This window comes from Ambystoma mexicanum, chromosome 1q (genome assembly GCF_040938575.1).
Source record: "Ambystoma mexicanum isolate Mex_15411 chromosome 1q, UKY_AmexF1_1, whole genome shotgun sequence".
Taxonomy (NCBI): Eukaryota; Metazoa; Chordata; class Amphibia; order Caudata; family Ambystomatidae; genus Ambystoma; species Ambystoma mexicanum.
In genome coordinates this window covers 778,686,738-778,830,916 of record NC_090922.1, presented here as the reverse complement: position 1 = coordinate 778,830,916, position 144,179 = coordinate 778,686,738, and the positions used below count along the sequence as shown (strand labels likewise).

At 44.4% G+C, this 144,179-nt stretch overlaps 1 pseudogene; it reads left to right on the top strand.

Annotated features, from left to right (window-relative positions):
• Positions 1-63,356: 63,356 nt before the first annotated feature.
• Positions 63,357-128,346, top strand: LOC138558626 (small ribosomal subunit protein uS5-like; annotated as a pseudogene).
• The last annotated feature ends 15,833 nt before the right edge of the window (positions 128,347-144,179 follow it).

Here is a 144,179-nt window from a genome sequence, read left to right as displayed (position 1 = left end):
TGCCTTGTCCGGCTACTAAGGAGCCAGAGAGGGCCAATCAGATTGTAACAATCCGATTATCCATCGTTGGGTACTAATTGTACTTTAAACTGTCTACTTGGATAACATTAGAAAAATTAACACAATCAAGATATAGTGGAAAAGCAAAACTTTTACATGATCCGATTACCTGTTAAAAATATGTACAAAGCCGCGTAGCTGTGTCAATGCAGCTTTTAAGTAATTGGGCCTTTCCCTCGAAGTGGCTACGGGCACGTACAGGTGTGTCTTCTTGTTTATTAACGCGATTGGTCAATAATTTAGGTGCAAATCCGTCAATGAACACATTGTTGTTCGCTATATTGCGTAAACACGTTTATACCCCTCTCATCAGTGATGTGATCTGCAATGTCATCATTGTGGTCATAGGCTGTGCAACAGGAGCAGTGAAATTAAGGTGGCTTTAGCTAAATTTCAGAGGTTTTGTTGCCTTAAGTTCTCACCTTAAAGTCCCCGCAACTAACGTTTTTTCCTTGAATGAATATATATATATATATATATATATACATATATATATATATATATATGATCTGTGTGTTTGCTTTACATGGGTGGGATTGTTTATTGTTTTTACCACTTGTCAGTGTTTCAGTGAAGTATCTTTTTTTTAGAACCTTGGGTGGACTTCCATTTTATTTTGCTACCAACTGTTTGGATTCCGTACTGGTTCAAACATCCCAAAAAAAATTATAGCCTGCCCTGAGACCATGATACCCATGATAAGAGGTGAGGGAGGTATACCATCCATTAGGTTGCCATTTTCACCGTCATGAGTGGATCACTGTTGCTTTAGTAGAACTGCTGGGTGGAGTATAACTTTTAAAAATCATGCTCTGCCCTGCACTGTTGTGGGCCTTTAGTAATCTCTTCACTGTTGACAGTATGAGGGATTGAGTCCTGGAAATCACCTACAATTTAGCCCCTTCGGTACATCCAAAAGTGGGATTAAGTGCATAGTCTACAATACATATGATATACATAATCCCACTTTGGACTGAGGGAATCAATAATATAAATTCTGATCCTCGAGAAGGGGATGTCAATGAATGGGAGCGGTTGCAAGGCAGCACCATACACATAAAATAACATACGTGTTATGTCTTGTCATGAGACCATGAGACCATGAGACCAAACAAGACCAATACTCTCACCAACTCTCGGTCCCAGCCTTCAATAGAGTCAAAGTTGGCGGCACCAGCTTTGAAGTGTTAGCCCCTAAAGCCTGGAACGCGCTCCCACTCAGCCTAAGAAAAGAAAATTCTCTTATGGCATTCAGAAAGGCGCTAAAGACTAAGCTATTCAACTACACTTACTTGATTGGTCCTAATGATGTTCCCCTGTAACCTCGGAACACCTCCATAACACTGCCTGTAAACCCTGCAATTTTTTGTTTTTTGCTTTTGATCTGACTGTTTTTGATAACTTTGTTATTCTTTTAAGCTGTACCCAAGTGAATATTCTGTAACATCGACATAATGCCTTAAGGGCTGTTGTGCACTTTATAAATTAAAATAAATAAATAAAATAAATAAATGTGCCAAATGTTTAAGTGTGTCTTTGAACACAATCATCATTTACATTTTGCTCTGATTTTATAGGTGTTTATTATGTGACTGGCAGTTACAATAATAAAGTTGCCAAACCACCACATCATAATCAAACTGTGTCTGAGATAATAAGTGCCAGGGATCAGAAATAATGGCCAGGGCTGCTGGCAAACACCCCCACAAATAAAGAACTGCTCAGAAGTAACAATAAACAACCCACCACAATTCATTTAGTCCCATACTTTCCCTACTTTGCTTTCTCAAACGAAATTCTGTCAGACCAAGGGACCATTCTCATGTCCATGCGTATGCGTGACGATAAAATTCTCTTCCACATAGACACCCTATGTCCCTCCAGTTATCGTCCCCAAATGAATGTCTTAGTAAAAGGAATGATCTAAACCCTTAAGAATTGTATGTGGAATCTGGTTATCAAAGGTGCACAGGAATTGGGATAAGCTGCTACCATGGGTCTCTTTGCTGTGCGGAAAACACCATAAAAGTTCGCAGAATTCCCATTGTTTGAACTGTTTTATGTCAAGTAACCAAGAAGAATACTACATATAATGTCTGAAGGCTTGGAAGTCCTACAAGACACCATACAGTTTCTTGCCCATTTTGTACAGGACCTGCAAACACACATCTGGCTATTGCACTCATTGGTGAGACAGCATACTCAAGAAAGTTAGGAGAAATAGAAAAGATGTTACAACTGGGCTGCTGAACAGTGCCATTTTAAAATGGGAGCCAAAGTCCTAGTGTTGCTACCTATGTCTGCGAAAGCAGTTACTGGCTAAGCGGCAGGGATCATATGAAATTGTAGAGGTGATGGGAGTCCTGAATGATTATGTCTTGCAAGATGATCGATGGAAGCCAACCAAGATCTACATGCATTGGCTGAAAGCATGGCATGAAACAACTAAGGTACCTGAATGACTTGGGCTATGGATTTCAACATGAATGACACCCTCACGAGAGTCTGATCTACAAGGCATACTTCATCACTTTTAAGCCATTTTCGTAAATTAACTCATCATTACCAAAGACTTTATGCATCAAGCTGAAACTCTTGAATGGCATGAGTTGGGAAGCAATTGGGTGAGGATATCAGAAGGGTTTGGATGAGTAGATCAGGCCTCAGAAGGAGGAATCACCATAGCACTTAACCAGCAACTAAAGGATCCCTACTCCTATCTCACCTCTAGCAGATATTGTGGACGCCACTGAAAAAAAAAAACAGGAACTCTATTAGCAGTGCTTCTCTCACACGAAAAATGCTAGCCAGTCTGTGGCCACCAAAGGTAATCCACCAAGTGATACAAAGTATTTCCAACCACACAGAGTAGTGTGCAAGAGACTGTCAGTGACTCCAGGGAGAAACCCAGAGTTATTTTATTTTTTTGTTTGCCTTCTGGATTCCCCATTTAAGTTGCCCATCTGTTGTGCAAAGTCCCAAATGAACTTTATTGAATTTAACTTGTGTTGCATGCTATGTGGTCTCCACCTGGCTTCTTGACACAGCCCTACACAAGCAGGAGGCCAGCACTGGAAGCTTTGTTTCTGCATGGCAGGCCGCTCTATTGAAAGGTCAATACGCCTACTTGACTCCTTTCCACTGGATCTCCTACAACCATACTCATCAACTACCTGACTCCTATCCCAACAGCAAGAGTAATTAGGGATATGTGCCCTTCATAGGGATGCCTGGTGAAATTGCCCCCAAAATCAGCCTGAAAACCTTGCTCTTATTCAATTATTCATGTGCCACACAATGTTCTGTAGCCCCTTTGTGTGAGAAATAGTTATGTCTGGAAACCCTCTTTACTTTATTGGTTTATTGCACATATGAATATTAAGTAACTTTGATTCATAATGAAAACATAATGATCAATTTTCTATACATAAAATTACCAATTATGCAATTTCTCATAAATTGCATTCCAAAGTCTTATATGTTTAAAACGAATTCCAACTTCTTCCCCATCCATAGTTCAACCCCATAAATCTTCACCATTAATTTTCCTTCTGCATTCCAAATTCAGAATTTTCCTTCACTCCTTTGCAGAAGTGCTACAATAGAGCAGCTGATGCGTAAATGTTTCTATCTGACCATCTACCCTGCAAACTCTATCTCTCCACGGGGAACATACGAAATATATCTCTCCAAGCTCAAGTGACCTCTAGATTAGGTAATAAATAAAACGGTAATTTCATATTCAACGTCTTCTGCTTAGGGCAGGAATACAAGCAATATAGGAGGGATCGTGCCTACCTTGGGAACATGCTAAGATATTCAACAGCACATATGTCCTTTCCAACATTTTGCAGTTCCCATGTTAGTGCATTTCCTTTAATGAATTAATTAATCTTTTAATAACACTCTTAAAACCCGAGACCAGTCTCTAAGCTCGGGTCTGGGATTTGAGCCTTGCTTCCAAGGCAAACGCATCGTCCCTGAGCTATCCTCCCGGTCCAAAGTTTGCCTGTTTTAAATGTAGCAAGTGAAGAGGTCTATCCACCTGAGCCATATCTTCCAACGCTAACTGTCCGAGCAGCTCTTTACTCTCTCGATCAAAATATGTATCCTTTATAGCACCACTAATATAAGCACTAAGTGTTTGAGGCCAAGAGTCGAACACTTTGAAATATAGGGTTCATTTTCTTCGCTTAGCTTGGGTCTTCACTGAGGTAAGATCAAGCCCGAGGCGGATATCCCTAATTAGAATCCCTCGAAGTAGCACTAACAAACATTTCCACCTGTCTCCCGCTAATGTATTTAGATGTCTGTTCGTTTGAAAACCCATATTTCATCTTCATACAAAATAATTGTCAATATTTTCAATTCAAGACTTCAACTATCCACAGTAAACTAAATCGTCCATAAGCATTATTTAGTGCTGCATGACGTGTGTATTGTTCCAATGTTCCTGTCAGTCTGCTCTGATTACCCAGCTGATCTAGTTAACTGTTCATCCTTAGATCAAGGTGGTGATCTTTGCTTATCAGTTTCAGTAGAATTATCTGGCTGATGCCAGTTTTACTTCGGTTTCCTTGCGTTGGGGTGGATCATCATAACCTTAGATTTTTCAAATTTTATTTTCAAACCACCTCCTTCTGCGTAATTGTTAAGGCAAACAAACAGCCAATGCAGACTGTTGCGGTGTGATTAAGTAAAACAGTATCACCAGCACATCTCAACCATGTCAGAGCATCTGTGCCCTAACAGGGCGGTAATTTAGTTACCACATCGAAAGATGAACACAAGCGTGTTTCTCAAGTATGGGCAAGAGAGTAGGAGTGTGGATCCGAGGTAGTGTTATGAATGTAGGTGTGGATCAGAGGTAGTGTTATGAATGTAGTGACAGGGGCATTCATTCAATTGCTGTGTGCTTGACCCTGCCAGGTAAGGGCCAGGCAAAAACCTGAATAGATGGAGGTTCAATGGAGGAAACAGAACACTGAAGAACTGTGCATCCTTAGACGAAACCGAAGACCAACACAGCACGCACATTATACTTTTGGCTAATTTGTCTTTATGAACTTTCAGCTAAATCTAATGAAGCAGGAGAAATGGTTTTCCTGCACAAACTCCCTAATATGTCATGATTTCCCCCCTGACAACAGCAGGAGATCATGAAACTCTGGAGACTCCGGTACAACTCGCCAACTGTGCACAGCTATGCCGTAGCTTCACCAGAACAACAGGGCACTCAATGCTTGTCCTGATGGTGGCAAGCCTATACGTGGAGTGCATATGTGTCCGCGCTCTCTCCAGCTCTCTGTGCTGCAATCACCACTAGCTCTGATAGCAAGCAGTACAAACACAGTCTCCAGATCTGTTTCTGGTGCGTTTGCTGGAGTGTTGTTAATGGCCATTTCCAGTCGGTTATTATGTCCTCCGCATTTGAGTAATTTTCAGGGCATTATTGGCTCTCTTAGTGGGGTGTTATTTTTCGTAGTTGTTTAATAGCACCCTGTCTCGCTTGCTTTCTTTTAATGTAATTCTCTGTTTAGAAGTGCCATTATGCAGGTGTAAATGGCACATCACATTTGGGTTTTCAAGCTGGAATACTGTCAAGTGAGAAAAAGGCCTGGCATTCTGCGAAAATCGTGATTTCCCGGGGATCTTTTTTAGGCCGTTTTTAATCAACGCAATGTAGTGCAATTGCAAATGGCATTTCTTTAGAAGTAGGCAGGTACAGTTAGACTTTTTACAACTATAACGGGAAGCAAGAAAGTAGATAATAACTCGTGCGATGCGATTATCAGGTGGTGAAACTGGATAATAATTGATTGTGGTGTTGAAAGAGTGTTACAGTCTGAAAACAGAATTGCCAGTGTCCGCGCGAATCATTTGAAAGGGTGCTGAAGCACAGTGCTGTTTCTTACCTCTTTGTGTCACAAAGCGTAAATGCACAAACACTGCTATACTACAGTCATTTGAATATAAAATAAACCAAGAATGAAAAGTATTCCTTTTTTCCAGAAAAATTGTTTAATGCTCTGTAGTCAAGATAATGGTTCTTGTAACCACTTTGCAAAGCAGGCATTTTATATTCGTATCAGGACAACACTTTAGGCCCAATTCATATAAAAAGTACGAAATCCCAGCAAACTTCTTAGTGCCATAAACAACTTTGCTCGTACTTAAGCGTTTGAGAATTGTTTTGGGGTTTTGCATATTCATGGTTTCAAAAGTACAAAGTAACCTGAGGTGCAAAGAAAACCGAGTCGCACCTGGAATACCCACAAAAGGCCCCCATACAAACAAAAACGAGCACCAACTAACAACCTTCGCGCCTGCCTTTGCCGCTCCATCCAGCACACCGGCGAAACTGCATGCCGTCCACTGCAACTCAAGGCAGCAGCATGGTGAAACTGCAGATCGTCAACCCGTAACTCAAGGTAGCATCCCGACGAAACTGCGTGCCGTTCCCCCGAATTCAAGGCAGCACTTGGGGTAAAAACTGCAAACTTTCAACCATGACTCAAGGCAGCACTCCAGAGAAACTGTGGACATTCAATCCGTAACTCAAGGCAGCATCCCAACAAAACTGCATGTTGTTCCCCTGTAACCCAAGGCAGCACCCCGGCAGCACCCACACAGATGAAGAAGCACTTCACCAAATGAGGAGCTTGAAATCCTCACAACATATATGACAGAACACTGTGTCGAGCTCTACCCCTCGGGGGGCAGCACCTGTACTCCCGCCCAGTGAATGGAGAAGTGGCAGGAGGTTACAGACCTCATTAAAACCTGTGGTGTGGAAAGGCACACTGCTAACAAGGTCCACAAGTGGATGGACAACCTTGTTCGAATAACCAAGCAGAAACTTAGTGACAACCAGAGGCCACTGTAGGAGGGCCTTCAAAAAAGGAGGAGCTGACTCCTTTCAAAGAGGCTGCAAGTGGACTCATCAGCAGTTAGCAGGTGCAAGGCGTTGGAGGCATGGACCCCTATGTGGACACATCTGGTGAGTGGCATTTGTGTGAGTTATATGTATAGACAATTAAGGATGTCATGCTCAAATATGTGTTGCAGTACAGTTGGCTGCAGTTGGCAGCCATCCATGGCCAATGCATCTGTGCTACCGTGTACACATTTGTCCCATGACCCACGTATAGGTAGGTGGTTCTGTGGATGTATGGTTTCCATGCGTGGTACATTTTGGTGTCACAGTACACATCACTGTCTGCTAGCCTTCACAGCTGTGCCAGTACTTGTTTGCAGGGCAGTTTCAAGCCAACTTGGTACCCTTTGAAAACCCTGGAATGTGCCCCCGTGACTGGCACACATCACTCCAAAGTCACACATCTTTGTCATGCTAAAAACCAACCTCAATATTAATGAATCGTTGCTAAATTAATGTAGCCAGTCTCTTTGCATTGTACATCAAGTACTTTACGAACAATATCAGATGTGGAAACACAGCTGTTGCTGTTGAAGTCCATGGTTCTTCTGTCAACTGTTCTTAGGGAAGGCCTTGCCTGATTGCATTTCCAAACTCCCATACTGACACACTGTGGTGTGACCAGCCTGCCGGTGTCTGAGTGCCCATGGACCACTTCCCTGTATTACAAGCGTTATGTTCAAACTACCTCACTTCAATATTGCAAAGGGTGACACTAGACCAACCATAGGAATAATTTGCTGATAGAGGGTCATCATTCCAAGGTGGACAGTCTAGTACACACATATTGCACTATCTCTATAAAAAGGGTAAGGAATGAATAGCACCAATGAGTGTTCCTGTCTGCTTTGCATCAAATCATTGTGCATGTAGGAATTGAGACAATAATCACTGAGCTCTATATTCGATTCACCAGTCCGGAATGAAAAGGTTGCAAGTGTGAATCGGCAAATGCATCACAGACACATGGCTTGGTGCTCACATTACTTTTCACAACACTCACCCTAACATTGAAATGTATGTAAACATGAAACATACATAATTAACCAGACATCTTAATTCATTGGATTATGGAATGAAATGGTAGCAACATCAGCCACTCTGATGGGGTATAAAGGCACTGTTGCTCCTTGTTTCAGTATAAATGCAGATGAGGATGGGATGGATCTCAGTCTGAGCATGCCCAGTTACCAATACATGAACGTCTTTTGTGAATAATGTCTATAGATGGGAACATATGCACTACAAGACACACCCACACAGAATGAACAAATGCACATAAGGATTGTTAAATTTATGACCTTTAGCCTGACCATTAATGAGCTGATGAAGCATTTTGAATAAAACAGGCTTCCCATACTCCGTATAGGATCCACATTTCCCCAGCCACTGCCTCCTCACCATTGCTCATGCCTCAGGGGTTATTCCTGCCTGCAATGGCAGGACCATGCTTTATCTGACAGAGCTGGCATTAGCAACTCTAATTAGTGCTGGCCTGCAGCCAGTGAATATCTTGGTGTGGCAGTGTAGTAAGGGTGTTTAGCCCAGTTCAATTTGAGGGAACGTCTCTGATTGATTAATGTGTTTAAGTGTGGGGACAGTATGGCACACTCATTCTAGTTGCCAATGTCAACATTTGCAGTGTGCTGTTCTATGGAAAAGTGACACAGAACTGCTCAAGGGACGATCAAGTGGTGCGGTCACACATGGCCACCGCAAATATAGGGCGCAGCCAGCTCACATAATGTAAAGTCTGACTTTACATTATGTGAGATGGCAGCACCCTTTACATGTCTCTGTCATATATAGCATCAGTCAATGACTGTCAGTCACTCACTATTAGAAAGTCATTGACTGACAATTTACATGACACTGTATGTAAAGGGCGCTGCCAGCTCAGACAAGGTAAAGTGACACTGGGTGTAAATTTTTTTTTCCGGCCCCCATTTGCGGGCGCCAGAAAAAAAGATGCTCCCCATTCCCATTCGCCCCATAGGGCTGAAAGGGAATGGGGAAGTTCGATGCACCGACAACATTTTGTCATCCCACATGCTGTGCTCGCAGGTGCCTTTCTGCCTGCCAGGTGCGACCTGGTGAGCAGAAAGGCACCCGGGAGCACAACTCATAGTTTGCCGGTCTGGGAACTACGGTACCGGCATGCTTACAGGTACCGTAGTTCCCGGCCCGGCAAACTTATAATGAGGCCCACTGTCTATTTATGAAATGCAGCAAGCGAACAGCAGGGGACACACGCCCCTGAGAAATCTCACACAGGGTGATGGTAGACCTGGGTCCGGCACTGATGTGACACATCGGACAGAAACATTCATATTTGACATTACATATAGGAGCAGCACATGGACGCATTGACAAACAGGGTGTTGACTTGGGAAGCGCACTAAACATTGTGCACACATATTACTGCATTGGTTGTACACAGACTACGTGCTGCACAGTGACACAATTGACCCTGCTGCCCTAATCAAGGTGCAAAGTCACATTGAGGAGCGATCAGGCGGTGGTTGGCATGTTGAGAAATTGGAGAGTAAATTGATGGTGAGGGGGTGCATTTAGTCCCAAAGCAGCCAGTAGAGCATTTTGGCACCAATATCACAGTTAACCTTCTCATGCATGCACCATGTGTAGCTATGAAGTGATATTCTTGATAGGTTTTTGTGCATGAAATAACATGCAAATGAAGTAAATTTTTAGAACTTTTTCTGTGTTGCATGTTCATTTTTTTGTCAGTGTGTAGATTTGGTCAGCTAACTGATGCTTTGTGTTGTCCTTCTAAATGGAAATTCCCCAAGTTTAATACTTATCCCTGGAGTTTAAAAGCAAAGGATTGTTAAATGAGCCATCAGTCATGAATTATCCCCACTTTAAAGGCCCTGGCCATAACCCATAAATGTATCTCAAACTCTGCCCCAAGATAGCTTGTGGCCAAATTCACCAAAACCTTTGACACCAGACTCACCCGTTCGTCCCACAGGAATCGATTCACCACTCCAAGATTCCCACTTCAAAGAGCTGGCGGACCAGCTTCCTGGTAATCACTGCCAAGAATTGGAATGCCCACCACCATCCTTGAGACTAGAGCATTTCTATTGGGAATTCTGCAAGCAGCTCACAACATTGGTCTTATATCAAGAGTCCTAGAGGTGATCAATGCATCCCTTATTTCCAAACACACTTCCTTGTACATACCCCAAATGACTGTATTCTGCACTAGTTAGGCTCTGTCAATGATTGTTAATGTGTTAAGTTGTGTTAATGATTGTAACTAGCACCTTGATGTCCCAGGGCTTAGTGCGCTCTATAAATGATAAAAATAAATAAATTAATAAATAAACTGGACACTGGGAGGGGGGGTTAAGGCAGGGGGGTGTGTGTATCAAGAGCATCTCAGTGGCTTTGTTTTCAATATGAACTCCTTTATTTGACACATAGGAATGCATAATGTTTTAACAACAGTGTACTCTGTGTCCGCTGTCTGGGTCTGAACCTTCCTGTAGCCACCAATGTGCACCTTAAGCTCTCCCCCCTGGGAAGTCGTCACCTCTGCCTGGACCAGGAAATGATGATGCTTGTACATGTGGCAATGGCATGCAACACACATGTGCCTGTACATATTCACAGTGTCTTGCATGTATATCGTCCATTAGGTGTGACAATCATGACTCACGCAGTATCACAGAATTGTGTGCATGTTTTCACAGTCACCCATTATCTGGCCCTGGCGGCCAATGGACATGAATGAGCAACAATGTATGTGCATAGACGCATGAGGCCGTCTTCCAGACAGGACGAGATGTGGATGGCCAATAGTTTTCTATGTGTAGTACATTCCACATATGGAGTTTCAATGGAGCAGTGGCCATGCAAGTGTACCGTTGTTAGTTCCATGTTGCAGTCTTCTCACACATGTTTGCAAGGAATGTGAATGCGACCAGCCATATATATTGCACAGGGAAATGTTGCAATGGTGGTTTTGGATATCATGGCAACACATATGTCTACATGACATTTTGTGTCATTCGATGTGCAAGTCACAATTCCACATGTTGCAACCAGAAAATGTCAGAGTTGGGTATGGGATCACTGATGATGCATGGACTTGCATCTTTCCACTGAAGGGTATCATTGTCACTCATGTCCTGGTTTATGTATGTACCCTCGCACCCGCAGACCATGCCATGTTGCACAGCCTGATATGCCCAAATATGACTGCACATGTCAGTGAATGCCATTCATCTGTGACATAGAGCTCACAGTGTGCTCAGTCACAATGTGTGACCTATGTGTGTCCAGCCATCTCGTGTCTGTATGCATTGTAATGCACATCTGCATGTTCTGCAAGGTATTCATGCCTCAAACTGCTGTTGCCTGTCTCTATGTAGGTGATAATGCAACAGATGCAGAAGTGGAGGAAGAAGAGAAGGAGGTCATACGACAGACCACCAGTAGGGGCCGGGGTGTCAAACGCCATGAGAATCCACAGGTGCTGCAGACGTTGGGTTTCCGACTCTTCTGACTCTTCATACTCTTCAAGTGATGATGCTGAACCAGATGTAGAGGGCACAGTGAGGGACAAGGAGGGTGCCACAGTGGGCAGTCAGGATGGAGCTGTTGAGTCTGAGGAGGTGAACCAGGAGTCGGTGAGGTTAGTGGTAAGCCCTGTGTGCACGGTGGTTACGTCTGCAAGATCGCCTTCATCTGTGTTCGGATCAGGTTCAGGGACTGATGTCCAATGGAGGGTTGCAGACCTGCAGCCAAGGACTGGGTTCCCACTGCGATGGTCCTGGACCCAGGCATCCCACGCGGTCGGCCTCGCAAATGTGGTGATGTGTGTATGCTGGAGAATTGGCGACCATCTAACATGGCGAGGTAATGCATGAGATAGCCCAGGGATATCCATCGCCTGGCTGAGAACATTTCCTCACAAGCTGTCCAGGATGCACAGCATCTGGCCTCTCAAGAACATCAGCAGTGACTGTTGGCCAGCCTGGCAAAGATACGGTATGCTGAGATGCAATCCTCAGGGCTCTCCCACAAACTCGGTGTGGAGGACAACCTCAAGGGTCGACGGGCAGATCTGAAGTCTCTGCAGGACTCACTGCATCAAGATGCACTGTCACATAGAGAAGCCCTGAAGCAGGAGATATTGGCATCTAGAGACTCCAATCGCTGTGAGTTGGAGAGCTTGAGGACTTCACTGCATGAGGAACTTTCAGCTACAAGGTCCCAGATCCAACGGGAGATGGGCACCTTGAGGGAGACGCTATCCCTGCAAATTGATGCACCATGAGTGATCGCCCATGCAGACTCTGTGGCCACTCGGGAGGAATTTAATCGGGACATCTCCTCCATGGGGATGCTAGTGTATGCATCTGCATCACGGGTGGCCCTAGCCAATGAAGACCAGTCTTTGGCACTTCTGTGTCCTGATGTCCATGAGGCTATGACGGGGTTTCTCTTTTTTGGATTTGGTGTTGACTTTTTTGCATGCACTCATGTCGACATGGACACACACCCTCCCCCACCCCTCCAGAGTGGAGATTTTATTTACCCTGTCCAAGATGGACAGTTTTTTCTTTTTGGAACCCCTTTTTGGGAAGGACACATTTTTCTTGTTTTCATTTGAACCTTTAAAGATGTGGTGTTGCCCTCTCAATGCCTTTATGAGTGAAGTACTGGACATGCAGCCATGCACAGTGGTATCAACTGGCATGGTTTACTTGACTGCAACAGGATCAAACATTCAGGTGCAGATCACACTAAGCATTGATGTTCGTATGCGCAGTCTGCATGAATTACTCCTTTAGCTGGTGAAATCCAATGTCCCATGTTGTTGCAGGGGACAGTGTTAGTTGGAGGGGATGAGCGAATCACATCAGGACATCTCTTCCGGCAGGTAGGGTTGTGCACTGTCAATCATCTTTATGGCTGGTTAAGGGTGAACCACAATATTGGCATGCAGTGGGACCTGTAGGGTATGAATGGATCATGTGATTTTGGGATGGTGACTGTCAGTGCAGATGTCTGTGAGTGTATGTCCCCTTGATCATCCATGCATGTGCTTTGGGTTTCTGGTTGCACTTCAGCAAAGGACAGCAGATTCAGGAGGCTGTGCAGCACTCATCCTCCTTGAACCATTGGCAGTCTTTGATACATTCAATGATAGCATCCTCATGCTCCACTCTCTGGGCATCATGAACTCTGCATTCTGATTGTTCACCTCTTGCCTCGCTGACCATTCTCAAGTCTTCCTCCTATCACCCTTCTCCCCCCACCATGTCTCCTAAGGGGTCCTGCAGGAGTACTCCCTATCAACCCTACTCTTCAACCTATGCCTGAGGCCACTCCTTATCCACTCACATGACCTGTTCTGCCACAATTACATGTATTACACACACCTCCATTACCAAGAACATGGCTGATCCACATTGTGACCTCACCTCGGGACATGCAGATTTCAAATCACTGCCCGGCAGCTAACCATCTCCTCATGAATACTGTTGGGAGCGGATTCATGTTTGCAGTGACACTGCACTCTTCCACCAAACCACCCTCTGGCTGTACTCCCTAGTACACATTCCCACAGCATCCAGCTCAGAAAAGTAACTTTTATATACCCGGGATTATGACTGAACACTCTGTCACCACATGGACACTGCTTGTAGATCCTTTCATCTACACCTCTACATTGTTGAATGATCCTTCCCTTGGCTATCCTACCCTCACAGAGCCACATCAATGTTATCAATTATCCTCTAATGCCTAGATTGCTCTTATTCCATGTATTTATATGGCCCTGCCTGTCATTTCAGTAAGCTGCAACAGATCCTGAACAACACAGCCTGCCTCATTCTTGCACTCACTCCCAGAGTACACATGACTGATGCACTTCATGTGCTCCACTGGCTTCCCTTTGTCTGATGCACCACCTTCATTGCCATTTGCATTAACAACTGAGCCTCCACGAGATGTGCCTTGACTTCGTTCAACATTGACCCACAGCCTGCCGACACTACAGCTACCTTATATCAGGCTCGGCACTACTCCTCGTGATCCCTTCCCTCAATTGAACTTGAATTTGACATGCCTCTTTCTCTGTCATGGCTGCCACACTCTAAAACTCCCTCCCACTCAGGATCGGCCCAGTGATGGGCCACCTTTCATTCCGTAAACCACAAGGAACCTGGCTCTTTCCTTCCCCAAGCAGGGCATACGGCAAACACCATGCAGTGTCACAGACAAGATTGCCCTGCTGGTGGCACCTTGCCAACCCATGGGAGTGTTGCACTAAATGTCATGGCTGTGTTCGTTTTCTGGAGTCTGGCTTGTTTAGGCCAGCAGCATGCCTGGCCATGGGGCATACATCAGCTCACTTTCACACCGATGGCAGGAGTCCTGGCCGTATGTCTTCCTGCACTCTACAGGACCAGCTTATCACACTTGGACCATATAGGTTTGTACTGGTTTGCACATGTGGCTCCCTGACAGCCTTTACTTGTGTTCCCCATACAAGTCACTTGTTTAGTGTTGTTTTTCTGTATGCTCTCTCAGCTTCAATGAATTCCATGACATTTGTTTTCATAACTTGTTTAAATGCAGCACTGTGAGTGACTGCACTGTGTTAGGGAGAATTCTCGGAAATGTGCTAATTCCTCTCTACTTTAGAGACCCCCAGCAACTTTGCTGGATTTTTGAGGACTTGATTTTTTTACCTGGTGAGGGTGAGTCCCTTTTACCCACTCTCTCATGTATTTTAATGTGATTTTGAACACTGTATTTCTTTTGGTTATGGAGCCTGACAAACTCCATAGGCATCATCTTTTACATTGTGTCACACAGCACCTTCAGTGCAGTGGCACAGGGAAGTCTTTTAAGATTTCACAAAGGTTTAACTACTTTCTCTTGGATAAACTACTGTTTCCGAGAGCAGTAAAGTGAAATTGACTTTACTTACAATTGTAACTTTCTATACCCAGCACACACTATCTTACAATAGGGTGCTGGAGGGGTTACTTAGGATCCCCTTTGTCTAGCTTCTCATGTGACAATTTCATATTACCCTGTCCTCGATGAATGGCTGGGGGCAGTGGTTTACTTTTAACTACTGGGGGGTGCTTTTACCGCGGGTTGCCATTGCAGCTGCAGTAAAACACCCAAGGGTGCAATTTTTGTCAAAATGGCCCGGTCTTCTTTTTTCGCCATTTCTTCTTGGAAAGGTCCTCCTTGAGAGTTATTCTGCGCTTCAAACTAGGTTTGGTCCCTTTGTTCGCTTTGCCTTTGACGGGATTCACGAGTGAAGCCAGCCTCTGGCTCCAAGGTGTCTGTTGGGCATAGGAAGTGAGGGAGGTACCCGAAACTCCCTGTGCTTAGTCTCCTAGGAGACCCAAATGCACTCTGTAGTGATTGGCTGACTGACTGTCCGGCAAGGACAGCCACCCTGCTGGGTGACTGACAGCGAGGCTGGAATGAATGGGAGGAACCTGCATAAAAGGAAAGCATTTTTGGCTTGGAAGGCAGAGTCGACCACTGGACGAAGGAACCGAAGAAGAACTTGAAGAGGATGCCTGCTGCAACTCCTGGACCGTTGGTTTGCCCAGCGAACCCATGCTGCTGGGCTGAAACTCCAAATTTGCATCGACAGAGAAGCCCCTGCAAGGACAACTTCTCCCCTTGAGTTGGTGGGACTAATGAACTCCAAAGTAAGCCACCTGGACATCCTCTCAGAGCTGGTTGAATTTCCACAGAGTTGCTGTTGGAACCAAAATGCCAGGGATAGGAACACCAGATTGTGTGTGTTGCTTTTAAGCTGGCCAAGAGCTCCAGGAAGATCCTCCGGACTCCCAGGAAGCAGGACTGACTGAGCCTAAGCCACCTCAACAGAGTGCTGGACCCCAGATGCAAGGAAATACCATCTTGACAGCCAGAAACCGCAGTGTTGCTATTTGCGGTAGACATGAGGAGCTGAAACACCGAAGTGCCACTTGTTTATAGATTGACGGTTGAGGTCGGTGACCATCCCATTGCAGTGCAGGAGTCCCCAGAAGTCATCCCTCTTGTCCCTATGACTGAGGCACAGGAACACCAGGATCTGCAGCGCTGCACAGGAACTGAACTCATCTGCTGCCCTTTTTCTTCAACCTAAAGGCACTGTACAGTCTAAGAGAACGTACCTCTTGTTGTGTGACTGCACTGGTTCTCTGTTGGTGAGACCCCTTGTTTATGCTGTGTAGAGTTGCTGATAGCTTCTTTACTTCACAAGCCTGAACAGCTTGTGGCCCTACTTTGAATTCTTCTTTTCTACAAAGACTTCTAAAAACATTGTGCAAGACTGTTACCTACCTCTGAGAAGTGCTTCAGTTTCACCTTGACTTTTGTTCAAGAGACTTTGGCTTAGCCTGGCTCCCTGAATCACTCCTCTTCCCTCTGTGAATTTATGTGTTTGGTCTTCCTTCCAGGAAAAGGTTAACTAACTTTACATTGGGGGGGTTTACAAAAAGTGCTTACCTGCTTTGAATGCATTTGTGAGATCTCTTGTTGTGTCATAATAACCTTTCCCTTTGACAAACTCTTAAGTGTGATGCTAAATGCCAACAGTAGTATATTAATGTCCACAGTGTCCTAGTTACTAAAGTCACCTGAGGGTGTAGGAAGTGTCTGTGTGCCATCCCAAAAGGGTACTTACTGGTTTAGAAGTATTAAGAGTGTGTATTTTGAAGTGTATTTGTGTGTTGCTATTATATTGCCCCCTTCTGAAGAAGTCTTACTCTAACTGACTGATAAATAAATCATTAATTGTTTACTCAAGAAACCTTGTGTGTGAGAGTTTGAGTACTTGTTACTGTGAATCTCTGTGTAACTCCCCTACATCTCATATTGACCCCTCTTGAGATAAGCCTGGCTTCTTAACACACTACCAACCTGTGTAGTACACGCTTATACCAAAGGTTGTGTTCCTATTGCCAGGAGGTTAGGGTTGTTGTAGTGCACCCAAAGGGTACTGCATACAATCTTGCCTAACACACTGTATGAGTGTGTACATTATAGGCAAATGCATGTGGAACATCACCCCCTCCCCGCAGCTTCTGTTCATCTGTTGTCCCGGAAAGTGTTTGCACTGCACGGTATGATACAAGCCACCTTCCTGGGAACAGCTCATCCAGGGTGTGTGATCTGTTTGAAGATGATGCAACAGCTGGGGAATCATGACCTGTCCATGAACTGTGGTGTCCAACAGGGGTGGGGGGCAAGTGGGTGGTAATATGTTGTCTAGAGTGGGGTAGGTACAGCTTTATTTGTGTGGATTTTGTTGGACATGGGTCTCTTTCTGGGTTGCATTCCATGGTCGGATGACCATGTTGTTTTGGTGATGAGAAGCTGATGAGTCCCTTTTAGCAGGTGACCTTTGTTTACCAGTCTGCCCTTCACCCTCACCCCCTATTGTCCTACTTCACCCCCAACCTGTGCTATTTTTACATCATTGTGCCTCCTGGCCTCTTTGCCCCTGTTTCCTTCATTTCCTATCCTTCCGTCTCTGTCCTCCTCTCTTCCCTCTTCTCTCAGCCCTCACCCACTATATCAGCCCCTGTCTCTCTCCGCATTTCCCCACCAGCCTAACTCCTTCTTGCTCCCCAATCCCTCTTTCTCACTCTCCCCCTCCTCTTTCTCTCGGCCCTCCAGCTGCACATTCTTCACTCTGTCTCCTCTCTCCCTCTTGCCCTATTTCATCCTTCCCATCAGTTCTCGCACTTGTACTTCCTTTTACAGACTTTACTTGTTATGACATGGCATTCATAACGCGCCTGTACACAAGTGTTTCTAGTTCCAACAAGACAAGGGGGGACAGAGGGATGACAAAACAATGATCTTACTAGGCCTTGTATCATTCAGATCACACAAGTGTGGGTAAGTGGATGGGGAGAAGTGCCAAAGCGGGGGATAGAGAAGTGTAGGTAATCAGAAGTGCAGCCAGCTGGTGGCTCAGTGCAGGTACAAGAAAGTGCAGCCAATGGACGGCTCTTAAGCGCAGAGAGAGGGGAATGTAGGGTTACAGATACAGACCACAAGTGCTGGGGGAGCCAAGAGGCAGTGTGAGGTACAACTGGACATGCAGGGCCGAAGTGTCCCTTTCCCTCCCCTGCATCCAGGGGTAACCCAAAGGCAACTGGCAAACCTGGTGTTGGATCTGTTCAAATTGTATGCTTGCAATCGATGGCCCAGCTCGTGCCCACGTCCCAACGCAGACTAACCCCTGTTTCCAGAGTGCATTACATGCTCTGGTGGCAATTTGTTTGCTTCACTGCCAGTGATTATTTTGTCCATGAGTTCAGATTGTGTCGGATTTATTGCTGCCCGCACTCTTTGATTTGGAGTTCAAGTTGTTGACACTGGGTGGCACATGGCCGTCAGGTTACCTTGTTCCATCCAGGACACCTCAAGGCTGTCCTGTTTGTTTACTTTCATGCACTGCATGTCTTTGCAAGCTGAGAATGTGATTTCTGGTGAAATGCTGTGGATGTGAGCCACGTGTGTACTTGTGCACGTAAGTTAAAGGCACTCAGAGGGACACTGGGTGTGGTGTCATTGGTGGCAGGGATGCAGTCACTGTGTGGGGTGTTTTTCATGGTGTAACCTGAGGTAAGCAGGTCCAGATGCATGGTTGCGGCGGAGACATGGTGATGGGAGGCTGCGTTCCACCGACAACTCCACACCCAGCTCTGCATTGCAGGCTGTGTGGGTCATGCTATGTTCCTCTGACCACAACAGGTTGGAGGTCCCGCCCCGTACACCACGCACACACCATAGGACAGGTGTTGTTGGTTGCCATGGTGACATGTATCATACACGGTACATCAGAAGCTATTTAGATGCCCGTTGACAGCTGCTCAGTGCATCTCAATGCCTCAATGCTCCCTTCAGTTCCCAGCTGCTTGAGTCCAGTCCCTCTGAGTTCTGCCTTCCCTTCCTCGTACCTGTTCCCTGCTCCCTTTTGTCTGCCAGTCTCCTTGACCTCCATTTCCCCTTCCTTACTCTCTTGTCTGCTTGCCTCTTTTCTGCCTGTTGCTGCTGTGCTCTGCCTTCCTCTGTGCCTGCTGCCCGTTTGCTCAGCTGCCTACTGTCGGATTATGTTTTCACTCCAATTGCTGAGAAGTTCGACTTCCTTCATCTTGGAGATTCCATCATTTGCTCCCCTGCCAGTGTTTGCTACACTGTCCTGATGTCACATTAATCAGGGGAAGCCAAATTGTTGCTTTGGGAGGGCTTCCAATGAGATCTGGGTTTCCAACCTCTTGGTGATCTCTATTTGAGAGTTCTCTCAATGTCATTCTGACAACAGCCAGATCAGAAGGATCATGAAGACCCCTCACCAGAACAACTGGTAAAAGGGGTGAGCGAGACCTGGTCCTTGACAGCATGGCATTCAGGGTAGCAGGCAGTGGAGGTGTTGTGGGTGGGGATGCTGTCACTGTGTGGGGTGTTTTTCATTGCCTTGGCCTGAGGTGAGCAGGTCCGGCTGCAGGGGTGCAGGGGAGACATGGTGATGGGAGGCTGGTGAGTCTTTGCTTGCAGTTTTTACGTGGCACTCATGGGTGCATGAAATGGACGTGTTGTGGGTCAAGATGCTGTCACTGTGTGAGGTGTTTTTCATTGCCTTGGACAGAGTTGAGTTGGTCCGGCTGCATGGGTGCAGGGAGACATGGTGAAGGGAGATTAGCGAGTTATTGCTTGCAGTTGTTGCCTGGCACTCAGGGGGGCACAGGGTGTGGTGTCATTATGTGCATGGATGTATTACCTGCTCAGACTGTGTGTTATATTTTTCTTATGAGGCATTCTGATAGTGGAGATGGTTGCTGCTATGCAAGGACACAGGGATTTGGGATGCCTGTATGTGACACCTAGACAGTGTAGGCTGGTGTGGATGCGTACTGAGGGGAGCATGGATACATGACTGGGTACAGCTGGAGCAGGCTCGCAAGGGGACATATGTGAGGTGAGATGGGCATCTTTCTTGAACTGAACTTGCAATTTTCTCAGTCTGACAATTTAGATGTAGAAGTGTATTGTGAGCTAAATTGTTGTCAGGCAATAGGGTGCCCACTCCACCTGTTTACAGTTGTGAGACATGCCTAGGGTGGCACAGACAGTCCATCCTCACACCTGTTAGTTACTGCTTACATCATATGCTGTGCCTTCCTGCTTGGGTTCTCCTGTGTGCTGTTAGGGGTCTGCATGCACAATTGTTGGTGGAGTGCATGTAAAATTGGTAGGGGATTTCATTCATTGTGTTGTGTGCTTTTGTGTGAGTGACATGTATACTGTTGTTTCCACTGTCTGTGTCAGTGGTTGGTGCAGTTGATTTTATGGCTATGGGCACACACAGTTTGCCTCTCCCAAACACACATTCTCGGGGGACACACATTCTCAGGGTGTTGTAATGGGCAAGGTACATTAGACCCAGTTCATCAATGAAGGGTACCAGTGATGTGGCTTCACTGTGTGTGCTGCACAGGGGCTGGTATTCAAGTGAAGTAGGTTTGCACAAGCTGATTGCATGCATCCTGTCCCTAAGCCATTTGATCCGCCAAGGGCATGGGAGGTGCCTGTTGCTGAGGGCAATGCCCAGCCTGCATCTCTACTGGTATGCCACTTCATGTGGCAATATTGTACAGGACACAAAATGCCATGATGATTTTGGATACTACTGGTGGGGCATATAGCAATATGCTGCCAGAGTGGTCAAGGGACCAAAAACATGACTTGAGTGCCCCAAATGTGCACTCCACTATGCCCCTAGTGGCTATCTGTGCTTACGTGGAATGACGTGAGCAGGAATGGTGAGAGTGGGTAGGCACTGTCCCCTGCAAATGAGTAGATGGTTGTTGTGTCATTGTCTGTTATTTAGTGTGCCAGGTGACTGCATACATGTGTGTAACAGTTGATGCTCACCAATGAGCCAGGTGTTGCCAAAGATTCCCGATAAAGGCCCAGTGTAGTGGTGACTGGTGGTAAATGTAGCTGTCATGTGTGCTTCCGGGTAAATTTGCATTATTTTTCATTATGCAACAACAACCAAAACAAACAAGGATTCCAACCCAAACTGCGACCCACCCTGATTATGACACAGAGTATATTGGCAATGTACATTACACCAAAATCAGCTGCAGTTCCACACATCAAACTTGTTCAACCACTGTAAATACGGTGCCCACACCTGCGGCTGCCAGGCATGTGGCGGCATAGTCTGAATAAATGCTGTCTCTGTGTCGTGACAGTATGCCACATCTTGTAGCCACCCCTGAACTCTGGGTGGATGGCCTACCCCCATGCCATGGCCACCCTTCTACACGGCACCACCAGTAGCAGGCCCACCAGGTGCCTATTCATCCGAGGCAGGGACCGTGTGCATCCCAGGAGCGCCACCACAGGTTCTGGCTCCAATTGTTCCCCAATAATCAAAGAGACTTTTGCCAAGACATCCACCCAGAACTGGGAAAACTGTGTGCACTCTCAGGCCAAATGAAGAAACCCAGCTGGGCCAACCCTGCATCTGACACATGAGTCTGGCATGGAGGGAAAATGCCTGTGGAGTCTGGCCGGGGTATGGTAGACCTGGTGCAGGAAGTTAAAGAGTATTAGTTTAAATTAAGAATTCAGGGACACTTTCTGGGTTTGACCTAACACATATTTGCAATCCTCATCTGATATTTCCCTGCCAAGATCCCTTTCCCACCGCTGTCTCTGCGCCTCCCTCTCGCACGGAATGTCTGCCATGAAACTGCTATATATTTGCGATATCAGGCGGCACTCGCCCCACGACTTCATCACCCCCTGTAAAAGTGCCCGCTTTGAAGGTTTACGAGGAAATGAGGGTAACAGTGACTTGAGAGTTTACCGTATTGGGAAGTATAGACAGATGTCCAGAGCAGTACTCCCCCCCCCACTGTCTTTAGCCTGTTGCAGAGAAAAGAACACATCGTCAATGAAGAGGTCCCCAAAGGTGTAATTGCCCAGATGTTCCAACCACCGCAGATAGGCACTCTCTCCCTTTATGGCTAGCCCTGCCAGATGCCGGACCGTAAGGAGGGGTGAATGTAGGGTGTTGACGCCCATCTCAACGCAACCTTCCTACTGATTGAACAGGTGAACTTTACTATGTCTAGGGAGCCAGGCATCACCCCGAAGCCCCAAGAACCACTGCACGCACAGGTCACGGGAGGCAAGTGCTCTCTCCACCTGCACATCAGGCCAAAAGAAGTGAACGGCATACCGATGCACTAGGAAATGCACCTGTGCCACCCAATAATACTTCCCCCCTCTCAAACAACTGTGTCTGGCTGGCTTCCCGGCCCAGAGCAAATCAAGAATGAGCCCCCACAGACGTAAGACAAATCCCCCAGAGAGGAACAATGGGACATTGAGGAAAAGATACAGGAGTTTGGAGAGCACAATCATTTTTACAATTGCTATTCGACCCAGGAGTGTAAGCGGAAGCGTCCTTTACCTCGCCACTGCATCCTGAAGAGACCCTACCATCCAGCCGTAGTTATCACGGAACAGCTTCACGCGGCTGCGCGACACCTCCACCCCCAGGTACCGGACCCCAGAGGACTCCCACTTGAGGCCAACGTCATCTTTAAATGTCTTCTACCCATCCGCAAAGGGAAAAACCACAGACTTGCTATGGTTGATCCTCAAACCAGAGAACTCCCCAAACCTGATCACCTCCCGCATCAACAAAGTCAGGTTGCGCACCGGGTCGCACAGGAAGAAGGCCACATCATCTGCGAACAGGGAGATGATCAGCCTATGCAGCCCTAGCTGTAGCCCCCTTGGATGCACCTCTCTCTCAGGGTCTCTGCCAGTGGCTCTATCACTAAAGGAAAGAGGAGTGGGGATAGCGAACATCCCTGCTGCATTCCCCTACCCATATCGAAGCTTTCAGACCTTGTATGCCCTACCACAATCCTTGCTGTCAGGTTAACATATAAAATAGACTGCAGAGCTATAAAGCTAGCACCAAGCCCAAGTTTCTGGAAAACTGCAAATAAGTATGGCCATTCAAAAGAGTCAAATGCCTTTCCAGCATCCAAAAAAACTGCAACAGCTTGTGTCTCCATCTTGAGTGCTGCCAAAACCCCAAAACAAGGCACAGCCCATACAACGTGTTTCTCCAGGGGACAAATCCGACCTGATCCACCAGCACAAGGCCGGGCATCAACTGAAGCAGCCGATTAGCCAGGACCTTGGCAAAGATCTTATTATCTACGTTGATTAAAGAAATTGGGTGGTAAGATGTACAGTCCTCAAGTGGTTTCCCATTCTTGTGCAGAAGAATGATGTTCGCCTCCCATAGCAAGGGGGGAAGCATCCCCAAGGCAAGCAACTCTGCATACACTCATAACAAGACAGGGGCCTGGATGGGAGCATATGCCTTAGAAAACTCCCTCGACAGGCTGTCCGGTCACGTCGAGACCTGGACCCTGGGTGCACCTTAATCACTGCAATGACCTCTTCCAGGGAGATCTCTTGATTGAGAGCCTTGCAGAGTAAAATTCCATCTTCTCTAAATGACGCTGCAGGCTCTCTGAGTCTTGCGAATATCTAGACCTGCATAGGTGCCTATAGAAAGCATGGAATTAGGCTGCAATATCTTCCTCTGCACACAGGGTCTTCCCAGTGGGTCCCTGATGCTTTCCACCTATGGAGATCTCTTATCAGCCACCAACAGCTGGGCCAGAAAGAACCCAGCCTTCTTCTCTTCCCCGTACCGTTGCACCTGCTGCCCTGGCCAAGAAACCACATCTCCCAGTCTGCGTTCCCCCTAAACCCCTCAAGCTCACGCCGAAGCTCAGCCAGGATCTGGGGGTCCGCTGTGGATGCGTTTTCACCCTCCAGTTGCTTAAGGCGCCCCTCACCTGCCTTGAGATATCCCCATATCTGTTGGAGGATCCCGTTTTCTTTGGCCATAAATACCCCTCAAATAAAACACTTGATGCGGTCCCAGAGCACTCCCTGAGAGGAGACAGAGCTTTTGTTGTATTCAAGGTAGGCCTTGATCTCATCCTGCAGTACCGGCAGAACACTGTATCTTCCTCAGAAGCAGATTCATAGCGCCGAGAGTAGGCCCCCTTGCCTCCCCAAAAGCATTGCAGGACCACTGGTGAATGGTCCAACAAGATCCAGAGAAGAATCTGGTAATCGCCCCATTCGTAACCCACATTGCGGGACACCACCAGGTAGTTGTTAGGCAGAATTATATGCAGTACCCTTTGGGAACACCACACAGAAATAAGACTACAAGTGACAGTACAAATTAACCTTTGGTACAAGCCTGTACTACACAGTAAAGTGTAGCGATGGCTGAGCAGCCAGATTACCTCAAGAGCAAGTGAGCTGTACCAAATAGTTACACAAAGGACAGCAATTACTATGATTCAAACAAACACTGACTCAAGGTTTCCAAGTAAAAGAATATACATTTATTTACTTTTTAGTTATATAACATTTCACTAAAGTAAAGCAGTTTAAAAATCTCACTCTTAATACACCCCACCGCTCCCAATAAGTTCCAGACAAGTTAAGCTCACAAAATGAAATGGGAGCAAAATGGCACTCCAGAAATTTAAAAGGGAGGGAAAAACAAAGTTAGGCAGAGATTGAACCACACCAACAGGTAAGTACTCAGGGCAATTGAGCAAGAGGAACTACAGTGATAGAATCAGGGAAAAAAGGCTGAGGGCCAAAGTCAATAGTTCAAAAGTATTTTGCTCAAGATCACAAGGTTCAGGGGAGTTCGCGGTAAAGTTTGTGCCACAAGTTCCGGACGAAGTTGGTCGGCAGAAAAGTTATTTCAAAGAGAAGAGAAGGACAAGCCCTTGGATTGGAGAAAGATTTCACACACTTTCACCGTGGCTGAACGAAACGAACAACCGGATTTGCACAGTACCTTAAAACGGAGAGGTAGGTGTAACTGAGGCGGACGTTCCTGGTAGTTCCTGCAGGCTCACAGTTCCTGAAGCGACTGTCGGACTGACAAGAAGAAGGACGACTGGAGGGTCCTGCACTACCCAGGGAAGAAACCAGCAGCAGAGCAAAGCAACAAATAAAAGGTGCGCTCCTTAAAACCCAAGCAGGGTCCGACCTTCCTGGCTATCCAGCCCACTGTAGCTCTGTACAGCGAATTAGACCAGAGGAGGGGTCCTGGCTTGAAGTTTGGGCAAACTGGTTGGTCCCACCAGCTCAAGGGAAGAAGATTCCTGAAGGACCCTCTCTGTCATCGGAGTTTGAAGATTCGGACCTGCAGCAGGGCTTCACTGGGTAGTTCAGTTGTTGTAGAGGTCCTCTTCGCTCAGCTCCTCATCGGTTCTTTCATTCCAGTGGCGACTCTACCTTTCCAATCCCAGAGACCTGCTTTTTATGCAGTGTCCCCCCATTCACACAGCCTGGCTGTCAATCACACAGCAGGATGGATGTCCTGGCAAGGACAGTCAGCCAGCCAATCAAACAGGAGTGCGACTTAGGTTACCAAGGGAACCCATGGCAGGGGTCCTAAGACCCCTCCCTCACATCCTGCTTACCCAGACTTTCAGGCGCCTTAAAGAGGGCTTCTGTGCAGAAGCCCGCAAAAAGACAGCGAACAAAGGAACCAAGCCTGGTTTGGCGCGCAGAGTAAAACACAAGCAAGACTTTTACAAAAAGAAATGGCGAATAAACCCAGCCAGAGCTGAAATAAAATATATTTGGTCAAGCGGGTTTATGTTCGAGGCTAATAAAATAGCCTAAATTAATACCATGGTTATTTAAGATAACCGTGGTATGAAAGTTGAGTAGTTACCACTTCCATCAGCCAACTATTGATGAAAAGGGAGCGAAACAGTGCTCCAAGAGAAACAGACAAAAAGGTATAAGAATTAACCCTTTCCAATACTCCATGTAAGATGGGGGTACTGGGTTCGTGATTTAAAGAGACTCCCTAAAGTTAATGGCAACTTTACATGTTTCTGGGAGACAGTAGTCAGTCCCAGAAAAAATTGAGTCAGTGGGAAGTGTAAAAGACAACCCTGTATCACTGCACTGAAGGTGCTGTGTAACACACAAAAAAATTATGCCCATGGAGTAGGTGAGGCTCCAGAGCCCAAGATCACACAATTGGTAAAAGCACACAGAGCAAAACACATGTAAGAGTGGGAAAAAGGCTCACACACTTACCAGGTGAAAAAAATAAACCCTAGAAATCCAGCAAAGCTGCTGAGGGACTCAGTAGGTAAGGGAAATTAGCCATTTTGGAGAATTCTCCCTAACAGTAGTCAAACCTGGAGCTAGATCCGTGAACCCAAGAATGAAAGGTGTAATCACGCGTGTCCCTGTGCTGCCTCCTCCAGGCATCCACCGGGTTACATGTCCTACATATCTCTTGCACCTGTAGACTCGCTTCGGACACTGGCCCAGGCCACCTCTGCTTCTATCCAACAGGGAGTCCATCACCATATTCAGGTCCCTGCCCCACAATATGGTGGCACCCCGACAACCAGCCAGTTGAACCATCACCGAATCAAAGGCATTAGCAATGTCCACATTGGGCACATATGAGTTCACTAGTGCTACTTTCACCCCTTCCAAGACACCACAGACCAACAATACCCTTGCCTTGTCATCCCTTGCCACCAAGACCAGGCAAAACTTAACCCCTTTAGCTATCAGGATAGCCACCCCCCTTGCATAGGGCGAGTATGATGGGAAGTACCTATGACACCCCCAATGCGAGCCCCACTTGTGTTCCGAGGAGGGGGTAAGATGGGTCTCCTGAATCAAAGCCACCTCCACCTCGGTGCCTCCGGAGATACTGTGCTACCTTCAAAACCCCTGAGGGGCCGTTCCTCCCCTGATGCTCCACATGCCTAACCTAAGGGCCATTTCCACAAATCAATACCGGTCAGGTGGGAACTGGTCCCCCAGACCAAACACGCAGCCTTTGCCGGCCAGTGGATCACTAAGCAATGACTCAGACTCCAGACAAACACAACAACACAGACCCTCCTCAAATATACTTCCCCCCACCACCCCTCCTGCCTCATCCGCCCTGCCCTTCCAGTCCCACCCGCCGGCCCCCACCCACATGGTCAACCGCCAACCCGCCCGAAGAAGCCACCCCCACACACCCAACCAAAAAACAGAAACAATGCTGCGCTCGGGCGCTAGTACCCATCCAGGCAGGTGTCAGCTCAGCCACCCGGGGGTAGCCGTATCCCAATACGGAGGCGGCTCAAGCCCCTGGATAACACTGGTGGCCCATTCAGCCGCTAAACATCCAGTCTACTCTCCCTTGCCCTTCAACCCCTGTGGCCCAACTACAGGGGTCCTCCTGGCCCATCCCGGCCCATCCTGGCCATGATTTCTGACCCCATTCCAGGGTCTCGGATGGTTAGGACGAGGCGACTTGCCAATCCCATCCAGGAAGGAGCTTGCCGACTCCAGGGACAGGAAGTACTGTTTTCACTTCATATTGAATGCGTAGCTTCGCAGGGAACAACATGGAATATTGAATGTTGCTGTCCTTGAGCCAGCGCTTAACTCCCGTGAAAGACCTCCTTTCACGGGTAGCCGACCGTCACTATGGTAACCATACACTATGTTCATACCCGGAAGGACGCTGCGGTTGCAAGACAGAGGTAGCGAGATGACGAATCCTTGTACTTATCAGAGAGATCTAAATCAGCAGAATGAACACAAGACATTAAGGTAGTAGATAGGGGAGAGTGAGATACAAACGGATAGCAAGAAGGCAATCTTACAGAGCGTTGACTGCGGCCAGAAGCGGCACAGAAAACTTCTGCTTGGGATGTCAAAAATGCTGTGTCTCTGCAACGGGGCAGAGCCTGGAATCCTGCTGCAGTTGGAAAGAGTGCAATGCTGCCGTGTTTGCGCAGCGCCATCTTGGGAGGATTCCTGACAGTAGCATGAACCTGCTTGCATTGCTGCCACAACGACCAGCAATGCCTGTTCCGTACGACACCTGACACCACCATTCCATACCACTATCAATCCACATCAACACACCATAACATATCACTCCATCCCACCACCACTCCATCTGTTTTTTTCACAACACCTGTTCTTTACCAGCCATGCCAATCCATCATTTCACAGTATCACTCCATACCTCAACACCACTCCAACCCTCAGTGATACTGCACATCTCATCACCACACCCACAATTCATATCACCACTCTACACCGTCACACCTCCCATCTAAAACCCCACATTTACCACTACACTCATACACCATGCCCCCACTCTACCCCCACTGTCCCAATCTACCATCTTCCGCATCTCTATTTCTACATCTGTATAGCCCTCCCCCACACTAATTTACGCTCACCAACCCTTCCTTGACCCTCTCTAACCCACCCACCCTTCCTCAGTCCTCTCTATTCTGACCCTTCCTCACTTCTCGATGCCATGTTTCTCTCTATCCTTATGCATACCAGCTGATCCAACTCTACCACCACCCATCCCCACCTCGACGATTCTATGCACACCGTCCCTTTCTTACCCTTGCATCCTACGCTGCCATACCCACTCTACCTCACACTTGCTTAAACCCAAATAACCCACCCACGCTAGCTCACCTCTGCCTCCCCTTCTCATCCCCATGCTATCCCTACTCTACACCATCTCCCCTAGACCATCCTGTCCACTCACACTTCCATACCTACTGTTCACCCAACCATCCTACATCACTCCTACTTATCTCCACTAACTCATCCTTCTTACCTCACCTTTGCATAATCCCACTAATCCAAGCTCCTCAGTGCCTACCATGCTCATCACTGTCTACTACCTCCCACCTTAGCTCACTGCCTCTCCTTTCCACCTTAGCTCACTCATTCCCCACCCTCGCTCAACCTTAACATTACAGTACTTACCTTAACATTCCCATTTTGTTTACTGACATGTTACATTAGTAATACACACAGTAAAAAGACGCCTGTGCAATTTAGCGAAGAGAAGTCTTTCTTCCATGTGTCTCACGAGTGCTATTGACTGCAACCACTAATTTCCATTGAAGTTTTAAATTGCCGACTATGTAAGGCCCAATTATTCAATGCATTCTTACCTGTTAATGTAAGATGCAATAAACACTTACAAACTACAAAATGATAGGCTTTTTCAATGCTTGTTTGGCATCATTTGTAGTTATGTAACCTTTAACTATTAAATATCAGTAAAGCAGGTGGCATTCTGAATTGCCACCTCATTTACCAATACCACATTTCTTATGAATCAGTTGTCTTAATACCCTTTATTTTGATAATACCACCTAATTATGAGCTGGGAGTCAGATGGGCTATTTATTGTAAACGTGCACTGTTCGAGAAAGCCGTGACTCCACATTCCCCTAACTGCAAATGAGGCCCTGAGGAGTGGAGTGGGCTCACGAGATCGCGCGTGGCTTTGAACAGATACTGGCACGCGCGAGTAAGCATCAACATTTCTTCACCATGTCCAAACGGAATAGCAATTAGATGGCGCGTCTATTGACATTTATCGAAGCGCCCTTTTCCATGCTGTACACTGAAGGAGCATGCTACGAATGTGCCCTTTGCTTTCTCCAAGTAATAGTGTCCATTTTATATCCCTGATCTTTCAATTTAACAGCAACCTTGTTAACCTTGTATGGATTGCAATTAAAGCATACCATTTGCTGAATGAAATATCCATTTTTACAGTACATGGGGCGGGGACAGTCCTTCGCCCTTATCAGCGAGGAAGCCCCGTGGCTGTGGGATTTGGAAGAGGTAATTAACTACCGAGCAGAAAGAAATCTTTGTGGACAGAGCGCCTAATAAAAGAGGTTAATTAGCTTGCTCTATAGCAATAGATTTGTGATATACTGCGGAACTTTGGCAGCGGATGTAAGCAATTAAGAAATTAGCCAATGTTCTTGAACGACACAGTCTACAAATAAAGTAAACAGTTTCAAAGAATTAGACATGTGTGCTTTGCAATTTAATAGCAGCACTTGCAAATGGTGCCATAGTTCAGAGGTTTGCTTACAGACTTCAGAAATTAGAATGCACTCGTGCGAGGATGAAGCAAAATAAGAGGTTGCTGCTTCAGGACAGAACAAGTTCCCCTTGACGATAGTTTCCCCACATTAAAATCGTAACGGAAAATATGCTTCCTCCCCTGTTACTTCCACATTTCCTACGACCTGTAACAACCGGATTTTTCACATATGGACACGTGACTACAGTCCCACAGGCTGGCACGTGACAACCAACAAGCTAATTCGACCAACTTTCTGGTTTCCTACTCGCTTTGTATCTGTCATGCTGAAATTCTTGAGCGAAACAGCTTACTTTGAACTCAATATGTAAATGTTCTTGCGATCAGGGTCCTCCCGTTGGCTTGGCCCTCTTTAGATGATGATGACGTCTCTTTGAAGAGGCCATTTTGATGTGTAGTAGCCTTCGTTGTTGTGGTATTACTCTTACCAGAAAGATGTTAACATCATTAGTTACAGGATGTTTTAATTTCATATCCCTTGATATATATATACATGTAACACATATCGATCCAGAATGATAGGTTCTGAGGAACATGGGTGTGCTAATATGCATATTGTCTAAACGCACATTTGCCGTGCTAGGGGTGGATGATCAAATGTCTGCCCCATTCGCAAACTGTTTATTGCCCTGTCTGGGGTGCACATTGGTATCACAGAACAGGCCAAAAAGCTCCCGCTGTAATACCAAATGCATGCCTGCCTGCATTGTTGCTGTGCCGCGTTATGAAGGAAGCACTCCCTCATTTTCATAGGGACGTACCCCATGCAAAAGAGGGGTACACTATGGTTTGGACTGTGCATATGCTTTGTATTATGAAATACAAAGCATGTATTGGATAATAGGCAATTAGGCCTAGGGAGTGCATTCTAAACTAGTCCAACTCCCACTATAATTAGAGGGCAGCAGGTGCGTGCAGTCATCTCTGAGCACTGCATCATTACTGAGCACTGCGTCATTCCTGAGCACTGTGCCATTCCTGAGCACTGCGTCATTCCTGAGCACCTTGCCATTCCTGAGCACTGTAGCTGGTCCCAGCCACCATTTATACAACCTGCGAGGCAGCCTAGAATTTTTGTAATGGTCCACCTACTCTCAAAAATATTACATTGTCCTAAAGGCCTTCTTTGTCCAAATTAGTTGTCCTTAAAATTGTTATCCAGTAAGATGTGCTAATGTTCCTTTGTCAGGCTAAATTCAATTTCGAGGTTTACTCTCTCTATGAATTACATTTCCCAGGAAATCATGATGATGCTTCAGAAAACAACCACGAATGTGCGTGTGATCCTGCATGCATTCCACAATGCCAACATGTACACAAGGGTATTACATTAAGGTTATTCATTTTTTTAATTGTTGAGGGCTTCCAGGACAGTCAAAGAAAGATCGAAAAGAGTAGAAAACAGGTATTCATAGACCTATGCGGGTATTTATGCATGCTAACCAGTCTGCAGCGTTCTCTATGACCAGACTAGGCCGCTTGGCACTGGAGAGAACTGGGGCTAAAAACACTGATCTGAGAAAGAGAGGACATAACCCCTAAAGACCAAAGTAGATGTCGAGGCCTTCCCAAATAAGAACTGATGATCAATCAGCTGTAGCGGAACAGGTAGTGAGTTTTAGACAAGTGCTTCATGAACCAAGAGCTTTCCGACAAGTAGTCTTGCCTTCATACATGGAAGAATCTAGAGGCAGCACAGGTTGGATGAGCCCAGATGTCTGGTTGGAGTGTATCACTGACCTTATCCAAGATAACTTCAGGACCCTGGTCTATCTTTGCCTGATGAACCAGTCATGCTTTCCTGAAAACAATCCACTGGGGGTCAATGTTCGATCCTGAATAAAGGCATTCAATGAGCTCTCCAACCCAGCAGAAATAATCAGCAAGCTGCTGCCTTTGGAATCAGTTGGAAATGGAAGATGAAAGTTTAGGGCAAATCCAAATACATTGGGCCTCATTACGAGGTTGGAGATAGCCATGGAGCTACTAGCTCCATGGCTGCCTCCAAAACCCTTCCGACTCCACCCTGGTGAATGGACCAATTACCGGTCCATTCCGAGGTCGGAGGGACTGGTAATTCCCCATTCACCAGGTCCATTCCCCATTCCCTTTTGAGTCCCCATAGGGCTCAATGGGGAAGGCGCTAATAACGGTACCGCAAATTGTGGTACCGTTATTAGCTCTAGAGTCCCTTTGCGGGTCCCGTCCTTAACTCCAGCAAAAAACAGGCATGAAGGAAGGACCTGCAAAGGGAACTCGTAGTAGGGAGGTAAGGGATTACCGGCACCAGTGCCCTTATCGGGGCCAGTAATCCCTTACCTCCCACCTCGTAATGAGGCCCAATATTGAGTTGCAATACTCCAGTTCTGTGGAAACAAAAGTACTCTCACTTTCCTCGATATACAAGGCCTGATGATCATCAAGGACTCCAAAACGTCTAACCCACGAATGTATTCACTCCTCATTCAAATACATCTCTGATAAACTTCTTCCTACCACCCCCTTATCATTCTAACTCATCTGCCACCCACCGGGAGCCCTGAATCTATTCTTCACTGATCTTGGTCTACTGCTTGAAATTCTTCCTCCCTGATGTGCCTACCTTTAATATTAGTAGCCTCAACTTCTACAACATGGTGCAGACTCATTACCTGCAACTGGCCTCTACTCTCTCTTATCACTCCCTGAATAACAGGCATTATTGTCATACTCACACTGTAGGTAACTCCTTCAATCTAATCTTTTTATCCTTCACACTTAACTCCTTTGCTCTCTCTGTAGTTTCCTCTCCCTATAACCACTCACCTGTTGGCTTCACAATCGCCATTCCCTTTTCCTTCCACCTTCTCCTTCTTATGAAGTTCCCAAAACAAAATTAAAACCTGACTCCATGTCTACCTATCTCTATCAGGTCAAGACTTCCTGTACTGCCCTCTTGCCTCCTCTCACACACTCAATTGAACTCCCCTTCAGAAAATTAATTGATATTCTGACTATCTCCCTTTACAGCCACTAACCTCTTTCTCCTTCATGCACCCAGAGCCTGCTGCCATGGATCTCCCCAGCCACCAAGCAGGTGAGGGGAGCCATGGACATCAACCCACCAGGCTGGCATGAAAGGTGCTATTCTATAGTTCTTACCACCTGCAAAGACTTGCTTCATCCTCACTAACGCTCCTGACTCAGACCCACTTACTATAATAAGCGTATGTCCCGTCTCCACTCCCAACCCCTCAAACTATTGTTGAACCTCCAGGCCATGTCCCCATGCCCCAAGAATCACTCCCTTTCCTCCTCCCCCCTGCTTATGACTCTGCCTTTTAGTTCTAACAAAATACAAAAATATGCGACACTACATAACCTCCTTTCTTTTCACACCCATTCCCTCTCTCTCTCCATCTCCTACCACCCAGTATTTAATCACACTCCCATGTCACTCCAAACTGTCCTACTGAACTCCTGCTTATCGTTTGTGTAGCGAGCTCCTCCTGTGCTCCCATTGAACCATTAACATCACAAATAATTACAGAACCCATCACCTCCATTACAGAAGCCATCCACCTAAGGCCACAACAAAAGCCCTGTCTACCACGGTACACCAATTACTGACTTCTCATAACCCCCGTTTGTCTGTGTGAATCCCCCTCCCACCCGAATGCCCCTGTTTGTCTGTGTGAACCCCCTCGCACCCGAATGCCCCTGTTCGTCTGTGTGAACCCCCTTCCGACCCAATGCCTCTTGTTTGCCTGTGTGAACCCCCTTCCAATCCCAATGCCCCCGTTTGCTTGTGTGAACCCCGCTCCCACCCCAATGCCCCCGTTTGTGTGAAGTGGTGAGTCGGTTCAGCAGGGCTCCACCGGAGGTGTCGTCGTTGCAGGTCGGCTCAGCTTTACCCTCGTCAAATTCTTAGGTCCTGTGGCGACTTCTGAAGATCCAGTCCCAAAAGCCCTGCTTTTATGCAGAAAACCCCCATTCATTCAGCCTAGCTGTCAATCAAAACACGGTAAGTGGTGAGCGGGGTGGCTCACCACTTGGGCCAATCACACCAGAGTGTGACTTGAGTTGGCAAGGCAACTCAGTCCAGGGTGCCTAAACCCCCTCCCACAACCCCTGTGGTACCCAGACAGAATGGCACCACTTTGGAGGGCCTCTGTGCAGAAGCACGCCAAAAGTGGAACAAAGGGCTCATCCTTTGGTTTAGGAGTCACAGAGACGAACACAAACGCCATTTTAAAAACCGAATTCTGGCAGAAAATACCAACCGATAGATTTATTTAAGATAAATAAACCGGTGGTATGTTAGAGACTTGCGAGAAAAAGTATTAACCTCCAACAATGGGAAGAATCCCATAGAGTTATATTCGGGGTTGAATATAACAAGTAGTTTCCACTGCCACCAGCCAAAACTCGACGAGGGGGAACGGGACAGTGCCCCCTCGAATAACAGACCCAGGGGTAATCGAATTACCCCTACTAGTACTTCCACAATAGGATGGTTTGTACTAGTTCTGTTAGTAAATTTAGGTTTAGTAAAGCCAATGGTGACTTTACATGCCCTCGGAGACAGTAGTCAGTCCCAGGGTATGGAGTCTAAGGGTGGGCTCCTCTAGGACGCCCCAGTGTTACGGCATGGAGGGTGCGGTGTAACACACACAGTAAAACATATGAGACCCTATGGAGTAAAAGAACCCATAGCCCATAGAACACATTGCCATTCAAAGGAATGAACCACATTCATGTCCAAGAGTGGGAGAAAAAGAGTCTCACTCTTGGCAGGATGGAAAAAACAAACTCCAGAAATCCAGCAAAGCTGCTGGGGGACTCACTAGGTTAGGAAATCCAGCCTAAACAGAGAATTCTCCCTAACCGATATGATAGGTTCTTTCTGACATTCGAAGTTTTGAAGGACCTGTAAGAATGTAACTGTATTTTCCCATGCTCCCTTCCTCCTTGAAGTACTTTGAAACACATTGTGTATAGGCGCCATACAAATAAACAATCAATCAAAACCACCTATCTCTCTGCACGGGTATCCTTCTTGCCTTCTATTTAATTTCTATTTAATAGTAACTGTCATCACCATATTGAAGAAACCAACTATTGATCCCAACAACCCCCTTTTCTATAGACCTGTCTCTCTTCTGCCTCAGAACACCAACTTCTTTGAGCGAGTCACCCTCAATTGCAATGTGCACTACTTTGAAACTCAAACAGTATTTGATTCCATCTAATCAGGATTTCGAAGTAAACATCCCACTGAAACTGCTCTTATTCATGTCTTGCCTTTTGGTCAAGTATTCACCCGTCTTACCTCTCCTCCAACCCCATACTTTTCAATTTCTCTGCTACCTTCAACACGTGTATCAGCCCACCCACCCCCTCCTTCAAACCCTCTGTTTACTCAGTGTTAAGGGCAATACCATTGACTGGCTTGCCTCCCTGACTGTCTCACTGCTCTGTGTCTTGACCTCGCAAACTCTCCCCCTGATGGACATTCTCCAGTGATTATCCTTGGATAACTCCTCTTCACCGTTTATGCTGGGGTAAATGCATCCAATATTTGGCCTTCAATACCTATTTGGTTACAACACTCAACTGTTCATCTCCTTGCTTTCCATTCACCTTGGCCATCACAGAAAGCATCAATTGCTGTCTCACTATTACCTGACACCGCATTGCTCTATGCTGCCTGAAACTAAAATCTTCCAAAATGGAAATGATCGTTCTCCCTACTTCCAGAGCTTACCCACTTTACCCGTTCATCCCAACTGGCCTCCTCCCTCAGTCACCCAAGTCTTGCAAACTTGGTGTTCTCGTCTACAGCAACCTTAGACTACATGAATTCATCAGTACCACTGTGATGCTGGAAATGCATTGGAGGGACAGGGCCTCCCTGTCCTTGTCCTGTACTCCCTTATCATGTGTGTTCTGTGTTATTTTCTGCACAAGAGTCCAGTTGGGACACCTGACAGTGCAGCGCTTTCTCTTTTTGGTTGTGGTGAACCAGGACCCTTGCGATACCCTCATGGCACCCATGGCTGGGGGTACAACCCTGTACCCATATTGTATGTTTTTGGGCATCTGTGCGTTGCCCACAAAGCAGGTTATAGGCTGATGGCAGCATTATGCTGATCTGACAGGAGCTCTGAGTAGTGTAAGGAACTCATGGTGGCAACAGTAAAGACAAACACAAGTGATCACAGTTCAAGGATGTTTATTAAACTGTATAACTGTATAAATCTAAGATTGAAGCAAGCTATGACCATCAAATAATAATAAGGCAGTCCAAGTGGCGTCTTGTCAATTAAAATGGCCTATACTAAAAACAACCTATTGCCAGTCCTTACAACTAAATACAAAAAGAGTGTGGGATAGCGTTCACCAGAAAGAAAGAAAGAAGTGTTCACAAATGATAAGTCAGGATATGATATGATATGATGTGGCATTTATAACACTCCTATAACACTCCTATAAATAAGTGTTTCAAGGTGCAATGTTATATTTTATATATGCTACAGATGTTATAGCCAGGGGTCTCCTCCACGTTTTGAGCACGGGACAAGGCGGGACTTCTGACCGTAAAACACACTCTCAAGCTTTCCCAGCACAAGACTACAGTTGTGTTGTCAGGTATCGGGATCTTTGTGGGTTAAGTCTCTTTTTCTACAAAATTTCTTTCTGTCTGTACGTTCGGTGATGGCTTTTCACCCCTGGATCCCTCTTCCTGCTCAGACTCCTCTTGAATTGCGGCCTCTCTCTGCCGGGTTCACTACGGCTTTTTCCAAAACAATTTCTCCTTTCGCATTCTGTCTTTTTAAGCAATCCACTCTGGACATCCCTCTGTTGGGTTCAGTCTTGTCAACACAATGTTCATTGGGGCATCATGCTTCAACCCGTTCTGCAGGCATCCCTCCATCGGGTTCACATGGTCAGCCTCGTAATCCCTTCTACTTTCTCACATATGCAGGATTCGCTTCCCTTACTTTTTCCAATGGTTTTGCCGGTCAAAGTCTTTCAACTGTCCAGGGGACTTTTCTAGACCCCTGTTTGACCACTTTGACCTTTTCCTTGTGGCTCTCCTAAGGCCTTCTGGTATCTGTAATTTCAACAAATGGGAAATCAACCAGACTCTTTCGAATGAGCACCCACGTGGTGCTGGTCTTCCCTTGGGATGTTAACAGTTCTTTGAGCTTCTCTTAATTTGCCATTTGCAGCTTTTGCTCAACACAGTTCGGGTTCTTATCGGTTCTCCCCTCGACTCACCGGATGTGATGAACCGCTTGGATTTTCTTGTCTCTGGAGTCAAGTATGGTACCACGGTAGCAAGCGTCTCTCCCTGCCCTGATTATCAGTGTAGGCATACTTTGTGTACCATTGACATCTGTTGCAACACACTCTGGCTATTGTTTGCTGTCTTATGATTCCTTTCTGGAAGCCTTTGCGGGTCTGGGTCAGAAAGTCTGAGGTCACTTCTCTCATTGTCACCCCTTTGGTTCTCTATGCTTTTCTCATCCTTTTGAACTGCCACCGTGAGATAGCTGTCTCGTCGTGCGTTTGCCTTGCTCATTTTGTGCTGTTGTACTCCACCTTTTATCCCTGTGCGGAAGAGAAAGGGCCATAAGATGTGCATGATTCCTGTCAATTGCCTGGCTCTGCCTGACCCTTGTGTCTGGACATGTCAGGCAAATTACTCTAGTGCTAGTCTATTGTTTTCTACGGTGTGAAAAAGTTGTTGTGTCGGAAAAAGGGGGGGTATAGTGTCTAAGTATCCTACTGGTTAGGATGGGGAAAAGGTGTCATGAGGAATTATATTCTTTGTCCTAGGGGGTATGGGAATTCGGAAGGGTGAGTTTGGTAGGGTTTGTAAGATGAATAGGGGGGCTGATGATGTTTTAGCCAAAGTAATTTGGGAGTTCGGGAAATAATAATCAGAGGAATGGGATGCAGAATGACTGGGAATATTCGGGTAGGGCTCAGAAACACATGGATTCTGGGAGATGTTGTTTCTTAGTGTAATGGGGTTTGGGCTCCTAGGGGATTTACCATATATGGAGTGGTCGTTGGATTTAGGCAAGGGAGATTCATTAGGAGGAAGGGAGGTATATGTGATACAGCCTACAAAAGCCTCAGGGACTCTGCTCTCCTCACCTTCTTCCCCAGTATAATACTGCATTTCACCTGGGGCATTTCCTTGAGCATAAACCCGGGTTCCCCTATCCAGGTGATCCTCCCTCACTCGTCCATCCCCAACCCCTTCCCTGGCCATCTGAATAGGTCTACTCGGGAGAATACCTTCAGGTTTCTCACAATAGCCTCCATTTTGTGAAACACGGGCCCTGCCATATGAAACAGTGGATTCCTGATAGAAGGCAAGATGGCCCCTGGGGCCTCTTGGTTTCTATTGCCTGTTACCTTGTTTTCCCAAAGTCCTAGGAAGTCCTGACTCTGCCTCTTCCCCTGACTGGCTGTAGGGTGGAATAACAATATATATGGTATTGTGGGGAAGTCCAGGGCAGACTGGCTGGAGCCTTCCCAGTGACTGTATGTTGTGGGTACACCCTTGGGGTGCGACCTGTGTGAATGGAGGGTGTGACCAATATGCATTCTATGTTATGGGTGTCTGGTTTCTGTGTGTGTGACACAGTGAATGAGACAGCCCTGCTTGAAACTGCCCTTTTGTGTTATTGGCTGACTGAGCCTGGCTCAGCCAGAGTGAATGAGGGACATATGTGTATATCTGGGGACCTCTCACTTACCAATTTGTTCAGAAGCTGAAGTTGAAACTTGAAGCTGTTCCTTGAAGCCCAGCTGGAGGAGAAGATTGCTGCTGCATTTCTTTTAATGTAATCCAAGAGCTGTCAAGTCCATCGAGTCTGTAGAGTTGAGTCTGTCGAGGACCGATCCAAGAGAGGAGCTGGCTAGGAGACCTCGCCCGAGATACGAGGGACCATCATGCAAAAACAGCTGTTCTTCATCGAAGTACCCTGGAAGCCAGTCCCGAAAGGCTGTTGACTAGAGAAGGGGTCCGCCGAGAATCCGGAAGAGAGCGCCTGGACATCGAGGGTTGTCAAAGTCCCTTGGTGTCGACCAAGGCGGGAAGATTTCCGTGACCTCTGGAACCCAAGTCGAATTGTGTTGCCCAGAAGCGGGGACACCTTGACCCACGTGCTGCTTGATGCCCAGAGCCAAGAAAGCTCCACTTTGCCGAAGAACATTTGGAAGAGGGCTCCCTTGCCATCACCTCTGACCACTTTGTCCCACCAGAGAAAATTGAGGTCGCTGACTACCGAGGAAAGTCCGCCGGTGAGTTTTCCGCCTCCAGAAGCTGGCAAAGACGTCCCGAGGACACAGACGGAGCGAAGATCCGAGGTCCAGGCCATGGACGAGTCCCAATCGCCAAAGCTATCCCAAGGTACGCACTGCAGCTATAGTACCAACAAGCCCGAGGACCACCAAACATGATTCCTGACACCCGATAACCGCTGCCGGGCCTCCATACATCACCGCCAAAGGTTTTTCAAATCCACCAAGCCTTATTTGCTGCACAAAACACTTTGCATCAAGGTTTACTGTACACCTCATCTTCCCAGAACTTCCACCATCAAAGAAACAATTGATCAACGAAGAGCATTGCGGAGGTCAAAGATGTTATATCACCGCAAGTGTTCCACTTTTCTCTGAGAATCTCAATGCCCAGTGGCTCCTTCTTCAAAGGGGGTCCATCCTCGAAGGATACCGTTGACGAACCGCCAAAGAAACTCTTCCACTTCAGGTACATTGGGTGGTTAAATCTTTTAACCAAGAAGCAAGGCTTACTGAGCATTTATGGACTGGACTTGTTAATTATTTTATTACAGGTTGCCCAGGTGGGGGGATCCTCACACAGAATTGTGTATCTATATCAAAAGAAAGCATTCTGTCATTGCTTGATCTTAACCTAACTTCTTTCCTTATTGTCTACGCTGATACACCTTACTGAATGATTTGTATGCTCTATCATAACTGACAGCAGTTGATGCATTTTGAGGGAATCTAAAGTCTAAGTGTGACTCCACATAGAATTGTATAGATTTGTCATTATAGTACTACCAGAGTACAAAGTGTGTTATTGAATCGTATATACATATGAAACTTAATTTTATATAAAGAACTGTGTTAGCACATAACATAGTGTGTGGACATTCCTTTGTGGGGTCTTGGGGAATCACTGTACTTACGAACCAGCCTGCATTACCTCTGGAGAGTTTAAGTATTGGCTGCTCGTCCATAACTACCATACAGAGAACCTTGACTGAGGTGCTCTGTGCCTCTACTCTGCCATATAGAGGCAGAAGAACAGATACTGCCCTCCAGGCTTTTCACCAGTGGCAGCGGTGGGATGCTAATGGTTTTAAGTCTCAGTGTGTAACCTTGCCACCTCCAAAATATCTACACTTTGTTGATTTGAGGTTTAGTGGTGTATACTAGTATAACTGCATTACAAGAAATTGAATCTGTTGTAAATGGCAGATTGAGTAGAATGAGCTTAGAGGATCTCCGCAGTGCTTGTCAAGAGAGAGAAATATATTTAACTGATAAGTCTAGGGCAGAGTTTATAGCTGCCCTTGTGGATTACCAGGCAGATTGTGACACACATGTATGTAGATTGGGTTGGCTCTGATGGGGTCCATACCCCTGGTGAAGTCACAGATGTTGCCACTGTGATTGCCACCTCAACTATCACTTCGATTCTGAAACCCAGCATTGTTTCTTCAGGGAATACTTTGGAACATGAGTTATTAAGGATGAAATTGGCCTCTGAATACAAACGTTTGGAAACTGAAGCTGAATTGAAGAAAGAGGAATTGTCACAGCAAGTGAAACTCAAAGATAGGGATCTTGGCCTCAAAAACAAAGATACTGAATGTCAGAGAATCTTTTTTTAAAAATGTATTTATTGTGCAGTAGCCAAAAAAATTGACTTTTAACACATTTAAGCACAACTATACACAAAGATAAAACAGAATAAAATGCATCAAAGATCACAATACAAACTCTGAATGTCAGAGAATCCAGCTAGAGATAGCTAGAGTGGGGACTTCAGCCAAAACAGTTGAGAATGTCAGGTCCCCTGCCACCAAGTTTCTGAAAGATTTGTTTGGTGTGTATGTGGAGGATTTGATATCGTCCAATGGATAGAAGCATTTGAAATGGCTTGTGGTATCCATGATGTTGATAGAAGAGATTGGGCTAAGTGTTTGTTGACTAGAGTACCTCAGACTGGTTATGACTGTATTCTGAAACTGAGTGTGGAAGAAAGAGGCCAGCATGAGTGCCTGAAAGCTTCTTTGATTGCCAAGTTTGGCAAGACACCTACCCAATACATTAAAAGGTTGAGGGAATATAAAAAGAGAAAGAATGTGTCTTGGGTTGACTAGGCGAGTGCTGCGCATATGAACATGATGGGGTGGATTGATGGATACAAGGTGAAAACATTTGTTGAGTTGACCCACCTTTTGTTATTTTAGCATTTTTCTGAAGCCTCTTAACCAGAGCTGTGTCAGTATATGGCTGACCAGAACATTTTGGATCCCTTCAAGCTGGCCCAGATGACTGACATGTGGGTCTCCCACCAAGTGTCCCCTAAGGATCCCAATGGGAAGGACAAGGACAAAGAGAAAGGGACTTCTCACACGTCTGAGGAGTCCCATAAGCAATCACAGTCGAGTAAACCTAAATCTCACTCTCCTAAGACCCAAAAATCTAGTGGGGACAAGTTGCATGGAGGTGGAACCAAGAGTAGCAGTTCTCCTGCTTCAAAGCACTCCTAGTGGATTCAGTACAGTACCTTGCATTGATAACACTTGTTGGGACTGTGGGGCTCTGGACCACAAGAAGGGTGACCCTGAGTGTAAAGGTAACGCACTTGAAGTCAAGGCTGTCAGCCTGACCTACCCCTGCTTCATGCCTGAGGTGGAGGCCACTGTCCTCCCCTTCTATTCAGGAATCACCTTTGGTGCTCCTGCAGAGATTTCCCTAGTGTCCCTTGAGGGCTGGGACCAGTACACAGAAGTACTGGCTACCATCCCACAGAACACCTGCTTATTTTTGTGAAGTGTCCTCCTGAATGGCCAGCCTTCCACTGATTTGAGAGACACTGAGGCAAACATGACAGTGGTGGACAGGACCCTGTTCATGCCAGAGGACTATGTAGGTGCTCCTCTGAGAACTACCATGTTAGCTGGTGGGCCTCCCGAATTATCGCCTGTCGCCCTAGTCACCATCCAGACTGAGGACAAGACAGCAAAGCTTCCCGTCTTGGTTCAGGACAATATGCCTGCCCACATATTGTTGGAGAAGGACTTAGTTGAGTAGGGGTGATCTCTGAAGGACTACCCTGACTGCTGCTGCAGTCACTAGGTCGCAGGTCAAACCAGGCCTGACTGATATTCAATTACATATGCCAAAGGGGAAACCAAGGCAAAACAGAAGAGCAAGGGGACCACCTCTGAGAAGGGCGCTCCTTTTCTTCCTGTTGTTTCAGCAACACCCACTGAGATCCAAGCTCCGGATGGGCTAGGCCCAGTGGTAACCCTAGACTCAACTCCTGAGGGAGAAGAGCCAGAAGACCCTCCTTGAGGAGAGTTACTAAACCCAGAGGACCACCCTGATCTTCAATGCCTGCTAGCTAAAGGTGGGCCCTCTAGGGGAGACGTATGTAAGTGTCAGAGAGAGTGCTAGAGGATCTAAGGAAACAGGCCCAGGCCCAAGGTGAAGTGCCTAGGTCCTTCAAGATCTATTGGGAGGGTGAGCTTCTTTGTAGTGAGCCACCTAAGCCTGAACCTGTTGCACTCAAGAGATTGGTGGTACACACATTTTACAGGCCCTTCCTTCTGCAGTTGGTGCATGAGGTGCCTTTAACCGGTCATCTTGGTACTAAGAAAACCAAGCAAAGGCTCTCTGCACATTTCTACTGGCCCAGGATGGGAGTAGAAGTGGAGTCACATTGCAGGACCTGTCCAACTTGTCACTTGTCTGGCAAGACTGGAGGCAGCGTTGTTGCCCCTCTGCAGCCTTTGCCAATGCTTGCCACACTATTTGAGAGGGTCGACATCATCATCGTCAGTCCCTTAGACCCTCCCACATCAGGTGGATACTGGTTGATCATGCTTCCAGGTACCCTTCGGACCTTAACTGCCAAGGTGGTTGCCAGGGCTCTCCTGGGCATTTTTACCAGAGTTGGTTTCCCTAAAGTGGTGGTCTTTGACAGAGGATCCAACTTCATGTCTAGTTACATGCAAGCAATGTGGAAGGAATGTGGGGTAACGTACAAGTTCTCTACCTCCTACCACCTCCAGACCAATGGTCTGTTTGCGAGTTTTAACAAAACTCTCAAAGTCATTTTGGGTGCTTTGGAAGAGCCCCTAAGGAGGAAATGGGATCTCCTCCTACCATGGTTGCTGTTTGCCTATAGAGAAGTGCCTCAAGAGGGTGCTGGTTTCAGGTCCTTTGAGCTTCTCTTTGGACATCCTGTGATGGGGCCCCTTGCCTTAATCAGAGATGGTTTGGAAGCCTCCCCTCCAGGTCCTGCCAAGCAAGTGGGGGACTATGTGTCAAGCCTCAGAAGGAGGATGGCACAGATGATGGGCCAGGAATCTGCGAATTTTAAAGCAAGCCAAGAATTGAATAAGTACTGGCATGACCTTAAGGCCTCACATGTGGATTAGACTCCAGGACAGGAGACCCATGTAATGGAGCCTATCAAACCTACAGCTCAGGCAGACAAGTGGACTGGACCCTTCAGGATAATCTCCAAGATGGGTGAGGTCAACTATCTGGTTGACATGGGATTGCCTGGGGTAGCCCCTCAGGTATTCCATGTTAACAGCCTCAAGCCTCTCCACAGAAGAGAGGAAGTCTCATGTTTTCTGCTAGCTTGAGAGCAAGAGTAGGATGAGAGTGAGCCCCTTCTTTATTTGCTGTATAGCAACCCTCAGGATGGCTCAGTGGAGGGAGTACACCTCTCTCCAGATCTGACAGCAGAGCAGCAGAGGGATTGCAGGGCTTTGCTCTGGCAGTATGCCCCTCTGTTTTCACCGACACCAGGCCTCACCCTGTGGTTTAGGCACGAAGTTGACACTGGTGACAGTGTACCTGTCAAAAGCAGATGCGATCGGATGTCAGACACGGTTAAGAACCACATCCAGGCAGAGGCCGCAGAGATTTTGGATCTGGGTGTCATTGAACCCTCAACCAGTCCCTGGTCAAGTCCTGTGGTCCTTGTCCCCAAGGCAAGTTTCCAAGCAGGTACCAAAGATTGGAGATTCTGTGTGGACTACAGGGGAGTCACCGAGACTGATGCTCACCCACTGCCCAGAAACGATGAGCTTGTGGAGACCATAGGTGCTGCCAGGTTTGTAAGCACCTTTGACCACACATCATGCTATTGGCAAATAGCTCTGAAAGACCAGGCCAAGGAAAACACTGCCTTCTCAACACCTCAGGGGCATTACCAGTTTAGAGGCATGCCTTTTGGGTTGAGGAATTCACCTTCCAGCTTCCAAAGGTTGGTCAATCATGCACTCAGTGCGTTGGAGGCCTTTTGAGTGGATTATCTAGATGACATTGCTGTCTACAGTTCCACCTGGGATGAGCATTTGGTTCATTTGGATAAGGTGTTGCAGGCCTTGAAAAGGGCTAACCTCATTATCTTGCCAGCAAGTGCCAGATAGCTCAGTGGAAGGTTACTTACCTTGGTCATGACATAGGAGGGGGTTGAATCCAACCTCTCCCCAGTAAAGGACAGGATGTACATGACTGGGAGACTCCCACTTCTTAAACCCAGGTGAATGCTTTTTTGGGCGTCACTGGGTACTACCGAAACTTCAGCGCAGACTATGGCATCATAGCTGCCCCTCTGACAGTTCTGACATCGCCCAAGAAACCTAGGAAGGCTAATTGGACTGAAGACTGTCAGAGGGCCTTTATTGGCTTGAAGGAAATTCTGTGTAGGGCACATGTGTTGTGTGCTCCTGACTACAGAAAACCCTTTATTGTTCAGACTGATACTTGTGACACCAGAATGTTCTCTGTCTTGTCCCAGTTAGATGACAAAGGGAGGGAACATCACAGTATCTTCATCAGTAGACAACTCACATGTAGAGAACTTATATGGGCTACTGTTGAAAAATAATGTTTCAGTATAGTTTGGAGCCTTGTGCGTTTTAGATCTTATCTTACTGTGTCTACCTTCAAGATCCAAACCAACAATAAGCCTTTAAAATGGCTTATGCAGATTAAGGTAGAAAACCCGAAACTGCTCAGGTGGTCCATTAGCCTGCACTGGCTAGACTTCATGATTAAGTATAGACTGGGAAAAAGTCTAGATAATTTAGATGGCCTCACCAGAAGGTATGTTGGCTGTCTGGATGAGGGTGTCAATCTCGTGGGAGACTGCGACTGTGATACTGGAAATGCATTGGAGGGACAGGGCCTCCCTTGTCCTGTACTCCCTCATCATGTGTGTTCTGTGTTATTTTATGCATAGGAGTCCAGTTGGGACCCATGGCAGTTCAGCTCTTCCTCTTTCTGGTTGTCGTGAACCAAGACCCTTGGGATACCCTTATGGCACCCATGGGTGGGGGTACAACCCTGTAACCCTAGTGTATGTTTTTGGGCACCTGTGTGTTGCCCACAGAACAGGGTATGGGCTGGTGGCAGCTTCATGCTGATGTGGCAGGAGCTCATAGTAACCTCCATTTTGGGATACCCAGTCCCTGCCATAGGAATCAGCGGATTCCTGATAGAAGGCAGATGGCCCCTGGGGCCTCTTGGTTTCTATTGCTTATTACCTTGTTTTCCCAAAGTCCTAGGAAGTCCTGACTCTGTCGCTTCCCCTGACTGGCTGTAGGGTGGAAGAACAATATATATGGTATTGTGGAGAAGTCCAGGCCAGACTGGCTGAAGCCTTCCCAGTGACTGTATGTTGTGGGTACACCCTTGGGGTGCGACTTGTTTGAATGGAGTGTGTGACCAATATGCATTCTATGTTATGGGTGTCTGGTTTCTGTTTGTGCGATACAACTAATGAGACAGCCCTGTCTGAAACTGACATGAATGTAGTGTAGTGTGCTGAAAAGCTGGGTGCTTGCCCCAATCATTCCTTGTTATGGGTGTCGGGGTGGAAGTGAATGACCTGAATGCATGTGAGTTTGATTTGCTGCCTGCCTGCATGATTGCCCTTCTGTGTGATTGGCTGACTGAGCCTAGCTCAGCCAGAGTGAATGAGGGATGGATTGTAATGAGAAAATTGGATTACATAGTTTGCGTCAATTCAATAATTATGCCAGTAAATGGATCCAGTGTTTTTAAAAAATGTATTTATTTTGATGAAAACCATTGGTACTCTTGAATTTTGATAAGTCCTCAAAACGTGTTTCCGACCTTCTTTCAGTTGTTCATCAGGAGGATTATAAATTAACAAATAACAGATCTAGAAGGAAAGAAGATCGAACAGCAGTTTTTCAGAATGTTTGCTCTATTAACTGAGTCCATTGCACTTGAGATCATTATACACAATAAAAAATTGACTTCATAAATCACTCTATTTGCTGATTTACTGAATTTGGATTTACTCTTTTCCGAGTCAAAAAATGATTGAGGGAATGCTTGAATTTCTTCTCAGGCTTCCTAATATTCAAAATGTGTTCTGTGAATTAAAGAGCACATTTTGAAAATATTAGATTTAGAAATTAAAATTGGATGCTAATAATAAACATGTTGTTTAGTTTACAAGCTGACTTATGAGCTTGACAGAAAAGCTTACCAGAAAACCATTGGATTTGCCTGGATACGATTGTCCTCGTTGCTGCGGTGTGTAGATCTTATTAAAACAAAAATGCCCGCTTTTATAACAGCGTGATGATATCATCGCATTTAATTAGCCTATCACGTCATCACGCTAATGGGCAAAGGATGTTTCCATCTTGCTTGGGGCATGACGGCTCACATTGCCTCAAGCTAAATTATAGCTGTAAAAACTCTCTCAAGCTTATATTTAAACAATCCCCAAATGCGAATTTCACACATTGGCTTTGTAAAAAAATGATACGTGAAGTTTCAAAACTGATTTCTTTAAGGAAATTACATGATGCATGCCAGGTGTGACCACTGTGCTCAATGGTCTGTCTATTATGGACCAATAACAAATAAACTAATTTTAGGTATCTCGTGAGCAACGTGTAAATTGTGTATAATACCAGTTGAATTAAGACTAAGAAGATCCCCTAAAGGGAAATAGCTGATGCAAATGGCAGAGTAAATTAAAGTAAAACTTCTCGTTACACTAATACCAATATGCAAATAGAAAGAAAGAAAAAAAGAAAATTAGGTCACGACAATGACTCATCTCTGTGTCAAAATTCAGGCCTGAATGGGACACAGATGTGTATATCTGGGGACCTCTCACTTACCAATTTGTTCAGAAGCTGAAGCTAAAACTTTAAGCTGTTCTTTGAAGCCCAGTTGGAGGAGAAGATTGCTGCTGCAGTTACTTCGACGTAATCCAAGAGCTGTTGAGTCTGCCGAGGATTGATCCAAGAGAGGACCTGGCTAGGAGACCTCTCCCCGAGCTACGAGGGGACATTGTGCAAAAATTGCTTCTCTTTATGGAAGCACCCTGGAAACCAGAACTGAAAGGCTGTTGACCGGAGAAGGGGTCCGCCGAGAATCCTGAAGAGAGTGCTTGGACATTGAGGGTCGGCGAAGTCCGTTGGCGTTGAATCGTGTTGCCCAGAAGCGGGGACACCTTCACGCCGTTCTGCTAGACGCCCAGAGCCAAGAAAGTTCCATTTTGCCTAAGAATATTTGGAAGCGGGCTCCCTTGCTATCACCGCCGACCACTTTGTCCCGCTCTTAGGTAAGATTTTCTTCCTGACCTGTGTCAATCCCCGAGAACATTTTGCTTTACTGGTGGGATATTTGTCCTTATACCTCTCTGAGTGGGAACCTTTTTCCACACTCACAGAATCTTTCATTATGGGTGTCATTTTTTACACTCTCCCTATTGTCTTTTTAAAGTTATACTCTTTAACAAATTTTTGTCAATAAGTGCCTGCTGTTTTTTGGGTTGCCTGAAGGGTTCCCCTTTGAACTTTCTCTGCTTAAACTTGAGAGAACTACAGTTCCCGGGGGTAGAAAGGATCTTTGGATCCCTTTTACATTTTATTTGGTGAAACCAGAGACAACCACCTTATGTGGAGTGCTGTGGAGATACAATGTATCTCCTTTTGCCACTAAAACCCTAACAATTTTGCTACAGGGACAAGCTTACCTTCAATGGCTGGTGGCAGTAATACTTTGTACTAATTCGGTGCACCTTTATCAAGGGTTGTGTTCAGAGCTGCAGTAAAGGCACCTAAGGGTACTCATTTTACCAAAATGGCCCATGTCTTCTTTTTTTTGTCATCTTCATGTATCTTGTCCTTTCTTGTTCCTTCCCCTGACATCCAGGGTGGGAAATTTCTTAGTGTGTTTTTTATCTTCGGTGTGAGTCCATTGGACTACTCTCGGAGGCTCCAGTATGTCTGTGAAGGCAGGAAGCGAAGGATGAGTCAAACATTCATAGGCCTCTGTATTCCTCCTTGCCTGAATGGGGACAAATCCCAGAGGGGGGATGGCTGTCCTGATTGGACAACCTGACCACCCCTTGTTTCAAAATGTAGAGAGAGAATGCAGAAGTGGTGTTGTTTTTCCTGTTAAATACCCCGAACCTGGACGCTGAAGACAAGTCAATCACTGGAACTGAAGCCGAAGAGGATGATGAACGAAAAGTGGCTGAGCTGATTTCCAGCGACCGGAGAGCCTGCTGTGTAACCTGAGCCTGTTGTAGGCCTTCTTTCCAATCGACCTGGGGACTCTGAAAGCACGAACCCTGACGCAGAGCCTAGTGAGACCCACTAGACTCAAGAAGACCTGCCTTTTGAGTCATCCCACGCTGTGCTGCGACCTTGCGGGGCTTCAATACTCTGGGACCTCAAGCTATTGTGCAGTGTACAATCTTCCGAATCCTTCTCTGAAACTTCGTGGACATCCTGGTGTATCTCCAGAGACAAGTTTGAAGTGTCCCCTCACCAGAGTGGTGGAACTTTTTAACGACGAGAATCCAAACCGCAATATTCTGTCTTCTTCTGTGCTCATGTAAAAGGCGCCAAATCCACAGAGCCACAACCAGCCACAAGGGAAACCTTGCCTCAAGCCTTCTCCATTGATACCTGCTGCAAAGTCCCTTTCAAGGTCCTGTTTTCTGTCACCACCACATGGAATCCACCTACTGGGTTTTTGGCTGCAGATCCTGAAGTTCTCCTACTACAAAATCTTCTTCAATGCTGAGGTATTGTGTTGGCTTGGGTATGTACTTACCTCAATCCTCTTGTGATTCCTGCAAAGTGTGGGGTATTTTCTGTGATTGGGAAGCCTCTCGTCCAGTTCACCCAGTCCCACCTCTGGAATCTTCCTAGGGTATCTTCTGCGAAGCCCCTGGACCCTCCTCTAACTCTAGAAGTAAAATACTCACCTCTTTGCCCAGTCTTCCTGAGGAACTCTGACTTTTGCTACTTAAGAACCTATCCTGACACTGTCTGTTGGACATAAGATCCTACTGTCCCCCCTTCTGCCACTGAGAACACTCATGCTCCAAGAATAAGGCAAAGACTTTTAAGGGATTGGGCCTTTTGCCTGGAAAAGAGAATACGTGTGTAAAAGTTACTTACTTGTAAAAGAGTTGGTTGATAGCTGTAACTCTGAGACTAAACAGTTACAAAAGTTCTTACTTCTCTTGAATGTGTGCTGCACTATTCACAAAAGTATGTTTAACATCTTTCTTTCCTTAGAAACCGTTTTGACATTCTAACAGAAAATAGATGTTGGTATCACCAGATTACTCCTGTTAGGATAATTGTATGAGTGTCCCCCAACTATTGGTATCACCAGATTATTCTTGTTAGGATGGTTTTATGAGTGTCCCCAACTGGGTCTTGCTAGCCCTGACTTGCTGCTAGCCTGTCAAAATTAATGTTGCTGATTCAACCAGATTATTCGTGTTAGAATAATTGTATGAGTGTCCAGCTGCATCTTGATCCCCTTGACTTGCTGTTAGCCTGTCCAGAATAAGTCTGCATTAGGTTTTACCTACCTAGAATAACTTTGAGTCATTCACTAAAGTGTAACACTGGGTTCTGCTTTCCCTGTGCTGTTTTAGACAGGCACAAAACGTGTCGTAGGTTCATATGTGCACCAAGTTGCTGATAGCTCCTTTAAAAAGTATGTGGGTTTTATTTACCTTGAGTAAGCTGTGCACCATCCAAAAATAAGTTACAAGAGTTACTGCTTATCTCAATCTGTGTTGCACTGATCTCAAAAGCACCTGTAATTGAATATTACATCCTTAGGTTTTACTCACCTAGTATAACTGCGTGTTATCACAAAAGTAGTTATAGGTTTTTTTACTGTACCTAGAATAGGAATTCCACTCTTCACACAATGTATACTGTCCAGTTGACTGATTATGTGATTTGTTACAGAGCTCCACTGTACAACTGGTAAGGTCTAGTACCCTTGAATTACTGAATGTAATCTGAAATTAACCATTGGTTTTTACCCCCCAAGAATAGGTGTGACCTATATTGAATGTGTATGAACATGTTTGACATCCCTAGAACCACTGTTAGGTGTTCCAAATAAGGTTTTTGCTTTGGTCTGTGTCCCTTCAAGCATAGTGTTGTGTTTTTGTAATTGTGATTACATATAATATCTGATAGTACTTATTCCCCCCTAAAATTTTCTGGGCATACGTGTATTTAAATAAACCATTTATTTTTACAATACATAGTGTTTCAGTGTTTCTTTGGACCAGTTGTATTACAATTTCATTTGTACTGATTCTACAGCCCTCTCTCCCTCCTAAGTTAAGCCTGGCTGCTCTGTCTACGCTTCCATGAACTCAGGTTGTACAGCCCTATACTAACGGGTGACGATCCGAAGTCCAGCTCATGGTTTATTCCCGATCGCCAAAGCTATCCCGAGTTACGTGCTGTAGCACTGAGAGGCCAGAGGACCACTGAACGCGACTCCCGACACTCACCGCCTGGGCCTGCATCCATCACTGCCAAAGGGTTTTCAAGTCCACTGAGTTTTATAGGCAGCACAGAACACTTTGTATCGAGGTTTACTGCACGCCTCATCTTCCCAGGACTTCCGCCATTGAAGAAACAATTGATCGTCGAAGAGCACCGTGAAGGTCAAAGCTGTTTTATCACTGCAAGTGTTCCACTTTTCTTCGTGGATCCCAATGCCCAGTGGCTCCTTCTTCAAAGGGGGTACAACCTTGAAGGATACCATCGACGAACCATCAAAGAAACTCTTCCACTTTAGGTACATTGAGGTGGTTGAACTTTTTAACCAAGAAGCAAGGCTTATTTATGGACTGGACTTGTTCATTATTTTATTACATGTTGCCCAGGTGGGGGGATCCTCACACAGAATTGTGTATCTATAACAAGAGAAAGCATTCTGCCATTGCTTAATCTTAAACCGATCTTCTTTCCTTATTGTCTATGATGATACACCTTACCGCTCCGTGCACCCTGACCGTGAGCTACAACTTCAGCATTCCTGCATTACTGATTGGCTAACCTTGTGTTTTTTACCCAATCAGGGTGACGGGCCGGCGGAAGCCGGCCCGACTTCTAAAGGGTCACTCTTTAGTTTTTGTCAGTGCCTGTCTGGGCCGTTTGTGCCGTGGGCCAGACACTCTGCCCATCCAGTTATTTGTTCCATACTACAACATTCTGTCTTGTTACACCAGAAAGTTTGAGTACCTCAGTGCCTGTGTCGTTATTATTACCTGTTCTTTCTTTACATATATATTTGCTATGTTCCCAACGTTTCAAGTTGAATGCAGATTTTCATTCAATGTCATCTACTCTCTAATTACCCCGTTTGCTATTGTGTTGCATACTACTAGTTCACCTGTGATCGCGTAGTTGTGATACGTCCTACTAGCAACTGATATCACCATGAATTGATGCCTGTTACTGGACTAGCATGCTGCTCAATCCCAATTGCTCACTCCAGTAGTTTAGTCTTCAGGAGCATCATTGCTACTTAGGCATTTGTTCCACCATGAAGCTCTGCATTTATTTAAGGCTCCAAGTAACATTATTAACGTAATGGCCCTCTTTGCTGAGCATCCTGCACACCCTGCTACCTAGAGCCACTAATCCTAAAAACTGGGATGCTACTCTCGGCAAGGGTATACGTTATTGTCCGTGAGACCGAGAATGCTATAGCAGGTCATTGTTCTGTCAACTCGGATTTAAACTATCCTGTCCACTTTACACTGCTAGAGTAATCCAGACTTCCTTTGTTAACACCTCAGCTTAGAGTATATCTGCTCTGTTATTGCCCCCGCAGTTGCTGCAACTGGAATCCGACAGCCCTGCTATTAAACTGTGATATTTAGTCTACTGTGACATTCAGCCATGATATTAAGCTGTGATATTTAGTCCATTGTGAAACCCAGCCCACTACGATACTTAGTCCACTGTAAGTATAGATACTTAGTTGCAATACCTAGCTGTGACACCTAAATGTGATATTTAGCCCACTGCGTCATTTAGCCATGATACCAGGACAGAACATCCCCTGCTCACATGTCTTCCATACGCAGAGTCACGCTCACTATGGCCACTATCCTCACACGATTCCATTCCATTGAGCCAACAAATTTTCTAGCCCCATTCCACCCACATACATCACACAAAGATGTCACCTCTGCCCCTCACAATAACAATATTGGCACCACTAGCAGCCCCCTCAGCCCTGCAGAATTGATCCAACTTTTCATTTCGTCATCCATGCCGTTGAAAGCCTGCCCAGTGAGCTCTAGAAACGAGAGACTAGAGTCTTGCATCCTAAACCGCAAGACCCTCAACAAACCTACTGCTCGGCGTCACTTTACCAAACCCACATCTACCCTGCCCACCACCAGACCAGCAGAGACCACAAAGCCTATTGAAAATTCCAGCCCTTCGCTACCTACTTCCCAGCATATGGAATCTTCTCACTTAGTCCATCCCACTATCAAAGGAGCCCTCATCAATGCATGGTGGTTGGTTGCGCATGCAATCGATATTGCTGACCTTATCTCAACAAATTGCCTAGACTTCCTTGCCATCACCGAAACCTGACTGCATCAGGTAGTAGGCCCAGCCCTATCTCTAGCCCTCCCGGAGAGTTACACCATCATCATGTTGGACAGGGATTCTGGCAAAGAAGGTGCCTTATTAGCCAAAAGCCACCTTGGCCTTAGAGCTGTTTCCCATGTCTGCCTCCACTAGGCAGAACTACTGTCAGCTAATCTCCCCCTCTCAGAAACCCGAACGATCCTATTTCATCTAATCTACCAACCCCCAGGTCTGATCTCTTCTTTTGAAGAAGACATTACAGACCTACTAACTCAAAATACCAAGCCATGTTCTCAAATTATCCTGCTTGCAGATTTCAGTTTAGGACTGTAAAACCCTAATGTCACCAACGCTACCTCAGTGGAAAACTCTATATCCCAGCTGGGTTTTAAACACTGTATCCTGGGGCCTATGCACAACAAAGGCAGAACACTGGACTGGCTGGCAGATCTCAATTGCTCAATCACAGTCCTCCAGAATGAACCCACCGCATGGTCAGACCATCACTGCATCTATTTCGTCATTCAGCAGCACGCACCCCATAATCTTAGCTACACCATTGCCCCTCAAACTGTATCCAGAAACAACCGGAAACAAAACGATTCAGAACCTACGACCCGTGCTCCACGCTATCCTGGATCCATCCAACTACAAGGACCTAAACTCAGATAAACTAGTTGACCTATACAATGACACCCTAGAACTAGCCATAAACAACATTTCCCCATCAAATTAAAAAATGCCAAGCCAGCAGCCCACCTTAATAAATGGTTCATGATTGAACTAAAAACCCTCTGCAATGCCAAAAAAGCTGCCGAAGCCATATGAAGAAAATCGCCTACCACTCCTAACAAGGCAGTGTTCGCTTCTGCCTCCTGTAAATCAGCCATCCTCAACCCCAAAAAAGAGACATACAATAACAGAATTCTAAATGCAAAATCTGGTACCAAAGAGCTCTTCAGCATTCTAAGGGAACTAGAGGCACCAGCTCCACCAACATAAGCATGCGTCAAGGATGCAGTTTGGTGTGCCAAAATACAGAAGGCCCTATCAGACAAAATTATAATGTTACAAACTAAAATAGAGACTAAAAAGACAAGTCTGGCCAATAGCTCTAACTCTAACATCCCACTAGACCTTCATCCGACTCCTTGCCCTCCTTTCGTATTCTCTCCAGTCACACCAGTCACACTGAAAGAAGTGGAAAATATCATCCTAGGACTAAAAAAAGTCCCAGGGAGATATCTGTCCTGCCCCAATCATTAAGGAAGGCATCAAAGACTTGGCCCCATTTATTGCCACTGTGATTAACTCTTTGTTCAACGCCAGCTCAGTCCCCAACAACCTCAAGGAGATTTGAGCTATGCTCTCCTAAAAAAAAAAACCTAGACCCCCACATACCGACCAATTATAGGCCTATTACTACTGCCCCCTTCCTCTTAAAAATACTGGATAGAGTGGTCTATCTCCAAATCCCGAAACATTTCGAGGATAATAATCTACTTGGTCTCCGACAATCTGGCTTCAGACCGAGACACGGTACAGAAATGGCCCTCTTAGACTTAAAAATCCAAATGGATGAAGCCAAAGATAAAGGCAACTTGGCCATCCTTCTGCTGTTAGACCTCTATGCAGCGTTTGATCTTGTCGATCACCAGATCCTTACAGAACATCTGACTTCAGCCGCAGCCTTTTCCTCTAACGCCTCTAATTGGATCCAATCATTCCTCTCCAACCGGGCTCCCAGAGTCTTTGCACCGTAAGCTTCAGCTGCTCCAGTCCCCATCTACTGTGGTGTACCACAAGGCGTGTGCGTCTCTCCGATGCTCTATAACATCTTTACAAAGCCCCTCTTTGATCGTCTTGATAACATGGGTGTCACCTACACGAATTACGCAGATGATACCCAGGTTCACATTACGCTGACTGGTTGCTATGAAAATGATTCCAAACTGATAAACAAAATCTACCTTGAAATTCAGGCTTGGATGGTGGCCCACAGCCTGTGTCTCAATGATGAGAAGACAGGGCTCCTGATCATTGGATCCCAAGCACGTCTAAACAAACTTGACCCACGGTACAAGGCCTTTAACATTGACGGGAACACATTCAAAGTTGTGAAGGAGGTCAAAACTTTAGGAGTCTATCTAGACTACTCTCTCACTTAAGAAACAAGTGAGTGCCACTGCCTCAACAACTGCCCACACCAATAAACTAAATAATGCATGCAAAGCATACCTGTCCCCTAACAGCTGCATCACGTTAGCTAGGGCACTAGTCTTATCAAAGTTGGACTACTGTAATACACTTTTCCTACGCTTTTCTGAATGGAGCCTTAATAGACTACAGGTCCTACAGAATAACGCCTTGAGATCAGCGTTAAACATCCCTAGGTCTAACCATATCTCAAGCTTTAGACAGGATGCCCACTGGCTCCCTGTGCGCAACAGAATTTCGCTCCGCACTCTAGTTATCACTCATACATTTTGTCAAAATCGCCCCTAAATATTTTTGTCAGACACATTTTCTAGAAACCAACCAGACAGACCTACTAGATTGTTCTACTCGCATTGCCTTAATATCCCAAAGTACAAACTAAAAACAGCTGGAGGAGTCAGCTTCCCAGTGCTGTCTGCCAAATGTTGGAACTCTCTCCCTCTTACTATCAGAGCTGAACCTTCCTTCTGGTCTTTCAGAACCAAAGTGAAGAACTGGCTCTCCGATAAGTAACACTAATAGTCCCCGGGCCTACCCACGAGCCTCCTCTGCTGAAACATATGCACCCTCACACATTCCAATCTGTGTCACTGTATTTCTTGCACTGTCGACCAAACTGTAACCACCGGCAACATCTTTATGCTCTTACATGTATTTATATGCAAATCGACCAATCTTTAACCTATGGTTGAAAAGCACTTCTGTCCAATGTACTATATTTGTGTGCCTTTGTAACTCTGTCACAAGCTCCAGCGCCCAGTTACATCAGGGTTAGGTGTGCGTTATAAATAATAAACTAAACTAAATAAACTACTGAATGATTTGTATGCTCCATTATAACTGCCAGCAGTTGATGCATTTTAAGGGAACCTAAAGTCTAGGTGTGACACCACATAGAATTGTAATGATTTAACATTATTGTATTACCAGATAACAAAGTGTTTTATTGAAGTGTATATACATATGACCCTTAATTTTATATAAAGAACGTCGTTAGCACATAGCATAGTGTGTGGGCATTCCTTTGTGGGGGATTGGGGACTAACTGTACTTAAGAACCAGCCCGCATCACCTCCTGAGAGCTTAAGCCTTGGTTGCTCGTCCATAGCTACCATACAGAGAACCTTGAATGGGGTTCTCAGTGCCTCTACTCTGCCATATAGAGGGCAGAAGTACAGATACCCCATCCAGTTTTTACACTGGTGGCAGCGGTGACATGTTAATGGTTTTAAGACTCAGTGTGTAACCTTGCCACCTACAAAATATCTACACTTTGTTGATTTGAGGTTTAGTGGTGTATACTAGTATAAATACATAACACACAATGGAATCTATTGCAAATGGAAGATTGACTAGGATGAACTTCAGAGTGCTTGTCAAGAGAGAGACAAATATTTTACTGATAAATATAGGGCAGAGTTTATAGCTGCTCTTGTGGATTACCAGGCAGATTGTGACACACATGATGTAAATTGGTTAGGCTGTGATGGGGTCCTTACCCCTGGTGAAGTCCCAGATTTTGCCACTGTGATTGCCACCTCTCCTATCACTTCTATTCTAAAAGCCTGCATTGTTTCTTCAGAGAATACCTTGGAACTTGAGCTTTGAATATAAAAGCTTGGAAGCTGACGATGAAGCTGAATTGAAGAAAGATAAGTTGTCACAGCAAGTGATACTCAACGATAGGGACAAAGACACTGAATGTCAGAGGATCCAGCTACAGAAAGCTGGAGTGGAAACTTCAGCCAAACCAGTTGAGAATGTCAGGTCCCCTGCAACAAGGTTTATGAAATATTTGGTTGGTGTTTATGTGGAGTGTTCTGATATCTTCCAATGGATAGAAGCATTTGAAATGGCTTGTGGTATCCATAATGTTGATAAAAGAGATTGGGCTTTTTGTTGAGTAGAGTACCTCAGACTGGTTACGACTGTATTCTGAAATTGAGTGTGGAAGAAAGAGGGCAGTATGAGTGCATGGAAGCTGCTTTGATTGCCAAGTTTGGCAAGACACCAACCCAATACTGTGAAAGGTTCAGGAAATATAAAAAGAGAGAGAATGTGTCTTGGGTTGACTAGATGAGTGCTGCCCATATGAACACGATGGGGTGGATTGATGGATACAAGGTGAAAATGTTTATTGAGTTGCCCCACCTTTTGTTTTTTAGCAATTTTCTGAAACTGCTTCACCAGAGTTGTGTCGGTATATGGCTGACCAGAATATTTTGGATCCCTTTAAGCTGACCCGGATGGCTCACAAGTGGGTCTCCCACCGGGTGGCCCCTAAGGATCCCAGTGGGAAGAACAAGGACAAAGAGAAAGGGACCTCACAGAAGCCTAAAGAGTCCTATAAACAATTACAGTCAAGTAAACCTAAATCTCTCTCTCCTAAAACACACAAATCTAGTGGGGACATGTCTCATGGGTGTGGGAGCAAGAGTAGCAGTTCTCCTGTTGCAAAGCAGGCTCCCAGTGAATTCAGTACAGTTCCTCGCATTCCTGGCACTTGTTGGGACTTTAGGGCTCTGGACCACAAGAAGTGTGACCCCAAGTGTAAAGGTAAGACACTTGGAGTCCAGGTTGTCAATAACCCCTGCTCAATGCCTGAGGTGGAGGCCACTGTCCACCTCAGGCATGAAAAGGAATCACCTTTGGTGCTCCTGCAGAGATTTTTCCTAGTGTCCCTTGGGGCCTGGGACCAGTATGCAGAAGTACTGGCTACCATCCCAAAGAACACCCGCTGATTTCTTGCAAAGTGTCCTTCCGAATGGCCAGCCTACCACTGGTTTGAGAGACACTGATGCAAGCATGACAGTGGTGGACAGGACCCTGCTCATGCCAGAGGATTATGTAAGTGCTCCTCTGATAACTACCAGGTGGGCCTCCCCAATAATCTCCTGTATCCCTAGTCACCATTCAGATTGAGGACAAGACAGCAAAGCTTCCCGCCCTGGTTCAGGACAATGTGCCTGCCCACATATTGATGGGGAACGACTTGGAGTTGGGTTGATCTCTGATGGAGTACTCCTGACTGCTGCTGCAGTCACTAGGTCACAGGTCAAACCGGGTCTGACTGACAGTCAGTTACCCATGCCAAAGGGGAAACCCAAGGCAAAAGAGGGTTCTTCTCTTCCTGTTGTTTCAGCAACACCCAATTGGATCCAAGCTCCGGATGGGCTAGGCCCAGTGGTAACCCTAGACTCAAATCCTGAGGGAGAAGAGCCAGATGGCCCTCCTCAAGGAGAGTTACTGAAACCAGAGGATCATTATAACCATCAATGCCTGCTGGCTGAAGGTGGGCCCTCTACGGGAGACTTCTGTAAGATTCAGAGAGAGTGTCACTCTCTCAAGGGTCTAGAGTGTCACTCTCTCAAGGGTCTAAGGAAACAGGCCCAGGCACAAGATGAAGTGCCTAGGTCATTCAAGATCTATTGCGAGGTTGAGTTCCTTTGTAATGAGCCCACTAAGCCTGAACCTTGTGCACTCAAGAGGTGGTGGTACCCAAGGTTTACAGGGCCTTCTTTCTGCAGTTGGTGCATGAAGTGCCCTTCGCAGGTCATCTTGGCACTAAGAAGACCAAGCAAAGGCTCTATGCACATTTCTACTGGCCCAGCATGTGAGTAGACGTGGAGTCCCACTACAGGACCTGTCCCACTTGTCGGTTGTCTGGCAAGACTGGAGGCAGTATCATTACCCCTCTGCAGCCTTTTCCAGTGGTTGGCACATCATTTGAGAGGGTTCACATCAACATTGTCTGTCCCTTGGACACTCCCACATCATGTGGCCACAGTTTCATCCTGGTACTTGTTGACCATGCAACCAGGTACCCTGAGGCTATACCCCTTCGGATGCAACTGCCAAGGGGGTTGCCAGGGCTCACCTGGGCATTTTTACCACAGTTGGTTTCCCTAAAGAGGTGGTCTTTGACAGAGGATCCAACTTCATGTCTAGTTACATGCAAGCAATGTGGAAGGAATGTGGGGTTCTCTACCTCCTACCACCCCCATACTCTCTATTTGAGAGGTTTAACACAAATCCCAAAGGCATGTGGGGTGCTTTGGAAGAGCCCCTAAGGATGAAATGGGATCTCCTCCTACCATGCCTGCTGTTTGCCTATAGAGAAGTCCCTCAAGAGGGTGTTGGTTTCAGCCCCTTTGAGCTTCTCTTTGGACATCCGGTGATGGGGCCCCTTGCCTTATTCACAGAAGGTTTGAATACCACCCCTCCAGTTCCTGCCAAGTAAGTGGGGAAATATGTGTTAGGCCTCAGAAAGAGGATGGCACAGATGATGGGCCATGCATCAGCAAATCTTAACGCAAGCCAAGAATAGAATTAGTACTGGCATGACCTTAAGCCCTCACAAGTGGATTGGACTCCAGGCCAGGAGACCCTTGTGATGAAGCCTACCAAGCCTAAAGCACTGGCAGACAAGTGGACTGGACCCTTCAGGATAATATCCAAGATGGGTGAGGTCAACTATCTGGTTGACATGGGAGTCACGGGGGTAGCCCCTCAGGTATTCCATGTTAACAGGCTCAAGCCTTTCCACAGAAGAAAGGAAGTGTCATGTCTTTTGCTAGCTACAGAGCAAGAGGAGGATGAGAATGAGCCCCTTCCTGATTTTCTGCATAGCCACCCTCAGGATGGCTCAGTGGAGGGAGTAGACATCTCTCCAGATCTAACACCAGAGCAGCAAAGGACCTGCCGGGCTTTGCTCCGGCAGTATGCTCCTCTGTTGTCACTGACACCAGGCCTCACCCTGTGGTGTAGGCACAAAATTGACACTGGTGACTGTGTACCTGTCAAAAGCAGATGCTATCGGATGTCAGACATAGTTAAAAACCACATCCTGGCAAAGGTTGCCAAGATATTGTAGGTGTAATTGAACCCTCAACCGTCCCTGGTCCAGCCCTGTGGTCCTTGTCCTCAAGGCAAGTTTCCAGGCAGGTATCAAATATTGGAGGTTCTGTGTGGACTACAGAGGAGTCAATGCAGTCACCAAGACTGATGCTCAGCCATTGCCAGGCCTGATCAGCTCGTGGAGACCAGAGGTGCTGCCAGGTTTGTAAGCACCTTTGACCACACATAAGGCTATTGGCAAATAGCTTTGAGAGAACAGGCCAATGAAAAAACTGCCTTCTCAACACCTGAGGGGATCTACCGGTTTAGAGCCATGCCTTTTGGGTTGAAAAATGCACCTAGATCCTTTCAAATTTTGGTCAATCATGCACTCAGTGGGCTGGAAGCCTTTTGTGTGGCTTATCTAGATGACATTGCTGTCTACAGTTTCACCTGGGATGAGCATTTGACTAATCTGGATAAGGTGTTTCAATCCTTGAAAAGGGCTAACCTCACTATTAAGCCTCCAAGTGCCAGATAGCTCAGTGGAAGGTCACTTACCTTGGTCATGAGGTAGGAGGGGGTCGAATCCAACCTCTCCCCAGTAAAGTACATGATTTACATGACTGGGAGACTCCCACTACTCAAACCCAGGTGAGAGCTTTTTTGGGCCTCACTGGGTACTGCCGAAACTTCAGGGCAGACTATGGCATCATAGCTGCCCCCCTGACAGCTATGATATTGCCCAAGCAACCTAGGATGGTTAATTGGACTGAAGACTGTCAGAGGACCTTTGTTGGCTTGAAGGAAAGTCTGTGTAGGGCCACTGTGTTGTGTGCTCCTGATTACAGCAATCCCTTTATTGTTCAGACTGATGCCTGTCACACCGGAAATGGTGCTGTCTACTGTCATGTCCCAGTTAGATGGCAAAGGGAGTGAATATCCCATTATCTTCATCAGTAGACAACTCAAAGGTAGAGAATTTAGGTGGGCTACTGTTGAAAAAGGAATGTTTAAGTATAGTGTGGAGCCTTAGGCGTTTAGGCCTTACCTTAATGGGTCTACCTTCAAGGTCCAAACTGACCATACGCCCTTAAAGTGGCTTATGCAGATGAAGGGTGAAAACCCTAAACTGCTCAGGTGGTCTGCAAGGGCTAGACTTCACTATTGAGCATAGACCGGGAAAAAGTCATGATAATTCAGATGGCCTTTCCAGAAGGTATGTTGACCGTCTGGATGAGGGTGTCAATCTAGTGGGAGATTAGACCACCCTAACCTCTGTCTGGGGGGTGTGACTGTGATGCTGGATACGCATTGGAGGGACAGGGCCTCCCTGCCCTTGTCCTGTACTCACTTATCATGTCTGTTCTGTGGTATTTTCTGCACAGGAGTCCAGTTGGGACCCCTGGCAGTGCAAGTCTTCCTCTTTCTGGTTGTGGTGAATCAAGACCCTTGGGATACCCTTATGCCACCGATGGGTGGGAGTACAAAACTGTACCCCTAGCATATGTTTTTGAGCACCTGTTTGTTGCCCACAGAGCAGGGTATGGGCTGGTGGCAGCTTTATGCTGATGTGACGGGAGCTCTCAGTAACCTCCATTTTCGGATACCCAGACCCTGCCATAGGAATCAGTGGATTCCATATAGAAGGCAAGATGGCCCCTGTGGCCTCTTGTTTTCTATTGCCTGTTACCTTGTTTTCCCAAAGTCCTGGGAAGCCCTGGCACTGTCCTTTCCCCTGTCTGGCTGTAGGGTGGAAGAACCATATATGGTATTGTCGGAAAGTCCAGGCCAGACTGGAGCCTTCTCAGTGACTGTATGTTATGGGAACACCCTTGGGGTGGGACCTGTGTGAATGGAGTGTGTGACCAACATGCATTCTATGTTATGGGTGTCTGGTTTCTGCATGTGCGACACAATGAATGAGATAGCCCTGCCTGAAACTTACATTAATGCAGTGTAATGTGCTGAAAGGCTGGGGGCTTGCCCCAAACCACATTCCTTGTTATGGGTTTCTTGGTGGAAGTGAATGACTTGAATGCCTGTGAGCCTGATTGGCTGCTTGCCTGCATAAATGCCCTTCTGTTTGGTTGACTAACTAAACCTGGCTCAGCCTGAGTAAACGATGGACAGATGTGTATGTCTGGGGACCTCTCAATTACCAATTTGTTCAGAAGCTGAAGTTAAAACTTGAAGCTGTTCCTTGAAGCCCAGCTGGAGGAGAAGATTGCTACTGCCTTTCCTTTGACGTAACCAAGAGCTGTTGAGTCTGTTGAGTAGTGATCCAAGAGAGGACCTGGCTAGGAGACCTCTCCCGAGCTACAAGGGACCATCCTGCAAAAACTGCTTCTCTGCATCGAAGCACCCTGGAAACCAGTACCGAAAGGCTGTCGACCGGAGAAGGGGTCCGCTGAGAATCCTGAAGAGAGGGCCTGGACTTCGAGGGTCGTCGAAGTCCATTGGCGTCGACCGGGGTCTGAAGATTTCCGTGACCGTGGAAGCCAAGTGGAATAGTGTTGCCGCAGAAGCATTGACAACTTGATGCCATGCTGCTTGACGCCCAGAGTCGAGAAAGCTCCACTTTGCCTAAAAACTTTTGGATGAGGACTCCCTTGCCATCACTACTGACCACTTTGTCCCGCCAAAGAAAGTCAAGGCCGCCCGCTACCTTGGAAAGTCTGCTGGTGGGTTTCTGGTCGCCAGAACCTGACAAAGATGTCCCTAGGACACTGACAGAGTGAAGATCCGAGGTCCAGCCCATGGATGAGTCCCGCTCGCCAAAGCTATCCCGAGGTACATGCTGCAGCACCGACAGGCCAGATGACCACCAAACGCGACTCCTGACATCCAATGCCTGGGCCTGCATCCATAACCGCCAAAGGTTTTTCAAGTCCGAGTCTTGTTTGGGGCACCGAACACTTTGCATCGAGGTTTACCGCACGTCTCTTCTTCCCAGGACTTCCACCATCAAAGAAATGATCGATCGCCAAAGAGAACCATGAAGGTCGAAGCTGTTGTATCATCGCAAGTGTTCCACTTTTCTTCGAGGATCTCGATGCCCAGTGGCTCCTTCTTCAAAGGGGTGCATGCTCGAAGGATACCCTCTACGAACAGTCGAAGAAACTCTTCCACTTCAGGTACATTAGGGTGGTTGAACTTTCTAACCAAGAAGCAAGGCTTATTGTGCATTTATGGACTGGGCTTGTTAATTATTTTAGTACAGGTTGCTCAGGTGGAGGGATCCTCACACAGAATTGTGTATCTATATCCAAAGAAAGAATTCTGCCATTGCTTAACCTTAACCTGCCTTTCTTCCTTATTGTCTATGCTGATACACCTTACTAAATTATTTGTATGATCTACTATAATGGCAAGCTGTTGATGCATTTTTCCTCTAGATAAAGTCACCAACTTCACCACTAGTATACTCTATAACTGACCTAGAACCTCTCCCACCTCCAATTAGTGACACCATGTTGAATGGCTCGCCATGCAAACTCGCTCCCTCTTCAAATTCCTACTCCTTGTCCCTTAGTTAATGTGCCTGGTCTATGTTTCTCATTGAATCTAACCTTTACTTGGCTCACTCACACCCTAACCAGCGCATAGTGCATATCGCGAGGAGACCCTCACCCCACAACTTCCTCCATCATCTGATACTTTTGCCGATGTATGCCATTTCTGTTTAAAATAACATCCTGATTGTGTAAATAAAGAGAAATACAAATATTGATGATTGTTTGCAAAGGATTGGGATTAGCAGAGGGCATAGATGAAATGTGTTTTGTGATTTTAATTCCAAGGTAACGCAGGTGGTGCACGCACATTGCCAATCACTGACGTGGCTTTTGAATTGATGGGATGTCAACAACATCAATTTAGCTTTGTCCCTGTGCACGCTATCTGCACAGCTTGCTATATTCCTTTATTGCTTACTCTATGACATTTTCGGTTTTGCGATCTCCCAGATAAAATGTCATCATATGCGAGTGTTTTCTATTCTTGATCTCCAGTTATGATGTTCTATTTTATGTGCTCTTGCTACCCAAGGCCAAGGCTAGTGTTCCAATAATAAGGTTGAAAAGTATAGTTGACAGAGGGCATGTTCACCTCTGAAAAGTTCAGTCTATTCACTATTCTGATCGCCATTAATTTTAATGAATGGCCTTCAAACCTCTGAATGCCAGACCAAAGCCACATTTGTGCAGATTCGTAAGCAGAGAAACCCATTTACTATTGCTACAGAATTGTGTTGCATTAAAGCTGAACGCTGTGGGATAATTTTACAGTTGTATTGAGTCGACATATCCATACCAGCTTTTGATGAGTCCATTGCATTTCAACTGCTAGACTAAATGCTACGGTGCCTGGGCGGCTTTGAGGAGTATTTTTACATCACGATTTATCCAAGACATTGGGCATTTGGTAGTTGTGCAAATGCCAGCCCTGTGTTAAATGTAGGGATAATAGTGAGTTCAGAAGTTCTATTTGTAATTGTAGCTGTGCTTAATATGGCCAAGGATCCCTATTGCGGCAGGACAAATTGTGACCCTGTCAGCGCCCGAATACTACTCGATCCACTAAACACAGTCTGATGATGACATTTCCCTGTTCTGTCTACATCACAAGATCAGGGTACCTTTTCATGTGCACAGCCTTTCCTCTTGGAACATACCGTGTCTATCCACCATACCTGTCATTTCAGTGTGCAGTACAAAAATGGCTCTTGCCCATCTGACCCGTTGCGGATCCCTGCTCATTTTGTTTCGCTTAGCGCTAGGATGCTTTTCAGTGAGAATTGAGCGCCAAAAAGTATATCGATTAACCCTGACCATGTGTTGCACTATCTTTAACAGAAAGACCATCTTTGTAATTCGCAGCACAACATTGGTAGCAATAGACCTGTTTCCATAGATTGTTTGATTAAAATGGTGGCTGATGACCGGAATATACGAAATGCTGAACAACTTCCGTGCCTTCACTTCCTACTAACCATGAGGTTGAGGACCCTGAAGGATGAAGAAATGAAGAAGAGGAAACTGAACGCAGTACATCTGATGAGCTAGAGGAGGCGTGTCAACAATGTCATAATAACAACAAGGATGTTGGTGCTTAATGGCAAACGTGGCAAAGCTCATAGATGTAGACATACATGGACCACAAGTGCATGGTTTTCTACTGACAAGGAAGTTGAATGTGTTCAAAAGAGTCAAATCACCATTCAAGTACTACCAAGCATTTAGAACGTTGGACAACAAGTAATTAAGGCTCTTGTTAAGGCACCTTAGATGTCAAGCAGCCCTAAACAGTCACTTAATATAACCACAGTTTGTTTGAGAAATCAACCAAATCGTTACTACGGCAGCTTGCACAAGATGTACATAATACATCATGATTACTTACTCAGCTACCTAATAATTATTCACTGCTTGATACTTTAGATGTAGAAATAATTCAATCAGCTTCATAAGCCACACAAATCAGCCATGTCTGCATTTCTTTGGGAACCTTTGGGACAAAGTGAATGCTTTGATTCAGTTTTATGGAACATATTGATTTTAAGTAATGAATAATGTTGCAAAGATGTTTCTATTATGCATACTGGTGTCATGACTCATTCTCCTCTTGAACAGTGGAGACACTGGAAGAAGATGGCTGTGAGGATGAAATACCCTTGAATATATCCAAACCAAATGATGAGCAGAGTGGTGATGGGTCTAAACTAAAAAAGGATGTAAGTCTGGAGAGGAAAAATAAATTCAAAGGAAAATGTATTTCGCTCTGGTGTTTGATAGCGTTGATAGGGCCCTACTGCAGTCTACATAAAGAGAATGGGACTGCCCGGGATATCTCCTTGACATTATTGCTGAGTTGTATAGCAAGACATCGATGAGAGATAGGCTGGCACAGCAATGGAAGCTCTCAAAAAGGCTGGAGACAGCGAGGGGCCTTAAGCAGGGCTGCACACTTGCACTGTCTCTTTTCAACTTGTTTATTTGGGATTTGGGGGAATCCCTGAGGAAGGTTTATGCATTTCTTCCTCGGGGAGATGGGAGTCCGGTCCAGTGATTACTTTATGCTGATAATTTGGTACTCATGGGCCGGATTCCGGTGGGGCTCCAGAGGCAGCTGAATGCTCTTAAATCATAAGTGGCTAAAAATAAATTGGTTGCACAATCGAATATTCTGGTTTTCGGCTCCCAGAGAGGATGCCAGAAGAGAAATTTAAGCTGCACATTGAGGGCTCTGAGGTAACCAGATCAAGTACTTATCGGTATCTAGGCTCAATGATAGGTAATACAATGAAGGACCTAGCAAACACTGCTAGGTTAAACAGTACAGTGGTTCGGCTCTTCATTGCCATTTTCGACGATATATTTCTGGCCAATTTTGAAATATTTTTAAGAAGAAAGTGGTTGCCACTATCATGTACAGGGCAGAGACATTATTGGGTATTCTAGTAGCCTTAAGGAATTCCATAGAGGGACATTTTTGGAAAAAGATTTTAGGGGTTACTCAAGTCATCCCGATCCAGATTATCCATTTCAAGTTTGGTTTGTTGTCCCCAAAAGTTATAGCACAGTGGAAGCACTTTATGTTATTGAGAACATGTTTAATAGCATCAGATGTTTCGGCTTTCCAAATTTTGAATACAGCATTGGGTGGGAATAAAGATTCTATCCTCACTTTTTGGCAATCAGAATGTGTGGCCATATTAGTAGAAGCGGATATTGCATTAGGTTTCTTATTGGGGAACCCGATGAAAGGCAAGGAAAAGCTTTGGAGATTTGACTGGATTCGAACACTGGAGCAATGTGGAATTTATAAGTTATATGGTCATTTTAGGGGCAAAGTGAAGGCCTTAAATTCCCTCCTGAACTATTTACAGAAATTCACAAATTGGATGCTCTGTAAAGTATTCATGCGTGGGCGCTTTAACTTGTTACCAACAGGGGATGTAATGGGGGCCGATTTTAATTAGAGAAGAGCTTGAGTGGGTATAGATTTTGTAAACCCACCTAAGAGCTCGAAACAATAAAACATGTTCTCCTTGTCTGTCAGGAGCTGGCAGAGAAGCAAAGTTTATACATAGGGATTTTATACTTATGTGGATTTTTGTAAGCCAACACCGGTCTCTTACTTCTGAAGAATGGTGGAGAATCATGATAAGTGGAACTAAAGTGTGTCTGACCCATTCTCAGACAGGACCGTAAAAACTCCAAAGGTGGTGGCGGCGTCGCCCTCATCTTTAAAGACACCCTCTCCATAAGAATGTGTAATCAACAATGGGACAACAACGCTGATCTCCTCACTGCTAAACTAGCCCTCTCACCTAACTGCACCATAAACTTCTTTATCACCTACAGACCACCAGGATCACCCTTCGACTACCAAAAGCAACTCCTCCAAAACATAGGCAACAACCTCAAAAGCACCACCAAAAGCATCCTTCTAGGAGACATTAACCTTGGTTTAACTGACCCAAAGGACAAAGCAGCCGCAAATTTAGCCAAAGAACTATCAAACATGGGGTTCGAACACAAAATTACTGCCCCCACTCATAACAAAGGCAGATCCATTGACTGGCTAGCTGATCACAACTGCTCATCTGCAATTACCTCCATCTCGGCCCTCCCATGGACAGACCATTACCTCATTCAATTCTCCATTCCTACCACGCCCACTCATAAAGCCTTAACTCATGCCCCACCCGCTAAAGTAAGAAGCTCTAAAAAACTCACTGCCTCCAACCTCGCCCCTCTCCTCGATATCCCTGAACTCAAGCCTCCTTTCATCCATGACCCTACCTCTCTAGCCAACATCTACTCCAGCACGCTCACTCAAGCCATCGATCTCATTGCCCCTCTAGAAGAAAAAAAAGGGAAAAAATCAATGCACTGCAACTCCTGGTTCACTGAAGAACTATCTGACCTTCGCACCAAGAAACGCAAAGCCCTATCCAGATGGCAAGCAGCGCCTAATCAATCCTCGCTTAAAGATTTTAAAGAGATCTCTTTGACCTACAAAAAAGCCATATTCCACGCCAAATCCGAATCCTACAATCAGAGAATTACAAATGCCAGCTCCAAATCAAGAGAAATATTCTCCATATTCAAAGAACTCACCACACCTGCCCCCGGCCCAGTTGAAATCATCAAGGATGAAGCCTGGTGCACAGGCATCCAGGCTGCCCTCCTCAACAAAGTTAAAACTCTCCAAGACAAAATAGCCTCACAACGCAAAGCTCTCAACACCCCTATCTGCTCGCCCACACCTTCCACCAACAACTCTCTCTCACAAACACCCCTTTTTGCTTTTAGAGAAGTCTCAGAGACGGAAGTCAAGGACCTCCTCAAAAAGATCAAACCTTCCACCTGCAAAGGGGATATCTGCCCACCCTCATTAATCAAAGAGTGCTCAGAATCCCTCACCCCCATCATTACAGCTTTCATCAATGCCTCCTTCGCATCTGGAACTGTACCACAATGCCTAAAAGAAGCCTGGGTCCGCCCGCTCCTAAAAAAACCCTCTCTCGATCCTTCCTCCCCTAACAACTATCGCCCCATCACCACCGTCCCCTTTCTCCTAAAAATCCTAGACAAAGCCGCACACAATCAAATCAAACACTACCTGGAAACCAACACCATCCTAGGCAAAAGACAATCAGGCTTCCGCAAAGGCCATGGGACTGAAACTGCCCTTCTAGATTTAAAAAATCAAATTACCAAAATAATGGACACAGGCAAACCTGCTCTCCTCCTCCTGCTCGACCTCTCTGCAGCATTTGACCTGGTCGACCACAGCATTCTCACATCTCACCTCTTCAATGCTGCACACTTCTCTCACAAGGCTACCACCTGGATCACATCCTTCCTTGAAGGTAGGGCCATGAAAGTGTACTCCGACCAGGACAGCGCCCCCCCCACCACTATAAATTGTGGAGTCCCACAAGGGTCCTGCACTGCACCGACCCTTTACAATCTATTCACCAAACCCCTCTTTGACTTACTGGACTCCCTCAACATAGCGTACACAAACTACGCAGATGACACGCAAGTTCTCCTCCCCCTCTCCGGAGACTACGACCTAGACTCAGAAGCCCTCTTCAAAATCTACTCGACTATCCAAACCTGGATGGCTATCAATGGTCTCTGCCTAAACGGAGACAAAACCGAAATCATCATCCTAGCCCCCAACGAAACACTAACCAAACTCAGCCCCAACTATTCTCACATGATCATCGACAGTATTAGCATACCTGTCTCCTCTGCCGTCAAGACCTTAGGAGTCTACATTGACGCCACACTCTCAATGACTAGACAAACCAGCGCCATCGCCTCAGCGTCTGCTCTGACCACCAAACACATTTACGCCATCAAACCTTACCTCACCACGCCTAACTGCCTCTCCATAGCTAGAGCTACTATAGGAGCCAGATTGGACTACTGCAACGCCCTCCTGGCAGGCACATCGTCTAAAAACCTAAGCAGGCTCCAAATAGTGCAAAACAATGCCCTCCGCGCTACACTACACATCCCCAAAACTGACCATATTTCACAGGCCAGAAGACTTGTCCACTGGCTCCCAGTCAAGGAAAGAATCAACTTTAAAATCCTCACTCTCACACACAAGTGCATCAATCACACAGCACCCCCCTACCTATCTGAAACTATAACTAAGAACTCTTCCATCCGTCCCAGAAGAAGCCATCACGCCAACCAACTCCGAGTACCCACTGTAAAAAGAGCCAAAGCCGGCGGCATAGGCTTCCCACACATAGCTCCTAAGCTCTGGAATGCCCTCCCTAACTCACTCAGAGCAGAACCTTCTTTGTACTCCTTTCGCAAATCTCTCAAAACCACTCTATTCAACTAACTCCATCCGTCCTTCACCCACACCAGCTCGCATACGTCTGTTACGAAATATGCCTTGTAATGAAAACTGCTTTGTAACCATCTTCCTTCCACGGTAACCAGATTATGTATGTCCTCATGTAACAGCGCCACGATGCCCCCGGGCTGACGTGCGCTTTAAATAAATCTGAATAAATAAATAAATAAATAAATAAATAAAGATGTAGGTAGATTTTTAAAGGATGCCTTTGTTTGATAATATACGCATGTTGCTTTTTAATAGATCAATTTTGTTAATTTATTATCAGGCATGGAGAGTCTAATAAAATGTAGTAGAATTTTCCTCGTAGGAGCGTGTGAAAGAGAGTGGAATATGATGATCAATGTTTGAAATGATTATATAAACCATATTGGTCCAGGTTAACAAATCCAATAGCAGTAACAAATTTCCCAAAGTGCTGAATCCGTGCATTCCTAAGTGTAACACAGTCCATCATTAGATGTTCTAGATTTTCAATTACATCTGGTGTGTTACAAAATCCACATGTTAGCGGGTACTCAGCCCCCACATTTTGTGCATGTAAAATTTCACGAGTTGGAACCACATTAAATTTAAAGCGCATACATTTCTGTCAAACGCCCTTATCTGGAAACCAAATTAAGAAGGATTCAAGTGTGCCCAGTTGTTTAAAGTGGCACAGAAGATGTTTATATAGACGTGTTGCAACTACATTTTTTGTAGTGACAATCCAATCCCATCATTCACATTTTTTTTCTCACTTTTTGTAGATTAAATATTAGAAGACCCAAGGAAATGTCCAAGTGGTTCAAGTATTCTAAGCAATCAGATTTCAGTTTTAACAGATAGTCAGATGCAGTGGTATCAAAACGGAAGCCCAAGACCAAAAGATCATACAGAGTGTCCTTGAGAGAAGTTATTAATTTCCTAAATAGCATCATCTTTCCCCATATGATCACGTTGACAATAGAAGTGAGGCCCAGTTCATACTGGATCACTTCCACCGGTACACAGTTGGGTAAAGACTTGACGGATGCCCTAAGCAGACAAGCTTCAAATTTGGGAAATTCAGCAAACATTCATTTTGGTAACAGCTCAAGACCATAGCACAATTGAGGTAGAGTCTTCAATTTATAATAGCGAAGAGTAGGGACAAAAGAAAACGTACCAAATTTACTGTTGATTATTATTACTTGTACAATCAGAGGCGCTACTTTCATCTCCAAATAGTCCCTGTAGTGGGATTTCTGATAACCCCCATAAATGGGGTAGCCCAAGTATCTCAAACATGGATGCACCATTAACTTTATGTGATTCAAGAACCACGAGAACTGTTTGATGTAAGGTCTAGGATGCAACCGTATGATTACTGTCTTTTTTTCATTTATGGTGAGAAAGTTGGCCACAGTATAGTCTCTAAATTTACTCAGTAAACACTGAAGACCAATTGAGGTGTGGTCAAAGAACAAAAAGTCATCCGCATATGCAGTCCAACATATTTTAACTCCTTCCACGGTTGGAGGGACGAATGCAGTTTCTTCTAGTTTAGCTTTGGCATCAGAAACATAAAGGTTAAAGATGGTAGGTGCAAATACGCACCCTTGTCAGAGGCCGTTCGAGGCATTAATCAAAGAGGATAAGCAGCCCAGATTGTTCAGCCTAACCTGCAGCTTTGACCCCTCATATAGATGCACTAATATGGAAAGGGGATCCAAAGGCATCCCTAATCGATTTAAATTTCCCCAAAGCACTGACCTATCCACCTTATCAAACACCATCAATAAATCGATGGAGGCTATATAGATGAGGGTGCCGAGTCCTTACTCAACGCCTTTGCCTGCATAACATTCAAAAGAAAACCACCAACATCCGTTCCCACACCTCTTCTAAAGCCAAACTAGAATATACAAAAAAGAAAGAAAAACAATCATGTGTGTTCCTCTTGCTTTTATCAAGATGTATCCTTTTTATGTAATTTTATATATTATGTGGTTGTATATGTTCATCATCATGCTTTGCTAACACAGCAAGAGATGCCCTTGATTTTCAAACATTGGTGTCATCACATATTTGAATGCTCCTCCAATCTTCAGACAACAGTAAGAAATCATCTTCACCTATCAAGGTTCCTTATACATATCATCCCATTATGGCTACCATGATAGTATATATCTAAACTAACAGTCTCGATAGCATTCGATGTACTGATGTCCTGATTTTGAGCATGACATGGATCATGTGATCTTGTCACTCCTCTGACCGTAATCATAATTATCCTGGCGCAACATTCCAACTTTGGAATGCAGAAGACTTTCTCGACCTGCGTCTGACGCCACCAAGCTCCGGGCTCCCCGGCTCCAGGTAACTCCTGCACCTTTGATCCCCATTACATGGTGGATATTTTTCAGATTTTTACCTACTCCTTTTGTTCCTTGCGGGCATCTCGGGTTTTGAATTCCTAAAAAATACTAAAAGGTCCCATTGCCAAATCTTTCCAGCTTCACAGTTTTGTCTTTGGAGCAATATTCTGGTAAGGTGTCAGAGAAGAGTCTATCTAATACAATTTGAGATAACTGATAACCCACGCCTACCTGTTACTCCTGTTACTTCTTGTTTCTTTGTATATAGAATATATAATTTGCTCTAAAAACCGCAATTTGCACATGCTGATACCCACCAGCTGTGCTCAGCTTCATGTAAATAGACCCAGCAAGATGCCTTCTTAAAGCTTACTGTAGCATGCACTATTGTCCCCCTTTTTTTCTCCCATTTGATTCAGTTTCACCTTTCTTTCTGTTCTTTTCCATTTTGTAGACGGTATCTGTCCCTAAGTTATTTCTCAAGTCCATATCAGGACCGACCCCACAGGCTGCCTGCACTGGTAAGACAAGGCAACGCCCCCCTCAACTCTACTTTCTTCTCCTCTTAGTATTCACCATTGAATTGATAATATTCATTCACCTTCGGACTTGACTTCAGTAGCTATCTGCATGCTCCAGTTTCACCATTTCCAGTCTCAGACAAGGCTAGGGTAAGGGGTACATTCACTTCACCCAGTATTGCCTCTTCTTATGCCATATTGACACTAAATCCCTTACAAATGCAATATGTATTTGGAAAATGTTCTCTTCTTGCATGCAATTCCACTCCGAGAGCCAATTCACCGCTAAGGCAGCCCAACCCCAAACAATCAGTACTGCACTGCTAAGACCAGAGTTTCTACTTAAGGTTGTCTTGAGTGCCTTTCAGTGGAAAAAAACAGAACGATATATCCTCCTGAGGAGGAAGACAGGTGAACGCTAACCTGTAAAAGACGCCACTACCCGAGATACACTTACAGCTAGGTATCTTCTTCTTCAATATTCTGTCTCACGTGTAAATATGGATTACCAAGCATTAAAGGAATCAATAAGAATGCACACCAGGTAAATGCATATAACATTTAGCTGTTTTACCTTGATGGTGGTAGGAGGCCTCCTTAATCTAATATTCTACAGCACTGCCTTCCAGACTGGTGCATGGAACTGAACTGCCCAGTTCAGGCAATTGTGTTTCCTAAAAGTGTGCACATTTCTACACGCAGCTGCTTTGCAGATTTCCTTTGGGAAACAGGGCACAATTTGCCCAATGACTTCTTGGTGAGTGCACCCTCACCCAATCTACAGCAGCCTGTGCAACTTCTGATACACCTTTATATAGTCTACTATATAGCATGGAATGTTTACTATGATAAACCCCAGAGATAGTGCAAGACGCAACTTTATCCCCATGTGGCTCAGATGTAATATTTCAACGTAAGCTACTACAGACATGTCCTAGTATTACAGATACACAAAAACGTACTTATATGGAGTCCATAGAGACAGCTCCCGCACTACCGGATATTCTTAATACTAAAGACATACCGGTAACAGGAGCCTTTAAGCGCATGGCATATGCAAAAAATTCTCACAAAGAAAATCAAACTGACACTATTAAAATGTCCCTACTCAATACTCAGTCGCTGGACAAACATGGCATAGAGATACAGGATTATATAATAGATAGTAAGGTTGACACTGTGTGTTTTACAGAAACCTGGATGAAAGACTCAAGAAGCCCTAATATTGTTTTTATCCACACTGGAAGGTTATACATTCTTTGAACACTGAGAGTACGGTAAGGGGGCAGGGGTGCCATATTGGCTAAACAGGAGTTCAACTTGTTTAGGACACATATTGTTTGTGGGGCTGCGAAGTAATGATATTACAGGCTAACCCTACTCCTAATAACTGCTTGAACATTATGCTAATATATCAACTGCCACGAGAAACGCCAGAGTTCTCTGAGGACAGCTCAGCTATCCTGGCTATGTTGAACAAACCTAATTGCTCCATCATAGTATAGAGAGATTTTAACCAGTGGTGTGGGATCCCATTGGACTCTGAAGCCATCGAGCTGGAACAGCTGTTCAAGAATCATACATATCAAATATGTAATAAAGGACCCATTCATAATATGGGTAATGCCTTGGATTGTGTTGTAAAAACAGATCTAGTGCTAAGTGCCCTAGACATCCAGCCAAGTATCTGGTCGGACCATTTCTTGACCACATTCTACATGACAATACCTCTACCCCTGATAAAAAAGAGGAATGTCCTAACACAAGTTACAAGTGGGAAATATAACAAGCTGCTTTACAGTGACCTAAGGGACTGCATGGTCGTGTTAATGAACAATACATCAGCACATGATTCGCTTCATATATTGGCTGCAACATATTAGGAAACCTTTACTAATCTGCTGGATCGGGTGGCTCCTCTTAATCAAAAATTATCAGGGAAAATACCAATAACCAGAAATGGTTCACCCCAGCCCTTGTTGCTGGCAAACAAGAAAAAAGAAGGGCGGAGAGAGTGTAGGAAAAAGAACGGACACAAAAGAATAAAAACATCTGGAAGTCACTTGATAAACTATACTGTCATGAAATTATACTTACTAAAATATTTGTTTACGACAACCAGATTGTACATTATAACAATGATTCTAAAAAGCTCTTTGAAATGTTTAGAGATTTTCGAGAAACCCAGGGCCCAATTAGATCAATTTATTCCCTAAACAACAGACTGTGAAGCCGTTCAGTAATCCCTTCGGGAGAAGATCAAAAGATAACATCATAAAGTACCTGATATCATCAGGACAGGAAGAATATGGAAACCCCACATTATAGTGGCGATTCTCAGTAGAGGGAGGAAACAGTCCAGCAGGCCAATGGGCCTTTTTCACTTAAACCAGTGTCCAAATAAATTATGAAGAACATTTTGAAGAAAAGACCTAGCACATGTTTTGGGGAAAGTCACCCTTCCAAAATCATACTGGACAATAGAGAGCTCTTTACTCCATTCCTGGTTCGTTTTGTTAATGCCACATTCCTGAGTAATGGAGTACACGATATACTAAAAAAAAAAAGGTGATGTCACTCCATTGATAAGAAAAGTAGGATTGGATCACAAACTTTAAACTAACTATAGACCGAAAAAAGGAAAGTACCTTTTCTTTTGAAAATTACTGATAAAGCGGCTCCATGCAACTACAGCAGCATTTGCAACATGACGATTTGCTACAACCAAAACAATCAGGCTTCAGATCATTCCATGGCACAGAGAGTGCTTTGCTGGATCTACAGACTGAAATGCTTGAAATCATGGATGTAAGTCAATCAGGGCTGCTGATGCTGTTAGCTCTTTCAGCAGCCTTCGATCTTGTGGATCATGACAAGCTACTCCAAAGATTAAAAAACCTAGGTAACTGCTCTGAAGATGTAGTGCGTCATTCCTGAGTGACAGGCAGTCAAGAGTCATCTGGGGAAATGCTTACTGTGGATTGGAATCATTAGAGTGTGGGGTCCCCCAAGGCGCAACACATCTCCCCCACTTTATTTAACATCTTTTGTAGGCCTTTTTGTGACCTCCTAGACAAATTGGCAGATTGATTCAGTAATTATGCTGATGATACACAGTTTATCAAGCATTGAGTCGAGATTATGAAAACGATGGGGAGAGAATCTCCCTTATATATGGCACAATACAAAGCTGGATGACATCCAATCATATGTGCCTTAAGTGAAATAAAACAGAGTTTTTGATCTTTGGATCCTAAAAATAAACAGGGTCACTCTACACCAGAGTGACCTATTCTCCGTGCACACTCTTGTGCATGTAACCATGCAAATTAAGACTTACTTTCAATTTTGAAGTATTAGTCAATGTTCAGGACTTTTTGTATTAGTTTTTTAATGTTTCAAAAGTAAAGTGAATTACCAAAACGGAATTTATATCTTACTCGCAATTAATTAAGCATTGCAAATTCTTGTGTACATAACTTCATTACTTACATAAATAAACATTACTTTCAAGGGATTCAACTTTCCCAGTATGATTTTTTACACATGCATGCAAAATGCGATGGTGGAATTAGTCACTCAAATTTACATAGTTAGTCCACACTTTCCTATTCCCTGTCTTTTCCAGATAGGGTAGTCCAAATGTGTGGCTTAGTTTCTTTCAATTTGATTGCATTTGTGTTGGTTTTTAATGCAAAACGCGTTTCGGGCTCTTCTAGCCCTTCATCAGGTGCGACTTATTCACAAGTTCCAATTTATCAATTTCTGTAATTGAAATGGAAAAATGACACTTACCAGAAAGTTTTTCCATTTCAATTACAGAGATTGATTAAACCCTATATGTCTTGGAAATAAATTGTATCACCTTAGTGCGCGCCTTCAAGATGCCAAGGATTGACTATTGCAGTGTTCTTTTGGTTGCTGCAAATAAGGGATGTGTGAAAAAGTTGCAAATCTTACAAAATGATGCAGTAAGAATTATAAAAAACATCCCCAGATATGGACCCATCTCAATTCACAGAAGAGAGTTACATTGGTTGCCAGTAAAAGCTAGAATCTGCTTTAAAACACTCACCGTTGTCCATACGTGTCTTTATGGACAAACACCACAATATATTCAGAAATGAATCAATGTTCAAAAATTGCACAGAGTTACACTGTCAATAGACACTATGCAGCTGATTTGCCCCAGGAGCAAGCGAGTAAGAGGAGGGGGCTCCTATCCGATCAGGCGGCCCAGTCGTGGAACAATCTCCCTAGTACCCTACGCATAATTAGTAACCAATTATTGTTCAAAAAACAACTGAAAACATCCCTGTTCGAAGAACGTTGTTAGACGGCCACCGTCCTTGTTTCATAAGCCGATTTCATCCTGCGCCCTGATGCCTTTGGGCTCCAGTGCAATATAAGCAAATAAATAAATAAATAAAAAATAAAATAAAATAAATATTGCCTTTTAGTCTGATTTTTTTAGGAAACGAGTAAGCTTGTTTGTGCATCTGAATATTTTGTTTTATCCGATTAAAATTTCAGCTTCCTCATACGATCTATCAACATGTGTCATAAGCCTCTGGGGCAAAACCTGAGGAAAGAAATGGTCTGGGTGCAGAGGATGGGAAGGGATTTAATAAAATAATGCCTGTTTCAATTTGCTGAGCATACACATTTCGGCAATATTTATTTCTTCTGTAAGGACAATGTGGGAAGCAAAAAAATGTTTAGCCGCAGTGTGAATTTGTATCTGGTTTGTATACAGAAGTGGCTGGATGAGAGCATGCCTGAAACCTTTGGGAAAAGGCATTTCTTCCTGTACCCCAGCACAAAGAGGATGCAGCAGAGTGCCACTGCCCCTGTAGCCCTTGCAGTATCCGTCCCTGTTTTGATGATCTCAAAGACGTATCTGTTATGCCCCTCAAGAGATGGACACCAGCAAAAGGCAAATCTGGTTCACCCATCTTAAACCCACTGGTTTCAATGGCAAATTACTCCTTAAAACCACTCCATTGTTCGCCGGCCAAAAACCCGCGATTCCAGATTCTTTTTCTATGGCATTGTTCACTGTAACTACTAAGCCTTCAGAAAAGGCTTTAACCTCCTTTAGTTTATCGTTTGCTAAAACTCAATCTTTTTTTCTATTGTATACATGTTTGATTAAAAGCTTTATGCAAAAATATAATAAATATTACATTTCCATATATTAATTACAATTCATTTAACATTAACATGCATTACTAACACTTACACCACAGCTTTAAAAAAATATGATTAGAGCGCTAGCTCAGGCTTTCGAACTCAAGAAACAATCTTTAGGCTAATATAGAAAATAAAACAATCACTGCAGTATTCTACAATCATTGCAGTATTCTATCGGAACACTGCACGTGGTAAACACTGACATTATTAGGTGAAACCATTCACATTTTGCTGAACTCTTTACCACGGCCTAGCAGGTGGTGGTACAAATTATTAAAAGTCCACTGAACTTTGAACAAGTTTCTTCATGTAGCGAAGAAAAACACCCCTTCAATGTAAAAAAATAAATAAAAGAAATGTTCATAGAAAAAAACAAAGTTGGTTACATCTTCTCACTCCCTTTGAACGTAGTCAAAAATAACTGGCAATGGAGTAACGGTAAGCACGTGCTGGACAGGGTCAGGTTTAGCAGACCAGTAGAAATACAAGCTGGAACACTCAGGACTCACCAGAATAGAGGAGTGTGAGAGATGGGCAAGCACCGCACAGGGCAGGAAGCAGAGACCCTCGAAGAGCTGAGAAGGAATACAAGCCTTAGCAAGTGGCGCTGGGTGTGCCAGAGGCATCCACCGACAAGTGGGGAAATGAGAGAGGGGGCACAGAACCACCCAAAATGAAGGTTGCATATGTCAAGAGTGACCACCAAAATGGTGTGACCCAGCATGAGGACAAGGGGATCAGACCATGGCGTGAAAGTAGCAGCTGCAATTACTAGCTGCATGGGTGGTGCCAGGCTAGGGCTAGGGAGGGCTAAACATTGAGGCAGCAGGCATCACTCTGCTCAGACGGCCAGCCCGGGCTCAGACGGCAGGAACCTGTCACATTTCTCACCTCGGAGAGCAGTGTATTTGCTTACTTTTAAACTTCAAAAGTAGGCAACTACACAGCTCTCTGTGGTGAGAAAATCGTAATTAACATGACTGCAGGCAGCAGCAAACGTACAGGCAGAGGACAAAAGCCTGCACAAAAGGCGTAACTGCTGCGCTCCGCTTTTACATGACCCACGCCTTTCAAGAATTAACATTAACAAAAACATGCTTTTTTCTTTGTGTCTATGCGAGGATTGTATGCATACATGTAGGTATGAATGTATGCATGCATGCGAGAGAGTGTGGAAGTTGGTGTATTTATCTGAGGGGGTATCTTTATGTGTAGGCATATGAATGAATGCAGTGTGAATGGTGTACATGGGTACAACTGCACTTGTGAATGCGCGTGCAGTGTAAATATTCGGGGTGCTTGTGTGAATGACAGGTAAACTGTAAGGGTGTGTGACTGGTGGGTGACTGTGTGTATGTATGTGTGTGTGTGTGTGTGTGTGTGTGTGTGTGTGTCTGTGTGCATGCATGCGTGTGTGTGTGTGTGTGTGTGAATGCATCGATGTGTGTGTATGTGTGTGTTTCTGAGGCTGTGGGCTGGGGAGCTGCATTGGAGCATAAACATTTTTTGACAGGAGCATGGCATGTTATACTGATGTTTTTGGGCAAAGCAAAGCCAACTTGGGGGTTATTATGTGAAGATGGGACTGGAGTGGGGAACAGGTACTACAGTGGGGATGACTGGGTCCTACTATGGCTTGGAATATTGTTCTTGCATTAAGTGCGAAGCCGACATGATGAGTGTTTGTTACATTGGGGAAGGCATGTTACCTTACTGTGGCTTAGCCAAAGGCAACATAAGTGTTCTTACATGGGATGGCGGAATGTATGTAGCCCACAAGGCAATGTTGGTTGTAGTGGCATGACATTGTTTACAGGTGTTAGAGGGCAAATATAACATTACTAGTGTAGAAGCCTGTGTACACGGGGCCAAGTGCAGGTTTTCATTAACACAGTAGGACCACTATATATTGTAAGGCAACATCTCCCTCTAGCTGTGACAACAGGCAAAGTTATGACTGCACCAGATAAACATACACGGACAAACATACAGCTGGCCTTTTATTATATTGTTAGACAAGTACAACATGAGTGTTCTTGTATGGGGCGGATTAATGTAATGATAATGATGTGTTATGTATATAGTGTTTTGCCAAAGAATGGAACAGAGAACATTGTAGAGAGGCAGATGTACATGTCATCTCCAGTGCATTCCTCCTCACCTCTGTCACAGTGGGATAGCTGCAAGAGAGCACTGTGTGTGACACCATGTATCGTCCCCATACTGCATCGAAGATACAAGAGATGTTATGCACTTAGACAACCACATCGAATGTACCCTCACACTGATGTTGTGGAAGGATGTTTACATACACCATTGGACATAGAAGAGCTATACGATAAATCAGACCAGACCAGAGCAAAGTGACCTCATAAAGAGAAGACACAAGGACGCACTGAAACAATATGCAAATACCTGACAAATGTATATGTCATTGAAGTAATCAGAGAAACATGTATGCAGAGATGAAGAAATCATATTAATTGAGGAGATAAGTGAGAAGAGGATTAATAAATGTATGTAAACAGAAATGCAAGGAAGATAAGACATATAGAGGCTTGCTGCAGATTAAAGCAGCCATGAAGAAAAAGATGAACGTCAGACTCATGTTAAGAATGAGCAAACTACCTCAGATGGACCAGGGCTGCAGAGCTGAACGGCGCTGGAAAATAATAATTGCAAGGCACAATGGGAGTCCAAGAGGATAGGTACGTGTGACATATTTCTCTTAGATTAAGTAAAGAAGAAAACATTACAAGTGACAAGTATTGATTAATTAAAGATGCAGAATGAGTATTTGAGATGGAACAACCAAGTCTCCAGAGACCAAGAGGAGTAATAACACCCATTATAATTGAACTAAATAGCATTAAATAAAAGGTCAAAATGGACAACATCATGGTCTCCTCACATGTGATCTAAGACTCATAAACAAGGCCTTTTCATTAGGCTCTACCTGAAGATAGTGATGTATCTACACTCCCATAAAAATCCCAGAGAAGAGAACAGTCAGCCAGGTCAACTACAAAGAAGAAGCCTTGACTCAGGGCTTAACTGATGAGAGATGGTAGGCTAATTGACAAAATGGGTAGTAGTCTGACGTTGTTCCTTGCACCTGGGTTTCATTTGCTCACATGCTGCTAACAAGCTGAAAGTTCAAGGTTGGGAGCAAATGCCAACCAATCACCAGGGCCTATGTTGCAGTGTACTATACAATGTTGTAGAAGCCAATCCACTGCTGTTATTCTGCTATTAATCTGTATGATATGTATTCAGACGTAGTTCGAGGCATGCCTACCAGATAAGGAGCAGACAATTATGTTACTAACACCTAAACATTATATAGATATATATGTTCCCTTAACCAATCCCTCCACTCAATAGGTTTTTTACTATTTGCCACGGAGGATGATGTCATAGCTGACGTACATCGAAGTATAAAGCTTTTGCATAATCGAAATATTTCAGAGAGCGTGTGAGCTGCAATTTGTCTGTTCACCAGGTATCCCTACTTTATTTGAGCTGCTGATGATAAAGTAGTATTTTGCCATATTCTTTGAGTCTGTCCGGTTATTTGGGTCTGAGATCGTTCATTGGTAATTTCATCTGGCACTTGGAAGACTCCAGGTGCTACTGCAGATTTTGGTAGCGGTGTGCATGGTTCTGATCCAGTCTCCTGAGCCCAGATTTAGACTCTCGGATGCTTAACATTTTCGACCATTAGCCGGGAGATCACAGAGTTTCCTGTGGAGAATGGAGAAAAAGACACACATATAACGATAAGACGGCTTGATACAGAGGAACTCGTGCTGAGCAATGCATGTAAGTAGAGCATCGAATTTGGCAAATAAAGGGGAGGGACTGCATTGTGAGTGTGCATATAAAACAGGATTTTTGGAGTTAAAAGAGAGAGAGAGAGAGAGATACCTCGATTCCTGGTTCCAAGGGGATGGGCGGACACACATTAAACTCCGAGAAGGAGTATTTTATGGGGATTTCTGCGGCAAGGGCGAGATGAAGACTGCGTGTCAAATTCCAAAATAGGGTAAACCTGAGATGAGATACATTTACTAAAAACAATAAAGGAAGGGGATCACAGAGAATTAAAAGTGTACATTTGTATGGGGTTATAAAACATTAATTTTGTTTAAATTAGGAGAAATAAAAGGATAGTATTAATCCAGCTGTTGATCAGATTCTAATATCAAGAGATTGACGTCAAACGACTATAAAAATTAGAAAAGATATTAATAAATAAAAGCAGATTCTTAGAGTATCAATAATAAAAACAGCAAGACAGCAAGAACCAATAAAAGTATAAACGAAGGAATAAAAGGATACTATTGTATTGGTTCTAAAATCGGTTACAAATTTGGGTTTTTGGTAATGGGCTGCGATTGATGGTGCCTTCTCAAATCGATTATTGTGGTATAACTGATTGAAGTAATAAAAGAACAAAACAAACTAGTAAATATTGGCAGCTGAGAATGACTTGTCATCATGGGGCACACACCCCTGCTGCACCTATGTAAGACATTACCGAGATGCACACCAAAGATTAGGAAGCATCATTCTGAGTGGGTCAAAGGCACGGCTGATAAAATGTATATGCCATGGCCCCAGGAAGGTTCTTTATCGAGAACAGTATTGCAACAAACGACAAGGTATGTACATGCTTCCTATACAGGGAAGAAGTTAGAGAAAACGTTAGCCATTTTAGAGCTATGGAAAATGTTTTAGAGCTAGAAGGAAAACCCACCCAAAAATGAGCGAATTCTTAATCAGCATAAAAGCGGGATGTAATGCCCTTGACTCCTCTTTCTCCTTCAGAAGACAAGAGCACAGATACTTAAAAACAGGGATTTTATTCTTTGAAGTTGCTAATCGCAGCGGCGCAGAATGTTAATCTGACATATGAGCCCCCCCTTATAACAGCAAGGAAAACAAAGAAGAAAGCAAGACCAGAGACCGCAAAGAAATGTCAACACGCAATGAATATAAGGAGCGTGATGAATGAAGGAATAGACAGATAGAGATAGACGAAGAAGCTTAGAGACAGAACAAAGGAAAGGACAAAGCTAAGGAAATAACAATAGTGCAGAACGAATGGCTGGGAGGACACATATTACTCAAATTAAACGAAAAGGGCATCAATGAAGAAAGAGAGTAATTCGAAAATAAGGAAAAGAACAATAGAGAGCATACAAAGAAGAGAAGGAAAAAGAGAAGAAGCAAACGGAAGAACACAAGGTATGAGGCACAAAAGAAAGAGAAGGGCAGACTAGAGGAGAAGAAACGAGATGAGATAGAAACACAAAGATTGAAAGAATGTAGGTTGCAAAGAAGGTGAGAGGAAGAAGCGAAACGGGAGATGAGAAGAAGGGAAGAAGAAATAACAAAGAGTAGGAGACAAAGGAATGATGAAAGTGATTGTTTATTTAACAGACGTATGGTACCAATCGAAGCACAAGTACGATGGGAAGAATAGAGAGGATCACAACAGCCCCGCAGTGAGCTGCAAGGGATACCGAGAATACAGACATGGGCTGATGAGCATGAGGCTGAAGGCATATGGAACAGGATTGGGGATTTGAATAGACAAATGAGGGACAGAACCAAAGGGAGTATTGAACGTTCTGTACCGAAGGAAGCAGAAGGCAGATCAGATAACGTAATAGTGGATGAGCACAGAACGCGGTCCCTAAGTAGACTAGGGGCCTGATCACGACTTTGGCGGTAAACCTTAAATCCGGCGGTAGCGCTATTACCGCCGGATTTAAGGGTCTGCCAAATCAGGACTTCGGCGAATTTCGCCCCAGCTCTGAGCTGGGGGGAAATCCGCCAAAAATGTGCGCTATTACCCCCGGCGGGAAATCCGCCAGCAGTAAAAGCGCAAATCTTCCCCATTAAACCCAATGGGGAATGGGGCATTCCCGAATGGGCTCAATGGGGAATGGGGAATTACATTACCGCCGAACTTGTGATCTGGTGCTATTAGCGCCGGGGAGTTCGGCGGTAGTGTGAGAGACGGGCCTCAACGACCGGTGGGGGGTGTCTGTACTTCCGCTCCCTATATGGTGGAGGAAAGGCACAGGGGACTCCAGCCAAGATTCTCTATTCGGTAGCAATGGTCGAGCAATCAAGGCCTAGCTTCTCAGGAGGTGATGCAGGCTGGTTCTTAAGTACAGTGTATCCCCCAAGCCCCCACAAAGGAATATCCACACTCTGTATTGGTTAGAACACAGTCTTTATATAATCAATAGTTAAGGTTATGTACATTTATCATGATAACTCACTTTGTACTCTGGCAAAATCTACAATGACAAATATTTACAATCCTAAAGTGGTACCACCCTAGATCTCATTGAAGTGCATGAACAATACCGTACAATGTCACACAGACCAATAGAGTGAAACCAGCAATAGAGAGAGGAGAGAAAATAAGATGGTGGAGCAATAGGCAGAATACTTGCCCCTACCACTGGACACAGTTCTGTGTGGAGATCCCCCCACCTGGGCAACCTGTAAATAAAGATATAGCACAAGCCCAGTCCATATATTGCTCTGCAAGTCTTCTTCTCTCCTATAATGTTTTTACCCCCCCAATGTACCTGGTGGAGTCGAGCTCCTTGAAGAGACGTCGACAAACGTCGAGGAACTCGTTGTTCGGCGACGGGGAATCGACGGCCCTTCTTGAATGCCTTCCTTTTCAAGCGGGAGGCACGGGGCGTCGAACGTCCATCGACAAACGAGGTAGAACGATGTCGAAGAGGCGGCAGCTTCGTCCGAGCGGTGCTCGTCGGCATCGGAGCGTCGGCGTCCTGCAAGGCGGAGGTGTGCGGGGCACCTCGATGACAATAGTTCTGGACCGCAAAGATTGTAGAGACGGAAGCCCAGCAAGGGCGTCGAGTCGTCCGAGTCTTTGAGGTCGTCGGGTGGCGGGAAACCCACCGGCAGGTTTCTCCTCGGCGCGTTGGTCGGCCTCGACTTTCTCCGGCAGGATAAGCGGTCGACGATGCGGTCGAGAGAGTCCTTCGATTGAATGTTCTTAGGCAAAGGAGCGGACGGCTCCGGTCGTCAGCGGCACGGCATCAAGTGGTTCCCACGGCTGGGCAACACAACTTCGACGGGCCTCCAGCGGTTTCACAAACCTGCGAACCCTGGTCGACGGCAATGGACTTCGACGACGTCGATGTCCGGGTGCTCCACTTCGATCTCCTCGGCGGTCCCGTCTCGGGTCGACAGCCTTTCGAGGGTCTGTCTTCCCGGGCGCTTCGGCGAAGATGGAGCGGTGCTCGATGGTCCCTCGGAGCACGGGAAGAGGGCGCCTTACCAGGTCCTCTCTCGGGTCAGCCCTCGACGATCTCGTCAGCCTTCAGATCGGTCGAAGCAAATGCCACAGCAAGTCTTCTTCTTCCAGCTGGACGTCGAGGATCAGCAGTTCCAGTTACTCGTAGAGTGGAGACTCAGCTCCCTGGCTGCTTTAGGAGCACAATGGTCGCTTCTCAACCAAAGGTCCCTTCTGAATACAATGGTCGCTTCTGAGCCAATGGTTCCTTCTGAACACTTTTCCAGTGGTGAGAGGTCCCCAGATATACTATCCTCTCTCTCATCCACGCTGCTGGCACACACTCAGCAGCCAATCATACTGCAGGGCATTCATGCAGTCAGTCAGCCAATCAGGCACACAGTGCATTTAGGCCACACTCCTCCCTTCCAGACACTCACAACAAGAAATGTGGATTGGGACAAGTATCCTGCCATTCAACACTACACACTGCATTCAGGCCAGTTTCGGGCAGAGCTGTCTCAGTCTTTGTCTCTCATGCCAGAAACCAGACAACCACAACAAGAAGTGTATATTGGTCACACACTCCATTCACCCAGGTCCCACCCACAGGAGGTACCCACAACATACAGTCACTGGGAAGGCTCCAGCCAGTCTAGCTGGGCCTTCCCAACAATACCATACATGGAACTTCCACCCAACAGCCAGTCAGGGGGAAGGGATAGAGACAGGGCTTCCCAGGACTTTGGGAAAACAAGATAACAGGCCATAGAAAGCAAGAGGCCACAGGGGCCATCTTGTTTCCTATCAGGGATCAACAGATCCCAATGGCAGGGTCTGGGTGTCCCAAAATGGAGGACACCCGGAGCACCTGTCAATTTCAGCACGGAGCTGCCACCAGCCCATACCCTGCTCTGGGGCCACCCACAGGTGCCCAAAAACATACACTAGGGGCACAGGGTTGTACCCCTACCCATAGGTGCCATAAGGGTATCCCATGGGTCTGTTCACCAAACCAAAAGAGAGAGCTGCACTGCCAGGAGTCCCACACGGACTCCGGGGCAGAAAACATGACAGAACACACGGTAAAAACAGAAAAAGGACAAGGATTCAAGGATTCAGAGGCCCTGTCCCTCAGATGCATTTCCAGCATCACAGGTAGGGCTAATAACGCTGGCGGTAATACCACCTGCGTTACCGCCAAAGTCGTGATCAGGCCCTAGATCTTGATGATGAAGAAAGGGATGAAAGCCATGCAAGCTGGGGTATAATGATGTCAGATGAAGAGGGGGAAGAAAACAAAAGGGTGCGGAGGGAAGGCATGTGCGGTTTTTCAATAGATCTGAGCATAGAAAAAGGGCTAAAATGGTCAGATTCAGAAGACCCAAAAGAAAAAACAACAAAACCGATAGCATACACTGAACCACCAGAAGTGCAATCGCGCACTGCAGGGGATGTATCCCCTTCTTTTGAAAGCAGATTAATGTCACTTCTGGGACGAAGGCAAACTGGCAAAAGGAGCCTAACATGGAAGACAAGAAGTGTAGGTGGTTATGATTGTGGACCAGAATTTACACAATTCCCATCACTAGAGAAAGGCAGAGGACAAACACAATATACACTGTAGCCACAAATGATTAAAGATAATTTGAAATGTAAATTGCATAGTTTAACTGTAGGGGCAAGAGAGTGGATATATGAGCTAGAATGAATGCCAGCGGGAATGGTGCTAGCACTGGGCGTTATAAAAGGACTGCAAGCAGCCATTCTAGGGGAGAGAGCTGACAGCATTTGGAGATGAGCTGGATAAGCAAGCGTAACAGCACAAAACACAACACATGATGCAGCGCTGTTTAATATTTGGAGGGCAGACATATGGCGGGTGCTCAGAGAACAATATCCCGACACATCATATATGGGTGCAATTATGAATTGGAAAATGGGAGAGAACGAAGATCCTGTTGCTTTATTTCAAGAGATTCAAGAAAGTTGGCATCTCGAGATGAGAGAAACATGGGATAAAACTGTGGCAACATTTTATTATATTTTATGTCCGGGACTGCCCGAGCCAGTGCAGCGTCAGATGAAGAAACAGGTAGGGATGGAAGTGAAGAGATATAGTTGACTATTTTACACCATTCTCAATTGCTGCAAGAGAAGAACAAAAAGAAAGGTAACAGCAGAAAGCAGGAGGAAGCGAAGTTAGTTCAGAATAAATTGTTGAAATGTGCTATAGAAGAAGCGGTATTGACAAGTTGTGAAACTGTGATGACACAGGATGTACAGCCAGCATAGTCAAGCAATGTAGGATATTCTAAAGATCAAAGTAAGTGGGTACAACTTTTGGCCATGAGGTAGAGGGAGTGGACCTAGAGGAGGACGAGGCAGATTTCAAAACCCTCAGGGAGAAGGAGGATTTAATGCAGGACGGCCGCAGCAATGTTGGAATTGTGGAAGGATAGGACACATGGCCCGAATGTGTAGAAGCAAAGGGGCATGCAGCAGTAGTGTCAGGCTTCAAGAGGGGGGTGGGCTGTATTCCACAGTATAAGCCAGAACTGCAATAATATTATCCCCAAGATCACACCCAGAATCAGAAACGTGCGCCACAAATACAGCAAGCGCAGAAAGTTTCAATGCAAGGGCAGCCGCCACAAGGGCAACCACAACAAGCGCCTATGCAAACACAACACCTGCAAACCCAGCAAGTACAGACACAACAAGCAATGGTGCAACAATGGAATAGAAACACAGGAGTCCCACAAGCACCCACACCTAGAATAAGGTGTTTGACCATGGTAAGAGGAAATCCTTTCACAGGGACACATTTATATCCACATTAGGAAAGCCCACAGAGTGACCTGATGTTTACAGAGCTATCAGTGACACCCGATCCCCAAGAGGAACCAAGGGTCCGGCTAACGATCGTAGGCAAGAGATTTTAATTTCTTGTAGACACTGGAGCGACTCGTTCCTGTGTTCGAGTGGGAAAATACCCAATCTCTGACATTGCCATGAATGCGCAGGGATTCTCCGGGGCCATGAGTTTTTGAACATGTTTACCCAGATTGGTAGATAAAATACTATTCTGGCTCCCAATTGCTGCACAGATTAAATTCAAATCCCTCTGCATCATCCACAAGGCTGTCTGGGCCTGGGGACCACACTATCTTCAACTTTCTCTTACTAAATACTCTCCCTCTAGACCACTTTGTTCCTCTGGCATCAACTCTTTGTTTGTAAAGCATTTTGCTAAACAGAGGGTAGGAGGTTGATCGCCTTACTCAGCTGGCTCCCTCCAATGGAACAGCCTCCCACTGCTTCTGCGCCTTCAGCAGGACTTTCTTAAATTCCTGGAGCTCCTCAAGACCGTCTTCTCCACCTCCTCCTTCCCTTCTTCTCTTCTCTTCTCTGCTAATTCCACAGTTGCTGTGATTGGTTTTGGGCCCTAATGCATCCTTGGGGCCCCTGACCTCCCTCACCCAATCGACCCAGCACCTGTCTTCCCTCAGCACTTGCTTTGGCACACCTCCCACCCTGGAGGATCGCATTTACTCCTAACGTGGCCGTTGGCCATGTTGCAGTCAACAACCAAAGCACTTCATCTGTGGCTCACCAATGAGCTCAGACTCCCTCTGCCCTTTTCCTTGCTGCACTTGCACATTCTGAAAACTCACAAGGCGTAGTAGGTTTGGCTTTCCTCCTTTTCCCTCCACTGCTCTTATTAATTATTTTTTTATGTAATGTATTTCACTCCTTTGTTACCAACCTTCGTTCTGTGGGTGCTTTGAAACAGTATTTTACTTGCTTTATAAGTGCCTAACAAGCAAACAATATAAATAAATGTTAAAAAAAGACCTGAAGAATCTTTATTCGGGGCAGACATACCTATGGATGATGAAGAAGGACAGGTTAATGCACTAGAACTAGAAGAAGAGTGGTTGTCCATGGGACAGCTTATGAGGGAAGAGAATGGGGAGCAGTAATAGCTCTCAGTGAAGGATATCGATTAACAGATTTTAAAGACAGAGAACTGTTTAGTGCTGATTATTCAGATGATACATTCGTATTTGCTATAAGTCTTGCTTATTGGATTAAAGTAGAGAATAGCGAAATACTGCAGAGAATGGCATTGGTAAAAAAGAAACCGTCCTTTTTCCAAGAAGATTTAGAAAAGGTGCCAATCATCTTATGGAACAGCAGTCCATATGACGTAGGCTTATTGAAGGAAGCAGGAACAGTAAAAATGAAGCTCAAACCTGGAGAAATTTTACCAGGAGCAAAGCAGTATCCTATGTCCAGAGAAGCAGACAAAGGTATATTTGAAACCATTTCGCGCTTTAGTACGACAGGCAATATTGGTGCTATCAGAATCCCTATGTAACATGGCTGTGTACCCAGTGAGGAAATCAATAGGGGAGTCGTGGAGATTTATTCAGGATCTTCGCCCCCTAAATAATAAAGTTAAAGCATAGTTTCCTCTGGTTCCATATCCAGCTACGATATTCTGCAATATTCCAACAACGGCCAATACTCTTTCATGAAGACTCACAGGATTTGACTTTGTTTTCATATAGAAATCAGCACTGATAACACACAAGACTTTCACAGGGGTACTGTGGGTCCCCCTCGATCTTTAACAGGGTCCTCCAGATAGACCTGGGTAATGTACAACTCTAGAGTGCTACAATTCAGCACATAGATTATATACTGGTGTGCAGTGATACAGAAAAAAAGTGCAGAAAAGCCTCAGTTCAACTAATGACCATACTAGCAAACAAAGTAGACAAAGAGAAGTCACAATATTGCCAGGAAGAGGTCCTGTATATAGAACATATCATATCTTAAGAAGAGAGATAAATAACACCTGAGAGAGCAGAAGCAATCTTGAAGACTCCTAAACCAGAGACAGAGAGGGAAATGCCACAGTATGAGTTTTTTATTACAGTACACATATTCGACCACATTTGAAAGAACTTAAGGAAGCACAGGTAGACACAAGTATGATAAAATGGACAGGTGAGATGACTGAAGGATTTGAAGAGTTAAAAAGAGCAATTTGTACAGCCCCTGTGTTAGGGGTTAGACACATTATAACTTAGAGTTGTATTTATTTTCACACTCAAACAGAGAAGTAATGAGAGCAGTCCTCACGCAAAAAACAACATTAGGACATGGACGTAAGCCATTAGCTTACTATAGTGTGATTTTAGACCCAGTGATGAAAGGACATTATCCTTGCGAACAAGCGTTACCTGCTGATGCTTCTGCAATCGAAAAAGCTGTATTACCATGGGGTGCTCAATGACGTTATTTGTCGAGCATTGCTTATTTGCCGTTTTAGAGAAGCCCAAAAGTATATTGACTAGACAAAGAGCATCAGGATATGAGGTAATTATTTCAAACCAAGTGATCAAAATGTTTAGATGTAGACTAGTGAATCCCGTGACATTTATAGCAGAACAAGTAGGAAAGAAGGACTATGTACATGATTGCACAATGTATACTGAATTCAATGATGATATTTCACATGTTAGAGAAAATGCTCTAGGAGGGGAGAAATGCTCTTCATTGAGGGTTCTTTGAAAACTGACCAAACAACAAGAGAAAGACAAACAGGAACAGCAGTAGTAAAGCTAAATAGGGGTGGTGAATTTGAAGTAGTGACCCGTGCAAGGTTGCCTTCACATTATTCAGCACAGACCGCAGAATTAGTGGTGTTCATTGTTGCCCTTCAGAGATATGAGGATGAGTAAGTGACATTGTACTCTGACTCTGCCTTTGTTACATCAACCATACATGCACGATTGTCACGCTGGAAAAGGAGGGGCTTCCTCCGCACAGATGGCACACCACATGCACCTCTATTGGATAAACTCATTAAGGCACTAACATGCCCATTGGCTATTGCCATGATGAAGTGTGCAGCCCATAATAAGAGGGCAGGCATGATTTCTCATGAAAACAAAGCCCCAGACATTAAAAACAAAAGGGCAGCATATTTCCCAAACATTTCCGATTTTGAAGTAGAAAATGGTAAGCAAATGGCAGGGTGATGTTTGATGTATGATGGTAAAGGAAGGTTTTAATATGTTATACTTTGTACAGCTAATTGAATTACAATGTCGAGCCCCACAGGAACAGCCAGACTTATGGAAGAGACATGGGTGTTCTTTATCCCCCACTGAGGCTTTATGGAGACAAGATAGCACTGTAAAGCCAGTTATGCCTCTAGCATTATTGAAGGTGGCATTGGAGCAGCTTCACTACCCCACGCACACGACCTGAGAGAATCCTGCTGTTGTGAACGCAGAAGATTGGTTCTCACCAAATGTACTAGAACATGCGGCATAGTTTATTGTGAATTGCATTCTATGCCAGAAATTCACAGCAGGACATACCTTAAGAACAGTGAGAAGAGCAATCCTAAGACCTAATGGCCATTTGCAGCATCTACCTATAGATTATGTGGATATGTTGCAAACATGTAATGCATATAGGTATATGCTAGTGGTAGTATGTCCCTTTTCCAGATGGATTGAGGTAGGTACATGCACACACCTGGATGTCATATGTGCTGCCAAGTTTCTCATGTGTGATGCATTTCCTAGATGGGGTACTGCAATTTGATAATGGGCTACATTTTGCAAATGACTTATTTGAACAGGTCACCCTTTTATTAGGTATCAAACACAAGTTCTCTTCTGCCTATCACCCACAGGTGCATGTTATTTGTGAAAGGTTAAACAGACTTTTTAAAGACAGGATAGCAAAGATTAAGATCACTTTAAAGAAGGGATGGCTTCATTGCCTCCTGCTTGCCTTATTTTCACTCAGAAATCAGCCTGGCTCAGATCACCACTTGACTCCTCATGAGTTGGTGAATAGATGACTTATGACAGTACCTCTTGCTCCTCCCATTTGAATAAGAACTGATGAACACAGTGTAGCAAAAACATTAGGTGATAAGATGCATGGTTATTTAGAAAATAGGATCGCTAATATTGCTTTTATTTCTCAATAGATCAAAAACTGGAGGGAGGGGTCAAAGAAGATTGAAGAAGACAGCGAAACAGTTGTTCTCAGTGATTTGCTAAAACAACCTAGTTTGTACCCCAGGGACCAAGTGCTAGTAAGTAGTTTTGTCCGCAATTGGAATAAGGCCCGCTTTGAAGGACCATACCTAGTAGTGGGGTCAATCCTAGTACTGTAAAATTACAAAGAAGAAAAGACTGGCTGAATCTGCATGACATAACACTACGCAAAGGAGAAACCCTGGCCCCTCCTGCATCCGATGACAGTGAAGCAAGAGAAGAAACTCCACAGATGATAACGAGATCGGCTACCAGGAACCAAAGCAAAGACTCATCGAAATAAGGACACTTTGAATATCTAAAGAATTCTCAAAGCAAAGTAGAAAAAGGACAAATAACTTTTGAAACAAGTTCCAAAACTACTTTAGATAGGAACACGGAACAATGTATTAATGAGGCAGATCTAAAGAAGAAGAGAACACAGCACTTTTATGTTACCCATAACAATAACGTTACACACATTCTTGTATGCTTTTTTTACTTGCATATTGTAGTCGTACCCAGCTCTGGTATGACGACACATGGACATTGTTAACATTTTCAAAAATCCTAAAACCAGCCCTCTTATTTTCATCATTGTGATCATTTTGCAGTTTCTGACATAAAATGTGTGATTTATAGAAGGTAACAGAAAAATTACATGCTGAATTAAAAGAATTGGAATTTTCCAAAATATAAGAGAATCACTGTCAGCAAGGAAATCAGTAAGTCTCTTTGGAATACTTATTGTAACCTCATTTTGAACAATGATTTGTATTCTCTCCCTTATATTACTTTGGAATTCCGGCAGATAATGATTAAAAATGCAGATACAGTGGTTGGCAATATAAACATCTCTTCTTATCCCTAACGAAAGCACAAGTAGAATTTGCCATGATTTTTCTAAACACATTATTTGACTTAAGTGAGATGCTAGAAAAGATCTTGAAGATATAAACACATAACTTGATAACATCTGGTATCAGCGCATGAAGGAGGTGGGGAGGAGATTGTCAGATGAAAGGTGCTACATGTGTTCTCTCATCCCTTATGCCATGAACACAGCCAGAACATGTATTGCAACAGAAATACCTATACATGATGCAAGGTGTCTCAGCCATCTAGCAGCGTGCACAAGAGGACAATAAGAAGAAAAATGGGCAACCCTAAAATGGATGTTGAGCAAGATGGATCCATAAAAACACAACAAATGTAAAAGGATCCAGGTTGGATTAGCAGGACACTTACATATTCCCTTAGTGGTATGACTGGAGATTAGATAAGGATTGCTGAGCAAAAGAGACTAGGATGTGCAGATGCATGGGAAACACCAGGATAGCCAGGATGCTGGGAAAGGCCTCAGTTATTAGTTTATGGATGAGTAGTAAATAGCACAGGATGGGGGGGACGGGATGCTGGCCTGTAGTGCACACTTATTGATGACAGAACAAGTACAGAGGGTACACATAGTGAATGAGAAATGCCTGAAGTTATGGGCCAAGTATGAAAAACTATTAACAAGGGTCAAGAATGACACTGGATCTGTGTCAATAATACCAATGAAGAATGTCACATTGTGCTTCAGAAACACAGGATTGACTAAAGTGGAATAAAACATGGGATGTGAACATATAATTAATGTCCCAGGAATGAGTGGAAGAAATGCCACACTGATTGACCACTATTGGGTCTCTGGATCTAGAGTTTACAAAATTGGGGAGGAATATGCTCTATTGTGGTCATAAATGTTCCTGAATTGGTGATTCACCAAAGTGATCTCCATATTGAAGATTTTTCAAAGATGGATGCACACCAGTGAAAGAAGAGGACGCTCAATCTCCTTTGGCTGAAGAGAGAAAATGATTACTCAGCAAAATCAATAGCAATCTATGATGACATTTCAGCTGAGCATAAACTATTTAGTTAAACGGCAGATATATTTACATATATAGTCATTTGAGAAATACAGAGTGCAGTGACTGCCAAGCATTTGCAGATAACCAGGTGGGAGCTGTTACAAACAATAAACACGACAATCAAAGGATTTAACATGATTCGAGAGGTATTGAGGACCATCAGACTTATGACCCTCCAGAACAGGTATGTGCTGGACTTGATTACAGCACTGGAAGGCGGTGTGTGTGCAAAGATTGGGTTTCCCGTTGCACATACCTGCAGAGCTGAAAGGGGTTAGAAAAACAGATATGTACGAAGAACAAAGAATGTATATTGGCCTCCGATCAAGGATGCCACATCAAGGAATAATTGCAAGGCTCAAGGGGAGTCAAAGAGGATAGGCTATGTATGTGTGACATATTTCTCTTAGATTAAGTAAACCAGAAAACATTTACAAGTGCCAAGTATTGACCAATTAAAGATGCAGAATGCGTATGTAAGAGGTAACAACCAAGTCTCCAGAGGCCAAGAGGAGTAATAACACACAGTATAATTTAAATAAATATAATTAAATAAAAGGTCAAAATGGACATAAAGGTGGTCTCCTCACTTGTGATCAAAGACTCGAAAACAAGCTCTAGTCATTAGGATGTAACTGAAGAAATGGATGTACCTACACTCCCTTAAAAGTCCCAGAGAAGAGAACCGTCAGCAAGGTCAACTACAAAGAAGAAGCCTTGGCTTTGGGCTTAACTGATGAGAGATGATAGACTAATGGCCAAGTGGGCGGTAATCTGACGTTACTACCCTCACCCGGGTTACCTTTTGCTCATGTGCTGCAAGCCGAAAGTCAAAGGTTGGGAGAGATTGCCAACCAATCACAAGGGCTTATGTAGCAGTGTACTGTACAATGTTGCAGAAACCAATCCGCTGCTGTTTTTCTGCTATGAAACTGTATTATACAGACTCAGGCGTAGTTCAAGGCATACTTACTGGATAAGGAGCAGCCAATTATGTTACTAACACCTAAACGATATATAGGTAGATATGTTCCCTTAACCAATCCCTCCACCCAATAGATTTTCTATTTGACACATAGGCTTACTTACATCGAACTATAAAGCTTTTGTATAATCAAATTATCACAGAGAGTGTGTGAGCTGCAATTTTTCTATTCACCAGGTTTCCCTACATTGTTTGAGCAGATAATAAAGGAGTATTTTGCCATACTCCTTGAGTCTGTCCAGCTTAATTGGTACTCCATCTGGTGCTTGCAATGCTCCAGGTGATACTGCACAACATATAATTATCAACCAACTGAAGTTTATTTTTTTATTTATTTTATTGTTTTTATTTATTTATAAGTTGCCTATTCATCAAATGGTGCTACCAGGCAAAACAAGGCAAAGAAGGGGGAGGAAACAGGGGAAATAATATAGCAATAGTGGTCCTACTAGGCCTTGAGGCATTCTTGTTGTGCAAGTGCAGTAAAGAGAACTGCAAAAGTCGAGGGGGGAAGGGTGGTGGAACTGCAGTTTGTGCAGAAGCTGGGGTAGGGACAGGGCCTGATGGCTAGGCAAGTGCTGAGGGGGGCCCAGGGGCAGGTGCCAGGAGGTGCTGGTGGTGTGGAACACAGACTAAATGCAAGGATCGGGGAGGTCATGAGTTACAAGGGCTGCTGGTCAGGGACTGGGGGGCCCGGGAGGGCAATGCTGGTAAGTGGAAGTGCTGGAAAAGAGTGCTAAAGAAGGGCCTTGTAGCCTGTAAGACTCATAAGGAACCATGCCGCCATTCAGAGCAGTAGGAATTTACAAAGGAGAGAGGGAAAGAGGTAGAGAAAAGTAAGGTCTTGAGATGTTTCTGGAACTTAAGGAAGTCCAGCTCAATTCTGAGAGGGGCAGGGAGGCTATTCCAGAGGGAGGCACTTGCTGAAGAGAGAGATCTACCCCCCACTCTCTGTGTGGAAAACATGTGACCTGCAGAGATTTGGAGCTTGAGGACCGAAGGGCTCTAGCAGGAAGGTATTTAGGGAGAGAGAGTTGGATATAGTGGAGTCCCACGCCACAGAAAGCCTTGTGGATGATGCAGAAAGTCTTGAATTTGATCCTTACAACAACCAGGAGCCAGTGGAGAGATTTTAGGGCTGGAGAGATGTGGTTTGTGGGCTTGAGACCAAGGATAAGTCTTGCAGTCCTATTCTGTATTATTTGAAGGGGGCGATGGGAGGAAAGAGGCAAGTTGAGGAAGAGGCTGTTGCAGTAATCCAGCCTAGAGAAGACCAGAACTCTTGAGACATTGAGTTTCTGTGGGAAGGCGAGGAAGAGGAGAATGCCACTCTGGAGGTGAAGCTGAAAGTGGGCCTTCTTGGCAAGGTCCATGATATGAGGGGAGAAGGAGAGGGAGGAGTCGAAGATGACACCAAGGTTTTTGGATTTACAGGATGGTGAGTGGAGAGGACACAAGTAGGACGGCCACAGAGTAGGAATGGAGTAGGGTCCCAATGAGAACAATCTTGGACTTACTGGCATTAAGACATAGATCACTAGTGCACCATGCCTGAGCAGTTAGGCAGTCAGGAATAAGAGAGGGAGAACCAAAGGAAGTGGAGGGAAGTTTGAAGGAGAACTGTGTGTCATCAGCATCAAACCGGAAATGAGGAGAGAAGGAGGAGATCAAGTGGGTAATAAAGATGTTGAAGAGCCACAGTGATAGGATACAGCCCTGCTGGATGCCGCAGATAGGGAGTGAGGTGGGGGAGAGGAAAGGGCCCAGTTGAACCTGGGAAGAACAATTTGATAGGAAGGAAGTTAGCCAGTCCAGTGCTGGTCCACAATGCAGAGGGTATCGCAGAGCCATTTTATGAGGATGGAATGATTGACTGTGTCAAAGGCAGAGGAAAGGTCAAGGAGAATGACAACAACAGGATAGTTCAAATAAAGGGTAGAATGTAGGTCTTCACGGGTGTTCAGGAGAGCAGTCTATGTGCCTCTGGATGCTCTGAAGCCATACTGATGGCCATTGAGACAGCCCACAAGTTCAGTGTGGAGGGTCAGTTGGGGGGTTCCAAACTTCTCCAAGAGTTTGCCCAGAAAGGGGTAGTGGAGATAGGGTGATAGTTAGCCAGGTAGGAAGGGTCAGCTGGTGGATTATTTAGGAGAGGGTGCAAAAGGGAGTGCTTGAGGACTGGAGGAAAGGAGCCAGTGGCAAATGAATGGTTATAGAAGTCAGCTAAGGCAGGAGTGAAAGAAGAGATGTTGTCCTTGATAGTTATGGAGGATCAGGGGAGCACCTGTTTGGAGGAAACGTTCATAGAGCGGACAACTTTGGAGAGCTCATCAGATGCTATGGGCAAGAAGGAGGAGACGGTGGGGGATGAGAGAAGGGGTTAATAAAGGCCTGAAATCAGGGGGGAGTGAGGAGTGGGGAAGAGTAGAGTGAGGACAGGTCGTCTGTGTTTTAGTTGTGAAGTGGGAGGCCAGTGCAGTACAGAGGGCCTGGGATGGAAGAGGGGAGGTGAACTGCAACTTCCTTGCAGATTTTAAACATTTCAGTCGTGTTGTTGGTGGCTCCTGAAATGCAGGCTTGAATGTGGACCCTCTTCTTGGAGCAGATGGAGAAGTGGTATTTCCTTTGGAGCAGGCGATAGGCTGGTCTGTCAGTGAATGTATCCGAAGTCTGCCATTTCCGTCCAGCGGCTCTGCACTTGCATTTCAGTCAGGCTAGGTCGGAGTCATACCAGCTGTTGCACTTGGAGTCAGGCTTCAAGTGGATCCTCATGACAGGGGCAAGGGTATCAAGGGTGTTGGAGATGGAGAGGTGTAGGTTAGCAAGGGCTATGTCAGTAGGAGAGTCAACAAAAGGAGTAGGAGGGGGATGAAGATGGCGGCAAAAGCAGTGAATGACACCTGTTTCATTGTCGAATGACAGTGAAGGAGACTGGCAGTGTGGACAGAGACTCAGCTGGAGAGCCCAGGAGCTCAACGTGGGAAGAGAGGACTGCATGGTCAGACCAGGAGAGGGGAGTAGTGAGAGGGATAGAGATTGGGAAGTCTGCTGAGATGAGCTCATCCAAGGTGTGTCCGGCTGAGTGAGTCAGACAAGAGGGAAGAATAGTGAGGGAGAGAGATTCACAGAGGTCACACTAGAGTATAGTGGCCACTTCAGGGGAGTCAAGGTGGATGTTGAATCTCTGAGAAGGAGAAGATTGGTGGTAGAAGTCAGGAGCGAGGGAGTAAGATCCGCCCATTCAGAAAGGAAGAGGGGGATCGGGCCAGGGGGCTTGTAGATGGTGGAAAAAGTAAGGGAGAGGGAAGGAGAGACATGAAGCTTACAGACGATGCATTCAAAAGAGGAGTAGGATTGGGTGGGTATGATAGTAGCAGGGACCCATTCAGGGAAGATATAGGCCACTTTGCTTCTGTATCGATTGGTCATTCGCTTGGAGAGGATTTTATAGCCCTCAGGAAGAAGAGTGTCAAGAGTAGTTACAGAGATGACATTTAACCATTTCTCGGTATAGGTAAGGACGTCGATATCCAAGTCTCCAAGTCTTTAAGAAGGTGACAGATATCAGAGGCATGTTTAACAGCAGAACAAGCATTTAGGGTGGCGAAGTGCAGCTGGTTACCACTTTGAAGGTTTTCCGAGGAGGGCTACAATGGTGTGGTAAGCAAGACGGTGGGGACAAAGAAGTCAGGGGGAAGAAGGCAGAAGGAGTAGAAAGAGAAGGAAGGCAGTTAATGAGAGATGGACAATGCCAATCAAGAAGAAGGAGGTTGGGTTAAGAGCCCTTAGCAATGACAGTGCCATTGTGATAGAAATCAATGATACACCTAGAGGATGAGAAGTGTGTCAAGAGTACTTCCCATCTGGTTTCACCATTATTGGGCGAAGAAGAGAAAGGAGAGAGGATAGAGACCATATGCAGAGTCTAAAGATCTGGAGAGAGAATGACAAAGAGGATGATATGATATAATAGGATATGATATGATAGGTTATTTATAACATGCTTAATACCCAGAGGTTTCTAAGCGCGGACGCAGGGATCGAACCTGTGGTGCTCTGTGTCGTCTTGCTTCCAAGGCGAGCATGTTGCCCCTGAGCTATCCTCCCAAGACTAGTCCGGTGATAGTCTGCCTGGAAGAAGCATTGACGTAGGCATCGGCAATGCGCAGGCCTGGATTAGAGACCAGGCGAGCTTTCTCAAACCTTTTCCTTCCAGGCTTCGAGAGAGAGGTAGGATAGGTGATAGAATAACAGTCAGAATAGAAAGGGAAGATGTATAGTGCCATGGAAATAAGGGAGAGAAAACAGATATGCCAATGGACATGGGAAGATGGTGTCAGTCCAGAAATCGTCAGGCCACTCAGCCAAGTCAGGCCCTCCTTCATTTGGGAAAGATGGAAGGAAGGTGTGGAAGGAGAAAGTCTGGAGTTTTTTAAATCTTCAGGTAGATGAAGCTTCCTCACCAGGGACAGGTCACACAGACAGACGGGGCAGTGCTTAATTAGGTGGTGCTCAACAATTCTTAATTTGGTGGTGCCCAACAGTTCTTAATTTGGTAGTGCCCAACAGCAACCAGGAAATAAGAGAAAAACTAGACATTTTGAAGGGCAAAGGTGGAGGTGCTGCTATAGTGATGAAGGCCAGGCATGGTGCTTCAGCAGATTCGAGATGTGAGTCAAGCGCTGGTACAAGTAAAGGCGAGGTGAGGCAACAGAGGAGGCAAAAAGGAAGTTGCCCAATCGATGTTGTAAGAGGTCTTTGGTGTCGCCATAGCATTGAGGAACAGGCTGAGAGGATCAGCCAGAACAAAAGAGAACACAGGTGGCGGTAAGATTAAGATCAGGCACATAAGTAGGATAGATGAGTCGCAACAGACGAAAGACACAGAGTGCAGAAGTGATACAAGGCAGAGAGGAGGCCAAGTGAGTCACCCAGCAAAGGTCAAGTGACTCACCCAGCAAAGGTCAGAATTTTCCATTCCTACATTTGGGTTACATAGATGATACCGCCAACCCAGCACGTCACACGCGAGTGCAGGAAGGGACAAACAAAGAACTAAACAAAAGACTGATTGCAGTCATCTATGAGACCAGAGCATCAATGATTACCAGGCCTCATTGCCTGCAGTTTTTCCCAAGCTTCATGCTAGTGGAGCATGGCAGGGGATGCAGCAGACTCACATTAGCAATCAGTCTCTGTGGGCAACTCTGGGGGCCCCCCGATACACCAGCTGCATCAGCGGGGCACTGGTGAAACAATTCTGAATTGAAAGTGAGGGGAAACCAACGCTGAGGAACCAGGGCTGATCCTGTGTCTTGCAGGGAATTAGAGAACAGCCATTTAACATATACAAAATGGGCAACCGTAGGGCATGGTTATCCAGCAGGAAGTGAACAATAAAGCCAGAGGAAAAAGCATTCCAGGACAGGGCATGTCACAGTGCCTCAGAGATATCCAAGAGAGCAACTGCTGCCAGGATCAATGATCCCAAGGATAGTGCGGAAAGGGCTGGGCTGGGGATCTGATGGGGGCAGGTGATCTGGTATGGGAGCACTGCACTGAGGTGAAAGGTTCCTGAATGCCACCCATCGTCACTCTGCCACTCTACGTGAAAATCTGCTCACTGCTGGGCATCCGGCATCACCCCCAGTAGAAGCGGGCTCACTTCAACAAAGCTTCTCGCTGGCAACTGAATCCGTACTCAAAGCGCCTCATCGCCTCCTGAATTTCAAGGCAGAGAACTGGCGTGATGCTGTCCTTGAAGCCACAAGCCACAACTGAAGTTGGTACTCATTGATCAATCTCAGAACGATGAAATGCTGAGTTGGTCTTACTGGTATTTGAACCTGCGAATCACACTAAGATTGCAACAGTGAGCATTCAACTTGCTGAGCTATCTTACTGGCTAGTCTTCAAGGACATGTTTTCTCACTGTGGAATTGCATTTTATTACTGGTGTTAAGGGCAAAGGCAACAGAAGAGTTCTTAGATTGGGGTGGGTGCATTTGTTCAGCCTGCAAGGAATTGTTTTTTTACTGTCATTAGGGAGCAAATACAACATGATAGGAGTTCTTATATGAGGACGGGGGGAATTTGTGTAGCCAGCAAGGATATGTTTTAGTGCGCAAAGGCATTATGAAAATTTGTTGGTGACTTGATATCGAAAAGACTATATTTTGTGTGGTTTAAAGACAGCCCCAGGATCAAATGAACAGCCTCTAGCAACATTGGGCCAGAGAGTGCAGAAATCCTTTTTGCAATTGGAAAACACACTGGCGGCTGACATACAGAAGGGAGCATTTAATTCCCAACTCCACATCAAAATGTAGTTTCCAGAGAAATAAAAGTAAATGGGGCTATCAGTGCAGAAACACTGTATTGGAAATGCGAAAGCACACATTTTCAAACTGCAAAACAGGAAACACTGTTTTCTTTGAAAGAACAGAGAGCAGAATGGACACATAAAGACATTTGCATCTGGGATTGAAAGGAACTGTATACCAGTGAAACTACAAGGCGTGTGCCATGTTAATATAAAGTAGAGCGTAAAGATGAACATTGATGGCATGGCATGGGAGAAATATGCAGATGAGATGAGATCAAATAGTATAAGCAGGCCTCATATCTAAAGACAAAAGGGTGACATTTAAAGTATAGATTTCTGTTCATAAGAGCTGTCTTTTACACTGAGATTCAAAGCCACCTTCCCCCAATGGATACTAGGGATCTGCTCTGCTCTCTGTCTGAAAGACAATGGGGGTCATTAATAGTTTGGAGGTAGCCATGGCGCTATTAGCACCATGGCTGCCTCCAAACCCGGGTCCGGGTCCGGTCTGAAAGAATGGGGACTTACCGGGTCATTCCGACCTTGGAGGACCCGGCAATTCCCCATTCTGTAGACCGTTCCCCATTCCCATTTGAGCCCCCATAGGGCTCAATGGGAATGGGGAAGGCGCTAATTACAGGCCTGTAAATAGCGGGCCCGTTATTAGCGCCCTGGTCCCTTAGCGGGACCCGCAAAGGACATGTGGTCAGACCACACGTCCTTTGCGGGTCCCACTAAGGGACCTCGGAATTGGGCGGTAAGGGTTTAACAGCACCGGCATCATTACCGGTGACCGTTAACCCTTACCACCCAACTCAGAATGAGGCCCAATCTCTTTGAAGTTTCAGGGCCAGAGAGGAGACAAATAGCACTGGAAAGCTTAGGCAAAGGCCTATTTGTTGAGTCAACTCTCATAAAAATTCTAGAAGTAAAGCCACAACCTAAAATCTGTTTATAGCTCCCCAGGAAATGTCACAAAGCAGAGATTCCGGAAATTATAGCGGAATAAATTAGACATTGGTATAGGAAAAATTAACTGTTACAATTTTTTAGAAATTGGTGTTCGAACCTGCAACATCGGCCCATGAAGGGACAACGTGCAATAAGCTCAGCATGATTAGTGGGCCACAAATATTGCTATATTGTTATGCTTAACTATAAATTGAAAATATTTAAAAATATTTGCCATATTGTTTTTAATGGCAGTGTATGGCCTTATCCTTTCCCAAAGTTTGTGTTTGGCAACTGAAGGGACTAATCAAAAGAAAAAGGCTAGTCTTGAACAAGGGAATGGAAAAGAGTTGTCCAATCAAAACTAATGACCAATGAGATGGCAGGTCATCGTTTAGACATTTTAGTGGGTGTGGTTTAAGATTCATAAGGGGATTCTCAATGAAAATCTAGAGACTGCCTGACATTACATGTGGTGGAACTGCTGAGATGATTGCAGGAGAAAAACAATAGAGGGGCAGAGGCTGTGGTCTATGACATAGGAGAGGCAAAATAGAGGGCTTGAACCTGGAGAATGTCCATGAATGATGGTGGATTCTGAAGGTCCCTGTCCTGTACATGTAGATGACCTAAGCCCTGATGTCCTTTTTCCTGAGTGCAAATCCAGGGATATTTATCTAAGTGAATTTGTCCTTCCACACCAAGTTTGGTGGGGATCTGTTTGACTGAATAATGTTCCCATTATTGATTGGGTAAGGACACACAGTAGATTGAACAGTAACTGAATTGATTCCCACATAGCCAAATTACAGAGGGCTCGTATTCTAACTGCCAACCCCAAAATTCCTTAAAAGGAGGGGTGCATTAAAAAGAAAATTCCCTACTACTTCCTATTCAGTTAATCTCTACGTTAAAGCAGACGGGTTCCAAATGATCAATTGAACACCTGGCTTTGTATGCTGGAACAGGACTGTATCTTTCCAAAGTTAAGCAGAGAGGAGTCACTGATTTAAAAGCAGAGCTTCTATTGGAGGGAGAAAGTGGCACCTGGGAGAAGAGAGATTTTGCCTTCCATAGTGGTGAAAGAAAAAGGGTTGCAAATAGAAATCCAAAGTGTTTGTTCTGGAAAACTTGTTGGGTTATAAAATGTCAGCATTGCTAGGAGTGAAGCACCAGTTAAACCTCTTTATACATGTGGTTAAGTTAACCAAAACCGCTTGCATTTTTAAATGCACACAGTAATAACAAATACAAAGCACTGCATGTGTGAAATTAGTTTTGCCAATAGGCAAGCAATGCATAGTATTTAAATTAAACTTCATATAAAGTTGAATGTCAAGCTTATGATCTTGTCATGTGTTAAAGGTCGTACATGCTAGTAAAAGTGAACCCCATGCAAAGCGTTTTCACTGTACATGTTGTACAAACGAGTATGTGATTTGAATGATCTAAAATCACTGGTGACTTTATTTTGTGAGACTTGAATAGTCAGGAAAGAACAATATTTGGGCCACAGAGTGAGGTGGCCTGATTTGGGATTGTGTATAAATCTCAATTTTCCTATTCCTTAATAAATATGTATTATTTCCATACACAGGCCTACTTCTTGGCCTATCTGTGGGACATGGGTGAGGGACCAACTTGGCACTATATGATTCACACACAGGACTAATGGTACACTTTTAATTGAGGAGGGAAAGAATTCCCTGCAATAACGGTTGCTGCATAAATATCTCCAACATATAAATGGGGGCGCATGGCCAGGATCTACCTTTCTGTTTTTGATTCTATACAAGTGCATTGTTATCAGGCCGGTCATTTTAGTGCAACGTCGGTAAGGAGTATGGCTTGTTTTTCATGCAATTGTTAAAGTACTGTTGTAGCTTTAACTCTGAGAATCAGGGAGGTGTAGAGAAGAATGAGATTGTGCAGTGGAATGAAAAAGTAATCTGATTTGCTATTGATTGTTGAAATCTAGCAGGAATAAAGTGCAAGGTTTTTTGTTCCTGTTTTGAGAGCGATTATAAGGTTGCAAAATGCCATTTTTAAAATGAGCGTCATTGAAACGGCACATACCAGAAAACATCTCCTAGCCAACTGTTCATTTGGGGAGATGGGGATGACTAGGATACTGGCTCCTGGCAAGCCAGAATGGTACAGAATCTTACATAAATATGCACTGACATTTGGCCCGAAGGTGGGCTCTTAGATCAAACTTTAGAAGGGTTTACATGATTCAAAATGTGTGTCAGGAGCATACTAAAATGGCCCAACTCATGGCACAGTTATATTTTCATTTGCAATTAATTGAAGATAGATTGCAAAATAAAGAGGACAGTATACTGAGTCAAACTAGATTCCTGGATAAGGCCCAGCAATCACCCATGCAATTGGAAGATAAAGTACAACAAAGCCAGATTTTAGAATTAAAACATGAAAACCTCATTGAGCAGCTTTGAAATTAGGTACAAACCTACCTACAGGCGAGTGCAATGCAAGACATGCAGTTTGCTACACTGCAAGATACATGTAAAGAGAGTGCAAAAAACGTAAGCCACCATGAACACAAATTGTGTGACCACACTTGTCACAATAGAGTGTTGTGACCTCCAAACAGTCTATAAAGCAGTTTGAACATGAAAATAGTCAGTTCATTATAAAAGGGGTTCATACTCCCAAAATGACTTTGATCAGATGCACTAAGATTTAAATATTCTGAAACAGCAGAAAGTGTAAATAAGGACAAATACCATTTAAACCAATATAATAGTGTCCTGTTACAAAAAGTAAATCAGTTGAAAATGGATGCAGAGAAGGATCAGTCAGGCTCTCATGAAATGGCCAGAATAAGGCATTTATGGAGCGTTTTGACAAGCATGAAGCTGACCTATTACAAGAAACCCATATCAGAGATGGTCAAGATAAAGTACAGAAAATAAAGGATCAATTGGTGGCTCAGAGTAGTGTGCTTGAAGCCAGCCAGCCTTATTGTCAGAGTTAAACATTCAACTCTCTGAATATAAGTAGGAAATCCTTGCAGACAGAAACACCTGTGAGAAATTTAATACTGACATCTAAAAAATTTAATTTTCACTGAGACACCCTGAACAATCAGGGTGTGGGCTAGCTCCCTATAACCAAAGAGCGATGCCCCTCCCATCAAGGCCCTCATGTTACCTATAGTCTCCCATGTACAAACCGGAACTGATCTCATGCATACCACTGATAGAGAACATGGAAACATGAGACAGCTGGACACGTCTATTCCTAGCCGATCTGATCAGGAAGGCCAGTCCTTATCTGACATTGATGAATATTCACCTTTACCAAACAGGAGGGAAGGTCGTCAGACCAGTAAGAAGCACATTTTAAAAACCTCTACGTGGTCGGGTCAATGGACAGATTTCCCATTGTGTTTCTATTATCACTGTTGTTGTTCTCTTTCTGCACATGCACTGGTGGCGAAAAAGTGGGTTGTTCAGGACTGGTGTGACAGGATGTACTCTCAAGTTGATGTTGAGGCAGTGCGCTTCACCTACCTGCCCCACTCTCTTCTTCTATAAAGCAGAAACAGGGAAAGGTGAAGTAGTCACTTTCTCTGCTCCATACACAGCCTGTGGATAGCATTTTAGGACAACATTATGTGCCCTAACACTTACCTCATGATCTGCATAGGTAAGAGGTAGCCTACTCTAAATTGTGCCCCATACTTTTCACACATTTTACAGTAAGTCTGTGTGTGCACATTCAGAATATCTATTTGCAATGCCCTGATCATTTCTCATTGAAGCATGAGTTGCTTTAAGGAGCAAGTATCTGTGACAAATTGACAAATTGACCTCTGCCCTGCAGGAGTACAAGGATGAGCAGAGGCTAAAGATCTTAATCAGCACTCACACTTCCACAAGCCATGAGCCAACACAATTATAAAGATAAAACAGGCACAGTTAAGAGATATACCTCCTTCACCTTTTGTGGTAATGCGGGCCAAGGGAGTGCTATTCTTTAAAGAGGGAAGTGACTGTGGTTCAGGAACAAACCAAACACCGAAGTATTGCAGTCCAGAATAAAGGAATGTTCAATCAAGTTTGTTAAACATATATATATATATATATATATATATATATATATATATATATATATATATATATATATATATATACCTTAATTAAACACATGTACAATAATAACTTAATAGAAAAACACTACACAAAACCTACCCCTCAAGAAAGAACACAGAATGAGCAAAGATAGCAAGATGCAGCAGTACGAGTAATGAATCAGGGATGCATGGCAAGTAATAAACACAATGCTCTTTAAGAATGGAAATAAACACCCTTAGCATTGAAAGGCACCAGCTTTTCACAATGTGCGATTTATAGCTCAGAATGCCTTTGGCAGATGGTACACATGCGCTGTCTGATATAGTAATCCATCCCAACACATGTTTAAATGTAAGCTTTGATTTTTGAGATACTAGCTACATTGTATCTATTTTGTAAGTTGTCTGTTTGGACGTACTTAATCCCCATCGGCAATTGAGCTCGACCAGTACACACCTTTGAGTCTTCATATTGCTAAGATTAACAGTGAATGGGCTGGTGGAAGCTTCATGTTGCACAGGACATCTCTAAATGATGTATTAAGTGCACATCAATGGCTAGTAGAGCTACATCAAGTCAAATTGCTGCAGGAGGAGTTATGATTCTCAATGCTAAACAATGCTTCCAATATTTCCCTGAAGTTCTAGTAATTCCCCACATTGGTGTGTTATAAGTAAATTGACAAACAATGCTCTCATTATGTGCTTTCACTGGAGCTTGGTTGCTGATTAAATCTCACTAATCCAAGCATATCCACGAGGAATATACTGCAAAGAGCATTCAATTGTGATTTTCACAATATTTTGCAAGCAAAAATAGGCATGAGCAGGAATATTCCTTTATTTCCTCTAGGATCATTTCATCAGTTCTTCAAGCAGATTTGCCAATAAATTACCAAACCAAATGATTTTAGTTTGAGAATTATCAATCATAAAATCATGTGTTGCATACAAACATGCAGCAATTATTTCCTTCCTGTGCACCCATGCACCCTGCACGCAGTATCCTCTATGTATGGTTTTGTTGCTAAATAAAAGATTCCTGGTTTATTAAGCAAAGTTCGATGCATTGAAAAAAGGATGTTCTCAAATCTACAATGATCCATGTAAACCGGCACTGCTCAATGAAATTGGGAGGCGATGCGGTGTGTTGCTATGTTGCTTGCGTTTAAACGTGGAGATCTCTGTTCTAATTTTAATTTACTTTGGCCCTTGACCAAAATGTGTGTGTTTCTGTATAAATTGGTATTATCTCCTATTGACTCAAATAGAATTGCTATTATCACAGTACTCCCTTTTGATCAAACTGGAAGATTGAAAACACATATTTCCAAAATTGTGTCAGTGTGTGGGTCAGTTTAGGTTTAATTTCTACTTCGCAGTGAGACATTCAACAAATGCCCACTGTTGGCCACTTGATTCACCTATTATGCCTGTGTATGCCTTCCATGCATTGCATGCACATTTTATCATCTTCCATGGTTTGAATGCACTTTATACTTAAGCATGTTTAATGACTTGGGATGGCTCTGTGTGGAAACTAAAGAACTGTTATACTTTCCATTCCTTCTAACTAACCTCTATGTCTTTTCATGCACACCATCCATTTTTTCATCGTTGTTTGCCTTTCATGTCTTCTAGACCTTTAATGCACTTTTCTGCCTATTTCTCTCTTAACACACCTTTACACATCCCATACCTTCCAATACATTCGCTGTCAAGTCCATGCTCTCAGGTGTCCTTTAATACGGTTGTATTCTTTCCATACTTTGACCTTAGTGGGCTTTCTATGCTTGCCCAATGGACCGGTTATGCCGTTTTACATCTACCATGCATTTGAATCTACCTTTATGCATGGGTCCTTCATATGTTCCATGTCCTAATGCATCTTTCTGCCCCTTATTCCTTCTACACATTTCCAAGCACTTACTTGTCAATACCATTTCAGAGTATTTTCCTCTGGAAATTCAGAACCTGGAAATATGGTCCATCCAGAATTACTTGAGTGCTATGAGGTTATAACAATGGCAAATGGTCTATCTACAAGTTACACATAACAGTAACAGCAACGATGATGATCTGATATCAGAATACAATTGGTGTATCCACATAAATGAACCAGATGCACATCATGCACACACATTCAGTGAAATTCTGAAACACAGCTAAATCGTCATACAGCCCAGATAGTATTATTTAACAGAAACGTTTTATTAGCTGCATGAAACACAATTTCACACTCATTCCCCATCGTACATGGCTAGGTTTTATATTCTCCTTTGCATTAGTGTTAGGAGGCCCTTGGATAAGCACTATTGGTCCAGTAGTTCAGCAACTAGTAGCAAGAGGGAAATGACCATTGACTATACAATAACTAACTTCTGTAGATTTCCTAGAGACAAATACAATATGGCAAAAGCTGACTGGGAGCTGTCAGAGGTCATACATGAAAGCCGGACACAATGTTCTCATGTTTTTGGTTAAAGACTTTTATTAAATTGTATGGGTTGGAAAAATAAATTCCTCTGTGGCCGTGCTCTAAGAGGAATTCCCTGCCTAAAAATCAAAAACGAAGGAACTGTCTGTGTCAGGATGTCAGAACTCGACCCCATCCTTGTGTCCGAAAGTTCCATCCTGACCCTCACACTGCAAACTAAATTACAAAGTGATATGGGAAATGTCTTAGAGCTGGTATTGGCAAAAAAGGTGTTCTTAAATAAAACTAGAAAGGCTCAAACTTAAAAGTTCTTCATGGTGGGAATATCTTGGCTCCAGAGGGTGACTCCCTTCCCCTGGATTCTTTAATGCTTGAACAATGCATTTTCGTCTAACAGTTCCTTGTGTCTTTTTCTTGGCCCACAACAATCCCTTCAGGTAAAATACTTTTTGTCTTTATCCGGCTTTCTTTAATACAAGTTTCTTCTTGGTTCTAAATATTGTTTTTTCAAACTGTCTGGTGTACACTGATGCCAGGTCTTTTATTATACTTCCAAAAGCTTGTTATACTCTCCTGACAGGACTCTGCTCTTCTTTCCAGATGCCTGGTATAATCTATAGTGTATTCTGAGTCCTCTAGCAGTCACCCCAATTATCAGCAGAGTACACTTAGGCCCCTCAAATCCTCCCAGCCAAAAGAACGGACAACTGAACCATGGGGCAAAGTTACGGTTGTTTATTAGCAGATAAAATTAACAACGATCACATCAGAAAAACAAGATTTGTCTAGAGCTCTTAGCTTATAAGCATGTATCACCTGGTTTTATCCTGGTGTGACATCACAAACCCAGGTTCCCTCCCGGAAACCTGTTAGACATTTGCATTGGTCAGTTAGGGTAAGGCAAATATAAAGAACTAGCTGGGGTACCCAGCATTGCCCGTGTCCTGATCGGGTGGTGTCTCATGTGCCCTGGAGGATGTTGCTCCTGTCCTCTTGTCAGCAAGTCTTGCTTCAGTTTGCTCTGGTGTCCGCCCTGGAGGATGTTGCTCTTGTCCTCATGTCAGCAAGTCTTGCTTCCGTTTGCTCTGGTATCTTTTTTGCCCTGAAGATAGTTGCTCTTGTCCTCTGGTTGGCAAGTCGTGCTGCTGTTTGTTGTTGTGTTTCAGAAGCTCTTGATATTGATTTTTGCTTTGCATCAGATGAAGCTTTTCCAAGTGATGTTCTTTTTTTGTGCAGCATGTTTCAGTCAATCAATAGCTTCAGTACATTTGAGAAAGTGTCCCAGAAATATTGATTTATTGATTGTGCTCTCTTCTTGTGAATGAACTTAAGTAAACTGTAACCTTGCCATTTCCCATATTTGGAGTGGCATGATAATTTTTTTTTATTCCCTTTAAAAATGCTTTAATAAACACTTTTTGACTGTATACAGTAGCAATACATTTTCAAAGGACTAACCAACACATTGAACATTTTGCTTCAGACACTTTTCCAAAGTGTGCCTCCTTCTAGTACCTACTGTACTTAATCGGGGTGACCATCAGTAAATTAAGGTGTCTACAGAGTGAATTATTTCCATCTAAACATAAACTACAATCTTGCCCCAGAAAAATAAATGAGGAATCCATGCAAACTTTGGTAGCATTGGGCTCAATGGTGTGGATTTGCATAGCCGGACACACACATCGAAACATTTTTTTGCATATAACATTTTTGCATCCAATCATAGACTAAGATCTTGCCCCAGACAAAAGAGGAATCCATGCAAAATTTGGTAGACGTGGTTCAACGGTGTGGATTTGAATAGCCGGACAAACATACACACATACATTTGTATTTGTTTTTTATTGTTTTATATAGCGCCTTAATCCAAGGCGATTTACAGTTAAAAACAGTTAACAACAAGAAATACATAAAACATGGAACAGTAGTAGCATACATACATTCTGCTTTATATATAAAGATGTGTAGATTAGTTTGGTAATTGGTTAGTCATGTCCAGTGGCTCCTCTTAGGACCACCTCTGCTAGCACCCATCTACAATGTTACAGGGTCGGCGAAAGACCATTGGCCCTTGCAACAAATTATATCCCCACGTGAATGGTGAATTTGGATTGGGCCGACAGTGTCGTCTCAGCCCTGGGACCCTAGACAGTTCTCAGACTGAATGCACCTCTTCAAGGTATGAGAAAGAACATGAAGGTGTGAAACATTCTCTAATGTTGCAATTCTCTGATCCCTAAGCCTGTGAGAGTGCAGTCAGTTAATGAATTGTGGGCAATACTTGTATCTTCTTCTCTCTGGATCTCTGGGAATATTGTTCTCCCTCTGGGTCACGTGTGTCGAGACCACGAAATGAAGTCCTCTCATCTGTAATTATGAGGACTTTAGCCTGCATTTCTGCAGTTGGCTCACTATCTCGATAGCTGGAATTTTCCTGCTTTCACTTCATCCTTGGCTGGGTGGCCGGTTTCTGCTCGCCTCAAGTCGTGGCGATCATGTCCGCTTGTCTGTGTAGTAAGAAGCTGTCTCTGCTTTCTTCTTTGTTTCAGAGGCCTATAACTTCTATAGTATTCCTAATGGCTTCTTCATGTTAGTGGCTGTTCAGTATGTGCAATCTAAATGTATACATTCTTTGCATCTTGCGGTTTCAGCTTTGGCAAAAGACATCAATATTGAGATATGTATGTGTGGTCATACTCTGCCTAAGTGGGTCATAAGCATGGGCTTTGTGTTTATATGCATTAAACTAGTACATATCCATCTAGCTTCATGAATGGATGAATATGTACTTCATGCATAAGCGCGCCTATGTCAGGATGTCAGTGATGACGTAATTGGTTTCTGATTTCCCATTCAGTCAACCTGATCGATTGATGTAAATTCCATGTTGTCCAAATCATCAATTGTGTATGGTCTGAATGGTTGTCTAAGGGAATTTTGTAATTTGATACCTGCAATCCATTGATGATTACGGCGATGGGCCTACGAGCGAGGCACATCTATCGTTTCTCTGTCTTCGTGTCGAGAGTTGTGCGGGGAGCATGAGGGTCAACTATGGCCCCTCATCTAAAATACCCCTCTGGTCGATGAGTCAACCCCACTGCCTACACGACTCTCTCTACTCATCTGCAGTTTTGGGAGCCACACCTTCATTATCCCTCTGAGATGTCCATTGTACTTGGCAGGATCAACCAGGCTCAATGTGATATAACTGCAGTCTCCATCAGGGGTGCACCAAACCCACTTTCCCTAATAGTCACCTGTGGTGTATGGGTACTCGAACATTGCTCATTTCGGGAACAGAGAGCATTGCGTCAGTTGTGTTCTTAATGCATTTCAGACTGTTGTCTCCTTATTTCGTCTGTCTCTACGTCAATCAGCACCTTCATTCCTAAAGACTTCAAGTTGTTTTTCTATACTGCACTATTATTATTCGGATGACAAAAAGTGCCAGCAACACTAGTATTAATGCTGCTGCCAATACCTTCAGTCCATTTGTCATCCAGGTTGGCATCCATGAAAATATGTATGACAGCCAACCAGCCTCTTTTCCAACATTCTTCGCTTCTGCCTCTATCTTTGTATGAACTTCAGAAAGCCTGCTGATGGCCTTTGTCAGTGGTCCATTATCTTCATCATTCTCAGGATTTAATGTACAGCAAGACAACACAATCTTGGTGCAATGCTTCCTTCCATGGCTGTGAGGAGATCCAGAACGTATCTGTTCTGAAGGGCCATTAGTCTGATCGCTCTCAGCTCTTCCTTGATGGCATTGAACCCTTAGACAGTTTAATTTATTGTCTGCATAATAAGCTCCCGAGTGATCTGGACTGGAGGCACTTGGCATTTGTGCTTGTCTGAACTGCTGGAACAATGGATGCAGAGAAAATCTCAGTTCTGATGAACAGCCTGCGCTCGGTTGGTACTGCATCTAATGCCTTTTCCATGTCTGATGAGGCATAGCTCCACCTTTTTATTCTTGTCAGCTCTGCAGACCTCTTCTTTCAATTGTTGTTGTCTATTTTAGGGAATCCTTCCATTTATATGTCCTTCTGAGGCACTACTAATGCTGGGGTAATCAGATGTATGAATGAGCATATTCCCCCCAGTGGATTGTAACTGCAGGTGTGCTTTCAACCCACAGGCCCAGTAGTGGTCCATGTGCACTGTTGCTCTGACCTTCATACCTGGTATCTTCGAAATCTGTTTGCTTTCTTCATTCTCTCCAATCTATACTTCTGGAAACATAAAGCATCTCCTTTGAGCGGTATGATGGACATGTGTTCCTTTGCTTTATAACCATGTGAGCAATTTGGCGCTTGCTTCCCAATCCTTGAGGCACTGTACTACTTCCACTGGAACTGTTAGGAGACCACATGCTTTGCTCCCAACCGCTCCCTATTTCCATCCTTCTGAGGTGTATACTTGTCCATGCACCAGCATCTGAGTCTTTCCCAACATCCTGGCATTCCTCCCATCTCAAGGTGCCCTGTCTTGGGACAATGTAGCTCCTTCTGTATCACTGTTGTACTTTTCCTTTGCCCGGTTCTTCTGTAATATATTCTAAACTTTGATCTGTTTCCTGGTGATCATTTAACATTTCTTGAGTCTTTATGTATTTATCTTCGTACAGGAACGTGTTCTTGGACATCCACCTCAGTGTTGCGTCCCCTGAAATCATCCTCTTGTGGTGCAAAGTGACAGGCGCGTGAGGCATTGTGCTCTTGTCGCTGGAATTTCAGTTGCCACAAACATTCTAGATGAACTCATGGCATAGGGGATGAGAGAGCAGACATAACAGCTCCCTTTTGTTGTTTGTTCCCCACCTTATCCTTCTGGTTACACCATATGCTATTTGATGTATCAGCAAAAAGTTATGTATGAATTTACCTGATTAAAATGTGCCTCTGCACTGCGCCAAACTCTTTTTACTTTTCCAGCAGTGCTTATTGCCTGCCTGGACATAACTTCTGTAACAGCATGAACTGGGGTTATGTTAGTAGGGGTCGAAGCTTGTGCTTGTGCAAACAACAATCTTCATAAAACAAGGAGTGTAAAGAAGTAGAAACAGCAGAAAGCACAGAGCATTATCACAACAGTTTGTATGATATTTCCTATTCTGTTGTCTTGCGGTGCTCCAGGCATCTGTGTATTAATGCTGAAAAGCCTAAAAAATGCATTGTTATCGAGTTGTTGGGTTAATACAAGCTCTACGTCGGTAATACTGGGCGAGTGCTGCATAGAACAATTGTTCCCATACTACATGGATCCTCAGATTTCCAAGTAAATAAATAATGGATGGGTCTCCACTTGTCAACTGTGGATAGGTGTGAGCTACATATAAGAGAAAAGCGTGAACAAAGAATCTTGGAGGTACCATTTGCTCCTATTCTTTCCGAATTACATGTCTAATAAAACATTCCTGGAATGAGTTATATCTTTGAAAGATCATACAGTAAAAACAGCCTTTACTTTCTCAATGAATGCTGCTTGTAAAGAAAGGACAGTGTGCCTAATCTAAGTGTATGTATTGTCCTTTTCTAGCTCTCTTGCTCTGAATCTAGTTATTCGCGGCTGTGGTTCTTCTTCTTTGTCTTCTTCTTTCATCAAATTGTCTTCTTTTAGACAGGAAGAGGCCTCACTTAGGCAGGGCTTGTGGTCTCCAAGGTAGTTCCAGACTATTTTACCATGTAGTTTTACTGCACGATTTGTTGCCTTGTCAACAACAAAGGGACCTTCAAATCGCGGTTTGTACCATGGCCTCACAAAATTGCAAAGCAAGATGGTGTCTCCCGGATACATCAATGGTTCCTTCACAAGTCCTTCAGTTTTGTTGGTGCTGTTGTCGTCTTCACTGTTCTTCAGCCTCTCTCCCTGCGATTGACGAGAAATAAAAGACACACTAGCCATCAAAGAAGCCACATATTCATACATTTAATCTACAAAAACATTGGATGTTGCATTTGCGTCTGTCTATGCCTGAGTGGGAGGAGCCAGGGAAGTCAAATGAGCCATCCTGTTACCACCTGATGTGGCCTCAAATGGTGGTCGGAACCGGGCTGACTGCGCAATGTGAACCATGCTAAAGGTGAACAGTGAAGCCATCCTTTTTTCAAAGCTACTTTTATTTTTTCAGTTTTTTCTTTGAGCTGGCCATTTAGGCGCTCACACATTTTGTTTGCTGTGGGTGATAGTCAAAGGAGAATTTGTGCTGTTTCCCAGAAGGAATATAATATGCTCATAAGTCTCATTCACAAAATGAGGCCATTGTCTGACCGAAGAACATCACACAACCCCCATCAAGGGAACACTTCTCTAACAAGGAATTTGGCAGCCCAAAGGGCATCAGGGTGTGAACAGGGACCAGCTTCGATCCATCAGAAAAATGGGCAGGTGACCACTATCATGTAGCGGAGCCCTGGCAGACCTGGATCATATCACCGTTGTCCATATGGAGATGTTGGAAGGGACCAGTCAGGCATGGTATGGCTCCTCTGACTACACATAAAATATGTCCTGCAGAACTTTCTTTTACAAGTGACACAGCTTTCCATAAATGCGGCTATATGCACCACCATATTAGGACAGAACCATTATTCCCCTATGTGTGCAGCAAGCACCTCTTTACCCATGTCGATATGGTAATGCAGTTACATGAAAGCAATCTACAATAATGCTACTGAGAGTACTTGTTTGCCTTTGCTTTCCTGTCGCCAGAAGGCATTGGTGGGAGATATTGAACATCCCCTTCTCATCCACAACTGTTCTCCTCCACCGGAGCCCTACCCTGAAATTCCATTATTTGCATAGCTGACCTTCCTTTAAGATCATGCTGCACACATGAATATGTGTGTTCAATGGGGTATCAAAGTCAGTTATTCCTGAAAAATATGCGGCATACTTTGCTTCTGTGTCTGCTGCTGTGTCTGCTGCTTCAGTGCCCTCGGCAGACCGCGTCCTCCCCCTTGTGTGGGCCTGGTACGTCACAACCACAACTGCTGCTGGGAGTTGGAGTGCATCAATAAGTCTTCCCAATAGGGGTGCGTGCTACACTGGTGTGCCATCAGCACGCCGGAAGTCCCTTCTCAGCCATCGTGACAATCCAGACTGTACTGTAGATATTAGCTATGATGAATCGGAATACATTGTAATCTCCTGGTCCTTGAGTGTTTCTAATGCTATTATAAGAAATACTAATTCTGATGCCTGCGCTGAAAAATGAGAAGGCAATCCTGAGCTTGCTATTATTAATGCTGTACCATCTGCTTTTAATGTTATGACTGACATCCCCGTATGTCTCTCCCCTGTTGTCTGGTCTATTGTCAATGACCCGTCAATAAAATGCACTTCTCCCCCTTAAGAGGTGTCTCCCCTACCTTGGGAATATCGTCATACTTTCCATGTAAGTTGTACAGTCGAGTGCATAGTCTCCTTCCTCCACTGTTTCTGCTACAAATGTCGCTGGGTTTACAGACCTGCATTTTAGTATTTTGATTGCCAGATTTGAGATAATCACCTCATATCTGGAAGCTCTCTGTGTAGTCAACGTACTCTTGGGCATTTTGAGAATTTCAAAAAGGGCGTGTTCCACATAAAGTGTGGTACTACACACCATAGTAATGTGGCAGCAGCCCAAGCTTGCTTACAAGGGTAATAGCCTCTCATTACTGGGTCTAGACATCTGCTATAATAATCTAAGGGTTTGTGTCCTAGCGTAGTCTTCTGTGTGAGTACTGCAGTCATCACTACTTCATTGGAGTGTGAGAACAGGAAACATGTATCTTGATAGTCTGGAATCCCTAACACTGGAGCTGTGCATATTGCTTTCATCAGCTCTTCAAATACATCAGTTATCTTGTGTGTAACAACTTGCCATTCCCGTTCTGTGCTTACTTGAGCCTGCTTAACAAAAGTCTTGTGTATGTGCTATAGTCAAACACCCACGCTCTCCAATAATTACAAAGAACTAGAAACTGCTGCATCTCCCTCACTGTCTTCAGCATCAGTGTTCTCCGGTTCTCCTCTGCCCTTTCTGCGACACCCTTTGCCCATCCTGGAAAATCAAGTGTCCGACACAAAGCACCTCTTTTTGGCAATATTATAATTTTTCATTGTCCACATTGTAGCCCTTTTCTTCCAATACTGTCAATAGATACATTGAGTCATTTCAACACTGGTCTTCTGTCTTCCTGCACATCAAAATGTCATCTACGTACTGTATTATGATGCATTCTATCTGTATGTTGCCAAGATCCATTTGAAGGATCCTATTAAAGATAGATGGTGACGAACAATACTCCTGTGGTAATCTTGAATGTTTCCACTTCTGGTCTTTTGATTCTTCATGAAGTGGTATGGAAAATAAGGCATTCTTCAAGTTTATCACCATGAAGTGTGTAGCTTCCTTTGCGATGCTGCACAGAATTGCTGCTGGATTTGGAACTAATGGAAATTCTGCCTCTGGTATCTGGTTCAAAGGGTGCAAGTCCTGGATAAAACGTAAAGACCCCCCAGTTGCCTTTTTCACAGGGAACACCGCCTTGCTAGATTGTGATTCATAGGTACTAATATTCCCTGCTTCACCAATGCAGCAATTGTTTCATAAATGCACTTGTCTACTACCCTTGATATGGCATACTGTTTGGCCCTTGGTAGATTAGCTCATGGTTCAAGCTTTATCTTGGCTATTCCAATCCCTTTTAGCAAACCCACATCATAGGGACTAGTAGTCCATAAGACACTGGGTACCCTCCCTAAGTCTTCTTTGTGAAAAGGTGGAGGTTGCTTCCGCTACATGGCTATTCTCAGTGGTACTTCCCTGTAATGTATTCCCATCCAATGTCTAATACTCATATCAAATTCTTTGATCGATCATCTTGCAATAACTCCTCATCTGTCATGTCAGTCAGTCTGTATCATTCCCGCACTGCAATCAATGTTCACCATGATCGCCCTGTGTCAACCGCCACATGCAATACTATCCTTTCATCTCTTACTATGACTTTCTCTATTTCTATTGGAATCTCTTTACCTTCCTTTTCATCTAAGGGAAGCTCTGGTCTAAATAAGAACGTGTTCAGTATTTGTATCAGCCTGTCCTGTATCCCTGGGAGCCATGCGATTAATACTTCCAACAAATATGAAAATAGTTACATGTCTACTGGAACCCCCCTCTATACTGTCTGGCCATCACAAGATTACATAAATTCCTTTAAGTTTATATAATGAATTCCCGCTGCCGAACACACTATGTCCTTGTCAGTGAATGAAATGGTCATATTTAGTTGGCTCATCAAGGATCTATCCATTATATTTACTGATGTATGTCTGGAATATAACAGTGGCATGGTCATGGAGTGCTCTCCCACAGAAAGCGACAAATCGTCAGTAAAAGGAACCAAATCTGATGCCCCAGAAAATCCCTGTGCATTCATTGCAATGCCTGACATTGGATATCTCCCCTGCCAAATACAGGGCCTATTCGCCCTGATATCCACAAGAAAGGAAAAAGCTTGTCACCTATGGTCACCCCTATAGGTGGTTCCTCAGACGGATTAGGTGTAAAGGATCGAACACATCAGGTCTGTCTGTGGGCTGTCCTATTTTAGATATAATGGCATTCCTGTCCCTGTGAATGGATTGCCACCTATAATGGTTGCCCCTCCTAGTTTTCACACAGGAGTTTGCAGCTGCATCGTGGAGTCTGCATGTGGTGTGGCTATGGTGTTCTGTTGGATTTGTGTTTGTGGCATTGGTTGCGACTACTGTATGTGCCCCTGTGTCTGTAATGCATGCGTCATGGGCTGATATTGCTATGTCGTCATCTCTTGGGTATGCATCTATTGTGGCGCATATGTTTGCGCTTGCATACGGTCTTGAGTGTATTGTCCATTCTGCTCAGTCTGGTAAATGGGTTGTCAACAAAGCTGTTTGATGTATTGAGGTCCCCCACCTCCCCTCTGCAATAATGGGAACTGTGTTAGCCTCCCTCCTCCGTCCTGTCCTCCTATATCTTTAGTGGCTGTAAACGCCCTTTCCATCCCTGTGCTTTTCCGTCCTGGCCAGGCCGCAGGCCTCTGCGCATACGGAGTGACATCATCTTTGTCTCATAGCCCCCACGTGGGGTGCAACAGTCACCCTTCGATGTCTCCCTCTTCTCTGTAGACCATATATAGAGCAACAAGGTAGAGTTATCTACAACAGCACTTCCAAACAGTCAGTTAATACTTACAAAACCTATACATTTTATTAATAATCCATAAAAAAACACAGTAAAAATCAAACATTTATAAAAACAAAGTGCAAGTGACATAGAAAAAAAGCTAGCAATTTAATAGCATCAGTTCATTCCTGATGTAATAATGGCATCAGTTTACTTCATCATTATCATTCATTTGACTTGTAGAGATGAAGTGTAATCAATAAAGATCTCAATACGTATCTAGTATATCAAATGACTAGTATTATGCCTCGACATGTTTCAGTTCTCTATCTTTCGCATCAAACTTTCTTCAGGAGGATTTCTCAATTATTCACTTGAACTTTATGATTTAATCTAAGAACATCTTTCCAAAAACCGCTCACAAGTGTGTTTTTGACATGGAAGTGTTGTTGTTAAAAAGTAAAAGCAACATGTAAGTCAATCAAATGCTTAATATCTAAACAGTATTAGTCTGCACAACCCGAGGTTAAAGAAAAAAAGTCTTTACCTCGCGTTGGAGTGGTGGTAGTCTTAGTGACCTACTGGGTTCTTATATGATCCTCCAGTAATACTTCTGTCCAAAATTGGGCACAGTCGTCTGTGAAAATACATATTAATTGCATCAGACTACCTGGAGCAACCAAGCTCTCTGCCTATAAAGCTCTATAAACGTTTTCTGCCACTCACATTTCTAGTAAATTAGTATCAGAGGGATGTAAAAGAAAGTTATTCTACAACAACTTTAATTTAAAAAGACTTGTTCACAAAAAAGCAGTTCAAAGTCATGAAATACCTCTAGATGATGAATAGAGACAAATAGAGTCCCGTTGTATGGATGGTCCACAGTGAAATAGATGGATCTTCAGGTACACGTACCTGCTACCCAATCAACTATTCAATAAAAGTGGGGGCAGATGAATACTTAAATATCATTCTTACAGGGGTTTATTTCTTAAAAACAGCATAGAAAGCTACATTTTTGGCCGAAAGAGGACTGCTTATCTCTGTCAGTAGGAGAAGAGATATTGCGGTATTCACAGAGCTAGTTTGGCCCGACGTCTGAGTTACAGTAGGGCTCTCTCTCTGGTGGACTAGTCACCGCCCACAAAAATAAAGTAAAGAGTGGTGCCAGCAATTGTCCACGATGGTAAAATTCGCACTCTTATGTTAGAAATACTAATACATTATCTAACATCTCTGTGATCCCGTGTCATTGGACAAAGAGATCTCTGAGTCTCTAGAGTGATCAATGGGGCACAAAAGGCAACAGGATCAGAATGTGACTTACCTTTTGATGGCACACATAGGGGTATCCTGGTTTCTTGCGGTAGTCCTGTGTCCGCGATCAGAAAATAAAAGTGACCGCAGGGGGAAAAACAGCCCGCGGATATGGATTCCACTGGCAGGACTAATTACCCTGCAACAACGAGGTAGTTCGAAGCCGACTACCGACGCGGTAACATTTCCCAAAAACGCAGCGAAAAAATCGCGGGAGCCATAGTAGATGTAGTATACATCTAAAATTGAAATTCCGCAGGTGCCAAAGAAAGGTCCTTTGTTTGTGTCTATACAATGACAGGCACTTTCCAAAAAATGCCGGAAAACAAATGGCGGGAGTCATATTAGATTTAGAATACATCTTGAACTGAAATTCCACAGCCGCCACAGAATGGTCCTTCATTTGTGTCCATACATTGACCGGACATAGCTGTCTTAGGTAGTGGCCCTATAGTGGTCAGCCAGCAGAATGCATGGATAGAATGGCATACTTGTTTCCCAATTGGAATATTTCATATGTATGCCTCCAAAATTGATTTGTAACCCCTCGTTGTTAGAAATGTACAGGTTGCTGAATTAGCAACTCTTTAAAGTTTTTTTACATCTAGAATCAAGGCCTCATACGTGACAGTGTAAGCTGTAAACTAAAAAGATATCTCATATATAAAAGCTATCACTAAAGTGGCTGGCAACTATATATGTACCTGGAGTAATTTGCACATTATTTAAGCTTGTGCCACTCAATCGCATCGTTGAGGCCTCAAAGGTCACTTTGTGTCTTGAAAATAAACTCTTGTTCTTTTTGCAAGAGCTTCTTATTTCTAATGACTGAGTTATCACCTTTTACCACTAGAAGCAGAGTCCATTTGAAATTCTCGAAACCATGGTCTTTTTCAACAAAGTTCTTGACCATTGGCACTTGTATTGTTTTATTTTTCAAGCCGCTTTTGTGCTCAGTAATGCGGGTTTTAATTTTCCGGTTGGTCTTACCCATAAAATGTAGACCACAAGGGCACGTAATCACATACAGTACATGGTCTGTATTGCAATTAGAGAAGGCTTTCTGAACCCACAGCCTGTTAAGGCCCACATTGACCTCTTCACTTATTGTTGTTAATTTGCATACTACACATTGGCCACAAGGATGGTGACCTACAACTGGGGGCAAACCCCGTTGGCTGGTAATGCTAGTTATGGGGGAATGTTGCTTTGATATCAACTCTGATTTATACAATTCCCTATAGAGGTGGATTTATTGTAGGCAAACAGTGGCATCATTGGATTTGCTTTGGTGCTTCTTAGCAATTTCCAATGCTTGTATATGATATTGCGGATGGTCAAGCTGTGATTAGTGAATGTGTTGACACACACTATTCTGTCATCTAGCTGTTTGTTGGGTTTTTCCGCAAGAAGGTCCTCTCTGTTATTATTAAAAGCGTGTTTAGCAGCTTTTTAAATAGATATGATGGGGTATACTCTCTTTTTTCAGTTTGGTCTTTAAATCGTATGCTTCTTCTTCATAAGCTTCTCTACTCAAGCTGTTCCGTTTTAATCTCAAAAATTGCCCATATGGCAAATTATCTCTGAGATGTTTTATATGATGAAACTGATAGTGTAACAGTGAGTCTTTAGCTGTGCTCTTGGGAAATGGTTTAACAAGAATTCTAACATTCTCTTGGTACAAAGTGAGATCAAGAAAATTGATGGCGTCTTTTTCAATAGTCATTGTGAACTGTAGATGTCTATTCAGGTTATTCAGCCAAACTAGAAACTCTTGTGCTGTCTCTAGTGAACCTTGCCAAATGACTAGCATGTCATCGATATAACGTGACCATGCTTTGATGTTATTTTCAAAAGGGTTTGGGGCATACACAAATTGTTTTCGACATAAAGATTGGCCAGGCTCAGGGCCATAGTGGCCCCCATCGCTGTGCCTTCCACTTGTTGATAAAATGTGCAGGCAAATTCGAAAAGGTTTTTCATGAGTGTCAAAGTGATACACCACATAATGAAAGATGTGGGAACTGGATCGTGGTCAGTCCGCATTAGGAGTATTTCTTCAACTTTCTCTATAGTGTCCTGTTGTGGGATATTTGTATACAGAGACACTATATATAAACTTAACAAGAGTTGTTGTATTCCATTTTTTCAATTTTGTTGATTATATCTTTAGTGTCTTTCAAATAAAATCTCATAGGGCCTCATTACAGGTCGGGTGGTCCGGAATTAACAGTGGGGGTAAACCCGCCACCACTGTTAATTCCGGACTGCCCGATCCCTACTCCTGCAGGCGGGAGGTGATGTTCCTGCCAGGTCTGACCTGGCGGGTTTAACACTGCCTGCAGGTGGACGTGGAAACCCAGCACTATCACAAGATGGTGCCGTGTTTCCAGTCCTATGGGACTCAATGGGAATGGGGATTTACCGAATTCCGCCTCCGGAATTCCCGGGACACCAGGGTCGTAATGCCCTGGTATTTCCGGGAGTCACAGAGGTGGAATGGTAATAAGAGTACGGTGGTAACCAGGCAGTTTTACCGCCAGACTCGTAATGAGGCCCATAGTCTTCACATGACCTTTCAAATAATCGTCTGCAAATATGGATAGCGGTACAAGAATGGAATTTATTCCCACAACAATGGGCCGACCTGGTGGATGAATAAGGGTTTTGTGGATCTTAGGAGGCAATAGAAGCTGGGAATAGAATGTTCTTTGTTGATGAGGAACTCATTTTCTTGTGGACTGATCCACCCTCGATCTTTAGCTTTGGTCACTTTTAGCTCAATGAGGAGGGCTAAATCGTTAGTCGGGTCATTACGGAGCTTTTTATAGTATGCCTCATTCAGAGGTTGTCTGTTGCATTCCTTAAGATAGTCGGTGCGGTTCATAACAACTATCCCACCACCCTTGTCGACTTTCTGGATGATAATTAATTAATTTCTCAAAGGTTGGTAAGTGCAGCTTTCTCCAATTTAGTGAGATTGTGAAAAACATTAGTTTGGGGCTGTTTAAGTTTCTCTAGCTCAGCTAGTACTCACTTTTCAAAGACGTTTGATTCTGGGAAAAATGAATGAGCTGGAGGGTAGAAAGTGGAAGGTACAGTTAGTCATGGTAGCAGAACTCGATTCACTCGGGAGAAGGGCGAAGAATTCTGTAATGTGAATTTTGCGCATTAGTTTGTAGAACTCCGCTCCGAACTGAAACGGCTCATGGTTTTTCATGATGACAAACCCTAGTCCTTTATTAAGGACCAATTGTTCAATTTCTGTTAGGCTGTAGTCAGACAGATGCACTAAAAGCGACTCCCGCCACAGGTGTATTTTTGGTTGTCGCTCCAGGTTCCTCTGGAGGGGCCTTGGTATAAAAAAGACCTCTGAGTGTTGTTCTGATTCCCTCGCCCTTGTCTGTAGTTCGCATTCCCTCTGCCTCTTTTAGATGGTCCCGCTGAGCCCCCTTTTCCCGGGTCATCTGGGTCACTAGAGCTACTCTCGTTGACAGTGCTATACGACGTGGCGCGAAAGCTGACTCTCCATCATCGGTTGTTTTGACAGTTTTGTTGAAAGGAGGGATTCTGATAACCCTCTTTTGTGTAGGGGAATGCTCTCTCATGGGTGAATCTCGCTAGGTCCTTCTTGAGTCTTGTTATACGGTTAGATGTATTTCTATCTTTGAAATCCTTCATTTCTTTCTCAATGTGCTCAATTCTTTTTTTTGAAAGTGTAAAGAGAGGTATGTTTTTGGTATTACCCAAATTGGTCGTTTACAATTGTTTGAATGAAAAATTGACCGAATTTAAAGGGTCACAATTGACCGAATATATATATATATATATATATATATATATATATATATATATATATATATATATATATATATACACATATACATATATATATACATATATATATATATATATATATATATATATATATATATATATATATATCTATATATATATATCTATATATATATATAGATATATATATATATAGATATATATAGATATATATATATATGGGTTTTGGGGGGTTTGGCGTTGGGTGGGGGGTTGTGGGGGATTTCCCCCCACATATATGGTACAATTGACCTTCACAATTCGGTCAATTGTGAAAAGGTCAATTGTCATTCGAGCAGTTGTAAAACGATCAATTCATATACAACCATGTTTTTTTATATCTTCCTCAATTTTTTTGAAGTCGATTTTGATTTTTTGTACAGTCTCTCCAGCAGTATCGATTATCAAGATTAGCCAATCCCTGCCACATTGATTAGCGATGTAACTCCACTGAAGTTTAAATTTGGGGTTGTCTAAAAACAAACAAGGTTCATTTAGAACAATCGTTCCTTGGAGAAGAGACTTATTTTTTAAGTACTCGAGCATAATCGCCCCCTTACTGTGTCTCTGTCTAGGCTTCCCTGGGGCAGCGAAAGTGTTTTCCCTTCCCATTGTCTTCGATCCCCTGTGAGTCTTTGTCTGACCCCATGCTACTGTCACTGTCCCCCTGTCTGTCATTGCTGAAACTAAGTCTCATTATAATTATGTTGTCCCCCTGCTTTCCCTTTGTTCAATCTGAAACTTCGCATTTCTCCCCTCACAGAGTGTTCAGCACCCCTGTCTGCCCATGGGGCAGCCGTTCTGCTTCCCCTGCTCTTATAAAGTTCCCCTATCCTTCTCCATATACTGTCCTCATCCTCAACATTTAACTTGGCAAATCTATCTTAATCCCGACTACTTTGGTAGAGTGCATCTCTCTGCTCTCGTATCTGCACTCTTGCTTGCGTCGGCATTCCTTAATGATCAAGTTCTAACACACTTTTTTCCCTTTTTTAGCTCCACTTGTCTTTCCCGCTCTTCTTCTGCCTTTCTCTTTGCTATGTCTTCTAGCTCTCGTTATTTTCTTTGCTCCTTCTCTTACCTTTCTCACATTTCTGCCCATTCTCTTTCTCTTTGTAGTCTTTCAATTTCTTCTTTCTGTTCCCTTTCCCTCCTATGCACTTTCACCATTATCTCCGCCCATTCTTTAGCTTCCTCCTTCTTGTGTTTACTGTGCACTGTTTCCTTTTCCACGTTCCCTGTTTCACTTGCTGGTATTCTGTCTAATTTGAGCAATATCTATCCACCTATCCATTTGTATGATGCTACTAACTCCTGGCCCTTGGCAAGTCCTGCATTATTCTCCTAGAATTTTTATTGCACTTTGATTGCATTTTAGCTCCATGCCTGTATCTACCCCCATGGTCAGAGGAGTCACCTGGGGGGCCGTTGATAGAAGCAAATCATTGGAGTCACAAAGGTATCCCGCCCTATAAAGGCAAGTGAAATGTTCAAGCCAAGCCTGATCCAGACCATGGTATCTAAACCGTGGGACATATATTTATAAAATGGAATATGATTCAGGTTTTCCCCAAAATCCTTTGTGTGATTTTTTTCTGAGACATTCACCGGGTCAGAGCATGCTGCATTTTCAATTTCCTTTTTCCTATTAGCTATGATTGGTTTATAGGATGCCCTTGCAGCGATGATTTCATGTCTAAACAAGGTAGGGTTCTTTAGCATTAGTAACAACCTTGTTTTGGCTATTGTACAGTTCAAAATATTGGAAGATTCTCTGTCTTTGGCCCAAAGTTGTGGAACTCCCTACCATTAGAAATACAGATTCAGAGTTCACTTCTCCAGTTTCGTCGAGCATTAAAGACCTTTCTGTTTAGATAGAGTAGCCTTAGACCTAGTGGGTCTTGTATGGACTTAACTGTGTTCTCTATCATTCGCTGTTGTCATCTGCGCCGCTATACAGTTTATTCTGTTCTGTGCGCATTATAAATACCCAAATACAAATAGAAATACAAAGGTGGAGAAGGTGACCAGGTTGTCACTCTGATCACACTTCCCCTCTAAGAGGATATCAATCTCTTGACCATGTATAGCAATTATTTCCCTCATTATTTCCCTATGGTCAATCAGATGCCATTTGAACCTTCTCTTATTATTGTCTAATGAGACATTGGGCCTCATTCTATGTTTGTCCTTCAGGATCCGCAAACTCTGAGTCTGCCTGTCATGGACGATGTGCCCGACAGGTCTAACCCTGCTGGGAGCAGCGTGGCCACGGTAGGCAGACCGGTCACAGAAGCACCAGCACCATTGCTAGCGGTGCTGGTACTTCCGTGTCCCCATTCCCGTAGAGTCCCAGAGGAATGGGGACTTACAATTTGTCGGCGTCTGACTTCCCAGACCGCCGACACGTGATGAGCCGGCAGCACCAGGAATTCAGTTGCCAGTAAAATATTATGGGTCTGGCGGCAAACCGTAATGAGGCCCATTGGATAGGAGTAGTATATGACTAGACTTTTGTCTCAGTGGTCTTTTAAACTCTAACAAAACTGGAAAATGGTAGCTGAATATATCACCAGAGACCTTGCAGTCCAACATCAATTCCCAGAATTTCAATGCGACACAAAAATAATCAATGGGTTGCTGTAATGACGCTTGGCTGAGACATGAAGATACAGGGAGTCATTCCGACCCTGGCGGTAGGGGGTTAACGGCACCGGTAAGGATGCCTGTGCCGATAACCCCCTACAGCCCTATTAGGAGGTCCCTTAGCGGGTCCCACCGGTTATTAGCTGCTTCCCCATTCCCATTGAGCCCTATTGGGGCTCAATGGGAATGGGGAATGGTTTTCGAAATGGGGACTTACCGGGTCCGCATAGGTCGGAATGCCCCGGTAAGTTCCCATTCTGACACCACGGACCCAGACCCGAGTTTGGAGGCAGCCATGGTGCTAATAGTACCATGGCTACCTCACAACTCGGAATGAGGCCCACAGTCTCTCGCAGAGATTTATCGCTTTTGCCTCCCTGTCAAGGAGTCAGATATAATTGTTCCTGGCCTCCTCTCTAAAGGATGAGGTACTGAGAACATGCCTGTCCAGAAACAGACCAGGGTTGGACAACATACCAAGTTTAAGGCTTTTGTTGCCATTGGAGACTATAACGGCCATGTTGGGTCCAGGGTGAAATACATCAAGGAGGCTTGCGACTGCTATTTGTGGTGCCATCATTCTGGCAAAGTTGTCCATTGTGCCAGTGAGGCAAAGTTACTGGTTTAACATAATCGGCAAGCCCCACGCTCTGCCTTCCTAGGTAACTGTTTGCTGCAGTTCAGTTCTTGTGCATCTGATTCCTACACCCCGCGGTACAGGCATTTTGTCATCAGCACTTGTTCCCAAGAAACTACTGAGGATAGCTGGTATTGGCGACTGTTACACTTCAGCCATGGGCTGCACGGTCAGTCTTGACAATTTTGCAAAGGCCACATTTGACGCCATCTCAAAGACTTACAACCACCTGACACCTGATTTTTGGAAGGAGACCGTTTTCACCAAGTCTCCAGGAGTATACTGACCACTTGGCTAAGACCCACACCAGAGAGTCTGTGCAGAACACCCAGGTAACTGATGTTTCTGGTGCTACCCTAGCATAACCTGTTTAATCCAGGAAAGAAAAATGGTTAAACATTTAAAAAAACATTAAAAAAGAAAATCAATGTGAAAGCTGTCTTGGGCTGAGGAAAACGTTGTGGCCTTATCCCCGTTATACCATTGAGAAGCGACCATTCACTTTACACATTCCCTAATCATAAAGGCTCAACAATAACTTCTGCCCCTCTGAGCAAGTTCAAGAGTCAGTCATAACCATTTTGGGAATCTCCGCCAGATTATCTTCTGTTTCATCATAAAAAGCACAACTAGGCCACTCTGCCATCTTTACATTAAAATCCCCTCTTAATATTAAGACTACATCTTGCATTACCACCATATTTAGCATTTCCTCTAACATTCTAATCAGTTCCCACATACTACCACTTGTATATTGTGGGTGAGGGCTGTCATAAAAATGTACCAACAACATATGATGTGCTTGAATCATTTTGATCCCAACCATATCAAGAAAAGAGGTTGAGGACTCCAGGGGGATTAACTCACTAGAGTGGTTGGTTTTTACCAATACGGTTATACCACCAAAATAGCAACCCAGGCATCTTTCTGTGCTGGAGTGCTATGCGCAACAAAGCCCTCCATTACCACACCATCTAGTGACCATGTTTACGGAAGCAGGATAACATCCACCTGCTCCAAGAAAATAAGGACATTGGATCCAGCCAAGTTTGTTTTAGCGCCAGCCACATTCCATGAAATTAAAACAAACAACTGTGCCATGATGGTATCGTTAGAGGATGTGAGAAATAGACATTTATCCTTCACCCCTCTAGACGTAGAATGGACTGGAAAAACAAGTGAGACCACTTCAGGGGTGATCCCAGAAACTGGCAGACTCTATGGTGGTCAGTCGATGGATTCCATCTATGTTAGGCATGCAAAGTGGTTCCTGAGTGGTATAGATAATTCAGGCCCAGTCACTCCCACTAGGCCAGAATTCTGTGAGCTCTTACCCCGAGGGGCAGTCTTTGCTAGTTCCATGTTAGCAGTCCCCTGAGCTTTCAGGGACTTGCAAACAGTAGGCCATGATTCACACCCAAATTCCCACGGATATTTTCTGTGCCCCCCACCAGATAGGAAGAATCCAGTGGTCCAAGCCAGTCACTGGATCCATTAACTTTTCCCAAGGTTTGTGAAGGTCACAGCAATACAATCTCAATCAATAGATGTATTTGACAGACCCACTGAGGAGACCCTTCTAACCATGAGTACATACTGTTGGTTAACAAGCCTTTAATAAATGTTTGTATTTATCCAATGAGATGTTTTATTAAGGTATTACAATCTTGGCTCGAATCAGCCCTCAAAGGTGTCTCTTTTACCATCAGAGCAACCAGGGGTAGAGCTTTCAGTGGGAATTGCAATGTAACTAAATTAATTCCTGGGCCCAACTTTTTGGCAGTCAGAGTCTGGCACCGTTCCTGTGCCCAGTCAGAAGTAGGTTGTATATGAACATCCACTCTGACTACCTCTTTTTCCTTGATATGCAATACTTCCATAGACAACTATCTATCAGCTGGCACATTGGTATCGATACCCACCACCTCAGTGCATATATGGTTCTGAATGCATTCAAGCTTTAAAAAAAAAATATTTCTTAAAAGATCTCATAAGATTATCCAATATGTATAAAGTGTTACAAATATTAAATTTAAAATTAAGCATAAAGTCCAACACGGACAGTACTTTGGACATAAGGGCTTTATTTGCTAGTTTGAGATCAAGCAGGGCAGAACTCAATTGTGCCACATCATCTAAGGATTGGCTACTGTGGAGATGGGGATCAGGTGACGAGATTAACAAGTTCATTCTACCGACAGGCAAAATCAAACAAGGGCCCAAAGATGGGCTGGGCACAGGCTTACCATTTCCATTGTCAACTGTCCGGGAATCACTGCCCAGTCCCATAAATGTAACTGGAACTCCTGGTCTGTCGGCAGGGACCTCCGTTTCCCCACAGTTTCCCTCTGAGGTGAAAAGTGACCGTGCTTGGGCATCTACCAGTAACCAGTTAATAGTGGTGAATATAGCCTGTTCTGTAGCCTTTATCTTTTCGTCTAACTGGCCGGCTACTTGTTTCAGCTATTTGTACGATAATTGAAACTTTCCAGCTTCTTGCCCTTCATTTTCTTTGACACATTGCCACATTGTTCCCAGGCAGAGCAGGTGGACTGTGTGTGGCTTTTCTCTTGACCATTTTTATTTAACGTGTTTTGTCCTTCATTCCAATAAATAATGGTACTCTGCTGCAGAACACTAGGAGAGGGAGGAAAGTCTCCACTATGAAGCAACTAAACAGCACCAACCCCCTACCATATAAGCTGTGCTACCCGGACTGCACTTTTAGAGGTGTGTCTGGAATATGCTGTCTCAGCACCCAAATATCCTTTTCAATGCTTATTTCAGGCTTCGTTTATGCATGAACTCCATCCCGGGTTTCTGCCTTCAGGCAGCTGAAGTTCCACAGCTTTACTCAGCTTTGCTCAGCTCAAAGCATGGGCATTCCTGTTCTCCACCAGGTACACTAGGTACAGCCTGTTTCTGCGGGGGTCCAGCCTTGCTCTTTACACAGTGCAACCACTATTTGGCACACAACAGAGGTAACCCATTCACATGTACACACAGATAGAGTACATCGATTGGCCACAGAGACAGTTGGATAACAAGGCAATGCATCAAGTTCTCTGTCCCTCAATGCCTCTATGCCTCTGCACCTCTATTCCTCTGCTCCTCTGCACTTTACCTCCAGCCATGCTCACACTCAGGCATTCAGATCTCAGCTGGTCTCCTCAGCTGCTCTCATTAATTAGTTTCAGCATCCATCCAATCCTGACCCTCCAATCTCCAGTCTCCACAGCCTGCACGGTAGCCTCGCTCAGTCCATATGGATTGTGCAATGCGGGTTGGAAGTGAGAGTGAGACAACCAAGCAGCGCAGCAACCACCAGGGATCCACGATCCACTGTAGCCAAATGCATTCTGCGTACCATATCCAGCAGGCAGTATGCAATGCCCTGCATTCAGCATCCTTGCTAAGATGTTTGAAAAACAGCAGCTCCTCAGAGATGGGCCCGGCAGCAGGAACTGCAAGAACAGTCCCCTGAGGGCCCCACTCTGTTGCGACAAACAAGTGGGGTTTTAAGCACTGGCCACTGTCTGCTCCTCCCAGCCCAACCTCCAGCTGCAGCAACAACAGCCCGCTGCTGGCCTCGCTCTATTCTGCTGGGATAATCAACATCTGCTGGTGAGTTTGATAAAGCAGGTGTTGAGGTAATTCCTTTTTTCTTCCAGTCATTATTTCAAATGCACACATCTTGGTGGTAGAAGAAGTTATATATCTCATGGCCATCAAGACAAGCAGCAATTGGCTGCCCTAACTTGGCCCAGAATCAGTCACAAACTTCTTTAAGATACTCTGAATTATTTTGTTGTATATCTCCAGAACCCTGCACGATGCTGGTTGGTTAGCAATGTGGAGTTTTCATGTCACTCCTGATAATTTGCACATCTTGAGAAAAGATGGGGTTGATCATCAATGTGGAAGCTGTCTCTGCCTTACAATTTGGGGCAGGAAGGTACTCAATTAACTTTGTAAAGAGGCATGTCACCATCAACATGTATTTGTTCCCTCCGGAAGTACGAGTTACTGGGCCAACAGAGTCTACATGAAAATCAGACCATGGTATCATCATTCCTCTTTTCTGTAGAGGAGCTCTGTGTGTGAAAGAACTCTGGTTGAACTGAGCACACATGACACATCGCTTGTAATATGTATTGAGATCTCGGCCCACATGTGGCCAGTAAGCGACTTCTCACAGTATTTCAAGTCTTTTGAAATCCCTTATGACCAGCGATAGCAGCGTCATGGGCATGGTTACCATCAGACTTCAGAAGCAGGAATGCACCGCCCACTGTTCCTACCGAGATTGGGGTTACCTCACCAACAGTCCATCTTGAATCCTAAACATTGTCTGATATTTCCTCTGGACTTGGAGGTCTTGATAATCTGGTTCTGTCTGTGTAAAACTGATTTGGTCTTCTAAATAATAACAGAATATCCCAATGATGGGATCCTACTTTTGAGCACTGATCAAGTCTGCATTAGGTGCATCTCTACTCCATTGAGCAGCTAACAGTTCATTTTCAATGTAAGCATGTGATTGTGTCACTACTTTGACATGGATTTCTCCCAGGACATGTTCCATACATATGAAGTCCCCCTGTAGAGCTCCAGTTTTGGCCAAGTGGTCAGCCAAATAATGTCCAGTCTTATCAGGACCCTCTATCTTGGAATGACTTTTGATCTTTTTCCAGTACCGCAACAACAAAAACAAACCACACTTAGCCTCACACAACAGCACATGAGGACATTAAGCAAACCAAAAGCTGGCACCTTTGCCTGTCTACACTGTCAAAACTGTAACAATCTGATCAAAGGTGACCATATCCGCCATTCACAGGCAGGCAAAAAGATCTTTCTAAAGAACTTTGCAACATGTGATAAAAAAATGTTATCTATGCCATACGCTGCCCCTGTGGTAAATATTATGTTGGAAAGACAAACAGGAGAGCCAAAGATAGATGTACAGAACACAAATCCTGTATCAGGACAAAAAACACTAATTCACCGGTCTTCAGACACTTTCGAGATATGAGACATAGCGTCTCCCAAATGAGATTAGCAATACTGGAAGTTATACGCCCATTCAGCCGGGGAGGTAACTTACCCAAACTGCTAGCACAAAGGCAATTGTTTTGGATAAACAAACTTGATGCGATGACCCCTTTGGGTCTAAATGAAGAATATTACTTAGGACCGTTCCTGTAGACATATATCTAAGAGTCATAAGTGCCATTTCTTAACTCCTGTTCGTTTCCTTTATGTTTTTATGATCGAAAATAGTTAGTAATCTAAACCATATGATGGTAGTTGGATACTATTATCAAAAATCTAGACAAGATTGTACACCCGGCGATCATAGGTTAGATGACTAACATTTTATTTTGCTACTAAAATATGCCTTGTATTTCATGGTTTTACTGTACATTATGGTGACTAGATACTTTTTTTTTGAATCCACATATATTATGAAATCTGGAAAAGAATGTACACCCAACTGCTATGGGGCAGATGATGATTATTCTATTATGTTGTTAAAATACGCTTTACACTCCATGCCTTTAACATATATAACAACGCTATAGCTCTATAGCTACCTCGAACATCAGAAGCTGACTTTACTTGCAAAAATGTCCATTCTTGCATTAAGTCAAGTTAGACCATATTAGCCTCTTCTTCACCAACAGGTGCTCTTTTTTTCTTACAAATACATCTATTCCCGGTTTTTCTAAAAATCGAATTTTTGAAATAAATCTCTGCCGTTTACTTTAAATCCTAACATACATCATGTTACAACCTCAGTATGCCAAGGTCCTCGTTTTTACACACATTAACCGCATTGCAATCATGTACGTCACTTATGGTGGCACAGCCATTTACTTGTACAAATGTCAACCCTATGACCTCAGAAACTACAATTGTTCCATCACTCTATATTTTGTATTAATTTCCATCACTTTGACGCCGCTTGTGCAATCGCGAGTGACGTCATCAATTTTGGCGCCACAAGCGCATGCGCGAGTAACATCGCTCATGCGCGAGTGACATCATGCAGACCACTTTTACATATATAAACACACTTGCGGTAGATGCGGTCGGAAAGCAACGCTTCCTGACTGCATCACCGCTACTGGACCATTTCGATACTCCTAATTGGTAAGTCTATACAGGGGTTATCTCTTTATGCCCATGTTCTTAACCAGTTCCTCAGATTCTAATATGCACATCCTCCCCTAGGAGACAAGAATCAGCTAATGTTCGGTACAGATGCCACTTCAGTAAAGAAACTACTTGGGAACCCCTTTCCCCCACCTGTAATAGAGCCACTTCTTCAGACCTTTAGAAGAGGGGTGAGTTTATCCCAAAATGCTTACATCATGTATATCCACAATGGTCATTGATTAGGCAGTTGCTAAAAACATCACATCTAATTTGAGTATTGTGTTACTGGTCACACAGTGTGTTTAAACCGCCATTTTTTAGCACAACCCTGCCCATACTAAAACTTCTTCCTGATACCAATAGGTGTCTATTACCAAAATTATTTCACAGTTCAGTATCATCAGACATCCTAGGACACTAGGGACTTGTTGTCTATCTCTTGACTATTCTTGCTAAAAATATTTTTTTGAAAAGAAAAAAACTGAATTTGGATAAAAAATTTTATTTGAATGAAAAATGTCATAAAAACATTCTTTTGAATTTAGCATGACACTCATGTAATTTCCTTTCTACATATGTTCTTTATAGATGCTTGTGAAATTTTAAGCCCCTGATGAAGAGAATATGAACCTCGAAACGCGTTTGACCATCACAGAAAAATTCAATAAAAAGGAGAAGACCCTTGTATTATCAAAAAGAAAAATGATCTATTGAATTTCTTTATGAACTGTTGTCAAAAAACCTTGAATCACCATAGATTTTCAAAACTTTGTTTAACTCAACTAGGCTTTATGCCATCTAGAAAGTATTTTTTCATAATTTGGATTTCTTTTTGTTCTCTATTGTATTCCGGCCCAGATACCAAGGCCGAGTCCTTCTCCCCTGCACCTTGAATCCTACTAAAATATACCCTATGAATTAGAATATTTACATAGAATTGCTATTTAAATACTGGTGTGCAAGTGTACTTCTGTGACTTGCATGATTGTGCCAGAGAAAACTGTCTAGAGGACAAAAGTCTCAAAATCCAGGACAACATGGAGGTGTACCTGAATTCCCAGCAAAAAGTCTATGAAGAAGACAAGAGCGAGGGAATGCCCACAGTTTATGTGGATGGGTGCTCCTACCATGTTCACAACAACGGGGAAAAGGAACTGGTAGGCGGCGTTGGGAATGCATGTGTGAATGTTACCCCAGAACCCTCCACTGGGTACAAAATCGGTCCCCAGCAGTAGTCAGGTGGCGGAGTTGATGGCATTTCATCAGGCCATCCTCACTGCCGTCCAACACCAACTCCACGAAATGGTCTTAATCACTGATTCAGATTATGTCTGGAACGGGTTTGTGGAGCACCTGGCCAATTGGAAAACCAGAGGCATGCTGTGTGCTAATAACAAACCACTCAAACATGGCAAGCTAATAAAAAATGTTGATGATCTGGTCACCTTTAACGGGATGACCATCTATTGGAAAAAGATTAAGGGTCATTCCAGAATAGAGGGGCCAGACAAAACTGGAAACAACCTGGCTGATAACCTGGCCAAAACCGGATCCATCCATGGGGATCTCGATCGAGTCCCTGATGGGGGAAATCAGGTCACTGCTGTCATTAGGTCCCAGACAAATGCTCACAATTAACTCTCAACTGCCCAATGGAGTAAGGAGACCCCAGATGCTGATTTAATCACAGCACAAAAAGGGGATCCGATTACTGGGAAGTTTTATCAACACATTGAGGACCCTGAGAACTTTCCTCTTATGGATACCAATTACATTGGGAAAGAGGACCTCAGGGTATAGATCAAGTGTCCCAAAATGTTCAGAATCCAAAATGGTCTGTTGGAAAGGAGATCTATCTCTGGTTGTGACCAGTGGGTGGTACCTACCTCATTCCGAAGTCTGGTGCTAAATCACACCCATGACGCGGCCACAGTCGGTCATCAGGGGTTTTATACTACTCTAGAAATCTTGCGGGAGGTTGCACACTGGCCACACATGGGGCAGGATCTCGACCAATATTTGAAGGGGTGTCTTGTGTGTGCACAATTTCAGCCAAGCTCACTCACAAACCGAGCTCCCCTCCACAAGAGGGGGATGACACTACCTTGGTCAGATTTACAAGTAGATTTCATCGGGCCTGTGATTGGCTCGTCTAGGGGGAACAAGTACATGTTAACAGTAACATGCTTGTTTACCAAATGGGTGGAATTTCTCCAAATCGCAAGGCAGAAACAGCAGCTGTCCTCATGATCAACCACATCTTCTCACATTTTGGCCTACCCCAAAGGATTGAGTCAGACCGAGGGAGTCACTTTACCAGCAAAGTGATGACAAAGATGTGGGAGACACTTGGGGTAAAAAGGAAACTTCATATTGCATCCCGGCTTTCCTCTAGTGGGGGAGTTAAGAGGTACAATAAAACATTTATGAGCATCCTAAAAAAATGTGTGGCATATTCTGGGCCAAGTTGGGACATCTGATTACCGTTTGTCATGATGGCCATCAGATCTACACCATCTTCTGCGACCAGAATGTCTCCATTTGAGCTAATGACTGGAAGAAGGATGGTGCTACCTCAGCATCTGCTCTATAGAACACAAGAGCAGACATTGATAAACACCTCCACAACTCATAAATTTGTTGAGAATCTAAGAAAACACCATCAGCATGCTTTTGCGCTCAGCAGAATCAGAAAAAATCAGCGCTGGGGATAAAGACTCAATATGACTTAAAAACAACCAAAAAGGAATACCAGGTAGGAGACAGTGTCTACTTGTACAATTTCCAAAGGAACCAGACTAATGAGTGGAAATGTCACCCTTCCTGGTGCGGTTCTTTTGAAATGGTAGATAAAATCTCACTGGTCACCTACAGAATCTGCATCCCTAAAGGAGAGCTTTCAGAAGATAAATGGGACCACATTAATCAGTTAAAGAGTTGTCACCCCAGGCTTACTTTTCAGCTGATAGAGGAGCCCAAGGAATGTCAAATAGAGGAAACAGCTGGAGAATAAGAAGCCAGCAAAAGAAAAAGCAAAAGGGAATAGGTAGGTACATAGGTATATCTATCTAACAGGGAGTGCATTTCTTCACTACCATTGCAAAAAGGAATCACAAAACATGATGTAAATGTGGAAAGTTATCTTTGCCTTGCTAAGGAATTATTTGTTGATGTGTGTAATCTGTCTTTGCATATCCACTAGTTAGTGTCAATTCCATCCTTCATAGACAAAGGAGGACTTCCCCGTGGACCCGGAAAGGCTCCACACTCCAATGAAAGACAAAGGGACCTAAAAAGGGGATGTCACTCCACAGTCCGACGAAAGACAAAGGGAAGATCGTGGCGCACTGCTCCCAGATGGAAAAAAAAGAACTCCGCCCGAAGAACCCCACTTTACCCTACTTTCCCTTAACAATAAATCTCGGGGAAGATGGGGGGATCTGTGGGATACATTGACCAGCCCAGCAGAACTTCCCTACCTCACCAAACTACATCTCAGAAGTCACCAGCATAATGGCTTCGCTGGCTCTGTTGAGCACTATCGCCTTGCATTAAAACTGTTCTTTGCAGTTTCCAAAATGATAGCTGCGCTGTCTTACCAGCCACACATGGGGCAAGATGAAACACAGAACACCCTGAGAATTGCTGCCAGTATTTTCTTCAATTGCAACAAAGGCAAGAATTCAAAGGCAGCACTGCTATGCTGCCAGCTCAAAACTTTTTTCACTGAGAAAGAAAATATTCTGCCTTTTAAAATGACTGCGCCCTGACACTCTTTTTCATCTGTTCAACAGTACACACACACACCTGATCCAGTGATACCCAGCTAGGTCCCTCCATATTCAGGTTGTGCTCCAGCAAAAAGGGGGCATTTCTCACTGAATGACAGGCTGTGTCAGGCAAGATCTGTAAAATAACAAAGAAACTTCACTTCAAGCCGCATGCAAAACTCTTTCCTTTTTGCAACAAAATGGCACAGATGAACCATTCATAAGAAGCTCTCTCTCTCTTTGCTGATGTCAGTTTCATTGGACCCTGGCTTTGAACAGATTCCTCTGTAGTAGAAATTGACTATGGCCATGGAAATGTACAGAATAAAGATACCAGGAAAAACCGCATTTGAAAGTGACAGCAAAGGAAAAATGAACCACGTGGAAATTGTGCTTTTTACAAACAAGCAAATGTCTGTTTAAAACTAAATTGTTGAATTAAGGTCCTGTTCTTGCATAGACTTGTGATGGGGGTTTGTTTTTAAACATATATAGGATGTTTAATTCCAACAGCCTTGCTTTCTGGTTCAGGAAAGAAAAAGTAAATAAATAAATGCATTTACTGTGAAACCAGCAGGACAGATTTTAGGCCCTGGCTTCAAACAGACTGACTACAGGTTCTACCTCCCCCCAAGTGTACCAGCATCTGGGGCATATGAATATCCACGGGTGAAGCATCTCACGCCCTCATCAGACTCTGGCAGTGCTCTAGCCGGGTACAATGGATTTCTGAGACACGTAAGTGTGACTTTTTAAGCAGCACCTCCCCTCAACTTAAACTGGGCAGCTTCAAAGACAAATACATGACAACTGTTAGGCAGAATGATATGCAGTACCCTTTGGAAACACCACACAGAATTAATACTACAAGTGACAGTACAATTTTACCTTTGGTACAAGCCTGTACTACACAGTTAAAGTGGTAGGAGTAGCAGAGCAGCCAGACTTATCTCAAGAGTAAGTGAGCAGTATCAAATAGTTACACAAAGGACAGAAATTCGTATGATTCAGGCAAACACTGACTCAAGGTTTTCAAGTAAAAGAATATACATTTATATCTCTCTTCAGTTGTATAACATTGCACTATTATAAGCAGTCTAGAAATCACTCTCCTAATACACCACACCACTTCCCTTAAATTCCAGACAAGTTAAGCTCACTAAATGAAGTGGGAGCAAAATGGCACTCCAGCAATTTAAAAGGGAGGGAAAGACAAAAGTTAACAGAAGTGAACCGACACCAACAAGTAAGTACTCGGGGAACGCGAAAAAGAGAGACTACAATGGTAAAAATCAGAGAGAAAAGGCTTAGGGCCAAAGTCAATGGTTCAAAAGTCTTTTGCTCCAGATAATACAGTTCAGGGTAGTTTGCAGTAAAGTTTGTGGCACAGTTTCTGGATGAGGTTGTTTGTTAGAAAAGTTAGTTCAAAGAGAAGAGAAGGACAAGCCCTCAGATTGGAGAAAGATTTCAAACACTTTCACCGTGGCTAAACGAAACGCACAACCGGATTTGCACAGTACCTTAAAACGGAGAGGGAGCTGTAGCTGAGGCAGATGTTCCTGGTAGGTCCTGCAGGCTCCCGGTTCCTGATCGACTGTTGGACAGATCAGAAGTAGGAAGACTGGAGGATACTGCACTACCCAGGGAAGAAACCAGCAGCAGAGCAAAGCAACGAATAAAAGGTGTGCTTATTAAAACCCAAGTAGGGTCCGACCTTCCTGGCTATCCGGCCCACTGTAGCTCTGTACAGCCAATTCAACCAGAGGAGTGGTCCTGGCTTGCAGTTTGGGTGAACTGGTTGGTCCCACCAGCTCAAGGGAAGAAGTTTCCTGGAGGATCTTCTCTGTCATCAGATTCTGGAGATTCGGACCTGCCGCAGGGCTTCACGGGGCGGTTCAGTCGTTGTAGGGGTCCTCTTCTTCCAGTTTCTCATTGGTTCTTTCGTTCCAGTGGCGACTCTGCTCTTCCAGTCCCAGAGACCTGCTTTTTATGCAGTTTTCCCCCATTCATATAGCCTGGCGGTCAATCATACAGCAGGGTGGCTGGCCTGGCAAGGCCAGCCCCCTTAGCCAATCAGACAGCAGTGCGACTTGGTTACCAAGGGAACCCATGGCAGGGGTCCTAAAACCCCTCCCTCACATCCTGCCTACCCAGACTCTCAGGTCCCTATGGAGGGCTTCTGGGTGGAAGCCTGCGAAAAGGCGATGAACAAAGGGACCAAACCTGGTTTGGCGCGCAGAGTAAAACACGAGAAAGACTTTAACAAAAAGAAATGACTAATAAACCCGGCCAGAGCCAAAATAAAATGTATTTGGTCAAGCGGGTTTATGTGTGAGGCTAATATAATAGCCTAAAACAAGACCACGTTTATATAAGATAATCGCGGTAGATAAGTTAGGGTAGATACCACTGCCACTAACCAAGTCTTAATGTAAAGGGAACGAAACAATGCCCCAAGAAGCACAGCCAAAAATGGATAAGAATTAACCCTTTCCAATACTCCATGGAAGATGGGGTGTACTGGGTCTGTGGTTTAAAGTGACTAAGGTAAAGTTAATGGCAAATGTACCCTTTTCTGGGGGACTGTAGTGAGCTACAGAAAATGGAGTCGGTGGGAAGTCTAAAAGACAACCCTGTGTCCCTGCACTGAAGGTGCTGTGTAACACACATGAAAAATATGGTGCCCTGGAGTAGGTGAGGCTCCAGTGCCCAAGATCACACAAAACGTACAAACACACATAGCAAAACACATGTAAGAGTGGGAAAAAAGGCTCACACTATTACCAGGTGAAATAAATCCTAGCAATCCAGCAAAGCTGCTGAGGGACTCAGTAGGTAAGGGAAATCAACCATTTATGAGAATTCTCCCTAACACTCGCCCCCACCCAGACTAAGGGACAGGAGGATGTAATCCAATCCTGGATGAATCTCTACCTGTAGTCGGTTAAGAACATCCTAGAGAGACCATCAGCATTTTGGTGGTGACATCCTGCTTTGTGCTCAATGATAAAATCAAACCCTTGCTTGCAGTCAGATTGACCATCTTAGAAGTTTTGGGTTTTCCCCTTTCATTTGCATTAACCATCTTAAGGGTTGGTGGTCAGTTTGAATCACAAAAGTAGCTCCATACAAGTATGGTCTAAACTTCTTCAAACTCCACACAATGGCAAAGCATTCACACTCTATGGTTGCCCACCTTGTCTCTGGTTCCTTCAGTTTCCTACTAATGAAGCAAATGGGGTGTTCCCTACCTTTCTCATCCAGTTGACTAAGGACTGCACCTATACCTATATTGGAGGCATCTCCCTGCATAATGAAGGGTTGGTGGTAATCAGGAGCTCTTAGCACTGGAGCTTGACAAAGGGCTTTCTTCAGTCTTTCAAAGGTTTGAGTGCACTCCTCATTCCATCTAACATTTTTGGGAAATTTTGGAGAGGAGACTACATTCAAGGGATAAGCTATGGTCCCATAGCTCTCTATGAAATTCCTGTAGTACTCAGTGAGACCTAGGAAAGCTCTCACTTGAGTTTGAGTAGTAGTGGCCCAGTTTTGCACAGCTTGTACTTTGCTGGGCAATGTCCTTATTTCACCTCCTCCTACCTTATGACCAAGGTAGACCACTTTACTCTGACCAATTTGACATTTGCTTGCCTTTATGGTCAGATGGGCCTGCTCAAGAGCCTCCAAAACATATCGTAGGTGGTCAATATGATCTTTCCATGTAGGGCTGAACACTGCAATGTCATCCAAGTATACCATGCAGAAGTCCTCCATGCCATTCAGAACTTGATTAACCATCCTTTGAAATGTAGCTGGTGCATTCTTTAGTCCAAAAGGCATAACCTTAAACTTGTAGAGGCCTGCTGGGGTAGAAAATGCAGTTTTCTCCTTGGCATGATCTGTCAGTGCTATTTGCCAATAGCCTGAGGTTATTTCAAATGTACTGAGGTACTTGGCAGATTCAAGTCTATCCATCAGTTCATCTTTCCTTGGCAAAGGATGGGCATCAGTCTTAGTGACTGCATTTAGAGCTCTATAGTCCACACAGCATCTCATCTCCTTGGATCCTGCCTTTGGTACTAGAACAACTGGACTAGACCAGGGACTTGTAGAGGGCTCTATAACCCTGAGATCAAGCATATTGTTGACCTCTCCTTTGATGTGGGATCTCACAGGTTCTGACATTCTGTAACCTCTGCTTTTTTCAGGTAAACCGTCACCAGTGAGAATATCATGCTGGCCCCATGGTGTCAAGCCTGGCGATAGTGAAAACAGGGAGGCAAACTGATTCAACAGTGCTTTGGACTCCTCCTGTTGTTCAGAAGTCAGCTGAGAAGAGAGAATAACTCCTTCTATCTGCTCATCTAAAGGTTGGCCTCTGAGGAGGTCAGGTAGAGGTTCACTCTCCTCTTCCTCTTGAGCTGAAGCTAGAAGAAAAGCTCCTACATCTGGTCTCGAGACATAAGCCTTTAAACGGTTGGTGTGAAAGACTCTGGTCCACCAGATAGTTCATCTCTCCAAGTTTGCCCACAACCTTGAAGGGTCCTATCCACTTGTCCTGCAAGGTCCTCTGCCTTGTTGGCACCATAACTAATACAAGCTAGTCTTGAAAGAACTCAACCATGCTGGTCTTCTGGTCATGCCAATGTTTGACCAGAGCCTGACCTGCTTTTAAGTTATCACTTGCTTCTGCCATCATGTGTGACATTCTCCTCTGGAGTCCTATCACATAGTCAGTCACTCTGATGGGCTTGGGGGAAGGAGCACTCCCCAACCCCTCCTTGACCAGGGCCAATGGACCTCTGACTGGATGCCATAGAGAAGTTCAAAGGGAATGTAACCAACTCCCTTCCTGAGGGACTTCTCTATATGCAAAGGCATGGCAGTAGAAGGTCCCACTTTTTCTTAAGGGGTTCCTCTAAAGCACCTATCATGCTCTTCATAGTACGATTAAACCTCTCTACCAGTCCATTTGTCTGTGGATGGTAGGCTGTAGAGAACTTGTAAGTGACACCACAGTTTTTTCACATGGCTTGCATGTAGTGGGACATAAAATTGGATCCCCTGTCGGATATCACTTCCTTAGGAAACACTACTCTGGTAAGAATACCAAGTAGAGCCTTAGCCACAGCTTGAGCCGTAACAGTTTTCATAGGTATGGCTTCTGGGTATCTTGTAGCATGTTCTACTACAACCAGGATAAACCTGTTCCCTAAAGATGTGGGAGGGTCAAGGGGACCGACAATGTCAATACCCACCCTCTCAAAAGGAACTCCCACCACTGGGAGAGGCACCAGGGGTGCCACATTCTTGGCTTCACTCTTGCCAGAGGTTTGGCAAGTGTGACAGCTCCTACAGAATTTGTCAACTTCTGAACCCATCTTAGGCCAGTAGAAGTAGAGAGAGACCCTTTCCTTGGTCTTCTTGAAAATCAAGTGACCAGCCAAAGGTATTTCATGGGCTAACTGTAGGAACTGGAGTCTTTGGCAGTCCCCAAGGGTAGACTCAGTGGGTTCACTGTAGAAGAGGCCATCTTCCCAGCTTTACCTATGCTTCCCAACTTCTTGCCCATCAAGTTGGTTAGGGGGGCGTGGCTAGCTGGCCATGAGATAGGACGTGCTGCGTGAGGAGCTCCTGATGATCCGACTCTAATTTTGCCAAAGTTACCCGTTGAAACTGTAACGAGCGCCTAGAACTTTGGGGATCAGGCGTCGGAAGCCGCACGCCAAGTGAAGCTCATTGGAGAAGCTCATAGGCCCGGGGAATCGTGAGATATACATGTTTTTGTTGGTACGGCTGTGTGACCGCTTCAGCACCAAGATGGCGGCTAATAAAGGAGAGGCCTCCGAGGAGAAACGAAACTGATCCCCCGGAATTGCGGGACATGACTGCGAGAATTGCCTGGAGGAATAGTACAAAGGGGACATATGGCAGGGTGTTCGAACTAGCACCATGAGAGAGCCCGGCCTGGCACACGTTAATGGAGCCTTGCCGATCTGACCGCAGGAAGAGAGAACATTGGATGCTTGGGCGACAAGGCCTACAAGAGTTGAATGAGGAGTGTGAGGCCATAGCCCACCCGTAAAACAATTCGTAGTGCCATCTCGAATGTGAGCTAGGAGACCTGGGAGCCAGACCATTGTCGGACCAAGGACAGGGCAACAGCTGCACTAGGGTGGAGTCGTACAGGAGTAAAGGGCAGTGCCATGTCGGCTAAAGGGTTAAGTGTCAAGGCTAAGCAACCCACGATGGAGGCTTTCACGAAA